The 144179-nt window shown below is 42.0% G+C and overlaps 2 long non-coding RNA genes across 4 annotated transcripts in view; both read left to right on the top strand.

Moving 5' to 3' along the window:
• The window catches only part of LOC309349143, a 57770-nt gene extending 3178 nt beyond the window's left edge, over positions 1 to 54592 (top strand). The window contains exons 3-4 of one of the 2 annotated variants that reach the window (XR_014159759.1): positions 1312 to 1355; positions 54339 to 54592. This is a non-coding gene — a long non-coding RNA (uncharacterized lncRNA). Of the gene's footprint in view, positions 1 to 1311; positions 1356 to 45213; positions 45530 to 54338 lie in introns of those variants that run through there. The other variant, XR_014159760.1, reaches the window with a different exon arrangement.
• A 17200-nt stretch (positions 54593 to 71792) lies between these two features.
• Positions 71793 to 142702, top strand: LOC309349146. Of its 2 annotated transcripts, XR_014159765.1 has the most exons (4): positions 71793 to 71916; positions 137631 to 137784; positions 140183 to 140256; positions 142555 to 142702. It is a non-coding gene; the product is annotated as an uncharacterized lncRNA (long non-coding RNA). The 2 variants fall into 2 exon arrangements; XR_014159764.1 differs by lacking the exon at positions 140183 to 140256.
• Positions 142703 to 144179: the final 1477 nt, after the last annotated feature.

Genomic DNA, 144179 nt, shown 5'->3' with positions numbered 1-144179 from the left:
CCAAACACCTTTTTGTGTGTTGAGTGTGTGTGTGCACGCCCACTGGATTTAAACTACCCCAAATGGGATTGGCTCTGTCAAAGCAGATGTGATAGGAATTTTATGGTCTTAGATATATGGCAACGTTCATTACCACACGTACATAGATCAGCACAGGAAAGCCAACCTGGAACCATTTTGATTCCTAAACTGAGCAAATGTTTCTCTGCATGGTCAAAATGGAAAAGCCTCCCCATTGTCTCTTCCTTCAGAAATCCTGTCTTAATCTGTGTTTGAATAAGGGTGTGAGCCTTATCATTACAAAAGACTGCCCAGGCTCCCCAAGAAATCCAATCAAGTAACCTGCCAGACAGGAAATAAACAAAGTGACAGGAGAAAACAACATGCAAATGTTCTGTTTTAGACCGCCTTATCTGAGGGGTGGTCTTAGGTTACACCCTTTCTGTAATGAATGCATAATGTTTCTGGGGGTGGTCTTGATCTAGAGGATGGGAATTTCAAAGTCTTTATAAGCCCTTGCACAGCATTTTTGGGGGTCCTCTTCCTCTCCTGCATGAGGGGAGTACCCTGTTGCAACAGATCAATAAAGATCAAGCTTACTAGCTGCTTTGCTTCTCAATATTCTCTGGTTGGCCTCTGTTATTTTCTCCTACCAATAGGGAACCTATGTAAGGACTCTATATGGGCTCTTGGATACCCCATAAGGGAAAAGGGCATATTTTTATTTACAATACAGACAATGCCATAAAAGTAAAAGAATGCTTCGGTAAAATATTCACCCCTGCCAGATATCTACCTTCTACTGCATACAGAGCCAAAAAGAAAGAAGAAAAGCTGAGCAGCAAGAAGATGAATGAGAAAAATGCTACAGATAAAAGCACAGATAATTAGGAAATATGTTGGATTTCCTGTTAGAGTCTGTAAAATTATTTAGAGCTAATCTGTGTATGTACCATTCAAACCGGCTGTTCATATGACAAGATGCTTTGAATGGATCATAGGATGAGATAATTACCTTAAAGGGCAAAAGTGATATACTATATTTGCTTTAAAAACGGATTAGATAAGCATCTAAGCCTAATGATTTATCAGAACACATTCCTCTCTGGGAGTATCTTTAAAATTGTCATCAGTACTTTCCAGCCAATATGCTTTTCTAAGCAGAATGGTACCTCTGAAGCAACAACAAAAAAAGTAATTATTTGACTCCTAATTTACATGTGGGATTACTTGAAGATTTACACAACTGAAACAACATAGTATGGATTGATTTACAGATGTAATTTTCCTTTCCTTTCTTTTTCTTGATAGGTTTTCTACTTTAGCCCACACAATCTTGGGGGTCTGAATATAGAGTAAGAATGCATTTTCCTCATAAATTGCAGACTATTTATTTCTGTGCAGTTAGATTAATAACATATATCCAAACTTAAACAGTAGGTTTATGCAAAACCACGCTTTAGCCACAAATTCTTGCCTTACCTGATTTCCCCCTCTCCAAATGGATTATACTTGCAGAAAATCTGGAAAAAAGCCATTTGCAGCCCCCTTTCCTTGAATAGGTATGCAACTCGAAATTGATATAATGCATGTAACATAAAATACCAAACAGGAAAAGGGTAAGACAAGAATAGTAGAGAGACAGGCAATAGTGATTATTCCATAAAGACTTATATTAATAGAAGAGCAGGACTTCTGAAAAGGTTGTGTCAGCCGTTCAAGAACAGATATATAATTCCTCTTCCAGACACATGATATGGAAGTACTATGACATCGCAGACACCATGGAGCCATTGATTTGGAAACATATGAAACTACTATCAGAATTTGGTTTAAGACCTCCAGTCAGTTAAATGTTTAAACATGGGTTTCAGAGTGTACAAAAACGGGAAGCATTTGCATAAATTTTGTGGCTTACAGCCATGCAAATTGACTTTGCTGAAGGTAAGTCTCCAGTCCTGAAATGAGCCAATTTATTTTGGATTGAAAAACCTTATTTAGTTGCATGGTACAGGTGTTTATAAACTTTATAAACATAGTTATTCTTTGGAAGAGATTCTGTACCATAAAGGTACACGTTCCTTTTTAACCAGGGCTTTGGTTGATTCGACTGATATCCTATGCCCTTTTAAAATGTGTTTTTTGCGGGAAGGGGGTGTCATTGGGTGTTGCTGTAATTTTGATTATGTATTTTGTGGTTTTACATTTTGATTTTATTCTGTGAACTGCCCTGAGTCCTGCAGGTATAGGGCGGTATATAAATTCAACCAACCAACCAACCAACCAACCAACCAACCAACCAATAAATAAATCACACCAGAATTGTGATGAAATGGTTGTGTGAAAGTGTGCAGATGTATTATAACTGCTCTGCATACAAATTCAGATTTTTGATGCAGCTATTAGGAATGGTGCTTACTTCTGAGTAGACATTCATAGGATTGAGCTGTAAGTCTCCATAACTTTCATTGTTGGTTTTTTTTTGTTTTTGTTTTTGCCTGTTTAGCAGCAGAGTAATTGAATTACAACTTGTCAACTGTAAACAGTATTTTGAAACAAAACAAAACAGACAGGATAATATTTCTCCAACCAAAATATGTACTTATTGCATAAATTTTCAGACTATAATTCCGTTCCAAATATAAATATCCTAAAATAAACCATGGTACATTTTAGAATAAGCACGAACTAAAACAAAGAAATTGAGAGAACCACTAGAAGAACAAAAACATAGGGAAAGGAAACCACAAAAATGGGGGGGGGGGAGAATTGGAATTGCAGGCATTAAGTAATATGCTGAGTAAGCAAAGAATGCTGTAAAGTACAACTAGGTGAGGAGAACGGAAGAAAAATACCACAAGTTTACTGTCGAATCAGAAAGTAATAAATCCCTTTAGCTGAGGCAGATTCTGTTTCCTTATTCCAGTGGATTCAGATGTGGAATTGTAAAGTGTGGTGTTATGATGCAACAGGAGTTTGATTTCTGGAAATACTGTAACTAGAGGTGGTGAGGTTGGAACTCTTATCGCTATATAAGGAAAGATCATCTGGATGAAAACCTCAGACACATTTGACCAGCGGCTGAAATGTGGACATTTTCTATGTTGTTGCGGTCAAAACCCATACATTTCAAATCCTCAGCTTAATATGGCTCTCTTTTTTTACCATTTAGAGTTAAGATATCAGCCTCTTGCTACCACATTACTACAAAGAAAACGTAGCAGTGGCTTCTACTGAACTCTATAAATATCTCCCCATTGATCTTGCTTGCAGAAATAGCTTTAATGGAAGAAATGGAACTCTATTAATACAGAGACTGATTTTAAATGAGAGTTTCTTTGATTTCAAGATGCCTCAGCTTCTGCAGGTCTGCACCAAGACACCTATCAACACAAGCTCTGCTATTCTGAGGAACACATATTGTAGAGGGATATGAATAATAGGTTAAACACGCCACAACTTTATTGAGGGAACATGAAAGGCATGTATCAGTTAAGATAAGGAGATGGTTCTCGCCCCTTCGGAAGAGTTGCCTAGGAGGACTAGCATGGATGGATAGCCAACTCACTGTCTCCCTTGCTCACTGAGCAGAACTCTGAGCTTCACTGATGAGCTGTAACCAGAGGCATAGCATGGGGGGCTTTCTATATTGTTGAGACTATATTGCGTGGGACCCCCTACCGAAGATGCATACAAGGGGGCATGAAGATTGTCGCTCATAATAGCTTATTTGCACCTGGAAAACTCGAGTCCCTGATATGGCACATTTGCTTATTGTGGCCTTGCACAGAAGCAAGTGAAGCCAGAAAGAATCAGGCAGGATACTAACAAATAGACCCCCCCAAGGGAATTGAAAAGGTCTAGACTTCAGTTTGCAGTGAAGCTCCTTGTCCCATGCATATATGGCTGATTTCTTCATTTACTAGGTATCCCTTTGCTACTTTTTAAAAGTAAAGTTTGGATTTCAGCAGAAACAATGCTGTACTCTTATCATTTTGTGAATGTTGAAATACCATAACTGTGGGAAATCAATTCAAGAATGCACAACACAACCAAATGCAAATAATTACAAAGAAGCCTGTTTCTCTTTTTTGAGTGAAAGACTTTGCAGTACAGAACGTTGACATAGAACGAGTTTTGCTTTCTAGTCGGTATTTAGAAACCATGATAACAGTGAGAACCAAGAAACATGTAGCTCCAATCTGGTAGTCTGTGGTTGGAAAAAAAAATCACAGGTTATTGCACTGCATGATGTCTGTGGAACACAGAGAGTAATAATAATAGAATAAGAGAATTAGTGAATTGGAAGGGAACAAAAATGTCATCTAATTCAGCCCCCTGCAATGCAGGAATCATGTATAGTAACATTTTAAAAATGGCATTAAGAAATAAAAGTTATCAAATGACAATAATTTGGCGAAATTGAGAAATTCCTAGGTAGTATAATAAACCCTAGTGTTCTTACCACAGGGATGTGTAGCCTTTGCTATATCCTAGGAACAAAGCCTCAACCAATCCAATTGTGAAGTTAAGGTTTATATTTGCAAGAATATTTGCAGTATCTATGCTTCAACTTCTTTATCATCAACTTTGTATAGCAATGGTTTTGAATGAGTGTAATAAATAATGTACTGTCATTGACTTTGGGTTGTTACCACAGACAGTTTACTTGGCTTTTTCAGCATTTGGAAATGGTATTTCTCACCTCCTCCACACAAGTCTTTTCACCCTCCTGCCAAGATTTTGAAAGGGAAAAATAACTTCATTTTGGTTTGAGGTGTTTCAGAAGTTATTTGAGGAGAAGCATAGCTGGCTACTTGCAGGAACATTAGAAGTCAGCTATGTAGTTCATTTCTAAACACATTTTGGGATGAATTTGTACAAACCCTGGGAAAGGGATGCTATCAAAAATGGACACATTTTGAACTGCCCCCCCCGAATTTAACAATAACAGCAGCATTCCCAGGTGTCTATGCAGCATATTAAATAAATATTTAGCGGAAGGAAAAGAAACAAACATGTCAAGCAGACAGATGGATTACGAATCTATATGTTTAATGGTTTGGTTTCTTTTAACATTTAGTTTAGAAATCAAGTTGCCATTCATGTACTTCTAACATAGATACAGAATTACAGTGAATAGTCGATGTGCTTCATTGTTACTAGGGTGAAATTTAGCAATTCTCCATTAGCTTTTATATGATAGCTTGACAGGCAAAGACTTGATGCTTTCGTATTATAGCTCTTTAGTCTGGAATTGTCATCTATTATTCACTCTTTTTAAATGAAGAATCCAGATGACACTATTCTAGTGTTTTTTTGAATATTTTTTTCAGGCTAGTTTTTTAAAATAATTGTTCACTTGCAATGTAATTGCAACGCCAGACTGCCCAGTGAGGATTGTAAAAGTACTATTTAAAGTTTTCAGGGCTACTGTACCATTAATTAGTAGCTTCCTCCTTGTGGCATATGTTTCAAACTGCTCCTGTTCAGCAAGAGAAAATAAGTGAAATGCTCCCAGTTTGAGTAAAGCAGTACAGAGGCAGTGTTTCTCCAGTTTAGTAAAGTGATTGCAGTGCACCACTGGTACACACAGGACTATAGGAAATGTCTACAATTAGAAATTAGGAAATGGACGTAACATTCTCTCCCTGTCTGAACTTCTTTAAAGCTAGAAATGCTGGATTAGGATTTTTGCCACGGTAGCAGTGAAGGAGGAAGTTGCTTCAGTTACTTGAAGAGATTTATTTTTCTGTTTGTGTGGGACACCATCCCATTATGTTTTATGGTCTGAAAGTGGCACCATTTGTTGGGCTGCAATATGGTGCACAAAAAAACACATCTTTATGTGCCTACACAGTCTGAAACAATAATGGGGTACAGAAAACATTTTAAAAATATATATTGCTTTAAAATCCATCTTATCTAACAACAGCTGGGAAACTAAAGAGTGGACTGTGGGGTCCTTGGTGGACAGAAAAAGAACTCATGCACCTGAGGTATGCAGTAAAAATAATGATATATATATATACTTGTATGCCAGTTCTCATTTACTTTACCTTTAAGAGCCACCCCACCACCACTTTTGCAAAGCTGAGCAGGCAACTCTAATGAACAGCAGCAATAAGTAGCCTGTGGCAGTAAAATAAGGCAGACTTCACCCCATGCCCTTCTCTTTTCTCGAGATGAGGAAGTCACTTGTTTGCCTCTGGTGCGTTCCATCCCTTCCCTGGGCTGAAATATATTTGGGTCTGCTGGTGAGCCTGGTAATAACTGTGGTGGCTGCTGAATGGGGTGGGGTGGGGGGAGCAGGGAAGCAAAGGGAGTAAAATAAGTGTCAAGGAATTCATTGTCTGTCCTCCACCTGTTGTTATTCTGGTCCCAATCAACCTGCTAGCCAGGCTGGAGCCAGTGGCCATCTGGAAACACTGCTCTGTTTATAAACTTGGCATGAAGCAGCACTCCCGGGCCCTGACCTCCCACACAAATCTGGAAACAATTAGAGCAAGATGATAGGCAGGCAAGGAGAGCGAGAGCAAGAGCGAGAGCAGGACGGAGAGGAGACTGCAGGGGAGAGAAGAACAGAGAGTTCCTTTGCTCTTCGACTAAGAGGGGATTGTGGATGTTTCTGATCGAAAAATATATTCCTATCGTTCCTGCCCAAAGGTTACCCCATGATTTAAGGATAATGATGGCTCTTCTGCTGCTTTAATCTGGCTTTTCCAAATTGCCTCTTCTATTTATTAAGTTTCAAAATTTTCACCCGTACAACGAAGGAACAGAGAGAAGTTCAAACCGCAACCGCAACTCAAGGCAATCTTTCTGAAAACCAGATCATATGATACGGTTCCTACTCATTTTTACCAGCAGTAAAATCTGCCACCCAGAGAGCTCATATTTGTGCGCTTTCCATGGGGGGGGGGGGATGGCTTCCTCATCCTCCCTTCTAATAAAATATGGGGCACTTTGGGGGGTTCTCTTCATCACCAAGCCCTCCTGGCAGTGATTCCCTTGAAAACGTTTGTTGTGTTTGCTCCAATAAAGCCGGGCCTTCATGCATGCACCCAGTTCAGGTTCTGCCTAATGAAGAATTAGCCAGGCAGGTAGCTTGCCAAACATGAATCTGATTAAGTGGAGACTCAGAGAGAAGGAAGCTTTAAAAAGAACAAATCAGGCACTTCCCTTTCTAGAATAAATTGTACAAGCAACTTTGTTCTTCCTAAGTCTGAGTAATTTTACCATTGCAAGTACAGATGCCAGCATGTTGCTTCATTTCTCACAGTTTGTCCATTTAGTGGAAAAAAAGGCTGCCAGATGAGACGATCTTACAGTAACTCCTGTATGAGTAAAGGGAAGTTAAGCAGAGCTCTTGCTTCTCTATCAGAACTTAAGGCAGTCTTTCTCAACTTAGGGTGTCCAGATGGGGTAGGGCTACAACTCCCACCATCCTTAGCTAGAAGGACCAGTTGTTTGGGATGATGGGAGTTGTAGTCCAACAACATTTGAAGACCCAAGGTTGAGAAAGGCTGACTTAAGAGTTCTTTTTCTGCTGTAGTCTCTGGGGGGCTAGACCACTTGCTTTTGCTGAATTTGAAGTTTTGCCCTCAGTTGCAAACAAGTAGTTTGTAGAAACTGTTGCTTGGATTCACACTGATATGAAATGTAGTAAACAGGTTGTTGTTACATGTAGTTTTGTTTTAATGTGGGGTTAACCGTTAAATCAGTTTTGCTACTGGTAGTTGACATGGAAATAATGATAATATGCACAGTATCACATTGCTTACATAAAACTTGTTATTTATAAAGTATGAGTACGAAATAGGGTGGACTCCCAAAAGCATTTTGCTATGCATCGAAATGCATTTTGCTGTTTAGAAAATATGCTACGGTAGGTTGCAACTCCTCTGTTTCTGTCACATCGTACAGGTATTTTTCTTATGGAATTCCTATCTGATATTTGAAATGGTGTTGCTGTGTTGGTCCAAGAGAACACAACAGGCAAACTAAGTGAGGCTTGTCTTACTGACTGAACCCTTTGGGAGAGAAAGTGTGGATTTCAAAAACATGTGCTCCCTGCCCCCTTCAATACAAAGGGGCTTGAAAGGAGTGCAAATGGGAGAAGAGTTTAATTTGGCCTTCTTTGAAGTAGCTTTATGACTAAACGTTTCTGTGGGAATGCAAGTTACACAGAGCCTTGGCACTGGGGTGGATTTTGCCCATAAGAAAGAGGATATGAGGGAGCTTGATAACTGAGAACTGGATCCTGTGAAGTGCTGAGCACAATATTTCAATCGTGAAAGCCCATAATTTTAAGGAATGTGTGTAGTGCTCAGTGGGACAATTTCCAAGGTGCCAGTTAATCATGTGCTCTGTTGGCGCAGATTCCTTTACAGAATAAAGTTTCAACTGCAGGGACCTATGTTTGTGGGCAAATAATAAAAAAATAGAAGGCTCCATTGCGGTTAATCTGCTATCTCTACCATTAGTTTGATATCTATAGAGTCACCCTCCATTAGTAGAAATATGTTTTGTCAGTTACTCACTGGTTTTCGTTTAGTTTTTTGCCTGAAAAAGTATCATGTCAGGGTTGTTTGCTGGTGCTATTTGAAAATCTCACCATGGCAGCCAACTCGGGGCTGCCTGCATTCCCTCCTTCTTCCTCCTCCTCCTTCTCCTCCTCCTCCTCCCTTCTCATATAGAGCATCTGCAATCTAAAAGAACATAGAACGGAGTGTAGTGCAAAAACAGAGAGGGCTTCTTTAATGCATGAAATGGCAAAGAGGCAAAAAGTAGTTCATCCACAAGGCTAAAGCAAACATCTTCTTCATGAAGCTCTGGTTGTTTGGTAGCTGCAATTTTGAAATGATGTGAGTAGTAACATTTGTTAAAAAATGTTCAGTCTGGAAAATTAGTTCTGAAACTCTTACGCAGCATTGTTGAAATTGGATCAAATTGAACTGTAATATATAAAATATTGTGCTTACTTAACCCCTGTAAACTGATTTCATTTGTCTTTGTGAACTTGCTGGGCTATTAAGAACACACATTCCTTCCACAGTTAATAACATTTAATATTTTTCTCTGAATTCATAAATTTAATTAGACTTGGTTAATCAATCTCATATTTTTTAAAAAGTTGAAAGACTTTTGAGAAACCTTTTGATTTAAGAACAAGCAAGTATCAAGTTCATGCATTTCAACTGGTTAATAGCGTGCTTACATTATCTTCTAATGCATAATATAGGCCTGAACTGACTGGCTTCTGATTATACTGCAAAGAGTTTCCAAAGCAAGCCATTTTCATGACTGATAATAAGACAACCCAAACCACTCCCTTGGTAATCTCTCACAGTGTCACGGCTGTAAACTATATGGGGACAAGGAATCCCGTTCTCTCCTACCTACCAAGCAAAAGACATGCCACTTTGTGGTAAAAGTAAACAAGAAGAAACTACTTTTAGCTGTAAAATATGTTGGGAGGAATGTCCAAGCCTTTGACCTTCTAGCTCTAAGGGTTAGGGAAGCATTTCCAGCCTGAGGGATACATTTCCTCATGGACAACCTTCCAGAGGCCAGTGGTGGGTGGGGACAGAAGCAAAAAGTGGGTGGGACAACAATTGTACCTTTGTACACTGAGCTGCATTCCAGCCACACAGAAGTCAGAGGTTTCCAACCCACCTCCTCCCGATGCTTCATCTAGGCAAGCAAGAGGCATTACCATAGTTAGGGACACATTTCAGCCTGGCAAAAACATTCAAGGAGGGCATTCAAGAAGAATTGGACCCATTCCTTCCTGGCCACTGTCACATTTCTCTCCCCCCCCCCATATTAATCTCTTACTCTTTGGGATCCTGGAAGGAATTATCTGTCAATTTCAGTTTTCTCAGTTAATTTTTCCAATCTTAAACCCAAGTTTCCACATTTCTGTAGCAATTTTGTGTGATTTTTTTTTTTAATCTTCATGAAATTTTTTCGGTGTTTTAAATTGAATTTCTGAATTTTTGTGTGCAGTTTTGACTAAGGTACACATTTTTGCAAATCATTTCTCACAATATAGTGGATTTTTATATGTTATTTTCAAAAATACCTTCATTTTTATGCATATGTTCCCCTAATATATGCATTTTTCTAAACACTGTTTGCTTGGAGAACTGCATTACAAAATTTGGTACTCTGACGGGGGGGGGGGGCAGAAAAGGGGTAATGTCAGTTGCAGCCTTTCAGTTTATTGTGGAGGCACAGTAAGAAATTATTGTGATTCTATATTGTGAGTTACCATTACCCCTAGATAACAGGATTTCCTGTTTACAGAATGTGACACTGGTTGAAGATTCAGAAACTACCCATCTACAGGCGCAGAGCATAGGGCCTACAGGGGACCACTGAGCCTAGTGCTTGCCAATCAGAAGGTCGGCAGTTTGAATCCCTGTGACGGGGTGAGCTCTCATTGCTTAGTGCCTGCTCCTGCCAACCTAGCAGTTCAAAAGCACATCAAGTGCAAGTAGATAAATAGGTACCGCTCCGGTGGGAAGGTAAACAGCATTTCTGTGCACTGTTCTGGTTCGCCAGAAGCGGCTTAGTCATGCTGGCCACATGACTCGGGAGCTGTCTGCGGACAAATGCTGGCTCCCTAAGCCAGTAAAATGAGATGAGCGCCACAACCCCAGAGTCGTCCATGACTGGACCTAATGGACAGGGGTCCCTTTATCTTTACCTTTACCCATCTACAATAAACTAAAATAAGTTTTCAAAAGAGAAAAGCAGCACAATATGAAGATAAAATGCCATGCTTTGGTTTTTTAAAAATTCCCTAACAATGCTCTTGTTGATAAAAGGCTTAATATGTACAGATTAGGGCTGGATCAAGACACTTCAAAGAAGCGTTTCAGTTGAAAGCGTTGTAAATTTAAACAGGGAAAACAGGTAGAGAAAAACGGGACTCCACGTTGCCATTTGGTGGCACAATGTTATATCGCACATGCAACGCATATAAATCGCTGTTTCTTTACCAGTCTAGCTGAGTCCTAGTTTGCAATAATTATTCTTAGCAGTTCTTTCCTTCCATTTTTCAGCAATGTACTATGAGGCCAAGAGTTTATGTCAGGATCTGTCCAAAGCACTCCTTGAACAGGCCTATTAGTTGATATTTTTGAAGTGGCAGAAAGGAAGCACCAGGGCAGTGTCCTTCCTGGCTCTGCAGGGCTTCCTGTACGCTTCCCTGATGGAATGTTAGTCAGAAGCCTTGTTACAATTCAGACTCAATCTCTCATGCCATCACCCGCCTCCTGGCTTTGATTTTCTGAGCCTGTGTTCTCCGCCGGCACACTGTCTCTACCCTCTGACTAACACATGACTGTACAGGTGGCAGAGGAAAGGGTGAACAGTGATGGAAATTACCAGTGATTCAGATTTGGAGAATGACATGGTTATTTCCAGCTGGAAATACACCTGCTTAATAATTCTGCAGCAGACATAGTTGTGTAACATGGCCAGATTACAGTCTGCAAGGTTTCTTCGATATATACCCGCCGTGGTTAAAAATCCAGAGGCAACTGCCTTTGCTGGCTTGTTGCCAGAAACATGTATCATATCCTTCATGAAGTTTTCCCAAACTTTGAAATTCCCGTTCCCTTTTGGCAAGGCTTGCCTGTTGTTGGTGTTCCTTTAATCACTGTTTTGTGGAAGGAATAAAGCTGAACCAATTGGGTTTCCCTGTGTGTGCATTTCTATAATATTCACCAATGAATGGGGATGTTTTTTACCCAGATAATTCCCAATATATGGCAAGGAGGGTTGCTAGGCAAAGAAGCCTACAGCATACGCAGGGGAGGGGGGATTCAAAATCTGAGGGAGAGAAAATTGAATGAAGGTAACAATAGGCATGTATAAAATCAGAACGTTATTAAGGCTGCAGTGTATACAGCCTTACTTGGGAGTAAGACTAATTGGACTTGGTGAAATTTGCTTCTGAGTAAACATGTATAGGATTCCAAAATCCACAGCTGGGCAACACCTTGACTGAAACGAACAAAAATGTCACAGTTTAGGACTGTGCTGTTAGCACATAAAATTTCTACATTTTTAATATTAGATATTTTTGTGTATGTAGACTGATAATTCAGTCCAGTTAGGGCATTGATAAGTCTCCTGTGTTGAAAGAACTATCTTAATTAAGTTGGATTCTTAATCCTTGTACATCAGCACCCAACAGCATGGAGGCCTCTTTCTACGCTTCAAAAGGGCAAGAGGGGGAGATCATATGAATCCTGCTTCTGTGCTATTGGGTTCTTATTCAGAGGGTGCAGTTTGCACGAGAGATCACCTGGACAGTGGAATGGAGAGGATTAGGCCAGTCCTTCATCACACTGATGCAGACCAACTATATGAAGTGTGGGTCATACGAATCTCTTAACTATTGGGGGGGGATTTGTATAACAGAGAATTATATTGGAGCTAGAATGCAGTCAGAATAACTATGACGATGATGACAACAACAATAACAGGTGATAAACTGGCAAGGCTGAGTTAACTGATATCTGCAGGCGAAAAGGAAGCCATTGTCTTTATACAGGTCCAAATGGATACATTTGAACTTCCAGATGAAGTTCCATTTTTCAGCTTCATGCTCACCTTCAGATCTTTGGCAGAGTGTCCCAGAAGATGGGAAATTATCTTACTAGTTTATGAATATTGCCCTTTCTGATGTCAGATTTGTGTCCATCATTTCTTTTGTATAGAGACCGGGTGTTGCTGGCATATTGTTTGGTATTTATATTGTACATTTTCAAAGTGGTCATACCCACTTTGTACACGTTTATCTCAGTTCTGCAAGGTCACCCAGTATTATCCTCATGTCATAGATGGGAGGCTAAGAAAAAGTGGCATGCTTCAGGTCATGGGTAAATTCCTAGCGGAGGCAAGATTTCAAGTGAGGATTTCCTGGCTTAAAGCCTATTCCCTTATCTACCATGCCAGACTAGCTCTCTTTTCTTTACTAGAGTTGCATTAAGTAATACAGATTTTACAATCGGGTTCCAAACTTTTTATTCCCAAACTGATACCTATGGAATGAGTCAGGGTTGCAGACTCTGTTAGGCCAGGAGTTGAAGATAACAGAAGGAAAATTCTTTCATCTTTGGTGGACGTGCCCAAGGATTAAGGCCTTCTGGGAGATGATCTATAATGAACTGAAAAAGGTACTTAAGTACACTTTCCCTAAGAAACCAGAGGCCTTTCTCCTGGGCATAGTCGGCCAATTGGTGTTAAAGAAGGATAGAACATTTTTTATGTATGCTACAACAGCAGCAAGAATACTCATCGCGAAGTACTGGAAGACACAAGATTTACCCACCGTGGAAGAATGGCAGATGAAGGTGATGGACTATATGGGTTTGGCAGAGATGACGAGCAGAATCCGAGACCAGGGAAGAGAAACGGCGGAAGAGGACTGGAAAAAATTTAAAGACTATCTAAAGAAATATTCAAAAATTAGTGAATGTTAGATTGATGCTGGATGAGAAAATTAGGGGTTAATAGCGGTAACGGTTAAGGTAAAAGAAAATGAGTGTTACTAAAATTAAATTGAGAGTAAGGGAAGGATTTGTTGACCAATTAATTAGACATGAGAATACAGAAAGGGGAGGTATGAGGATGTCAGGAAAGTAAGTTATATGAAATTAAGAGTTGAAATTATATGTGTTGTATGTTTTTATTGTTATGTTTTATGTTTTGTTTATTTGTTGTGATAAAAATTTGTGGAAACTTCAATAAAAATTTATATATATAAAAAAAAGGAGTTGAAGATAACAGCAAATATTTTCTGCTAAACTCCTGGAGATTATGCTGGCTGGCATAGTGGGCTGAGATTTGGTCCTAACAAGGAAGTACACTAGGAACAATCCCATAGCTGCCACCGCTATGTTTGGCTGACAACACCTCTTGTCCTTCACTTCATGGGCTACCAGAAGTTAGCATTTGTAGAAAATAGGTTGAAGCTGGCTAAAAAAAACCCTCTGCAAATGATGGCAGTTACAGCCTTTCCTTCCTGCAGAACAGAAGTTTGGACCTAGTATATTTCTAATATATTATATACCCTGAGAGACAGCAACAAATTGGCATTTCTCAAAGCAGGGCTACCCTGGCTTCTATTAATAGTTTATGTTCCATTTTATTCAGCACAGACACAACTTCTATGATAGTCAATGTTTTAAAAAGCTTATTCAGTTTCATTGCTGAAGTGTGTTTCTATAATCAAGTCACGTGTACCCTAGCATTACAGGGACAACTTCTGCCTGCCATATCCAGTTTTGTGTTCTTGGAATTTCTTTCAGGAATGGCTCTGTGCAATTGTTTCAGCTTTCATTACACCAATAAAGCATTTTCATGACTTTTGAATATCCACCAAAATTGGTTGGGGTTTAAAAAAAAGTAGAGTCTTGACTCTGAAAAGTATTTGGAAGGAGAGAAGTGGAATGTGTATAGAGTTTGCTCCATTGCCCTTTCAAATTCCAATTGCTCACGAAGCACTTGTTCAGTGTCTGGTTAACAACCACCAGAATAATAGAATCATTTTTTGGGTTGCTGGCATCCATCTGTCTCGAGAGACAATGGAGTGCTCTTCCAGGGGCAAAGTCAAACCACTGGAGAATCACAGCACCTACTTAGAAAATTTCAGCTGCAATTAACACATATGAGGTTAGCAACTGTGGTAGAATTTGATTTTTTATTTATTTTAAAGAATCATTTCTCAGTTTTTGTTGTCCTTCCATATTACTTCTCTAAATGTTGGTGCCTGCCTGTGCCCCCTTGTAGTAGCTCAGCCTCAGAGTAGAATATATTTCCCAAAGTTAATGTTCTATCACACATGCCTTAAGAGTCTCCTGTGTATTACCAGCCCCTGTGCTAATATATTACTGATTGTCTGCTTGGGAAAAAAAATAAAAGCACAAATGTCAGGCTGGCATATGAGAAAAATAAATCATGAAGAATTTCTGGTGGGCTTTTCTTTTTTCTTTTTTGCATGAATGTTGCATTCCTGGTTCAGGAGACAGAGCATGTTTCCTGACCACTAAAGCACCTTTTCCGCTTCATGTAAGTCAACACTTCAGCTGTGTGTGCAATGCCAAAAAGACAGAAATCAGCCCCTCAGGAAAGAAAAAAAATCAGTTTTAGTACTTCACAGGGACTCTGGAGTATAGATAACCTATGCATCATCAAGTTACATAGGATTTTGTTTTCAGTGCTACCCAACTTACTGCCTTGGGCACTTAATATATTTTTTTATTATTTCCCATGGCAGCCCCTGCATTGGCATTCCATGTTATAGAGCAGATGTGGGGAGTCTGTTGCCCTTTGGGTGTCTTTGGACACTCCCATCAGCCCCAGACAGCATGCCTAGTGGTCAGGGATGGTGGGAATTGATGATCTGGAGGGCTGCAGGTTCCCTGTTCCTTTTTGGAAAACACCCCACAAGTTAAAATTGTGTCCCAAGAGAAGGACTAGAAGGGATGAAATTCAAATTTATGAAGCCACAAGTTACCTATATTCTGGTTATAAACATGGAATATATTAGTGTCTGAAGAAGAACTTGCTCTTTCATAACCCAACTTCTCCTTGGCTTGAACTTATATTGAAGTCATGTAGTATTTATGACACAGAAGATGTTTCCAGAAAAAAAAAAAAATGTTATCACAAATCCACTGGGGTCAGGGGAAAGTACTTTAACTAAAATAGAAACCACAGTGAACTTCTGCCTAAATAGTAAGCTCTTTTGAAAGCAAATGTGCCATCTTAAATTCAATATACATATACCTCCTTTCTCGTGATGGTGGTCTTCTTTAACTATCCTGTCCAAAATCCCCCCCCCCCCAGTCACTTGTTTTGCTTCCAAAACAATTCAGTTTCTAAGATTGAAACCTTTAGGCATTAAGAGATGCCTTAGACAAGAGAAGGTCTGAAAGCAGTTTGAGTAGTTTGATATTAATGACAAATAATGCAAATAATTAACAACGCTAATGAAACTGAAATCAGGGACACACTGGGGAGTTTAAGGGTGGTGACTTCTCTGAGAATGGAAGTTTCTCTGTGAGCTTTGCGCACACCCTACAGTGTAGCCGTGTGGGAAAGGTTACACTGAACTTGCCCTTTCATAAGAATCACTTTAGAGCAAATAGCAGTTCCAACATGAGAAACAATTCTGTGGCACAAGAAGCTGAAGTCTGATTCAAGGGCTCATTAAATCTGTTCTTTGCATTTCTTTCTCCATATATTATGGCTTTGATAATATTTATGGTTTTAAAAACTTTATTGGCTGTGGTGTTCACTTTAATCAAACTATCACACGCATCATGAAGCAATGGCTCTGCTTTGTATCCTACACCAAGGCTTTTGTAGCACAATCTACCCTGGTCCTCAGAAATTGCACTTGCTCTTTAATCACCCTTTTGCCTTCCCCTGGTATTAATTGCAGGCCAAATGTGAAGAAGCAGATCTGTTCCCTATTTTAAAAAAATTCTGTGCATCATTACATCAATCTCTTGTCTGAAAATGCTGTGACCTGAAAATGTGGACAGGCTAATCAGTGCTTCAGAATGGTTGGCACTTATTGATAAAGAACCAGGTTGTGCCCTTAAATGTTTTTCGCCTTTCTTAGGGGGACACTGAATGCATCTTATGAATGCATTTGTGCTTTCCCGTGTACCACAACATCAGGGCAAAGCACCTTGCCTGCTTCCATTGAAGAGAAGGGTGGCAGCCATGGCTTTGCCTATTCATGTGTCAGAGTCTGATCAGTGATCTCTTCCATAGCCTATTCAAGGATAGGTTGGCTGAGTTTGTCCAGGCTGTGTGATGAGACTGTTTTGAAAGACTACGTTATTCAAGACTGATGCTCTGCTTCTCCACTGCTGTAGGAACTTAGCATGACATCCCAATAGCCAGTGTGAGACTAGTTGAGTGCCAGTTCTGGGGTCAAGCAGGGATCATTTTTCCCCTTGATCAATATTAAATGGAAGATAAGAGTCTTCTGCCTACTGCCTCTGCAGCTTCTACAGGTTCTAGAACCAGATGGTTGACTGGACTTAGGTAGAGGTAAGGCTTTGGGATATTTGGCAGAGTTGCAAATATAAATAGTTGCCAATACAGGTTTGGGTTAGGGCACAGTTTAAAAGGCTACAAGGACGAGCAGCTCAAGACATTGTGCTGGTGAGGGAACTTTCTCATCACCTCCAAAGAGCTTGTGGGAAGATGGGCTGGTAATTCCTCATGAGGTTACTGTCACAGCGGCTCACAGCATTCCAGTTTATGGATAGTGATATTTGCTGGTCTCCTTCAGAATACCTTCTATGTATGTAAACTGGGAATAGTGGAGATATCAAGTCTGGATGAGGGTCACCGAGAGAGGTTATTGGAAAAGGCCAACACATACTTTCCTCCTTGAATTAAGAAGGTATAGCTGCTAATCCTGAAAGGCTGAAGGTTGCAGGCAAATACATAGGAACTGTTAGGCATGTTGCATATCCTTTGTATGCAATAAAGTTTACTTTATTCCACCCACTCTTCATATAGGGACAGTGGTTGGAATTCCTTTTGACCAAAATGAGCACTGGATGCTATAACGAGGTGGGTGATTTGCCCACAAGCTCCTCTTTCACTATGGTAGACCAAGCAGCTATGCCAAGAATCTGACTCATACTTTCCAAAACTGATGAAAAGGAAAGATAACATATATGTAACTGAGGCAATATTGACACCACTATTTCTTTAGTAAATACCTTACGAAAGATTAAAAAAGGAGAAACATCCTTTGAGCTTTATGAATGAAATGTGGTCATGGGATCCCACTAAGCAGGAAACTGTGGCACGATTTCTTTATTTTTTAAAAAAAATACTGCCATTTTGGAAATTTTCTTTATAAGTTTCAATTACTTACATATTGTTTGAATGGAGATCAATAGTATTTCCTCATCTCCCTGAAGCCTACTGTCATTCATTTTCTTTTTAGAGTACAGACGGCGACGAGTTTAGGTGTGTCCAATTGGTGTATGACCACTGACATGTGAGTCCTTTTGAACCTGGAAGAGGGAAGAGTGGGGTGGGATGGGGTGTAACGGGGCAGGGCAAGCTTATGCCTGCTCTGCCAACACATGCTTTGACCCAGAACGCAACCCCCATGGAAACAGGGAGTTGCCTGTACTGCACATGACCCTGGTCAGTGGTTCTTATTCTTTGATTCTATCTTGATGATCAGACTTTTCATGCTGTGCACAGGTGCTCAACATTTATAGGTGGCCAAGCTGTTCTGCTATTCCTGGTAATTTTTTATGATGAGTGCTGGCTCAGAGTATTTACCGAGACTTCATGTGCTAGTCCGGAGACTGCTAGCCATATTCATGTGAGCTATTTCATAGAATCATAGAATCATAGAATCATAGAGTTGGAAGAGACCACAAGGGCCATCGAGTCCAACTCCCTGCCAAGCAGGAAACATCATCAGAGCACTCCTGACATATGGTTGTCAAGCCTCTGCTTAAAGACCTCCAAAGAAGGAGACTCCACCACACTCCTTGGCAGCAAATTCCACTGTCGAACAGCTCTTACTGTCAGGAAGTTCTTCCTAATGTTTAGGTGGAATCTTCTTTCTTGTAGTTTGGAACCATTGCTCCGTGTCCGCTTCTCTGGAGCAGCAGAAAACAACCTTTCTCCCTCCTCTATGTGACATCCTTTTATATATTTGAACATGGCTATCATATCACCCCTTAACCTCCTCTTCTCCAGGCTAAACATGCCCAGCTCCCTTAGCCGTTCCTCATAAGGCATCGTTTCCAGGCCTTTGACCATTTTGGTTGCCCTCCTCTGGACACGTTCCAGTTTGTCAGTGTCCTTCTTGAACTGTGGTGCCTAGAACTGGACACAGTACTCCAGGTGAGGTCTGACCAGAGCAGAATACAGTGGCACTATTACTTCCCTTGATCTAGATGCTATACTCCTATTGATGCAGCCCAAAATTGCATTGGCTTTTTTAGCTGCCGCGTCACACTGTTGGCTCATGTCAAGTTTGTGGTCAACCAAGACTTATGTCTCCTAGAATAAATTGACCTGAACTGTTTTGTAGAGTTAGTTGAATAGCAATTACTATGGGTGACTTTATATGTCTAGCCTCCTATGGCTACAGTTCAAAGGCACTTACCTGGGAGTAGTTCCCACTGAGCACAATGGGATTTAGTTCTAAGTAGACATGTATTGGATTGTACTGTTAAAGGCTCATAAGACCTTTCCTTATTTGTCTTCCCAATATTTTTTGATTAATTTGCTTTCAAAACTTTCTGTTCTCTTATCTCTTCTGAAGTTAGCATGCCCCCAGAGGGTCTGCTTTTGGGTTTGAATTGAGGAGACCAGATTGGAAATGTCAGTTGACTTTTGAATTAAATGAACGATCACAGGCAAATCACACCCCATCCCAACTGTGGAACATGATTCCTCTGATCTTTCTTAGTGATGCTACATATATTGTCACAGTGGGAATAGAAATAATATCTTTCCTAACAAGAGTGTTCTGAGATAAAAGTTGCAAAGAACATTGTCTGCTAAAATGACTATATGGAAAATAATTAATAACATTCTTGTGGATTGCTTTGAGGCTGATATTGTGCCTTAGGTTCTTTTTCTAGGGATTTCAATTCCCTATTAATTATTTTTCTTTGTCACTTTGATTTTCTGACCCCATTGCACTTTAGCATTGTAAATTTTATCTCTGTTTCTTAAGCTACAGTGTTCTTTTTTCACTTCACATATAACACCCCTACCTCTCATTACAGAAACTGTATACTGGGATGGGGAACCTGTGGCCCTTCAGATGTTTGAGTCCCATCATTTCCATTGGTCTAAACACAACTAGAGAGCCACATGTTACTCACCCCAGCTCTTTATGTTAGTCGTAAAGAAGATCTTGGCCAGTTAATGGCTGGCTATTTGGTTCTGAGAAATGTACCATTTTTAAAAAATAAAATCTCATCCCTTACCCCAAATGCTTGAAGTTGTGAAAAAAAAGAGAAGGATGTTGGTTTAGGTTTAAATTAAACCAGGTTCAATTATGCCTGTTGAAAAGTAGTGGGATGGTTTTAATTCTACCTAAAAAGAAGTATGGTAAAGTCCCACTCAACTATTAGCACAGGTGTAGTAAAACAAGGTGGAAGTATTGATGGTAGGAGGGAGGGTTCAACTGGGAAGAAGTATTCAATATGTTCTGTGGGCAGGGGTAGACTTTGGTCTTTCAAATTTCAGCAGCGCCTTGTAGAAAGCCCAAATTAAGTGCCCCTTGCCTCTTTTCCTCTGTTGTACTCAATTCACTATGTCATAGTTGCAACACACCCTAGACTTGGCACCCAGTGTGACGGAACCACTTGTGCTGCCCCAAATCCACATCTGTTGTGGGCACAGGTTTAGTTTGGGGTGGTCCTGAACCCCATCCAGTGTTGTCTTTGACATATTGGAGAAGGTTATAACCAGAAGTGCTTTTGCCCAGCTTTACCTGGTGCACTAGCTATGGCCTTTCTTGAGGAAGGCTGATTTTGTGATAGTTACACGTGCCCTGGTCACAGATGGACTACTGTAATGTGCTTTACATGAGGCTGCCCTTGAAATGTTCAGTTGGTGCAAAACACAGCATCAAGGTTTGCTGACCTGAGCTTGTTTCTTTGACCATATTTTATCATTACGATAGCGGTTGGAACAGTTCCTAGGCTGTGTCTAATTGAAGGTGCTGGTTCTTTGTTTTAAAGTCCCCAACCAGTTGGGGCCCTCACCTTCCACATGACCTGCATGCATAACTGTGGACATCAGGAGTTATATGCTCCTCTAACTTGTGAGGCACAGAGACCATGAACATGAGCTTGAGTCTTCTTGTCTGTGGAAGCCAGGTTATGGAATGCACCCTCCCAGCAGATCTGGATCTTTTGTTTATTAAACAAGTTGTAGGAAATCACAGTTTTGAATATGTTAAAACTGTCCTGCAAGTCAAAAAGCAGCACAGGAGGCAAAGGATTGGGTTACCACAAATTCCCCTGATACGCTAGTTAGCTATTTACAGCTAGCCATTTTCTTTTTGAATGGGGAGCTATACAAAAGTGATACACCTGCAGTCTGGAATGGCACAGTTCATTCAATTAACTCATTTCCTTCTTAGTTTGCCGCATGTGTAGATCAAGCTTCAGTTAAGAGTGACAAACATCTTGTGTTCCATAGTGAACCTGATGGCAGGTCTGAAGACTTTTCTGGTTAGGAATGTTGTCCGACTCTACTGTTTTCCTATACTTGAACCAATGGTATATAATTCTAGTCTCACTGATCACCGGGGTAAACAAAAGCTAACAGAATAAATACCCTGCTAGTGCCACAGGCATGGATATGGACTATTGTAAAAAGATAGCCTTTGCAATCTGTACTGACAAGTGACAATGCACATGTAGATCAAATGGATAAGGAACACACAATTCTTGTTTTCTGGCAGTATGGAACTAAGACAGCCCTCCTGGCTGGCTTGTCAAGAGTTACGGCATTCCACACACTGGTTGACTAATCGTTGTCAGGTTTTCAAATCAGTGTCAGGATTTGATGCTAAAAGGGAAAAAAGCATCTCATTTCAAGAAACTGTCATTGTGTTTCATGGGATTCAGACTCAGAGACATTTTATTTCTTATGCTTACTTGATTACCACCAATTTGCTGAGGTTTTCTCAGCATGTCTTTGAAACCACTTAAGTATTTATGTGTCAAGAAGGATGATAAATGATCTAGGTTATAGAGTACTGGTGTTCTGGATCCCATCCTTCCTTCAGCTGAACCTGATGCTTGGGGAAAAACATGGCATAGTAATAATATATAGAAGTACAAGTTCCACAGTTGCTGGTGATAATGGAAAAAGCTTTAGCCATGTGTTGGGTTTCCATAGCTGGAAAAAGAAACACTGTTAGAATTCACAAGATGAATCACAAGAATGGCTTAGCAACATCCGGAAGAAAAGATATTCTTTATTTGGATTTATTGAATATGTAAAAATTGATTCCAGAGACGATAAAATACAAGTCTGAGTAGATCTAAGATGGAAGTAGATCTAAGATGTAAAAGTATGACACACATCATTTTTACATGACATGGAACTGATGTTCTAAATCTTGTAACCCTACTTCTGTTAGTCTACAATAATGCTTGCAAGATGGCTTTTCATAGTGAGAACATTATAGAGTTTTGCAGCACCTTGAAGACCAAAATATCTATTATGACATAAGCTACTTCATCCACTGCAGCATTCTGACTAGGGAGGTTCAAATTCAAATGGAATTTGGTAGGTCAATAAAGAGGCATTTTTAAAAATAACACTCTTTGAATAATTGTAAAGAATCAAGTGGTAAAGAGGCATGTTTTGCTGATCTCTGAAGACACTGTTGAAGTTAATTTTGAGATTAGATATCAGTAATGGTGCTTGAAACATAATCCTATATTTTAATTCCCCCCTCCAAAAAAAAAAAAAAAAAAAAAAAAGGCAAACGTGACTAATTGGGAAATAATACATTTCTCAGAGCTCCCTGTGCATGCTGCTGTAACAACACATTTCAGGGAAAATGAGAGAGTGGGAGATGGAGGGAAGATGAGAAACCTTCCTTCCAGCCATCCTCACTACTGCTTGTTTGTATCCAAAGTTGAAATTTATGAGTGTCAGCATCATCTTTAAATATTTAATAAGCCCCTAAGAACTTCAGAAGTTCAGCTAGCATAAGCTGATGGATTTGAATTATTTTTGCTGAGCAATATTCAGAAATAAACAGACACTAATAGGCATTTTATGTTATTCACTGAATGACGTAAATAACTTCACTGAGTTGAAGTTGCTTTCAGTTACCTCTTCTCTCTTCCCAATTTTCTTCTGTAAGCTGTTCCATAAGTTCTGAGGATCAGTCCTAAGAGCAGGCCAGAACAGCACTTTGTCTGCAGTTCAGCCAATTCCTGAAGTTCCTATATAGGGGAGATTTCATCCACCAGTGATTCCCTACTCATCCATATGGTTGATAGAAATGACTGCAGCCACATCATGTTTTCAGCTGTGAGGGCCAAACTACACATTACACATAAACATGTATACAGTGGTACCTCGGGTTACATACGCTTCAGGTTACATACGCTTCAGGTTACAGACTCCACTAACCCAGAAATATTACCTCGGGTTAAGAACTTTGCTTCAGGATGAGAACAGAAATCGTGCTCTGGCGGCACGGCGGCAGCAGGAGGCCCCATTAGCTAAAGTGGTGCTTCAGGTTAAGAACAGCTTCAGGTTAAGAACCGACCTCCGGAATGAATAAAGTACTTTCCCGAGGTACCACTGTGATTGTAACGGGAAAACCCACTTCAGGATGGAGCAATGCTGTGTACATGCTATGAAGCACATTTGAAATGCATTTTTCACCTCAAAGAATTCTGGGTGCTATAGTTTGTTAAGGGTTGCTGAGAATTGTAACACTGTGAGGGGAAAACCACAATCCCCAGAATTCTTTGAGGAAAATAATGTGCTTTGAATGTGCTTTAAAGGTATACTGTGTATGCTTCCTCAGCAGAAGGAACAATGAGGTGTCTTACCTGTTCTTCACCTTCTACTTCCCTAGTTCAAATGGTCTCCTCAAATGGCATTTCCTCTGTGGTGTTCCAAACATGGGCTTGTCTAAAAGAACAAAGGAAAACACACTTTCTGGGGAAACAGAGGCTGGGAAAAAGAATTTCCCTTCTCCCAGCTGCTTCTCCAATCCCAATTACACCCCCCCCCCCAGTGTTGTGTTTATTTAAAGTATAAAAATACAGCAAAGGACTTAGGTTGCTGTATATAGCATTACAGGCAGAACAAAGTTGAAGAGGGAGTCGCATTGTGTGTCCACTAATTCAGTTTGGTTGCTGGTGGCATCTTGCCAGCTATGTCCTGCCACCACATCTTCTCCTCCACAGACAGAAGAACAGATGAGACGTGTTCTGCATGAAGCAACACAATAAACCTGCCAATTTGGCATGGCGCTTCTTACGTTATTATATTTGACTTGCGGTTGGGAATGGAAGAAACTAAACTCCTGTAATTTAAACCTGAGTAGGACATTGTGCGCTCTTTCAAATGTTGCATAGCTCTTAGAAGATTTCAGCGGCTGCACACCATTATGGAAAGCGATGTAAGGCAAAAAGAGAAGAATGCTTTGAGTACTGCCTTTAAGTCACAATCAGAATCCTTGGGAGCATCTCTGAAATGTCACCACCAGCAGAATACTGAGACCTATAGTTTCATACAGATAAGAAAGGGAACAGGGGTAGCAGCAAACGGCTTAAACAGAACAGACGGAGGTAAAACTGTAACAAAAATGTTTTTGCACTGTTGTAATGATAAAGCCATCTTGATTTAGGAAAAAAATGTAAAAGAGGTCCTCAGAGTGATTTGAATCCTGCACTCCTGACCTAGGACGCCAAGACGGAAAGACACTCTTTACCCATTTCCCATTTGCCAATACAGCGCCTGTAAAACATCAGGCAGGGACTGAGCTGAGACTGGCTAAGGGCAGTGGGCTGAATCTGACCAAGTGTTGTAACAAAAGCAAATTTTTCCTCTAACTGTGAGGTCAGATTTTAGCACAATTGCAGTGATTAAGTGATACTTTGGGGGTAGTTAAGGTTGATAAAAAAGAAAGGGAAAAAAGATAAACCATGCCCCAAAAGCTAATAAAAAGAACAGAATTCTGAAGGAACTCAACCTGGGGAATCATAATTACTTGACATTTTCACTGAAAACCAAGCAGTATATTAACAACTGGGAGCATGTTTACTGAGAAGCAAATGCATTGTTAAATATTCTCTTTTTTTAAAAAATAATTTTTATTGATTTTCATAAAACAAAAAGCACAAAAACAAACAAACAAACAAACAAACAATACATTACTTCCCCATGCCTCCCCTTCACTGCACCCCTGTATCCAAAATTTTTAGCAATCCTTCATTCCTTTTCAAGATTTGATTTCCTTCATAATTTTCTTAACTTAAATATTTACAACTATAATTCTCTATTTCTTAACCCTTGACATTTTGTCAGTCCAAAATTTTGCAACAGTTCTTAAGATATAATTTAAATTTTTTCCAGTCCTCTTCCACTGTCTCCTTCCTCTGATCACGGATTCTGCCAGTCATCTCTGCCAGTCCCATAAATTCAGTCACCTTCGTCTGCCATTCTTCCAGAGTAGGTAATTCTTGCATCTTCCAATACTTTGCTAGAAGTATTCTTGCTGCTGTAGTTGCATACATAAAAAAGATCTTATCTTTCTTTGGTACCAATTGGCCGACCATGCCCAAGAGAAAGGCCTCCGGTTTCTTTACAAATGTCCACTTAAGGACTTTCTTAATTTCATTATAGATCATTTCCCAGTAGGCTTTAACCCTTGGGCAGGTCCACCAAAGATGATAGAAAGTTCCTTCGCATTCGTTACATTTCCAGCATTTGTTACTGGGCAAATGATATATCTTTGCAAGCTTGACTGGAGTCATGTACCATCTATAGATCATTTTCATTATGTTTTCTTTCAAGGCACTACATGCCGTAAATTTAAGGCCTGTGGTCCATAACTGTTCCCAGTCAGCAAACATAATATCATGACCTAAGTCTTGTGCCCATTTAATCATAGCTGATTTAACTGTTTCATCCTGTGTATTCCATTTCAGCAACAAGTTATACATTTTAGACAAATTCTTAGTATTGGTCTCTAGCAATTCTGTTTCCAATTTTGACCTCTCTTTCTGAAATCCTAGTTTCTTGTCCTGTTTGAAAGTCTCATTTATCTGATAGTAATGTAACCAGTCTCGAACTTTGGATTTTAATTTCTCAAAGCTCTGTAATTTAACTTTTTCACCATCATATTCTATAATTTCACTATATTTTGGCCAATTAGAATCCATATTAAGTTTTTTTACCGCTCTAGCTTCCATTGGTGACAACCATCTGGGTGTTTTGTTTTCCAACAAATCCTTATATCGGTTCCAAACATTGTATAAAGCTTTCCTGACAATATGATTTTTAAAGCCTTTATAGATCTTTACCTTGTCATACCATAAATATGCATGCCAGCCAAAATTGTTATCATACCCTTCCAAGTCTAGAATATCTGTGTCTTCAAGAAGTAGCCATTGCTTCAGCCAGCAAAATGCTGCTGCTTCATAATAGAGTCTTAAGTCCGGCAGCGCAAAACCCCCCCTATCTTTTGCATCAGTTAAAATCTTAAATTTTATTCTGGGTTTTTTGCCCTGCCAGACAAATTTAGATATATCTTTCTGCCACTTCTTGAAACAATCCATCTTGTCTATAATTTGCAATGTCTGAAACAGAAACAACAATCTCGGCAATACATTCATCTTAATAACAGCAATTCGGCCTAACAAGGATAATCTCAATCTAGACCATGTGTCAAGATCTTTCTTCACTTCTAACCAGCATTTCTCATAATTGTCTTTAAACAGATTCATATTCTTGGATGTTAGATTCACCCCCAGATATTTCACCTTTTTTGTTATCTCCAAACCAGTTTCCCTTTGAAAACTATCTTTTTCCCCCATCGTTAGATTTTTTTCCAGTACCTTTGTCTTTTGTTTATTTAGTTTAAAGCCAGCCACTTGACCAAATATTTCAATTAATTCTAAAACTCTTTTTGTACTGACTTCTGGCTGTTGTAATGTCAAAACTAGGTCATCTGCAAATGCTCTTAACTTATATTGTTTAGCTCCGAGGTGTATTCCTTCAACCAGCTGATCCCTTCTAATCATATTCAACAACACCTCCAGGACCGATATAAATAATAGAGGGGATATTGGGCAACCCTGTCGTGTCCCTTTTTCTATTGGGATTTCATCCATAACTACACCATTCACAATTAATTTAGCTTTTTGCTCTGAATATATTGCACCTATACCGTTTTCAAAGTTTTGGCCTACCCCCATCCCATGGAGGTTCCTCTTCATAAAACTCCAAGAAATATTGTCAAAGGCTTTCTCCGCGTCCACAAAAATCAGTACTGCTTTTCTATTTATATCAGTCTCCAATAGTTCCAAAATGTCTATGATATTCCTTACATTATCTGACATATGTCTCCCTGGGAGAAAGCCTGTTTGATCTTTCTGAATCTCCTCTACCAACACTTTTTAAAATCTTTTTGCTAAAATGTCTGCAAAAATTTTATAATCCACATTTAAGAGTGATATAGGGCGGTAGTTCTTAACTTGATGTTTCTCAGTTTCTGTCTTCGGTATAAGTGAGATGAATGCTTCTTTCCACGATTCGGGAGCCTTTTTCCCTTCCAAAATTTGGTTACACACTTCTTTCAATGGTTGTATTAACCATTCCTTCATTGCTTTGTAATATCTCGCCGTCAGTCCATCTGGCCCTGGTGATTTTCCCAATTGCATATTCTGGATGGCACCCTCAATTTCCTGGTTCGTAATTTTTTCATTTAAAGTCCTTTTATTTTTTTCCGAGATCTTTGATAGTCCATATTTTTTAATAAATTCTTCTATCTCTTGTTCATCTTTCGGCCCTTGTGCGTATAATTTCTTAAAGAAACTTTGGAAGCAATTACTGATTTCATTTGGTTTATTTATAAATTTTCCCTCTACTTCAAGGGACGTCACAGTATTCAACTTTTGCCTCTTTTTCAATTGCCATGACAGCAATTTCCCACATTTGTCTGCTGATTCAAAAGTTTTTTGCCTCATTTGTTTTATTTTCCATTCTATTTCTTGGTTCATCAATTCCATGTATTGGGTCTGGTAGTATTTTATTTCTCTTAAAATCTCCTGGGATTTTGGTTTTGACCTCAGTTTCTTCTCTCCTTCTTTCATCTGATTCCAGATTTTTTCTTTCTTCTCATTTTGTTGTTTCCTTTTTATCGAATTTTGTTGAATTAGAAAACCACGCATGACAGCCTTACTTGCGTCCCATATTATTCTTCTTTCCATTCTTTCTATTCTCAACTAGCAATCTATCCCAGGTATTTTTGCTGGATGAAACCATTGGATTTGTGTGCCATTTTTAGAGGTCTCCAATGCACCAATGTTAATAGAGTTTTGTTATACTTCTGGTTTAATTTGTTCTGGACTTTATTGTTGTTGTTGTTTAGTCATTTAGTCGTGTCCGACTCTTCTTGACCCCATGGACCAGAGAACGCCAGGCACTTCTGTCTTCCACTGCCTCCCGCAGTTTGGTCAAACTCATGCTGGTAGCTTCGAGAACACCATCCAACCATCTTGTCCTCTGTCATCCCCTTCTCCTTGTGCCCTCCATCTTTCCATCTCCTTGTGCCCTCCATCTTTCCCAACATCAGGGCCTTTTCCAGGGAGTCTTCTCTTCTCATCAGGTGACCAAAGTATTGGAGCCTCAGCTTCACGATCTGTCCTTCCAGTGAGCACTCAGGGCTGATTTCCTTAAGAATGGATAGGTTTGATCTTCTTGCAGTCCATGGGACTCTCAAGAGTCTCCTCCAGCACCATAATTCAAATAGCTTCCCCTTAACACATATGCTGTATTAATCTCTACTTATAAATGACACTCAGGGCATTTATAGTGGACATTCTAGATATACTGGGAAAAGGCACAGGGAGCAGGATAAATAACATATAAAACAAATTCCAAAAGCTTGTCTTCTTTCAAGCTATAATTCCATAAAAACAAACTTTGTCAAAGAAAGTACAAGTATCTCACATGTGGTTATGGCTTGGGGATGCTGCTATGTAACAATATATCAGGATGTTATTAAATATGCCTGTCTAGAAGATCTGGAACCCTCTCTATCACTCAGACCTCCCAAATTGTACTGAAAACCCAGAAATAATGCAAAGCAAAAACTACAAATCTTTTGGCTTTAAAATTGCACTAGTCTCTTAATAGGTAAAATATTTTCTGCACATCTTCCTTGGCCTTGATACTCTGTCCCTGGGAGATAGATGTCAGCTTTACTGATAGCAGATATATTTTCTTATTTTGCTCATTAATTACCTTTTTTGCTGTGTACCAAGGTTACAGAATGATGTAGTGCAGAGATTCGCTACTGCTATCAGCTTCTGGAAAATAGGGTTACCTGTACCCAGGTGTACCTATTGTTGACAGTGTTGCACCATCTGTGATTTTTTTTAAGCCTATGTCACAGAGACGATCTGACATATGTCTCTTATTTAGATAAGAGATATATAATCCATGTGGCTCATTGATCCAACAGGAGTATGAATCCCCAGGGCTCCTCCTTTGTGCAATTGCACAGTAGTGGAAAACAGCAGCTCTTTCATGACCAATGACGGACCCCTATAGCACCATGGTATGGCAGTAGTCTGTTCCTCCCCAACTAGCCCACAGCTGCATAAAGTTCTTTTAGTGTCAACAAACAGCCTCATTGTGTTCCTTTTCTTTTCCTATCCTCTCTCATACAAAACCACAAGATGGTTTAGAGCATTCAACTAAAGGACCCCCCTTAAAAAAAAAAAACCTGGGAGGATACTAACAAGATTACTGTCCAGCTTTAAACACACTCAGTACCAGCTTATCATCAATCATTAAAATATTTGCCAAGTTGGATAAGAAGCTCTTGCTTTTTGGAAAATGTTTGGCCATGGCAGAAGTCCAAGGGCGAAAAGTTCCACTGTTAGTTGCCGTCTTGTGCAGATAAGATAGTCAAGCTGTCTTGGTTCATTGTAATGATCCCTATCTAACATAGTCATAGAAGCAGTCTCATTGACAAGTAGGTTATGATATATGCCTGCTTATTTACACTACGTGTAATTTAGATCCCACTGAAATCAGTTGGGCAAGTTAGTCATTCTTTAACTTAATTTCTACAAAGTTCTACTAACTTAGTCTGGACCTAACCCTCTGTTCTGAAATTCTTTTTGATGTAAGCCACCGTATCTCATGTAGGCGATTCTGCCTGCCTCTCCTCAAGGAGATCTAAGGTACCTTGCACAATTATATGCCCAAGGAATAAATAATCTGTTTTATGCTATGAAATCACTTCCCACTGCACATGTTTGACTTGTGAGATTGATTTTCCTCATTTTAAATTTTCTTCACCTCCACACTTTGGAACCTTTGGTTCCAGACCATTAAATAAAAAGTTCATGCTTTGTAGAAATCCAAAAGAAAGAAAATGGCTGGGGAGGCAATTTCCGCTATCCTTTGTTATCCGTCAAGAAAAAGAAAAAAGAAAGAAAGGCCTCACACAGGGAAACATTCTGCCTTATACCCCAGTGTATTTTGTAACCACTTCTACAGAGAACACAGTTTTTAAACAAAAGAAAGTGCAAAGCAAATGCTTATTAGGCTGGTGTGGTTGTGCAGTTTATTAAAGGCTAAACCAAAAATAACATTGAGCCACCTCACAGAAAGGTAATGAGATCCAATTGAAACTGTTACTTTTGGCATTTCATTTAATCACTTATGCATAAGTCTGATGTCAATGTTTCTGGCATATTTTATTTTCTTTATTTTTGGAGTCTTAAAAAAAGAAGAAAAGAGCATGAATTATCTACTGGAACTCAAGCTAGTAGTTTGCCCCAGAGTGAGGGACTGCAGGAACATTGGCCAGATATGGCACATGGGGCTTCCCTAACCAGCACACAACCTCCTCATCTTCCTTATATGTGTTATTTAGGTTTAGAAACAGCATTCAGTTAACACCAATAGACAACTACAGTGGTGCCCCGCAAGACGAATGCCTTGCAAGACGGAAAACTCGCTAGACGAAAGAGTTTTCCGTTTTGGAGGTGCTTCGCAAAACGAATTTCCTATGGGCTTGCTTCGCAAGACGAAAATGTCTTGTGAGTTCCTGCGGGTTTTTCCCCTCCCCCCCTTTTCTAAGCCACTAAGCCGCTTAACCGCTAAAAGCCGCTAAACCGCTAATAGCGCTAATCCGCTAAGCCGTCAATGGGGTTGCTTCGCAAGATGAAAAAACCGCTAGACGAAGAGACTCGCGGAACGGATTCTTTTCGTCTTGCGAGGCACCACTGTATTTGCCTAATTCCAGTGTGGAGGGGGTAGTGCAGCTGAAAAGGGTAGGGGGTACTCCTTCCCTCACTGCCCCCCCAACTCATTCTGCCCTTGCCCCAAGACTCTCCACCTGTGCTGGAATGGGGCTTAAAATTATGCCGGAGTTAGGGCTACTGGTGTCAATAGAAGGCTGTTTTCAATGGGGAGAGGGTACAGTCTTCATGTACATGGCAGCTGGGGAGAGAAAGGTCAGTTTGGCTCATCCCATTTCACTGCCGAAGTGGGGGGTTGTGCAGCTACAGTGCTGGCTTCTACATTCTGGCAATGGCAGCGCCCTCTACCTCATGGGAGAAGCAGTAGTGGCCTCTGGTTTCCAGCAACATCTCACCAAAACCCGGAAGCCGCTGCCAATTCTCCTTGCATCTTCAGAGATGCAGGGGGGGGGGAGGTGCCCACAGTGGTGCTAGGGAACTTATCCAGTGGCACCCCAAGTGTCCCCCGCTGCAGGAGAAGTGAGGGGAAGCACCATCACCACTTCTTGTTTTTCTGGTGGTGGCAGCAGCAGGTGGGTCACACATGGGGTTCCACTGCCTGAGGCAGCTGCCTCCGTTTGCCTTAGGGGTAGACGGGCCCTGAGTTTAGGGTCTAACATCTTTTAATTTTCCTCTGAACTTACTGTTCAGAAACACCCCAGCATCCAATAACACATCTGATGAAGTGCACTACAGTCCCCAAAAGGTGATGCCATAATGAATGCGTATGATTTTGAAGTTTCACAATGCTCTTTTTAAATTTTTGCTGCACAGCTACCTGTTTCAGAAGTATTCTGGTTACTTTTGTTTTTTTGTTTTTAAATGAGAAAAGCCAGACACAGTTCTCACTTGCACCTGTCCACTCCCAAGGCAAGGATTCATATTTTACTGGGTACATTAATGTGTGCTGACACTTTGCATCAACCATCGTTTCCCAAACTGATGCACTCCCTGCAATGGATGAGGGGATTAGGTAATGGCCAGCCATAAATACCTGGGCACCTGGTTTTGGATCTGGATATGATGTGTCGGCCTATAGATAGTGTTGGGTTCCTTTTATTTGAGGGCAGTACATGTGTCCATTATCCTATATTTCGTTTATAACAACCCAGTGTGTTATTAGGCTGAGAAGTGGAACCTGACTCAGGATCACCACAGTCACCTAAGCGGGGATGTGAAGCCAGCTTTCTGCAGTCTAAGGTCATCACTATGCTCACTGCACCTCACTGGATGGAGCTCTGTCTCTTTTTCTTTGTCTGTCTCCCTCCTACATTCTAGCTAGTCCACCTTTTATCTACATCCTTTTATCTACATCCTACATTCTAGCTAGTCCACCTTTTATCTACAACTGTCTGCTTACTTGGCATACCTAAAGGGCCATCAGAAGTGTATCTTTCACTTCAGTGGGCTGACCCTAGACAAGTAAGCCTTGTGGTGATGGCCTGGGCAGAACTGCAACTTTCTTGGCCCTTTTGCAGCTTTGCAATTGGTGCAAGTTCATATAAATGCCCCTGCCCCTTGAAATAAAATTGATATACATCTATAGGAAATGCAATGGAAATATTTAGTGGTTGTATTTTAAGGCACCACCATAAAGCCAATAGGAAACTAATTATACAGTATATCTCTGTCTTGGTGGTTGCTACATATGCTAACTGATTTTTATTTATTATTTTTATTTATTAATTTTGCTAGGACTCTCCTGTGTGAGTGTCTGAGGGCCCTGATCTTGCTGCTTAACACCTACCTGGCCCAGGGCGGGGCCTGAAGCCTCACAAGGACTGCTGTGCTCCGCTGCCCAGGAGGACTCTCCTGTGTGAGTGTCTGAGGGCCCTGCTCCTTCCTGCCACTTACCATCTGGCCCAGGGCGGGGCCTGAAGCCTCACAAGGACTGCTGTACTCTGCTGCCCAGGAGGACTCTCCTGTGTGAGTGCCTGAGGGCCCTGCTCCTGGCACTCACCACCTGGCCCAGGGCGGGGCCTGACAGGCCTCACAGGGACCGTTGCTGTCACTGCTGCTGCGGCCCAGGGGGATCCGGAGGGGTGCAGAGTTCTTTTTAAAATGTTTGAAGCGCCCTCTCTGATTGAATGGGGCCCAGACAGCCCCGTGGTTTTCCACGGATCTGAGGGCAATGAAACAATCGTTGAGACGGCTAGAGCGCCGGTGGCGGATGACCCATTCTGAAGTTGACTGGACACAGGTTAGAGCTCAATGTCGAGCCTACCAAGTGGCGGTAGCAATGGCGAAGAAGACTTTCTTCACCGCCTCTATTGCATCTGCAGAAAACAGCAGCAGGAGACTTTTTTAGGTGGTCCGCAATTTAGCGGAACCACCTGATACATCGGGGCCCAGTACGGGCCACATGATCTCCTGCAATGATTTTGCAAAGTTTTTTTGCAGATAAAGTCACTCAGATTCGGGAAAAGGTAGACGCCACCATGGGAGCAGGGCTGGGGCGGGAGAGTGCTAGAGTCCTGTCTAGTCAAATTGTGTGGGATCAATTCCAATCTGTTACCTCCGAGGATGTGGACAGGCTGCTTGTACGAGTGAAACCAACCACCTGTCTCCTGGATCCTTGCCCATCCTGGCTTATAAAAGCTAGCCGGGAAGGGCTGGGCGATGGGCTTCGTGGGGTGGTGAATGCTTCCCTCCGTGAGGGAGCCTTCCCAGACCCGCTGAAAGAGGCGGTTATTAAACCGCTTCTTAAAAAACCATCTTTAGATGCGGCCACGATGGCCAACTATCACCCAGTCTCAAATCTTCCATTCTTGGGCAAGGTGATTGAGTGAGTGGTTGCTGAACAACTCCAGGCACGCCTGGAAGAAGCGGACCATTTGGATCCCTTCCAGTCGGGATTCAGGCCTCATCACGGGACTGAAACTGCCTTGGTCGCACTGGTTGATGATCTCCGGCGGGCTAGGGACAAAGGTGAGAGCTGTTTCCTAGTTCTGCTGGATCTCTCAGCGGCGTTTGATACCATCGACCATAACATCCTTCTGGACCGTCTTGAGTGGCTGGGAGCTGGGGGCAATGTCATACAGTGGTTCCGCTCTTTCCTCCTGGGCCGTGTTCCGAAAGTGGTGGTGGGGGATGAGTGTTCAGACCCCTGGGCTCTCACTTGTGGGGTGCCTCAGGGTTCTGTCCTCTCCCCCATGCTTTTCAACATCTACATGCAGCCGCTGGGAGAGATCATCAGGGGGTTTGGGCTGGGTGTTCATCAGTATGCGGATGATACCCAGCTCTACCTCTCTTTCAAATCAGAACCAGTGAAGGTGGTGACGGTCCTGTGTGAGTGTCTGGAGGCAGTTGGAGGATGGATGGTGGCTAACAGATTGAGATTGAATCCTGACAAGACAGAAGTACTGTTTCTGGGGGACAGGAGGCGGGCAGGTGTGGAGGATTCCCTGGTCCTGAATGGGGTAACTGTGCCCCTGAAGGACCAAGTGCGCAGCCTGGGAGTCATTTTGGACTCACAGCTGTCCATGGAGGCACAGGTTAAATCCGTGTCCAGGGCAGCTGTGTACCAGCTCCATCTGGTACGCAGGCTGAGACCCTATCTGCCTGCGGACTGCCTCGCCAGAGTGGTGCATGCTCTGGTTATCTCCCGCTTGGACTACTGCAATGCGCTCTATGTGGGGCTACCTTTGAAGGTGACCCGGAAACTACAACTAATCCAGAATGCAGCAGCCAGACTGGTGACTGGGAGCGGCCACCGAGACCATATAACACCGGTCTTGAAAAACCTACATTGGCTCCCAGTACGTTTCTGAGCACAATTGCATTTTATCTAATCTGAATATACTGTGCAATAGATTCAGGTGTTGGTGCTGACCTTTAAAGCCCTAAACGGCCTCGGTCCAGTATACCTGAAGGAGCGTCTCCACCCCCATCGTTCTACCCCGACACTGAGGTCCAGCACCGAGGGCCTTCTGGCGGTTCCCTCACTGCGAGAAGCCAAGTTACAGGGAACCAGGCAGAGGGCCTTCTCGGTAGTGGTGCCCTCCCTGTGGAACGCCCTCCCACCAGATGTCAAAGAGAACAACAACTACCAAACTTTTAGACGACATCTGAAGGCAGCCCTGTTTAGGGAAGCTTTTAATGTTTAATGTATCACAGTATTTTAATATTCTTTTGGAAGCCACCCAGAGTGGCTGGGGAAACCCAGCCAGATGGGCGGGGTATAAATAATAAATTATTGTTGTTGTTGTTGTTGTTGTTGTTGTTGTTGTTGTTGTTGTTGTTGTTGTTGTTGTCAGCTACAGGGAGGTTTTCCTTAGTATCTACAAGGAACGGAACATGCTAACAGGAACAGCTGCTTAATCTGGAAGTATCATCCAGCATTTCTCCCCAGATTGTTCGGCTCTTCCTTGCTATGCATGGACTAACTGTGATTGTGAGTGTGCAAGGCTGGGAGGTCTGCAGAAAGGACGGGTGATTTCCTGGTATGACATACCTGATATGTATAGACTCTGGGTATGTGAAGATCTTGCAAGTGGACAAAAGTTAAAACTAGCTCCCCCGCACTCTGCACTTTATTAGGAGATGGTATGAATAGCGTCTGCTGCTGAAGGGGAAAATTTGTATGGAGAGATGGCAGGAAGCTGTTCTGGTTTTTGATTAGTTTGTATCTCTTGCTGTATGCTGTGACCTCCCTGTTTGATATCTGTATTGATTGCTGATAGGTTGCACTGAGCTATGTTATGAGTGGATTGTGTTTTAAGTGAGAAAGGTTCTGAGGTTTTGTTGATATTTCTGTGTTGCTTTTATGCTGTAAACTGCTCTGAACTGTCTCTTTGGAGGAAGGGCAAGGTTTAAATTTGACAAATAGAACAATAATAAAAAAATTAAAGAAAGCAGCCTGGGCCACCCCTCTCTCTGATTTGTAGGGAAGATTCAGGCTCTGTGCTGGAGTGCATTCCGCCAGCTGCAGACCAAATTCCCCAAGGGAGCCCAAGCAGGTGGTTTGAATTCCACTGACAGGTGTTGCTAGTTCCTGTGTTAAGGATAGCTGGCTTTCTACCTCTTGCTCAAATTCTGGAAGGAACATTTCAAAGCTAAGCAAATTTGTGTCTGTCACTGTCAACATTCTTATTCCCACCGGGGTGCTCATAATGGTTGTAATGACACTGTGGTGTTTTTGGTTTCTTTCTTTTTTTTAAATGCTAGTTCAGCAGCTCACATTGTACTTGTGGGATAATTAGATTTGTTTTGGCTTCCTTGCACTCGCTTGCTCAATAGTTCAAAAGTTGGCACTGAAAAGTGAGTTTGAGTTCAAACACATATCAGTTGGAGTTCACTATTCAAGCACATATGGAAGGCTTGCATCTGTGCGATATTTTTGAGGTTGCTATTAAAGAATGTTGTTAAAATAGCCCTGGCTAGAAATAGCTTTGCCTTTAATTTTAACTTCATTAAAATGGGATTGAAGAAAGAGGGGCAATAAATTATAAAGCTGTACAATGCTTTCTGGGAAGATGTACAGAATGCAGCTCATTTTTTGTTTTCCATTTATATAATAAGGACATTTTCACGCCCTTGGCAGCAGCAACTAAATGCACCGCTGTAGCCCAAACTACATTTTATGGGATTATGTGTGGGAGCTGCTGGCTCACATCTCCTTGGTAATGTTGAATTGAAAAAAATGCACAACGTGATGTCATTGCGTTAGTTTTCACCCGCCCATTCCCCTGCTCTGGTTCATTGGCTGTCACACTTCTTTTATTCTACAAGTTACCAGGGAGATATGGCAGTTGTTTTGGCTGAAGTAAGTGTGGTCACGTAGAATTAGGGCAGAACTACGTTTTATGAGCAATGCCGGGATGCTGATGAAATGGCATCTCTGTTTTGAGCTGCCTTCTTTCCCATGTAATGTTTGGAAATGCCAACCTATGTTGTGGCACTGCCACACTGTGCCTTTTGCTATCCCTGCTCAGTATCATCCCCCCTCTCCCCCCTTTTAGGGAAGACAGACTAAAGGATTCTGCCCAAGGCCTAAAACCGCCAAAGCTGCGACAATTGCTACGGGGAAGGCAAAACCTGTGTGGCAGGGAAAATTCTTTCCCGGTTCTTTAACAGCAACCATCATAAGACTGTAGCAATGCCCTCTGACACGGAAGGAAAAAAGGTTAACCTGTAATCAAAGCATTAAACAGAGAGAGGGTTGGGTGGCTCTGAAGCCAACTGCACGCTCCCGGGTTGACTCCACCCTTCTCTTTATACCACTAAAGTGGACTGGCGTGAAGCCTGCTCACTTTCGGTCCACTTGGTTGGCCCCGCCTCCACCATCACCATGGGTTGGCTCATTTGAACTGGGGTTTAGCTGAAGCCCCAACGGTTGTGATGTGGGAAGGTGGGCCAGTGTGACCATCCAGTGAGTCTCCAGCGGATTGGTGGTGTTGCGCGCGGCCCCGCAAAGGGCGCCCACTGACAGATAGGTGAGCGATCATTATTGGTGAGGTGAAAGGTTCAGGATGATGATGTCACAAGTTGGGTAAGTGTATACCTTTTAAGTGTCCCGATTTACCCAGGACATCCCTGGAATTACAGAAGTCATCTCAGCTTCTTATTTGACCCTGGAATGTCCCATTTCCCCTCTCTACCACCACCGCCACTGAACTCAGAGAGGAGGATGAGCCAGAGAGGAGGATGAGGTTTGCGCTTGCAGTGGAACCATCATGAAGTGGAACCCTTGTGTGTGGGGGAGGCAGTTCCTCACTGAAGCAGAGGTGGAGGATGGGTGCAGCGCTCTTGCCAGTCCCTCTCTGCCACTGCCAAAGCTGCTACTGCTGTCAGGTGGCATGAGGTGCAGTGTGGGCGAAGGAAGCAAGGGAGGAGGGAAGGGAGTGGGCAGCTGCCAGGCAGAGACTGTGGCAGAAGAGGCAGCCAGCTGATTTGCACAGCACCAAAAGACCCTCATCCTGATTTTCAGCTGAAGAATGTTGGAGGGTATGTAAGTGTTATTTCACATTATACAGAGGAGAGAGAGAGCTCAGCCCAGCATCCCTATGACAATACATTATCAAAATTTTCTGGATTTTGTTTACCAAACAGAGCACTCAGTACCACTGCTTTGAATTACACTTCCCCTAAAAACTAGACCTGAAAGAAGTGGGATAGCACTATCATACATAGACTGAGCATTATATCATGCGTATGATATCATACATATATTGAACAGCTGAGCAGTCTTAATAAATGCCGCTTTTATTAATATTGCTTGTGTAATATATTTCTGATCCAGTTTACTATTGAGTGTTGCAGCTTCACAGCCAAGTTGAAAATGTGTGGTAATATATGGTATTCTTACTCTTTAAAAATGTGAAAAGGATTTGTCACACTTTCCATCTCAAATAGGATTATATGAATTAAACCCTGTCCAGCATTTCCTCTTCCATACTATATGCATTGCGTAAGTAATTCAGAATTGCCTTTATCTCATATTTTGTTTGTAAAAGTCTGAAAGAAATAAAGATATTATCTTAAACCTTCCCCTGATGGACTATTTTCCAGTGTAAAGTTCTTTAGAGCTGCTGGAAATGTAAAATGAAAATGATGAGAAATTGTAATAAATCTCAGAAATACAATATCTCCATGGGAATAATAAAAAAAGCAGAGACATGATTACACCAAATATCAGTCAATGAGAGTTCAAGTAAATCTCATATATGTTTGCCATAATGTTCCTTTCTTTTCATGTGGTAGTTAGTATGGCTGAATGTGTGGTGGCATCTATGAATATCTGTGAGTCTGATGAAGCCCAGTGAATATCCTTGGGTCAATCATTATCTCTCAGCCCATGATACATCACAGGGTTGTTGTGAGGAAAAAATAGAGAAGGGGAGAAGCATGTTCAGGAAATGTGATGATCATTATTTTTGTTCTCTTCTGAGTATCATGTAAAGTCTCATATTGTGGATAATGCACCCCATGAATTGAACTTCAGGGAAGAAATGAAATTCTCCCTTTCATACAAGACTTAGAAGCATGGGAGGAAAATGATTGACTCCCTTTAGAAAAGACGACAACGCTATCTTGATGAAAACCACCAAGCTGCTGTAAAAGATTTTAATAATGATTTTAAAGCAGTACATACACTTACACATTCAGAGGTCACCTTTGCTTGTTTAAACATGCCTTTTTGCTATCATTAGCATAATATACATTAACAAAACCTGAGAAACCACTGCGAAAATCATTCAAATTACTGCCAACTTTCCTTTTGCCAGAGAAAGTGATCTTGGAGAAAGGTGACTTTGAGAAGTGAACTGGGGGGTACAGGGCAGTGAGGTAAAGTTTCACCCCATTACTCCTGAAGGAGGGATGAGAACCTTCAGATGATGGACATCCATCATGCCTGACCACTGACTGGGGCTGATGGGAGTTGTAGTTTAACAACAACTGAAGGGCCACTGGTTCCCCATCCCTGAACTAAAGGGTCTGTTGACAAGTTGTGTCACCATGGGTACATGGGACCAGATATCCCTTCTGCTTCTTAGTAAATATGAAGAGCCAAACCTAATAATAATAATAATAATAATAATAATAATAATACCCCGCTTTTCCCACTGACGGGACTCAAGGTAACTTACAGATAAAAACAACAAATGCTGAAAACATAGAGCAATAATTCAAATGCAATTAACCATTGATAAAATAAGAACTGTATACATATATAAAAAACATTTAAAATGTACTGATAATGAGAATAGAATAGAAACAGCACGGCAAGACACTTTTCTGCTTTTAAAATGCGGAAGACAGCAGCATGTACCAGCCCTACTTGGTCCTTTTTAGGAGTGCATGAATATATTCTTATAAATATATAAATTCACTGGATTCCTGAAGAGTTTTTCCTAAACATTTCCAATGAGGCAATGAATAGCCGTGTGAAGTTGAGTAGACTGCAAGTTTGCAGATCTAGACCTGGGGTTCCATTTGGTCACCAGAAGGTTATCCCATAGACCTCACCAAGATTATCACATTAAACAGATGCGTACTTAATATATGCTGAAACACAGTTTACCAGGTAACTAGATGTCTTTTAATTCTTTGTAATGTGCATATATTGATCCAAGAGGAAACATGGATTTATTTTTTTAAAATACTGTTATATGGTTTCCCATTCTACAGTGGTACCTCGGGTTAAGTACTTAATTCGTTCCGGAGGTCCGTTCTTAGCCTGAAACTGTTCTTAACCTGAAGCACCACTTTAGCTAATGGGGCCTCCTGCTGCCGCTGCGCCACTGCACAATTTCTGTTCTCATCCTGAAGCAAAGTTCTTAACCCGAGGTAGACTTCCGGGTTAGCGCCATCGCCGAATGGCGGATTCCCTCCGAGCTCCGGAGGGAATCGGCTCAGCAGGGGTCGGGTCCTGCCGCGGCGGTGACGCGGGGACCCTAAAAAACCACAGGCGCGGAAGCCTGTGGACCTGGTGACTCGGCGGGCGAAGGAGCCTTTTTAAAGGCTGCAGAACGGGGGACGGGGAGCGGCGTGGTGCTGAGAGTCCTCTGCTTCCCCTGCTGTGTGAAGCCGCATGCCATGGACGGAGAGCGCTGACTTTTTCCTGTGAACATTCGGATTAAAAGCAACAACCCATGAGTAATACGGAAATTGGACTTATAAAAGAAAGAATTTTTTTGAATTTGGCACGATCGGGGAAGACGCAAAGAGGAAGTCCCTCTCCCCTGCCTTGTAAACAACCTGAAGCAAGGACTAAATAATTAAGGTCGAGAGAATATCTCCTTTTTATTGGATAAAACTATTAATTACACGGATTGACAGTATAAGTAATTATGCTGGAGGATAAGAGCTAACTTTGAGAGCCAAAGTGCCCCCCCCCGAGACCCGGGAGCGATCCGCGAGAGGAGCCTGCTGAGGAGACATAGAAGACTTTGACAGCTGTCAAATTAGCTGTCAAAGTGGGGAAAAATAGAGAACTTTGTTTCTGATGTTTTTGCTGGTTACATTAGCTACAATATAGTGATAAATTGTTGAAAATAAAGAAGAATTGAAACAAGTTAACTGGACTTTTGGGCTGGAAGTGTAAGGAATACTCAATAACCAGAATCCCTCTAGAGGGGGTTCAGGGACACTACAAGAATGGAAATAGGTCGAAAAATACTAGCTGATCTGGACGAGGCTGCTTTTCTCGTGAGAAAACTGGTAGAGCAGAGTCATGTTTTGTCTACAGTCCAGGCAGCTGAACAAGAAAAGAAACTTGAGAAACTTGAGGAAGTGGAGAAAGAGATATTTGTTGAACAGGAGCACCAGGAAGGAGGGGCTGAAATGTTGCAGAAGGCAAAAGAGAGCCGGAGGCCTGTCAAGATGGATATAAAAGAAAAAAAGGACTGGATGATGAAAATTTGGTTTGAACTGAAGAAGGAGGAATGGAAAGATCTCCCTTTGTGGAGATCTGAAGATTTTGGGACATTTGGACCTAAAAGGATTAAGAAACAAGTTTTGAGCTCCACCTTTAAATTTGGAAGCCCGGCCGGATGGAACATGGACAATTTTGGGACAGAGCCCTTCTGAGATTTGGTGGTTAATACAAAGGACTATCAAAAAAACCGGCAGAAAGGAACTGAGAGAGAATTAAGAGCCTCTGACGTGAGGAATCCAGGCTGATAGTAGATGGACTAATGGACAATGGTTTGGGGATTGAAACCGGGAAAGGGAGGGTGGGGTTTGGGAATCCGAAGGGTGTACAAATATATTCTGATCCTTTCTATTGTTTCTTTTTTTTTGTATTGCTATTAGTACAAAAATGGGGAATTCGTGTAAGGGAAACTGGGTCGACCTTAGAAAAAGTCTTTAGGTATAATGATCAATGCATATAAGTTAAAATTTGATACATAAATTGAATTAAGTATAATAACAAACTAGAGTTAAAAACTAAGGATAAGAACTTGTTGAACAAATATTTGGACACGGAATACAAGAAGGGGAGGTGAGGGGAAGTCGTAGAAAAAAGTTATCGAAAATAAGGATTGTAAATGTTGAATGCTTTTTTTCCTCTTTTTAAACTCTGTTTTTTCTCTTTTGTTTCTTGTTTTTCTTTTTTGTATTATTTGAAACTCCAATAAATATCATTAAAAAAAAAAAAAAAGTTCTTAACCCGAGGTAATATTTCTGGGTTAGCGGAGTCTGTAACCTGAAGCGTCTGTAACCTGAAGTGTATGTAACCCGAGGTACCACTGTATTATTTCAGGTCTACATAAACACATTTTTATAAATAAATAACCTTCCTGAAATCATTTTTTACTTGTTACTGTTTCTCTTAAAATAGCCCTACTATTCAAGCATCCTGAAATCACAGACATAAAACTCCATTGAATTAATGTAACACTGACAGAACCTGACACACAGCCTGGAAATTCAGAGCTGTGGTTGGCATCCCCTTCTGAACTCAAGCCTTTTATTTTCCACAGGAGCATTATTGCAGCTTTAAGTGTGGATTTCCTGGTTATTATTATTTTTATTTTCATCTGCATGTGTTTTCTGCCTTTATATTATTTAAAACTGGGCTTCTGTTCTGCACATCTACCACAAAAGCGAATGCATCGAAGTCTGACTCAGTGTTTGTATTGATAAAGCCGGTGTATAGATCAAGAAGCAAGACTAATATTGATCCAAACTAGGCCAAAGCTTTCTAGATGGAAGGAAATCAAGGTAATTTGTTGTGCCGACATATAACACCAGTCAAAACCTTGAACACTATGTTCTGAGAAGCACAAGAAAGACATTTCCCACATCATTATTTAGTATCGACTTCTACAAATGCAGACAATTTGGAAAGTTCACTTAGGCATACCTTGGGTTCCATTCCAATATGCCCAGGTTATTGTTGTTGTTTTTTAGCTCTGAATTCTACATTGAATCTACCACCGAATCTCAGTAAACACAAGGCAAAATTAAGACCATCGTTCCCAATATGAATGCCGTTAGCTTTCATCTCCGCTATACAAAACTACCATGCTTCTTAGCAGCTAACAGATCAAGTACCAATATGATTCTTGTATTGAGCAGGTTCACATAGATTATTTTCAAGGCCTCTTCCAGCTCAGAAAATCTGACTGTTCTGAAGTCTGATAGCCACAATTATTCCATAGTTATTCTTTTGAATACGCCTTACTGTCTCAAATTGAGACTTTTCTAATGATTAACCGGGTCCTCCCTTAAAGAGGGCACATATTGCGGTGAGACCTGGACAACCGACACCCTGTGTTGTGGGTGGGTTCAATTGGTTAGCCACAACACCCGATTGGTAGGTCCCTCAAAGCTGGGTACAATCTGGCCAATGGGATGCAGTCTAAACGGTTCGAGGGACCTATTTATGCCCATGCACGTGACCCAGAGCTTCCTCTTTCGGTGCGTGCATTCGGAACACCCACCCACCTCTCCCTACTTTTAGGGCTTGTTGCGCTTGACCTTGCTATGCCGTCGTGTGTCATCTGTCGTTGGGACAGGGGCACAGCAGGAATTTTCCCCACTTGGCTGATAGGCTGTTGCCATTTGGGTTTCGCCTGCCGCGTAGCAAATTGTCACAACTTGTAAGGCTGCAGATTCAGGTGATAGGGATGGGAGAATGCTTTTACCATCCCTATGTGAAGGGTATTCTGTTAAAGAATCCAGGGACTCGATGGTTTGGTCAATCCCTGAGAGGGGGTTGTGCCCGTGCCTGAGTCCAGAGGGACATTTGGGTGGCAGAGTTAGCCTGTGCCCGGCTTTCTGCTTATCCAGGTGTTCACCCTTGGCTGACCTATGCTGGTGCCCTGGGTCAGCGCTATCTGCATGCCAGGGAGCTAGTCAAACCAGAACCTATGCAACCAGTCACTTTCTGTAATCAATAAAGTTGTGGCCTAAATTCTGCCAAAAACCAAACCAAAATTTTGAGTCAAGTGTGAATTTATTTAGGGGGGAGGTTTCTGGGTCTGAACATGCAATAATGGAAATACCTGAGTGCACAAGTGAGTATTTTACAACAGCTCTGTGTAATCATGGAAATCTGGCTACCATGAATTCCAGAATTAGTGAATGAGATGAATACATTTGCTGGGAGGCAACTCACCCTCATATCACACAATCATGCCCATATCATACTTCAGAATTGTTTGAATATTTATAAATCAATATTTATAATTAGTTACCCAATGCTTAACAAACTTCCTGACCCTCATAAATATACATTTCAGCTTTCCTTTAACTTACCCTTCCATTTTGAGTGAATTTTCTCCTTTTGAGATTAAATATGTTTATGTTGAGTTTAATTGAGCAATTCCCTACTCAAAGATATTGAATTTCGTAAGGCTGAGGCCACAAACAAGATCCTGGACACTATTTAAAACCAAGATCCTTCTATTTGTTTATATGGTTACTCAGGGCATATTATTTACACCACCTTGGTGGAGATGATAAAATCAGTGATACTTCCACTTCGAGAGGAACAGAGGAACTGAATGAACTGGTGAAGGCTGTTGGAACACGTTGTGTCTCTGAAGGCTATTTGCATCTTGAATTTTATATTTGTGCAAGTGTCTTTATATGTGACCTGTGTCTTTTACGTGATGACTTCCCATTTCCCACCCTTACCGTATCGGGTTGTATCTCACTGCTCAGCGGGAATTGTGTCAAGCTCAGAAATGCCTTAGGTTACGGGTTCTCTAGTCTCACTGATGACAATAAAATAAACTGTTGAGTTCGGAGCGCTGTGCATCCTGTCTGCTGAAGCCTTCTTCCTGTCTGTAGGAAGGCATTGTCTGTCCCATGGGGAAAGTGTTTCTTGCCAGACAATGCAAAGCAGCTTCTCACCTTCCCCTTAGAACGAAGGAAAGGAAACCAGAGTGCTGCCAGCCAGAGATGAAGAGGAAAAACATGCCACATCATTTAGTGCTAATAATGACCAGAAATTCTTGATAGCTGCAAGGTATTCAGGGTATTCTCAGTTTTAAAAGAAGGCGGCGAATACTATGGTCAGATGGCTGCAAGTTTTAACACCCCTTTCCACTAGTGCTAATGTGGGACTTTTGATAGAAATTAGAATTCATAATAAATGCTTTGGGGATGTAGAACACTTCCTGAGCAAAGAAATGAAGCTAGGGAGATGTAAAAAGAATAGGATTGCTTTAAGAAAACGTTTTGTTTTGTATTTCTGTAGGATACAAAAAATGTCTCCGCTGCATCATACTAGCTTATTAGTTGTCTGCCATTGGATCCATTTCCTATGTCTTAGAGAAGAAAACAAGGAAAAGAGCAGATAATATTAAGATTTCAGATAGTATGCTGCTAATGTGAACATATCCTAAGACCATTCATCATTATACTCCACCATTCAGTGGAAATGGGATAGAAACAATATTGAATGGGCTGATACCCAGGAAGACCATTTGTGATTTTATAATGGTGGATGATATTGGTTGCAAAGGCCAAATGGATCACAAGACCATCAGTCTAAATAAATGTATTTTCTTCTTTGTCTTTCCTCTGGCTAATAACTCTACAGAATTGGGATATGGTTAGAAAGACTAAACTCTGCTAAGTGTTCTGATTGGTTATTCTTAGTGTCATACGGATGCCAATGAAGTCCGGTAAATCCACGGGCCTGTTTTCATTATTATGTAGAAATTCCATTTCATGACAGAAATAATATATTCCAGACAGAGAATTTCAGGGTGATAATTATACTTCTTGGGTGGTTAAAGTAACTCCACCTTAGTTGAGTGAGTAGATTTGCCTGCTGGCAAAAATGGCAAACCTTTTTTTGGTTTCAGCTGATTTTTTCTTTTAAGAAGAAAGGGAGGGAGTTTTGGTAATATATTTCAACATTATTGGCCAGATAAGAATAAAGTGATATTAGACCCTAGTATAAAAACTACATTTTTACTGACAATGTCAGCCTGCCCTTTACTTATAGAAATATCAGTCTTCCCTTTACGTAAAGGAGTTATACCTCCATAATGTCTGAACAATGGCTTGTGATGTAATCCAAAGTGGAAGACAGCACTTTGGATGCAAAGTAAGCACTATAAATTATTGAGCTGCCATAAAAAGAAAAACCAAAACAGTTGGAGAAAATTTCCAAATCTCGTTAATTTCCTATGCAATAAGAGGCATCATTCTGTATTTGTATTTAGAAGAAACAGGGGAAAGTGTGACAAATATATGAATTTAGTTTTACAACGGCATTTCTGATAAACTTTCTTAAGAATGCAAGAAGACCCAGCTGGATGAGGCCATCTGGTCCTGCATCCTGTTCTCACAGTGGCCAATCAGAAGCCTGCAGGAAACCCACAAGCAGGACCCAAGCACAAGAGCACTCGGCCCTCCTGCAGTTTCCAGCAACTTGTATTCAGAAGCATTATTACATCTGAGCAGGCAGGCAGAGCATAGCCATCATGGCTAGTACCTGTTGATGGCCTCCTCTTCCATGAGTTTCTCTAATTCTCTTTTAAAGTCATCTAACTTTTGCATTTAATGTTGCACAATATGCTGCCTTAACATGGACTCCACACAGCTGTGCACATGCATGTAATTAGGATATAGATAATCTCTGTCATGCAAAATGGTACAGTGGTGCCTCACAAGACGAAATTAATCCGTTCCGTGAGGCTCTTCGTATAGCGGTTTTTCGTCTTGCGAAGCAAGCCCATTGACAGCTTAGCGGATTAGCGCTATTAGCGGTTTAGCGGCTTTTAGCGGATCAGCTGATAAGCGGCTTATCAGCGGATCAGCTGATAAGCGGCTTAGGGCTTAGGAAAAGGGGGGGGGGGAGGGAAAAAACCCCGCAGGAACTCGCAAGACATTTTCATCTTGTGAAGCAAGCCCATAGGAAAATTCGTTTTGCGAAGCGCCTCCAAAACGGAAAACCCTTTCGTCTAGCGGGTTTTCCGTCTTGCGAGGCGTTCGTCTTGCGGGGCACCACTGTATACATTCCTCACCCCTTTTAAGTTAATAGGGGAACTCACATGGATTTAAATGAAGGAATCAAGATTGCATCCAAGGCCTTACATATCCTGGGCTGGCTTGGGGGCATATAAATTGCCCCTTCAGCTGAGTTCTCTTCACGTGGTCCCAATCCTGATGTAGCACAACTTCCCACCCCATCCAGTGCATGGATGTGCACTGGTCAATGATGTCTCTATACATGAGCAGGCTTTCATGTGTTCTGGAACCCCAGTTGTGCAGGTTCCCACCAGAAAGGCTCTATGCCTAAGCTTTAGGTATGCAGGTTTCCCTTATGCAGAGGAAAATAGAACAGTGGTTTGCATACAATGGTTGATCTAACTTTTGCCAACCCTCTGCACCCTCAAACTGATTGCAGCCCTCTATATCATATCCTATATTATTTCAGAGGGTCCCTCCGTGTCACAGAGGGGCCAGGAAACTGCACAACACCTGGAGTGGGGTCAACAGCACAAGCCTACTGATGCTTATCTACACATGAATAAAATGTGAAAGGACTTCGGGCTGGATGGAAAAGTGGATTTCAGCACTTCAGAATTCTTCTAATCAAGAGTTAATTTCCCTACCTTGTCCTCAAACACTCTGTGTTTCTCCTTTTTAGAGTTTCCTTCTTCAAGCTTTTAAGTCCAATGTTGAGAGTGATTAATGAGGGCAAAGATTACAATGAATGTAAAGTTCAAGAGTAAGGATGCTTATTTCTTTAAGATGGTTGTTTTTGAAGTGTTTTTCTCTATATTCAGCCCCATGGTTGGGCTGGAATACTACAGTACAGTCACTGGCCTATATGAATATTGTTTTGACAGGAAAGAATGCTTACAAACTGCAGAGCCAACTAATCAAAAGGTTCATGTTCTCAAAAGTAATTCCACATTTAGATAAACCATGCTCATAGTCCTGACTGTGGGGAGGGTGGTGGGGTGTGTACAGTTTTGTAGCCAGATTTAGATAGCAATGGGTGAGAAGCCCCAGAGGAATTTGCTTTGATTGCTGCTTTTAAATGTTTAGCAAAGTGACCAAGATGCTCTTCGTGTTCTGCATATTTTCCATCCTTTTTGTGATACGTATTTCCTTCAAAAGTCACACTCTTTGCAATGTGCTAATTAGATTCACCTTTAAATGTGAACTGAAACAAATTTCTTCCCCATCCCTAACAACAGAACACAAGTTCTAAGAATAATGTAATATAGCATACACTGAGCAAATATATTTGGGAACCTTAGATCCGGTAAATAAAATCCCCTTAAAGTAGTGATGAGTGGGACCGGCAACAAAATGTTGCAGTGTGAAGTGCTCCTTGTTAGTGTTTCAGTCATCCAGTTATACCCTCTGCCATGATGTGTTAATCCGTTCCCCTTTCCACTCAGTTTTGCTTTCTTTGTTCCTAATGGTCAATTAGTGTTTCATGGCCACTGTATGTGGACAGTCCTCATTGTGCTATTTTGGGGGTTTCCACCCATTAGGCTTCTTTTCCTAAAGATCTTATCTACTTTTGCAAACCTTGAGCTTCCCTGCCCCAAGACCACTGAAACCTCCTTCTTGGAAACAGATACTGTCATTTTGGCTACATAGTACTCACCTCTGAAAATTGGAAATAGAGGGAATGATATGATATGTGGTCCACCTCTGGCTCACATCACCCTGCTCCTATCAAGCTCAAAGGTGTGTTTTTTAAAGCATTCTTGTTGGTTGAGGCTTAATTGGTTGAAACATGCTCCCACTTTCTGCCCCACCCCCTTTGCCTTCCTTGAGCAAAACTGGCCTTACCTTGAGGAAGGGGTAGTAAATGGTGGTGGTGGGGGGAGCAGAGATAGGATGGTGATAGAAGGTAGGGTATGAGTACCATTTTGAGTTGAGCCTAGCTCAAAGTGGACTGAGACCAAGTCAGAATGAGGCTGGCTTATTTTGTGCCATGAGGAGATCGGTTTCCAAGCTTCTACTAACCAAGGGCTCACACCATCACTGTGATTAGTAACAGAGTCTTAAGCTACATTGCGTTGCGTTAAGCTGCCCCTGCCCAAATAGTCGCCTTTAAATTCTGCAGCAATCCTTCTAGAAAGGAATATAAAGTGATTCTTCACTTTCTTTTCTAGCAACTCAGTTCTCCACAGCGAATACATTTACTTTGTGAAAATAATTGTTTAGACATAATGGTGTTGTTCTGTTTTCTTTCACTGGAAAACAGTTGTAATTGAAAATAAATTGTTATTCATCATTTCTGTATCCCCTCACATAATATATTGTTTCCTCTATTCTTTTCCAAACAGGCTAATTTAAATCAGGTTCCCTTCCCCATTTCAGTGCTTATTCAAATCACTGTCAGTGATTAGCTAAGGAAATATTGTTTGGATGCTTCCAAATATAACTCTTTCTTCTTCTTTTTTTAAAAAGTTAGAATTCTTGTTCTTTTAATGGGTTGATTGCCAGATTTCTTCAAAATTATTGCAGTTGCTTCCTGTTTTCAAAGGCTATCCCAAACCAGACGTGGAGACAGGCTAGCAAAACAAGATGCCTATATTAGGCTAAGCAATAATAGTTTTGTCCGACTGCAGGTGTCACAATGATTAGACACCCACCCACAGACAGCAAAGCAGGAGGCAGTTTCATTCAACCCTAAAGGGAGCTTATTGACCAAAGTTCATGCATCTGAGCTCATAAGGTCAGATTATACAAAAGAAGGCAAAGCTGCACTATTGAAGGCTGATAAACACCTTCCTTGCTTGATATTGTTCACTGTAACCATAAGAAAAGCAAAATACAAGTTTTTTTGTTTTTTGTTTTAATGAGAGCTTTAATTTAAAAGTGATGGGGTTGTACTAGGTCAGTGCACATGTGCTTTTACAAAATAGGCACCCAATTTTTGCTCCCCTCCCTTGCAAGCTGCCCATAAGAGCCGAGGGACCCTCTGAAATAATATAGAATATGATATAGAGGGCTTCAATGGGTTTGAGGGTGCAGAGGGTTGGCAAAAGTTAGATCAACCATTGTATGCAGGCCACTGTTCTATTTTCCTCAACGTGCACATGCACGCGCACACACACAACTTGGATAATATGATTGGATAGCCAATGTAGTGCTTTCGTGATTTCATTGGACTAAATGCCCATCAGCCCTGGTCAACATGGCCAACACTCAGTGCTGATAGGAGTTGTAGTCCAATAACATGGACTTTTGTACTTTCTAAATGTTCTGATTCAGTTCTCAGCTCAATGTATACACAAATACACAGTGAAGTGCATTTAAAAGTGAGTAATATTTTGAGAAGAAAATATATATAGACATGCCCATTTAAATATATATAGACATACACATTTAAATGTGAATTTTCATATTTCTTTTTAAAAGTAGGTCAAAGTAGAAATGAGACAGAATGTCATTTTGTGTGCACACATGCCAAAATAACCTGTATGGGAACAGACTGATAGGCCTATCCCTAGATCCAGACTGATATAGTCAGTCATATAGTCATATAGTCAATACTGAAATAATTGTACAGAAATCATAAACAATGGTTTTAGCAAATGCAGCTTGGGGAGGGGGCTAGATGTTTACACTTCTCAAAGGACCAACTGCTGTTTGCCAAGGTGCACTGTGGAGATGGTGTGTGGCTTTGAGGGAATCAGTGTTCAGATGCCAAGCTTCAGCAATGCTTTTTTTTTTTTAAACAATCAACTCCTAAATATAAAGGTTGATAATGAAGTTTTCACAGGATTCTCAACTCCAATGATGTCTTGATAATATTTATACTTATACTGTGATCTTTCTAAGTGTATATGAATATTTCTTACTTTTCTTTTTCTGTTTCTGTTCTAATGGGGCCCTTGATATTTGCAAAAAGATGGGTTTTCTTCTGGCTACCAAATCTGATCAGTCTGTTACTGTTCTGTTAAAACGGCTCTTGACCCTTCTCTCCCCCTCACTGCATTTGATGCAGTACAAGTTCTTTACAATGCAAAAAACCGTTCTTTTCTTCATTTTCTTGAAATTAGCAACATTGTGAACCTACTGTTTTTAGGGGGGAAACCCTTTAAAAAGCCAATTTAAGCCTTAAAGGCAGCTTGTGGCAGCTGCCCTTACAGGTTTTGACAATTTAGTCCACTCCAAATAAACAGAGGAAAAGAAGAAACGTGTTTATTTAAGAACACTTGCTACACCAACAGCTTGTGTCAACCTGCTGATGAAAGTTCCCAAGGAAAGTGATTGCATAATTGTGATGGGGGTTGACAGGGACTTCCTAGCCTTCCATTAAAGTCTCAAAGCATGGTGGCTCTATTAGCAGAACATGCTTACACTCATGCAAGATGGTCTCAAACATGCCTGGGACCATTTATCATTTTGACAGATATTGTCAATAGCCTGTGCAGGCCACTTGAAGGCATATGGAGTGAAACTTGGGTTTTTTATGTGATATGATGGATTGGGCACATAACGTCCTCATTGTCTGAAATATTTACCATGAAGGATTTTTTTTCTTTTTCTTTGCAGTGAAGCTTCAAAGTTCAAGGCAGGTTGGCGCTGTGAACTTACTTATACATATAGGCAGTGGCCATTTTTGGAGCGTCTGATATGTGCATGACCACACGTTTGCAGGGTTTTTCAATGGGTGTTTCTAGGGCACTGTCGAGATGGTTGGACAGTGTTCTCAAAGCTACAAAAATGAGTCTGACCAAACTGCAGGAGGCAGTGGAAGACAGGAGTGCCTGGCGTGCTCTGGTCCATGGGGTCACGAAGAGTCGGACACGACTAAATGACTAAACAACAGGGCACTGTGTTTATTGGCTTTACTGTGATTCGGTAATGGTTGCTGTTTTCGGAGTCGGGAAGGAATTTGCCTGAAAACAGATTGGCCCTGTTTTCAGGTTTTGCTTTCCCCATAGCAATAGTCACAACTCTGGCGAATTGGGTGGAATACTTCTACTTTAACATCAGGCAGGGTGGGTGAAGTGGTTCATCCCCCCACCTCTGAACAGTGTGCTAACAGGGAATTCTTTGCCCCAAAGCCAAGGTGTATGGCAGATGGGCCATAGAGCTTCCTTCAGAGGCTTGGATGGGTCATCTGTGTAGACCTGTGTCTTGCAGAGGAGCCATTAATCATGGGGTTAACCCTGTCATGTGACAGTGCTCCACCAGCAGGGCTGTGAGAGATATATACCCAATGCCTAAGCCAAGTCCAACCAACATTTGGAATCAGTAAAGTTGTGGCCAATTTTAATCCCAGAACATTGTTCTGTCCAGTTTGTTCTCCTTCACAGGCTGGGCCTTGCTTCTGAGGGAGGGGACACCGAGAGTGGGTCTGCAATGGGCCCAAGTCCCTCATCCACCATCAAATACTACCCCCTCCACCTCTCAACCCTGGAAGGCTCCAGTTACTGAAGGTACTGTATGCTTTCACTGGGTGGGGTGGAGTTATAAAACTATTTCAGTAACTCCCATCCACAGATTCTTATCATAAACAGTATTGAACAACCCTGACAAATAACCAATGTCAATATTAGTAGTAACTAGAAATAGGCACAGACAGATATGATAGCAGATGCAAAACAAAAACCAACCTCGCTCTAGTGGTGTCCCCAAAGATATTTCATTATTCATGCACTTAAAAATTTTCTGTTTCCACTAAACTGAAATCTCATTTATTTAGTAAAGATGATGCATGTTGAGCTACCTGTTTTGTTATAAATGACAATCTCTCAGTCATCAGTTGTATCATGATATAGAATGGTTTTTCAGAAAATGTTGGCACACAGAATGCTCTGACATATGGCCATTACTTTCTGACACGCCATTATGGGTTATTCTATAAATTGGTTATAGTTTCTCTCAGTCGTTCTTTCTTTTGTACATTTGTATTATCTCTGGATTGTTATTGTATGTTTTCCCATTAAAGCCAAATACAGTATGTGGGAGTGAAGGATTTGGCAGCGAGTGGTCCAGTCCTATATGGTGCCCTGCTCACCTGAAGGCACTTGAGATGTTAGCTTTCTCCTCTAGAGACACACTAGAACTTGATTTCTTGGCTTGCTTTTGTGTTTTTGTGCGCACACGAAGTGTGTGTGCATGTGTGCACCTTAGCATGTTTAGGACACAAAAGCATTTCCAGATGAATGGATAATGTCCAAATGTTTGCTTTTTGACAGTTAACATTGAAAACAAGGAGGGGTTTTTTTTTTTTTTGTCACGGTCAGTCTCCTTTAATTATTTGCACCAAAAAGCTACAACAGTATTTGCTTTCCAACAAATCACAACCTTGTGATAACCAGTGGACCAGTGGAGCCTGAGGATACCAAGGTTCATCATTCTAGCACCTCTGTGAAATGTATAGGGTGAATCTTTGGATATTTCCCACCCCTTCAGGATTGCTGTACAGCTGTTTTTTATCATATGTCTACCATGCTATTTTGTTGTTGTTAAGAAAGAGAAAATCCAAATGGCTCACAAATTAAAAGAAAACATTAAAAACAATAACATGCAATAAAACAATATTAAAATATACAAGCTAAACAGCATGGAGACTACAAAATGGAAGAACCCAATAGGGGGATGCGAAGCACCAACCCTCTCTCTGCAAAGCCTTTTCAAGCAAAAGTGTCTTAATATACGGTAATGACATAAAGGCAGGTGTGAAGGGGCCACATAGACATCCCAGGGGAGGCACAGGTGAGATAACAATTGCAATGCATTCTCTGCTCAGAAAAAAATTCAATAGAAAGGAATAAAAATGTTAATAAGACCAAGTGTTTTAATACAGTACCTTTACTAATAGTTTCAAAATTCCAGATGGCCATTATAGCCAATTACCTGTTGATAGGCTAAGGAAGCAAATCTCATCATGAGCTCACTTCCTTCCATGGGCATTGTTTCGTACAAAAATAAATCTACATGTGCCCATACAAATGTTCTTGCAAAGTCTGGCAAGTAAGTGTTAACAGGATAACTTTTGGAATGTCGCCTAACTTTAAAAAACAAAGTGCAATAATTTGTGAGTAGTGGCCAACAGAACAACCAGTTCTTACTGCACAAAGGCAAAGTATTGGAACCAGCATGGGCTCTGGAATCTGAATGGCTATATATCTGGTGTTGGTGGGAAGAAAAGAGAGTGCTTACTTTATGGTCACCAGTGGCAGGCTGCTGAAAGTGACCCATGCTTGGCTCATAATCTTTGGGAGTACTCGTGTGATCCTCCCCATGATATTTTGAGTCTGTAGGGACTCCCCCAGATGATCTGATTATGGGGCATTCATCTTCATTTTGCTTGCAAAAAACTTATGTGGCTATTATACAATATTGTCTCGTTACTGAGAATTCGTTTGGGTTTGTTCACAGGGAAGTTAGAGAACAATGACCATCCATCTTGATGTGCATAGGAGGAGATTGTCAAAGAGGAGGAATTTGTGGTGAGTCTGACCAAGGGATCCAGGGCCTTCAGGGGAAATGGCAATCTAGCCTTCCCTGGACAACACAGGCAGTTGCTTCTTAGACCATGAGGCAGATGCTACCAAGGCTGAAATGTTCCATATTGGTTGGGATGAACTCAGACTCGCCTTCGAATGTGGAGCGCTCATAAAAATATGAAACTCAGCAATAATTCCCCCAAAGAGAATTGGTTTGTTGACATTTTCTAATGTTTTCAATGAACTTCTTTCTGTAGCATCTTATGCTGTTTTAATAGAGCTAATATAAAAAGAGGGGGGTGCACTACATTTCATATGTAATGCACACATACTGAAGAAATAGAAGCAGATGGCCAACAATTGCAATCAAAAAGAAATTAAGATGGTTGTCAAAACATTGTGCAAATGAGTGATCTTTTCTGGGCAAGCATACAAGAGGAAAATCTATTTAGACAGGCAATGCTTCTTAAAAATGGCTATAACATGAGGCCCTAAAAGCCAACCACTTTATAGTGTTCTTCTAATTTTGCACCTTTTTTCTGTCCTTTTTTCTTCTTACACTTGGCATAATCTGCACCATACACCACATGATTTTTCTCACCCCATTTAAATCTCAGTTTAACACAAATAGCACCAAAATGAAGCCACTCCCTACAACCATAGCACATGCATGCCAAGGCCTACCTATTTTCATGTGGATAAACAGGATTCAGTACAGAGTTTTGTTTTAAATCAACACCTTCAGACATGGTATAATGTAAGAATCAGCAACCATAGAGCATCATGTCCCATAAATGCCTTATTTATTGTGCAGGGATTTCTTGCAGATTTACAGGAGGTCACCTTTTTTCTGATGGGAGCTGCATTTCCTCAGGGACATTCTGTTGGGGACTGCATATTGGAAGTGAGCAGAACAGGAGCCCCAAGTGGGTGGGACCCGGACCAAATATGGGTGGTGCCATTCCCTTTTATTTATTTCTGCCACTCCTTTGTTTTCCACTCTTTCTCTTTCTGCTAGCTACTTTCCCCTTCCTCCTCCTCCTTGCCAGACCTATGGCTCACTAAAACTGTGATAAGGGTTATGTGTTGTCCACCTGTCACCTACAGCATCAATCAAAGCGCCCTCTAAGTTCAGTGGATCTTATTCCACTCCTAAGCAAGTTTCCACAGGATTTCATGAACATAGGAAGTAGCCTTGTACTAAGTCAGACCATTGGCACATCTCACTTAGTACTGTCTACACTGACTGGTAGTGGCTTTCCAGGTTTAAGACAAGAGCCTACTGGGAGAGGCTGTATAATTGATAGACGAGAAATGCTTGAGAGGAGCACAGTTGCTCTTGGAAACCTAGCTCCAGGTTCTCAAAAGGTCCATTACCAAACTGGATATGGAACATAAACCAGTTTCCATAGTAGTAGTTAGCAATGTTTCAGCCAACAAGTCAAGGAGAGAAGAGATCAAATAAGCACCACATCTAGCATAAGGCTTATGTACTGGTCCTAGGAACCAGGCAAACAAAATCAAGGGGCATTTGTTCTTCAAAAACACAAAATGCCAACAGACAAAAGCAACCCTACAAGTCTAGGAATTAAGGAACAGCTTGTCCTCTATGCAACGCCTGTATTTTGCTTCCAGACATTTGTGAACATCTTTGAGGAAGTGCCAAATATTCCGGAAGTGGAGGAGTTATAGTCATCTCTGAAATATTGTGGGGAAAATAGGGGGGGAGGGGAGGAGACTCTGGCTCAGATGAACAGGGAAAAACAGTTTTGTGGCAGGTCACTCTGGCTCTCGTTGACCTTGGCCCAGTTGCAAGAGTCATATTTCAGATACATTAGCTGCCCTTGAACAATTTGTCTAGTGTCTTATAGCTACAAACATCTTTTCTTCTGCATGAAATGTGCTGGTCTGTTTCTTCTTTCCTTCTCTACCTCTCCATCCTCTGCCAAGATAATCCAGAGAATAATTCATGCTCCACTCACTGGATTTTCATTTCTGAGGATTCAGGAGACTTTAGAAAGGATTTTACTCTCCCCTGTAGGAAAGTAAATGAAACATAAGACAATGGGTTGATGTTTATACCTTCTATCTGAGTTCCTGAAGAAGATGGCTGTCATTAACACACAATAATAGCTCAGTGGTCAAACATCTGCTTTGCATGTGGAAGGTCCCTGGTCCACTACCATGTTCAGGTAGGCCTGGGAATATTCCCTGGCTGAAACCCTGTAGACAATATTGAGATAGATGGACCAATGGTCTGTCTCACTATAAGGCAGTATCAGATGTTCCTATGTTACTACGACATCACAATATGTGTTGGAAATTCCCATATGTGCACAATACTTCAGGGAGAAGAGAGAATTAATGTAATTTTACCCCCCTTCTCTGACAGGAGTGTTCTGTGAATAGAATTCCACTTACAAGAAATCTGGATTCAACACAAACACACAAATAAACTTTGAAAATTTATGTCCCACAAAAGGTTCTGTGCCTCCCTTACCAGGCTTTGAGATGGTGCTCCTTCAGCTCAGCACCCAGGGTGTGACTTTTGAGCCAAAGAGTGGTATATACATAAATAAAAGCAATAACAGCAACATCAATGTAATGAACAAATTTCAAGAAAAATATAGTTAGTGATGGAAAAAAGAAAAGGCACATGAAATCTGCATGGCCAAGTCAATTTTATTTGCAGAATTCTAATTTGGGTCCAGTAGGTAGCTAATTTTAACCTGCTGGAGGTTAGTTATTTTGATTTCTCCCCCCCCCCTTCCTAAAATACCAAAAAGGATTAAGCTGTAACATGGATTAAGCACTTGTCAAGAATAATTTTGTTAAGTGAAACAGTATGTATGAGGACTAGATGGCTCAGTGCTCTGGTGATGGGATAGCTTTCTAGGTCAGCGGTTCACAAATGTCCTAGTTCAGCTGCAAATCAAGTTAATCAGTACATTTTAAAAAGTCCCCTGCCCAGTGGTGTAAGTTGAATGAATTAGTGACCACAGTAATGTTGCTAGCAGAATCCCCACATAAATGTATATCTGCCAAATGACCAGTTTCTTTTTTCTAGATAGATAGTAGAGATCAGACAGAACTTTTTTGCTTTTTAATAAGTCTTTATGTGCCTCTATCTGGCATTCATTAAAAGTGCATTATGGGAAAATCTCCTCCGCTGGTTCATATGCCATGTGGTTCTGTGGCTGGGATCCTAAGAACTGTGCATGTACACTGCTATAAGTTTGCCTCCTCATTTTCCTGCAGCTGCTTCCACTGCAGAAGAGGCAAGGGGTTTTTCAAATGGAAAAGTGGCTTGTCGCTTTGGCAATGATAACTGCTGCAGAAAAACCAGAAAGCAGATTTTTAGTTGTGCCTGTGGTTCTCTTCCAGGCACACCCCCCCTTCCAATGGATAATGTACATTTGGTATTGATATCATTCTAATTCTGAGATGAGAAATCTTTCTCAATGCAATTTAACATCAAGAGAAAAAGTGAAGCTGGATTTAAGGAAGCAAATTCAGATTCAAAGAAAAGCTGAACCTCTAGCTTTAACAAAAGCCTGCTGGGCAGTATCATGTTTCCTATGCTGAATCTCAACCAAAGATTATACACTGTTGGATAAAATGTGAGTTTTGTTTTGCTGTTGCTGATTTTTTTTAATTTTAAAAAAAAACAACATTTGCGCTATTCTGGGTACATGGAAATCCTCTGGCCAAAACAGCTTTCCACCAATATCAGTGGAGGTAGCCAATATATATGTGCATTCTTCTGTGAAGGCAGATGGACTTCTTCTGTTGACATGAACCAGGTTTTCTTCACACATAATATTAGTGCACTATGTGCATTTAAGTTATAAGTTTATATGTATATGCCATATTGACCCAAATATAAACCGCACCTTTAAAATTGGAGGGGGGGGGAAGGAAAAAACCTGAAAATAAGCCACTCCATTCCTCGCTGCTCCTGGCTGCATACTGGCGGCGGGGGGAGGGAGCAGTGCTGCGTTGCCAGCGGCCTTTCCTGTTCCTTGCTCTCTCCCTTCCTGGCCTTGGGGGAGAGGATGGGGGACTATGTGTGGGGCAGGCACCGCTTTGCTGCGCTTCTGGCGCCAGCCGTAAGGTCACAAATATAAGTTGCACTTTAACTTTTCACAGTCAGAATTTGGGGGAAAAGTAAGGCTTCTATTCAGACCAACACGGTAAGTGCGTATAAGTTTACGTGGCTTTTGGGATTGGGAACTCTGATTCCTACATCCAAAAAGAAAGGATGGGGGGGGGGAGAGAGAAACCACATCAGTTTCCTGCAACTGAGAAAAAGAAACAGAAATACAATTTAGCCGTTTGGCTGTACAAATCTAACTAGTTGGAAATTGCAAGGCTTAGCACAGCTTCTCCTTTAGAGCCATCTTCTGCTAGTAAAGCATGGGCATTAGAAGTCAGGGTCTGTTTTCTTGAAGAATTATTCATATCTCATTACATTTAATAGACAACATGCTTGCAAAATCCTAGCCTTACTAAAAAAGGTGTACATCAGATGTTCCTTCTCCATTCACATCGCTGCTGCATTACAGTGAGGCATAAAAAGGCAGACACTGTTTCAATATCAGGAATTGGGAAAGTGGTCCATGGATTTTAAGGAACAGGGCTACACACACACAAAGAGAGAGAGTCCTTGGATCTGGCTGAACTTCTCCTGGCACTGCAATTATTTAAAACAGGCAGTTGCTCTCAAAGGCCAGGTGTTGGCAACTCTATACAGGCAGGAATATTGTACTGGAATCAATGCATTCCTTGAAAGTGGAACTAGCGATGAGATGCAACCTCAGCTGAACTTGAACTAAGCAGGGAGAAGCCAGATTAATTCGGGTATTGTCATTTTATATACGAAGCTCACACACCTCAAAGACGTCGCGAGACAATACTAACAGTAAACAAACCATAATGAATTCATTGCCGAGTGTCTAAACCCGGCTTTTAACAGCATTGTTAAAGCTCCAGTCTCAGACACTGTGAAGAGCTTTGTTGCTTCGTTCCCATGTTTCTAGGGGGATTTCCAGCTTTACTTTACCAAGAGTGATCCTGACAGCTTACTGTAATTGCTTTGCCAGTATGGCACAGTGAAGCTACTTGCTACAAAACCTGGTGCTTCTTGCAGAAACAGGTTATTTGTGTGAGTGCCACAGGGGGGCACTCTTATGAACAGATGTAGGTCATCTTTCAGGTGTGCTCCTTACCTGCGAACCAATCACATAGCACTTCAATGCATTTAGGTAGCAAAAGGGATGTAGTCTGTACTATATGCCTTAATTCGGTGATTGGATTTCGGATAGGCTTTTTTTTTTTTTTAAGGAAAATTAAAAAGATTAGGGTTTGACTCTCTGGTAGAGCTGCAGAAAATGTGTCATTGGAAAGGCAAAGCTCTTTCGGCTGTTCATCCCAAAGGGCAATGTCTGAGCTGTCCCCTGAGTCTGAGGCTGCCCCAGAGGTTTGATAGAACTCATCAAGGCTGAACAGTCAGTGCTTTGCAAAAGTTTATCTGTCATGTGATTCCAAATAATCCTTGAGTCTTGAGGGCTAATTGCAGGAAATGGTTTTTTGGCAGAGTTTTGGAATTCTTCCCTCACCCCCCAAACTACTAATCTAAGCTTTAGCTGGAAGTTTTTCCTTCCACCCCCTTAACAAACTTTGCATTATTAAATGTGGTAGGTAATATATCAAGGAGGAAAGAAATAGAGTAGGAACCAGGATCTGCAGCCAGGTTCTAATTAGATGGATTTTATGTGTTTGCATTGTGCAGATTTGAAAAGAGCATTTGTCTAACAGGAACTTATGGACCTACTTAAACTGCAATGGTGAAAAATAGAGGTGTGCGCCAATGCTGTTGAAATGTAGTTCTGTTTCTGAAAAGTGGGCAGAGCTAGGTTGGTTGACTTGCTTGAGCCACTCTGATAAAAAGTTTAATCCCTTCCCTTATGCTTAGGAATGATCATGTTCATAGTCCACTGACTGCCCTGCCCTGATGTCACAGTGGGGCTAGGCAGGGAGAAATCATTGGCTCATCAGCTCTGATCTCACAGCAGGGCTAGGCAGCTAAGTGCTGAGGCATCATTTCATTGCTCAATCACATGAACTACTTAAAAACAACAACAGTTATGTATTTGGGGAGGGGACATAGCCTAGTGACATGCTTTGTATGTAGAGGGACCCAGGTTCAATCCTTGACGTCTTCACATAAAAAGGTTAGCAGGTACTCTGTGAGTCAGAGTAGACAACACTGGGCTAAATGGACAAGTAGTCTGCCATGGCTCAAAGCAGTTTCCTATGTATTGTCCTCAGGCTGTGGGCTTCTTGAACTATTGGTTCAAATTGTTCAAGCAGGTCTGGCACTATATAATGAACAGCTATTGGCCATATATACAAGCAGCAAATGATGTCTGTCTGTGGTTGCCAGTGCAGATTTCTCAGGGATCCATCTTGTATGATCCACACACAAAATCACAGTTGCAAAGATGAGTATCATTTGAAAATAACCAATCCTTTATTCAACACCACGTTATAATGCGATTGCAGATATTTGGTGCTGAAATTAAAATAGTAGTGACCAGCTAAGTTCCCACTATTTCTTTAATGTAATACATTTATATACCTGTTTTCTATTTTCAGAGCACTCTGATTGGCTTGTGTTAGTAAAAATGGCAATGCAACAATGGTCACCGTAAATGTATTTATATACCATATTTTGTACAAATATATCTGTGTTCAAAGTGGTTCACAAAAAAATTAAAACTGTCTAAATACAGTACTGCAGCAACAATATGTAATAGGAAATATAATATCATTGCTATTAACCCTGCAACAATTAACAATTAATGTCATTAGTATCTAGCACACATACAGACACCTTCATCATTTATCTTCAACCCCAAAGGCAAGAATGCTCCTTCAGAGCTTGTCTGGAACTAGCCCCCTTACAAAGGCTTCAGAGTGGAGCAAGGCAGGTGGAAACAGGTGGACTCAGAAATGTTGTAACTTCAGTTTAAAAGAGAGCATTGATGGAGTCAACTAGATTTAATTCAGGAGGCTGCTCCAGAGTGGTAGAACCACCACTGAGGAGTCCCTGTTGTTCACGTAAAATGAGCACTGTCTCCAAGTAGAATAATAGTATTTTAGCGTTGGAAGGAATGCTGAGGGTCATTTTGTCCAATACTCTGCAATGCATGACAGGAGACCATCTAACCTCTGGTTCAAAGCCTTCCTGATGTTTAGTTGGCATCTCCTTTCTTGTTACTTGAATTCATTGGTTCAGGCCCTACATTCTGGAGCAGGAGAAAACAAGCTTGCTCCATCTTCCACGTGACAGCCCTTTAGATATTTGAATGTATTTTAATATTCTGTTGGAAGCTGCCCAGAGTGGCTGGGGAAACCCTATCAGATGGGTGGGGTATAAATATGATGATGATAATGATGATGATGGCTATCATATCTCCTAGTAAGAGCCTAAAGTCCAGGCAGATCCTTCTCTTACATTGCATTTCAGATTACCCTTGAGATCCCTTCCAGCTCTATGGCTGCTAAAGTCTGGTTGTTGGGTGTTTGGAAAGTGCTGCACAAGGGACTCTGACAGGTGTCAATCACATGTTGTCATCAGAAGATTGGCAGATATGTTATGTCTCAACTACCTGTCAAAATTGGCCCATTGGGGTGGAAGATCTCCACTCTTGCACTACAAAGATGTTATGATCAAGTTAAAACTCATTGCTGATTTTAGGAGATAAAAGTTACAATGGATCCCCCCTCCCCCGCAATATTACACAGAGCTTTGATACAAGGGATATCTCTGCCTGGTTCATCTAGGGAGGTATGAAGATCCTATGGGTGTGTTTGAGAAATGGAATAGATTGGGATAATGCAGTTGCTTTCAGATCCTTGGTCAGTACAAACCTTGCTGAAAGTATACAGTGGCCGCTCTTGCTTAAGATAGGTAGAGTTCATTGCTTGGTATCAGAAACTGGGCTTCCTGTCCATACATTTGTAAGAAATTAGGAATTGCACAGGATTTCTGAAGTGGGGAATATGAAAAAATGAAAAGTGTAGAACGCTCTACTATAAAGAGCTTGGGATCACATCTTTAGCTGACATATATGAAGACAGAGCTTTGCAGCACATTACTTGCACTTGCAGAAAAGAGTGATCTCAGAGTATGCCACTGTGCCATCAAGACTTCAAATGAGCAGGCAACATCATGTGATCTTTGCATGGTTTTGAAAAACATGGTTTACTTTACTGTGGTGGGTAAGGGCTGCAGCTCAGGGGCAGAGTATTCGCTTTCTATGCAGAAGCTCCTAGCTTCAATCCCTGGCATCTCCTTAGAGAGTAGCTGCCAGTCAGTGAATGCAATACTGAACTGGATGGACATATCAGGTAGTTTTCCCTTGTTCCTATTAGCTCTGAATCATGGTGCATCTGAAGACAAGACGTTTTCAAAAAAACGTCAGTAGAGTCCTAATGTGGTTTCCTATTTTGTCTACTTTTCCTTTAAGTCATCTTGTTTGCTTAGTCATTTCACTTGTCTATGTGTGTGAGCACAAGTACTTCTTCTTGACTCGCTTTGTCTGTCTCCCTGATTCCTGGAGTCAGCCAGCAACATGACAGGACTTGCTTGTTTACATAGCTCGGAGGGCTATGACAACATATCAGAATGTACAGGTGCCATGCAGTGATGCAGGATCCAATTATGATCAGCCAAACAGACAGTTTAATAGGGAATTTCTTAGCATTCAAACTCTTGCATCTCTCATTATGCTCAATGTAATAACCTGCTTACTTTGTGCCTTTTGTCTATTCCAAATGAATACTTTTTGTTGAAAAAAGCAAATGCGAAACAGTTGTGTTAATTGAGGAGAGAGAGAGAAAAAAATAAAATTCATAAAACATGTGGTTAAGTGCAATTTCCTCATAATTGCAGCAAATGTGCTGCCAAGGCAATTGCAAAACACGTTTGTTTTGGTTTGGCCCATTCAGGGGCATTTCAGCCCAGCCTTGTTAACATCAGAAGTGGCCCTGGAAGGTATTGTTCAAATTCAGACGTGATTGAAGAATCCAGTAACACTTGTGACATAGACCCATTGTGAAAATTGCAGTATGTGCAGCTTCTAAGTAAGAATCAAAACAATTTTCAGCTGGCAGCTTTATATGAAACAGGTGCAAGCAGATGGGATGGAGGAGGTGAACTGGTTATATAATAAGGAGATTAGAATAAGAGTACAAGTGTTTTGATTTGATAGGGAACAAAATGTGCTTTTTATTGGTATAACTATAGCATGTTTAAGTATCAAATAGCATTTTATTCTTATAGCAATTGATTCTCACAAAAGATAGGTTCAGCTGAGCTATAGAAAGCAGTCTGAATTGCTATCAGCCTGAACTGGCAAGTGGGGTGTGTGTGTGTAGGGTGCCAGGGCTATGTCTGCTGACACCACCCCCTCCAAAACCTATTATGTTTCGCACAAATATCTGAAACAGGCTTCTAAACACATTGGGCTGAAGCCTTCAAGCAGTAGGGAACCCTGTGCTATTACAACATTAGAAGTGGTATGTGTGCCCCCAGCCCCCTTCCCACTCTTTGCCCTGGTGAACTCAGGGTTCACCTGTGAGCTTCAGTAACAAAGAGGGTTTTGAAGGTGGGAATGGCATCTAAGGGCGTCTCTAGACTGGCGGATTTCTGTGAGTGTATTCTGCAACACGTTATTGATGCTATGGTTGCTATATGTCTGGTAATTCCTGGACATTTCCTCTTTTGGGGGTCCTACATACCCATCCAGGGGGAATTTTAAAGCAAATGTCCTGGATTTTGGTTTTATTTTTATTTTTGTGTGTTTGTTCGTGGACGGTTCTGGTTCAGGCTCTGGGTCTGGCACAGGTGACCTGGCTCTGACATGGGTGGCTCAGGTTTGGTGGCGGCGGTGGAGGGGCTATCGGGTGATTGATGCAATAATTGTGTGTTAGTAGCGGCTTTGTACTGCACCGTCCACACATCATTCCACTTCATTAGTTCTGCAAAGCTTTACCAACGTTACCCCATCACTGCCATCTGGAGGGACACTTTTGTGCAATAGCGCAACAAAAGCGTGGCAAAACAACAAGACTCAGGACATTGGTGGGATAAAAAGCTGCAGGATTTCAGCAGGAAGCTACAGGACACACACCAACTGGAAACAAAGCAGCCTCAAAACTTTTGCAGGAGTAAACAGTATTAAAAACACAACAGTGTCTAACTGCCCCAATACCATCATGGACACAAATGATCATGAATGCACAATACAACGGATGTCTAGGGGCAGGGGTGAAGGAAGACTAACTGTCCCCTGGTGTGGGGTGTCTGGGGCAGGTCAAACCGTTTGGCGCCGCATACGTGTGCGCCGCATGTACAGCGCATGCTCACGCGCCGTATGTAGCGGTGGCGTACATGTGCCGCTGGGTGGTTTGCTGATGGCACTGGGATCTTCTGCTCACGGCTGCAGCGGTGGTGGAGGGATCCTTTGCATAGCTGTCAACGTTTTCCCTTTTTAAAGGTAAATTCACTTATTACAAATAGGATTCCTCACAGGAAAAGGGAAAAGTTGACAGCTATGATCCTCTGCACGCAGCTGCGGTGGCGCGATGGTGGCGGCTCGTGCCACCGTGCCTGGGGTCGGCAGAGCAAGCCCCCCGCAGGATGCCTACTTGTCACCCTCCTCAGAGATGGTACCCAGGGCGAACCGCCCCCTTCCTCCACCACTGTTTAGGGGGTCCCTTAGTGCAGTATCCTAACTACTTTGCTACTGAGAGGCTGTCTTGTGGCCAAGGAGAGGAAAAGTAAATATGGCTTAAAATGTGTAAGTGTCTTACTCCACATAGCTTCAGTGACAGAACGGTCTCTCTCTCTCTCTCTCTCTCTCTCTCTCTCTCTCTCTCTCTCTCTCACACACACACACACACACACACACACACTTGGAACCTGCTGCTGCAAATACTGGTGTGTTTGTGTGTGTGAGAGAGAAAAACAAGTGTCTTCATAGAAAGTGCAAAAAGAAGGGATGGGAGAAGAGGCTGAACAAACTGTAACATCACGAGGGGATTTTTACTCCAGGAAAGCACATGAAGAAGTTGCGTTGGGTGACATGCATGACCTCAATCTCCTCCCAGCTTGCTAAGACGTTTTATCAGGACATAGCATTCTAAACATTCAGCAGCTTTCAGATAGTAACGACTCAGCTGCATTTCAAATCATCTGACCCTTTTATTGAAATAAAATATAAAATAAAAAGCCTGACTGTTACTCATACCAGCAAGGGCAGGTACTGAAAAAATGTGTGCAGGTCAGTGCCTGTCTCAAGGTGCTGCTGAGCTTGAGCAATAATATGCAAGACGAATTTGGCTACTTCTGTCTTTTTTTCAGGTAGGTGGTGGCAAACTTCTTCCTGGGTACACTCAGTGCTGAGCAAAAAAATAAAGAAAGAAACTAACGTGCCTCTTGCAAGCTGGATTTCTCCTCCTGATCCACTCTGTCTTCTACGTTTGTGTACAGTGGTACCTCGGGTTACATATGCTTCAGGTTACATATGCTTCAGGTTACAGACTCCGCTAACCCAGAAATAGTGCTTCAGGTTAAGAACTTTGCTTCAGGATGAGGACAGAAATCGTGCTCTGACGGCGCGGTGGCAGCAGGAGGCCCCATTAGCTAAAGTGGTGCTTCAGGTTAAGAACAGTTTCAGGTTAAGAACGGACCTCTGGAATGAATTAAGTACCGTATTTTTCGCTCTATAACACGCACCCGACCATAACACGCACATCGTTTTTAGAGGAGGAAAATCCGTAGGCATGCCACCCGTAGGCATTTCCTCCATAACACGCACAGACATTTCCCCTTACTTTCTAGGAGGAAAAAAGTGAGTGTTATGGTGCAAAAAATACGGTACTTAACCTGAGGTACCACTGTATGTTTATTTGCGTGCATATGTGTGTGTCTGCTACAGTAATTTATATAGCTGCCGCTTTTGAACCCCACTGGACAACGTTGCAAGATCTGTCACCACTCTGAATCAGGTAGCTAACAGGGAACAGTTTATTACTTTGCTGATAGGTGTCATTAATAAAACTGCACTTGTTTGTCTCTGCAGGCCAAAACTGGATATGACTTCCCCACCCCTGCCCCATTTAACCACGCAGTTTTTAAAACACAAAAAAACACCAACTGAGAGAACTGATAAATGATCAGGGTTCCACAAAGTTTGGAGGCAAGGGGAGGGATTTGTTTAACCCCTTTCCTCCCCTGCTGCATTTGAGGAAAATCCCTGCCCTGAAGCCACTCTTTGTTCTGTGGGGTGGAAAATCTCCTCTTGTAGGTAATATGGAATTTGCTCTCAAATGTATGCTGCATCTTCCAAGGAGGAATTTTCCTAAGGACTGTAGTGGGGGAGGAAAGGGCAAGATAAATCTCACGTTCATGCCTGCTGCAAACCTGATAATCAGCCACTCCCAGCTGATGCTGCTTGTATTTATTTTTTTAAAATACATTTTCAGTGAGTGAAAAGCCTCTAGTTGTCCATAGCTCTGACACAGCAATGCACTCTGCATATTTTTATGCCCTTTGGCAGTTTTCTGTCATTTATAAAATTTCAGCAGAACTTCCTTCGTGCTAAAGCTGGGGTGGGGTGGGGATAACTAAGCTTCTAACATGCTCTGAGGCACCAATATGGGGTGTACAGCAGGTGCATTTTTTAACTGTCTGATTCCCCTTTCTTCCTCCACCTGTTGTGGGGCAAACCTACTGGTCACATCTTATTTTCATACCAAATCTGTAATGTCAGTTCAGCTATGGATGGATGGATCAGTCCTGGTCTGGTCTGTGACAATTTCACATGTGCACATTCATAAATCAGTTCTACACTGACTACACTCAAACCCTCCAAGTGTCCCTATTTTCCAGGGACAGTCCTGGATTTACAGAAGCTGTCCCAGTTTCTGATTTGATTCCGGAATGTCCCGCTTTTCCTTAGGACGTCCCTATTTTCATTAGTGAAATGTTGGAGGGTATGGAATAGGACCTCCAGAGCACACTTGGGTGGTACATAGTGTCAGGGAACTGCCATCGGAAAGGCAGGTGGTGGAGGGGCTCTCGGAAGCTAGGAGAGACTCAGCAGCGGAGGAAGGTACCAGCAGGGGGAGAGAGGGAGATCAGAGAGAAAGTGAGTCGAAGGGATGGCTCAGGGAGTCTTCCAGCGAAAACAGTGGAGAAGTCTCAGGACCTCCTATAGGTACACCCACTCCTCGCCGGAAACTGTCGCGCCGAGAATCCCGAAGACGCATTTCCGTTAAGGAGCTTTTATGCTGGAGTAGATTCCGTAAACACCCACTGTCGGATTCTGCCAGCGATTAAGGGAGTCATGTTTAAGGGGCTCCGCTAAAGACAGAGTTTGAGAACCATGCCCAAGCTCTGAGGGACTAAGCTTTTACGCACAAGCAGCTCATCATCCCATCACACATAGTCAGAAGAGAGGAAAGGGAAATCCCATTGGCTGAGTGGGTCTCTATGCACACAGCATTGGAAGCAGCCCATTGTGTGGGATTATCTGTGTGGTAAAGGTAAAGGTAAAGAAAGGTAAAGGGACCCCTGTCCATTAGGTCCAGTCGTGGGCGACTCTGGGGTTGCGGCGCTCATCTCGCTTTATTGGCCAAGGGAGCCGGCGTACAGCTTCCGGGTCATGTGGCCAGCATGACTAAGCCGCTTCTGGAGAACCAGAGCAGCGCACGGAAACACTGTTTACCTTCCCGCCGGAGCGGTACCTATTTATCTACTTGCACTTTGGCGTGCTTTTGAACTGCTAGGTTGGCAGTAAAAGGGACCGAGCAACGGGAGCTCATCCCGTTGCAGGGATTCGAACTGCCGACCTTCTGATCAGCAAGCCCTAGGCTCTGTGGTTTAACCCACAGTGCCACCTGCGTCCCCTTTCATCTGTGTGATAGTTACATGTTAAGAAAAGCAGTAACATTTGTGTAAAATAAATAAATAAGTAAATAACACTTGGAGCTTGCATCTGTGTGAAGATCAAGCAGAATCTTTTCTTCTTCCTGCCTTTAAGTTATGCTGTGATGATACGAGACCACCCTTTAGAGGGGAATACAGATGCTTCTTAAAACTGTGCAGGCAACCTATTTAAAATTCAAAGTTGTGGCCAACTGTCTTCCCTTGTTAACTCAGTGTGCCAAGTTAGGTAGATGAATACATTTCCCAGACGGTTTTTTTTTAAAGCTCCTTTGCCATAATATCACTGATTTTGGAGCTTTTATAAAGCTTCTAGTTTTATACGGTCTCTTTGTTCTTTATCACCGCCACTCAAATCCTTGCAAACCACAGCCTTGCTTACAGGCAAAGAAAAGGCGGAACCTTAAGCATTTGGGTGGAAGGGAGTGAGCAGGCAAGATGGTGGCGCTGGTGCTGGTGCTGGGGAGGGAAGGCAATGAATAATTGTTGAGAAGATTTAGAACGTGTCCCAACAGTTTCTGCAGATCCCCCCCCCCTTTCTTGAGGCAATCAGAGCACTGCCTGAATTTTGCACCTGCCATAGGCAAGTGTCTGTGTCTTTCAGTGAAATAACTGGGTGAATGCATTTCAGTGCAGGCCCTGGCCTGCTCCGTATCCTGCTTTACGCAAATGATTATATCTTCTTTACTTCTCAATAGCCTTTGAAAAGAAAAGCTGTCACTCGGATATCTGCCATTCGATATCTGGCAATCCTATTAGGACAAACAGAAAAGAAAGCACTCAGCCCCCCATTCCTGAATGCCAGTTGGCATGATTCCACTTGTTTCTCTCCAGGACATGATATTCAAAATCCTTTCCTTATTTACGGTTATTTGAATCACAGCCTAACTAACCTGACCCAGATGACGGCACTGTCCATGTTGTTTATCGGGCATGGAGGAAGCGGTTTAATGAATACAGCCACAAGATTAAGACTTTTATACATGTGCTTTGAAGCCAACCGCCATGCAGAGAGCTATCAATACGTTTGGAATTGGGTTATGGAGAACAAAATCATTGCAATTTCAGGGTTGGAAGATATAGTTGGATAAGAAGGGTTCTGTCACCAAAGAGAAGCTTGTGCTATACTGTGAAAAGAACCTACTCACATCAAATTTTCCCAAGATCAGAAGTCAGGGCTGGTGGTGCAAATGATCTAAACTCCAGTTCATTGGATAAATCTCAATGCATTAATTTGGGCTTACTATTAAGTAAAGGTTTATAGGATTACACCCTTGCAGTGCAGTCTTATGGATATCTACCCTCACATTAGACCTCTGTGTTCCGTGGAACTCATTCCCAGGAAAGCGTGCATATGATTGCAGCTTTAAGTCGCTGCCTTTAGGCTTCCCTTTTAAAAACTTGGCCCAAGGCTTTCAAGGGCATGGAGTAATTCTTTTTCACAGTTCACTGTCAGAACCTGTTTTAAGTGGTAAAAGTTTTCATTTGGCCTCCCAAAGAGTGGCCCTACCAACAGTATAAAACACTCCCAGTTCTATAATCTTGGCATTAATTATCCTAATCTTTTCCTTCTCCTTCTTCTAATGTTCAAGCTGTTAATTTAATGATGTTGTCTAAACTTGTATTGGAAATGGGGCTGGATTTGTTTCTTTTGCAAGAGCAGGCAAAAAAAGAGCTGAAGGTTACCTATCAAAGGGAGTTCAAGATAACAGAAGCATGCCTGTGTAAAATTAGCAGATATTTACGATCTACTTTCCCAGATTGGCAAAGATCTACCTTAAAGGCAGGTGTAACTGTTGCTCTGTTACGAAGATCTTCAAAACCAATACAAGATGAAGTATTCTGACATATGTCTCTCAGCCTGTGCTTAAACCTACCTGACATTTAAAAAGCATGCTGTAGACTGCATGTAGCTCTGTACAGAGGTTGTACTTCTATAAGCCCCAGCCAGCATGCTCAATGGTCAGGGATGATGGAGCTGCAGTCCCAGGTATCTGGAGGGCATCACATGGGTTACTGTAGTATTTTTAAAGAGCATACTAATCTGCTGAATTCTGTTTTTATTGATTCTTCCAAAAGACCCAGCTATAATTATGGGAAAGCTCAGCTTGATTTGAGCATGGCTCAGTGTTCAAACTTCAGAGTCAGAGAAGAAAATATCTAAAAAATGATCCCTGGATTTGTAATACAGCCAGACCTTGTGAGCTTGGCAGCTTCAACCATCAAATCAAGTAGTTATGAATTTCAACACCAGTCAGAACCCTCTTGGGCCCAGAAATTGGGTGTCTGTGAGGAACCATTCATACTCAACTGAAGTATGTGACCCTGAAGAAGGTACTGTGGCTTCTCCATGACAAGTTACTTGGATGCATTGCTGCCTACCTCCTGCTCCTTGTCTTGTCTTACCGGACTCTCCATTGCTATGCTGTATCCTCCAACACATTGGTTGCTACCTCCACCTGTAGATGGTGGCTAAGGAGGTGCCCAGCCTTGGGAAGGAGGCACAAGGGCTCTAGGACCCTGACAGAGCGTCATGCCTCCTTCCCAAAGCCCAGTGTTTTGCTTACTATGCTTTGAGATGGCACCCCCTTGGCTCAGCACCCCATGCGTGTGCACCACTCACATCCACTTAATCCCACCTCTGCTACCTTCTTACCTACAGCCAGTCATTGGCTCTGGATCCACGTTCTGTTGCTATCCCTGCCTTCTGCCCTACCAGTCCCAGTGGGCCCAACCAGTCCCCACTGTCTATCCTACATATTTTGCAGCAGCCTGTATCTTCTGTCCCAGAAGCTCTCCACCATCTCTGAAGCCTGATTCTGCAAAAGCTTAGGCATCAAGCACCAGACAAAAACATGAGTGGATTTATTATAATTTTTTACTTTAGCCCATGGAATAAGATACAGATGGTTGCTACTGCCTATTTCTGTAGTGCTTTGGTGACCTTAAGTTCCCCCAAAAATTGCTGGATGAAGGAATTCATAGACCAACAGTGTGCACATGAGGGGATATACACCACGGCACCCTCCTTTAGTAAGAAGATCCATGTTGCTGATTTCAGTTAATGTTTAAGGTATTCTAGCTAGACTTCCTGATGCCAGGAAGATGTCAGGTGGGGGGGGGGGTAACAGATGAACAACAAAATAAAATGGGATTGGCGGGGGGGGGGGGAGGCAGTGATTTTATGCCACTGTCTCCTTTCATACATAAAGTCTGTGTTTCTGCTCTAAGTGTTGCTGTTGGCGGCTGTTCCAGTACAAATGAAAGAAAGAATGTGGCTCCCAACGCCTACACCCAGGAGCTTTCAAAACAGGAGGCTGCTACACCTGTGGGGATAGAACAAGTGTATCAGTGTCCCGGGCTCTGCCTCAGCTCGTCCGCCTTTGTTAGCTGGAATGTGCCGATGAGACAATCAGGTGCAGCAGGCGCGTGGCAGCCTGCTCCAAGGCTGCGTCTCTGGAGACAGGGAGGGGCCTGTGACTCATGGAGCCAGGTAAGCTCATGATAACCATTTCCAACTGCTGCAGTGATTTAGGGCAGAAGGGAACGTTTTGTGGCATTAGATGGGATTGGTCTGCTGCTGCACTGCTCTCTTGTACAAAAACACAGAGGAAGGGAAGAGGTGCATGCAGGATAAAAGCAGGAGAAGACTTGGGGTGGGGGAAAAAGAATTTGGGGTGTGTCAGAGATTTCGTGGCTGCCAAAAGATAATGCACTGGAAAATTACTTGGGCTACCTTTATTATTTATTTCATTATGACATTTATACCCTGCCCTCTCCTCTGAGGGAGGCATACATAATTCTCTCCCTCCCCATTTTATCCTCCCAACTACCCTGTGTGGTTCTGTAGGTCAGGCTAAGAGATGGTGGCTGACACAAGGTCACCCAGTTAGCTTCATGGCTTAGTGGGGATTCGAACCCTTATTTCCCATGTCCTAGTTCAACACTCTAACCACTACACCATACCCTTGTGAACTTGTGACTGGGCTTTTTGAAATGGTTGCATAGTTCCCATTCATTTTGATGCAGCTTGCTTGGGAGAACGTCCCATATTATTGTGCTCCATCTGTGTCTGGTACAATTTGGCTCCAGGTGATTCTGTTTTAAGGTTGATCGTATCTCCTTGTCTAGACATCCTCCTTGTGAATCCTTCATTGTATCGTCCTTCACAACTGTTGACAAACTTTAGGTTCTATAAAATAAGAAACTGTACAACATTCATATCCCTACATTCTCAATATCTTCATGAGCACATGCACACACACACACACACAATTTGTACAAAGGAAGTATATCTTAATGGTACCCAACTACCTAGCATTAAAATTTAGCAGAGCATGCTCTTTCTGTCTCCTGATAATGTAGATGCAGCTAATTCAGAAGTAAAATGTAAATAAATTTAAATATATAAGAACGGAAGAAGGAAAAAAGGTAGACAGAAAGATTCAAATGGTTGTCAGAGCACAGAGAAGCAGTAATTTTACCCCCAAAAGAAAGGGGACCCTGATTAAAAAATTGAGGCATGATTATAGAAGGAGAGAAACAGCAGCAGAAATGGGCAATTTAGCAGAGCAATTTGATATGTCATAATCAGGGCAACAATCTGCTTTTATGAAGGCAGGGCAGATTCCCAATAATTCCTGGATTTAGTAAATGTTAAAATTAACCAAGGTTTGATTAAACCCCCTGGATTTAGTTATACTAAAAGCAGCTCAGCAGAGCTAGCTGGATGGGCCATTAGCACGGGACAAAGGCCAGTGATGGACCATCAACGAAACCATCAGAGGGCAAAACTGCTAGGCAAGGGGGAGCAGGGCCCCTTCTTTGCTGAGTACTAGCAGGCAGAGCCAAAGGCCAGGTTTAGGCATAGGCTAGGGGAAGGTCCTTGGAGTCAGCAGCGAGATTGAGAAAGAGGGGCAGAACTCCATGTGAGCTGAGTGTGGCAGGCTGGAACTGAGAGACACAGAGGAAGGCTTTTTGCTGTCCTCTGAATCCAATGCTGCTCTTAAGAGCGAAGCCAGACCCTTGTAGGATGTGAATGCTCTGCAATCCCTCCATCTAGGTGCAGGCTGTATATATGTGTAAATAAAACCATATTTCATTAAGACACCACAGTCTCCTCTGTGCCACATTGTCCCCAAAGGGAAAACAGACCCTAGTAAGCACGCCTGCAAACCTTGGAATCTTGCACTGCTCATGGAGATTGAGGTGTCGTGCATCACTACTTTTACACAATTTATGGTCCTGTCCTGTTGGCTTTCTGAAGTTTTTCTTTTTTAAACAAACAAACAAACAAACAAACAAACAAACAAACAAACATTGCTCTCTGAGTACAGTGTGAGCGCTTTCCTTTAATGTGCAAACAGGATCAGCAGACGGGTTATTAGATCACTTAAATTGTTTTCCTTGCAAGAAAAGTGCCCCAAAGCAGTAGTATTCTTTCGGTATCAGAAGCCATGCTTGCGGTGGCCAAATTATATGTTAGCTACAAAAATATATATCCTCAAAGCGTGGGTAGAAAAGTGCTCCCGATTAACATGAAAAGGATGAATGGGACTGATTTCTGTTAATGTGTAGCAGAGACTTCACAGTTCAGTGGCTCCATGGTTCCATTGGTCTGATTCAGTTATAAGGCAGTTGAATAAGTAAACTCGGCACCAGCGCCAAAAATACAGCCCCAGTGCCAGAATCATCCTTGACATAAACCAGGCTCCTCTGTGCATCAAGTACCCCTTGGAAAGCCACTGTCACTGTATCAGGCTGTAATAGAGGAGGGGAGAGAAGTGATGCAGGGCCACTTTCCTCTCCACTAAGAAGCCAGGATCCGCCTCCAAGTGTCACTTGGAAGCTGCAGCACAGGAAAAGGGAAAAGGGATGCAGGACTACTCTGCTGATGCAGCCAACAGACCAGAAATTTTTGGTGCCTCCTCTCCTTGAACTTTTCCATCTCAGCTGGTCAAGAAAACAACTTGTAACTCAGAATTTAAACCTAAGTTTGCTTATTTCCTCCTCCTTCCCTTTTTAGATTATATGTCTCTGGGTAGGAACTACTTTTTTTTAATGGATATGTAACCTTACAAGCTTCTTTGGGAGTCTTTTTTGGCTGAAAGGAAGGAGAACAAATAAAAATAATAGATAAATAATCTACTCCTGTGCTAGTTCTGTTGAAATGAACAAACAAGTCACAGAAGTTACTAGGTGTGATGTCCCATATTCTGGCAGAGAATGTCATAAATAAACCTGGAGTGTTAGTTTTTCACACTAACACTCCAATTCAAATTGATAGTTTATTTTGGATGAATGGGGCATTTGAATATGCATACAACAATAGAAATAGATTAGCCTCTGAACTGCAAATGACCAGTTCTTTTTTTAAAGGAGGCGGCGAATGGGATGAGAACAAAAACACAAACTCACTGGAATCTTGAATGCAACTTAAATCATTTCACTAGGGTGGGGAGTGGGAAATCTTGTAACGACTGTATGTAAAAATATGGGCAGCTGTTGGTGCAGATGGAAACCCCTTCCAGGCTTTACATGCTTTGCTTGTGCCAATTTATTTAAGTACCACCTTTTCCAGCATGCTGAGTATATATTACTGTCAAGCCCTAGTATTAGGAGAAGGAGCACGCAAGCCTGCACTAGCAGTTAGCAGCAAGTTTATAAGAAGAGTCAACAGCTCTGAGCAAGGATGGTCCATAGGCATCTTTCTGTAAGTTTGCTTAGGCACATACGCATCATATGATGTAATGTGTTCTCATTTTACAAGCTGAAAATGGAGGGCCAATCAGATGCACCTCCAAGAAATAGAAACTATGATACAGAAAGGATATACTAGACAGCTACACACAGATCTGGATAAATTCACTCATCTGAGATAACAGAGGTAGAGCAAGCTCAGAATAATATTTCTTCAGAAATGAATGTGGGAGGGAATAATGTTCTTCACTACCTTTTGCTGCAGTTATAGAGCAAAAATAGCATTTTACAACCATTTACTTTCCTTCATTATAGCAGTGTTCATGGCTATATTATCCTACCAGTGAACTCATAGCTTTGTTTTCCTTTTTCCAAATTAATGTTTATTACTCTTACTTGAAAAAAGAGGGATTGTGCTGTAGTTGTTAGAGTGTTGGACCTGGGAGACCAGAGTTTGAATCCTGACTCAGTCATGAAACTCACTGGGTGACCTTGGGCCAGTCATTGCTTCTCAGTCTAACCTACCTCGCAGGATTGTTGTTGGGATTAATTGAGAGGGGAAGATGCAGGGATGCTACCTTGAGCCACTTGGAGAAAAAGGTGGGATTATAAATGCAATAAATAATAAAAAAGGGTTTTAATCAAGTTATTGGAATTCTGGATAAGCTTTGCTAATTAACACCCCAATATTCTATTACATGAAAACACACATTTTAACTCTTTCAATTTTCTACCTCCTGTTATTTTTGTTAAAATTAATGTATCTATGTATAGCATTTTCTCCAAGCCTCAATGCACAATTGTGCATCCTCTCAACATCATCAACCTCCAGCTATTCCCAAGTAAATGAATGGAAAAGTTGTGCAGACTCTGAGCATTTATATGCCAGATTGGGGCATATAAGTCTATTCATGCATTAACCCATATATTTCATTATTTTCAATTAGTACAGCTGCACCGGGTGCGCCTACAAAAATGGCCCACTTATTCATGTTACTTAATTAACATAATAGGAAACCCAGGCTGGTCCATTGTTCCCTGGTGAAAGACGCCATAGTTCAGGGTGTGATGTAGAAACGAAGCTGCATCTTTCTGCCACAGCTCAGTGGTAAACCATCTACTTTGAATTCAGAAGGTCTGAGGTTCAAGGTCTCCAGATAGAGTAGAGCTGCTACTAGTCAGTGCAGACCAGAGGTAGCCAACTCAGTGCCCTCTAGATGTTGTGAACTACAATTCCCATCAGCTCCAGCCAGCATGGCCAATGATCAGGGATAATGGGAGTTGGAGTTCAAAACATCTGGAGAGCACCACATTGGCTAACTCTGGTGTAGACACTACTGAACTAAAGGGACCAATGGCCTGACTCAGTATAAGCTAGTTCTTATTAAGGTGCCCCCAAAAAGAAAAAGAAGAATCAAAATGTTTTCATCAAGTAACAGCAGCTAAATAGCAAGAGAAATCAAGCTGCTATTTTTTTTTCCATATGAAGAGAATTAATTTTGTTTAGAAATCCAGAGTTCCCCTTTCTCTTTATTCTGTGTATCTATGAGCGTGACATTGGATTAATTTTACTCTCTTGATATGGAATTGTTTGGGATGAATCTACAGAAAGGCAATTAGCAGCCTAAGTGAGCACACTATTTAAATATTTTAAAACATTGCTCTACAGGGCAAAGGAAAGTTTGGCTTTGGTGTAGAATTACATGGCAGTAATGACAGAGGTTTTCTGTTGAGTCACCCTTGATTCAGGTACTAAACCCCCTCAATTAAGAGACAGTGTAATTATTCCTGAATCACGTTAGCAGGTGGGTCCAATTAGTTCAGCAAAATAAAATGGAAAAGGAGGAAAGTTGAGATGGACTTTAGCTTTGTACAAGAGGCGTCTTGGACCATGGACATTCATGTATCAACCTCTACAACGCTCATGCAAGAACAGAAGCAAGCACAGTAGATATTTATTCTGTTGCGGACCAACTTGCAATGACCCCCACAAAGGCCTAGACAATGATAGGGTAACAAACTGCACAATACAACATTCTGGGATTTAAAATTGGACACAAGTTTTATTGATTACAGTTGTAGGTAAGCTTTGGCTCAGGCATTGGGTATATATCCATTGTCAGCCTCTAGTTGAATGGCTGATGCATGAGCCAGGTTGTGCTTGTGATTAGGGGACCTCCTCAAAATGTGGGTCTACCTAGTTGGCCCCCTGAGGCCACTGCCAGAAGCTCTATGGCCTGTCTGCCCCCATGCTTGGCTTCTGGACAGAGTCTTCCCACTAGACCCATTTAATGGGGTACTGTGTCATCGCAGCTGGTTGCATAGGGGTGATGCACCACTTCACCCCAACCCGATATTAGACTAAGGATTGCACCCAATGCCTTATCCACCAAAAGTTGTGAATATTTGCTATGAGGAAGGCAAAACATCCAAATGGGGCCAATCTGTTTGCAGGAAAATTCCTTTCCGGCTCTGAATACGGCAAACATTAATGAATCACAGCAAGGTCAATTAGTGGTGCAAGGAAGAAAAAAGGTCAGCATACAAATAACCACAGCATAGAAGGTGGATAGGCGAGTTTTACCTGTAGATATATTGTGTGCTTCAAGATTGTCACTATTTTTGGGTAGGATCCAATCACATATCAGCAAATTCAGCTTGCACAATTAAAGAGCTCTTGTGCATCAAGCTCACTTCTTCCACCCCCGCCCTCCATTCAAAATGGACTCTTTGCGATATGGAAAGCAATGGGGCAATAATATACTGCAAAGTGTTAAATAGCGCTTGGTGCCACTTCCTATAACTGCCCCATAAATCAGAATGAAGGCTCAATAAATAACTGGTGTTGTCTAATCTACCCATAACCGCTATGCAAGCCAATCAGGATCAGTGCTCAATGAACAGGTTGTCTAGAAGTGGACATGGTCTTTTTTCCTTGTTTCCCTTGTTCTGCTTTGCTACGTTTCAAAACCAAGGCATCTACTGCAACTCTGCCAGGCTATGCCATTTCCTAACGTAGTTTCCTGAGGAAATATTTTGCATAGCCATTAAAGCATCAGCCATAAAATACTGCAGATGTATAACCTAGTCTTTCATTAAAATGAATAATTCTCAGCTGCTGAAAGTACACACTGTCCTCGCACCATCAATGTGTTATCTGAGGCTCCTCGAGAGATGTCTGTAAATAGTAATGCCTAATATTTGTTGTTAAGAGACAGGCAGCGAGGGCTCAATGGAGCTTAAATGGCAGTAGAAATCAGATACATTCTTGTTCAGAGCTACGTATCGAACCTCCATCAGACACACTCAACATTTTACTGTTTCCTCTCTCGCCCCTTCTTAAATTTCATCACCTCGAGTGCTGTTCTTAGATACCATGCCTTACACAAAAGAACTGTCATAAGATGAATCTATGAAATTTTGTCAGCCTTTGTCATCGGACAAGTCTGACATTTGTCTGTGGACAATTTTCTTTTACACATTTCATAACTCTTTGTCATTGTTCTTGTTAAAGGATTCTGTGATTCAACTGCGATTCAGGTATGACCATTCATAAAAATGCACAGCTTTTCCAGATGAAAAGCAGGGTGTAAATGCCATAAATAAGTAAATGAATGCATGCATCAAACATGCTGGATTGCCTACACTTCTGTGTTGGAAAAAGCTTACAGGCATACAGAAGACAGTTACATTCCACAACATCAGAAGGGTCAATTTTGCTATGTAATTAGTTGTAAATGTGGTAGCCACCTCCAATAGCCACCTCCAGTAGCAGTTTCCAGCCCAGGTTTTCAGTGAAATAGGACTATGTGTGATCATCACATGATAATCTACACATGACACGCTTGCTATGTCTTGTGCATGTAGGAAGTGGATCATGTCTGAAGTATCCCTAAAAGCCAGTACAGTTGACATTTACTCTTATTGGTCAGAGGGGGAGCTTTCTGTGGAACTCCAGAATTATGACATCAGTATTACATAAAAGCTTACACTGGTTAGTTATTGGGCAATCAGTTATATGTGAGTTACACAAAATCTATGATAATTGTCATAGAGCCTGTCATGGTTAGTTTGCCCTGAAGAATACTTGAGGGCACATTTGGTTGCTGAAAAAACCATAGCTGTCCTTTGGACAAGGCAAATGCAGAGTGAGATGAAGAATGTCTTATCTGTAGAACAGTATTTCTTCACTGCCTCTATTGCATCTGCAGAAAACAGCAGCAGGAGACTTTTTCAGGTGGTTCACAATTTAGCGGAACCACCTGCTACATCGGGGCCCAGCACGGGCCACATGATCTCCTGCAATGATTTTGCAAAGTTTTTTGCAGATAAAATCGCTCAGATTCGGGAAGAAGTAGACTCCACCGTGGGAGCAGGGCCGGGGTGGGAGAGTGCTAGAGTTTTGTCTAGTCAAGTTGCGTGGAATCAATTCCAATCTGTTACCTCTGAGGATGTGGACAGGCTGCTTGGATGAGTGAAACCAACCACCTGTCTCCTGGATCCTTGCCCATCCTGGCTTATAAAAGCTAGCCGGGAAGGACTGGGCGATGGGCTTTGTGGGGTGGTGAATGCTTCCCTCCATGAGGGAGCCTTCCCAGACCCGCTGAAAGAGGCGGTTATTAAACCGCTTCTTAAAAAACCATCTTTAGAAGCGGCCCTGATGGCCAATTATCGCCCAGTCTGAAATCTTCCATTCTTGGGCAAGGTGATTGAGCGAGTGGTTGCTGAACAACTCCAGGCACGCCTGGAAGAAGCGAACCATTTGGATCCCTTCCAGTCGGGATTCAGGCCTCATCATGGGACTGAAACTGCCTTGGTCACACTGGTTGATGATCTCCGGCGGGCTAGGGACAAAGGTGAGAGCTGTTTCCTAGTTCTGCTGGATCTCTCAGCGGCGTTTGATACCATCGACCATAACATCCTTCTGGACCGTCTTGAGGGGCTGGGAGCTGGGGGCACTGTCATACAGTGGTTCCGCTCCTTCCTCCTGGGCCGTATTCAGAAAGTGGTGGTGGGGGGTGAATGTTCAGACCCCTGGGCTCTCACTTGTGGGGTGCCTCAGGGTTCTGTCCTCTCCCCCATGCTTTTCAACATTTACATGCAGCCGCTGGGAGAGATCATCAGGAGGTTTAGGCTGGGTGTTCATCAGTATGCGGATGATACCCAGCTCTACCTCTCTTTTAAATCAGAACCAGTGAAGGCGGTGAAGTTCCTGTGTGAGTGTCTGGAGGCGGTTGGAGGATGGATGGCGGCCAACAGATTGAGGTTGAATCCTGACAAGACAGAAGTACTGTTTTTGGGGGACAGGAGGTGGGCAGGTGTCAAGGATTCCCTGGTCCTGAATGGGATAACTGTGCCCCTGAAGGACCAGGTGCGCAGCCTGGGAGTCATTTTGGACTCACAGCTGTCCATGGAGGCACAGGTCAAATCTGTGTCCAGGGCAGCTGTTTACCAGCTCCATCTGGTACGTAGGCTTAGACCCTATCTGCCTGCGGACTGTCTTGCCAGAGTGGTGCATGCTCTGTTATCTCCTGCTTGGACTACTGCAATGCGCTCTACGTGGGGCTACCTTTGAAGGTGACTCGGAAACTACAACTAATCCAGAATGCGGCAGCTAGACTGGTGACTGGGAGCAGCTGCCGAGACCATATAACACCGGTCTTGAAAGACCTACATTGGCTCCTAGTACATTTCCGAGCACAATTCAAAGTGTTGGTGCTGACCTTTAAAGCCCTAAACGGCCTCGGTCCAGTATACCCGAAGGAGCGTATCCACCCCCATCGTACTGCCCGGACGCTGAGGTCCAGCGCTGAGGGCCTTCTGGCGGTTCCCACATTGAGAGAAGCAAAGCTACAGGGAACCAGGCAGAGGGCCTTCTCGGTAGTGGCGCCCGCCCTGTGGAACGCCCTTCCAGCAGATGTCAAAGCAATAAACAACTACCTGACATTCAGAAGACATCTTAACGCAGCCCTGTTCAGGGAAGTTTTAAATGTGTGATATTTTAGTGTATTTTTGGTTTCTATGGAAGCCGCCCAGAGTGGCTGGGGAGGCCCAGGCAGATGGGCGGGGTATAAATAATAAATTATTATTATTATTATTATTATTAGTAGTAGTAGTAGTAGTAGTAGTAGTATGTTTCTTAGCTTTATGCGACAATGGATTCCTGGGTCTATATTTTCATGTGATGATAGGCAACCCAAAATAATTTGCTTGGGTGATGTTCCATGCAGCCAGGGCACAGTCCCATAGCAAAGTTATGCTCAGAAATGAGTCTCACTGAGATCAATGGGGCTTACTTCTAGATAGGTGTGTATGGGATTACTGCCTAAGGCAGCCTTTTCTACATCATTGTTATGAATAGTTTAGGAACATAGGACACAAGTCAGATCAAACTTTACATTGATTTTTATGGCACTGGATCGCCGTCTTAGATTTATAACCTTCCTTATATATGTATAATTGTAACCAGATAAAGATTCACTTGTTTGAATCAAAACTACTCTTCATGCAATGGAAGTAGTTCATGTGTTTTGCTTTTGGAGGAGGTGGAATAATACACTTCACAGCATTGCTCTGGAGAACTGACAAGCTCAGCATGGAAGGGAAGCAAGTTTTATTTTCTTTTTTTAAGGCTTAGAGCTGCCTAAAAAAAAAAAAAAAAATCAACTCCCAGCCATTATAACAGCACCAATTCTTTCAGGGGTTACCATAGGCACTAGATCAAAAAAAGACGTCTGCTCTGGTGATCCTGAATAGGAACACACTTCACGCTAAATGGAAATACATAGTAAAGGATTTGTCACTTGACCATACTCTCTTAACATCTCTTGAAAATTGTTATTTAATAAGGAAAGTCTCCAAAAGGAAATATAAGCAACAGTTTTTTCCATAAAGGATATATCTGTTCCAGGCCAGTTGGATTTTCTGTGGGTACTGCCATTACAAAAAGGCTGCAAATATCATTACAGTGTTTGCATGTCAGAAAGTCAGCAATTGTCAGTCCTAGTTGCTGCTTCCATTTCTTTTTTTGCAGAAGAATTGTTTTATTTTGGTATGAGCACAATCTTATTATCGTACAGACTATGCTCTGCCTGATTCTTCCAATAAATTTTCCTGTGCATGAAAAACTCACTGTTGCTGCTGTTCTAACCTCACTCAAGTGTAAGCCCCCTTGAGAGAATTCATGGGGTTGTATCCTTGTGCCTGATTAAGTGGGATTTACTTTAAGTAAATATTCATAGGATCAGGCTGTAAATAACATGTAACCTAAACCCCATTGGTTTCAATGGGACTTGCAACCAATTAGTATTTCCTAGGTTGTGCTTTCTGTGCCTTAAGAAATGCTGAATAACTGAGATCTGTCATTTGCGGTTTCACTCAATTTCTCATTTCCCCAATCTTAAAAACAAGTTGTGCACATTTCCACATCAGCTTGTGATTTATTCTTTTTTTTCAGTTCTCATGAAAATTCACCAGCAGATTTTCCTTAATATATACATTATTGCAAGCACTTTTCACTAAAACAATGCATTTTTATGCTATTTTTGTAAACATAAATGCATTTTATGCACACTTTACCCCCAATGTGTGCATTTTTGTACACATTACTTGGCTGTGGAACTGCATTGCAAAATTTTGAAGATTGGCTGCATTTTTGTTTGTTTTAGGAAATGCAAATTCCATAGGTTCTCCTTTAAATAAGAACTGAAATAAATTTATCCCCATCCTTAATACTCAATGAGAGATGCTGTAGTTTTGAAAATTAACTTGCTAACAGTAATTCTTTGCTTTTATAATCTTCTGTGACAAGACTAGTTCATGGATATACAGTCGTGGGGCACACGACTTTGAATTCTGTAGTTATACATTTGAGCACATAATAACAATCATCTGTTCCTTAGCAGGTCTTAAAACTAGGTAAATACAACCTCAGATCAGATGAACATTCTTTTTCAACTAACTTTATGCTCTGCATAGCTGTGAGATAGCAGCTACCTTTCTTGATGAGATGAAAGAAAAATCCAAATTCCCATTCCCAGATGTGATGGCTAATACATGTTCTGATTTTTTTTTTTAAGGGTTCATTATACATTGTCAATCCACTCTGATCTTGTTTCAGTGACCTGGCTATGGATATCAAGCTTGTAGAGATTAATATCCGATCTGGCTCTCAGATACATTTTGTTTCACAAAATACCCTTAGTCTCAGCTAATTTGTATTGCACACACATCCGCTTCTCCCTTTTAAGGAAATAAAGTCCTTATGTTTTATGCCAGGGGAGGGTACTTTAGAAAATTTTCATTTCTCCATGGTGTGTGTGTGTGTGTGTGTCTGTTGTGTACATTTTCCTTGGTGGCAATGAACAAAGTCCTCTTCTGTGGCGGCTCCTCTCCTGTCTCCTTCAGCAGACTCAGTGTCTGTACAGGGAATTCCTGTTCCTCGACCAAACCCACAGGCCCTCGGCACTGAAGAACGAGGTCAGGCATCTCACACATACACTCTTCTCCTGCTGCTGATAGCCGATCTATGCTCCTGAGACATATGTAATGAAACATACACATAACAAGTGTGTACATGCACGTGCAAAAATGCACACACATACAAACAGAGCCATTGCCTCCTTGAATGGAAGGTGGAGTTGCTTTTTAAAGCAAACTCTCTTTATTCAATAAAAATGCATGCCAAATTGTGATAGCTACATTTCTATTGAGCCAAATCATGTGTCGAAACCTTGCATCATTTTATTGCTTCTGATAGAAGCAGTTGGATTCCAAAACTGATTTCAGACCTTTCTCTGTACTTTGTTTTATAATTCCTTACTGAAAGAAGACGATGCTGGCAGAGAGCGTGGCTTATGTATACTTCAGTCAAAACACTCAAGCACTGTATTTTAGAGTTACAGTATTTGTTTTATGTTGTCAGAGGAATGCAGGTGCTTTCATAAAAATCAATTGTATCCTTAAATGCACCCCAGTTAGTCAGTAGTTCAGGAAATATCCGCAGGTCTTTAGAGTTTTGGCGTAGCTTTAGGGATAGCCACAATCACATTTTTCTTGCATTGGATGCCCAAATCTAAAGCCAGTGATTTATGTTCACAATTAATGGAATAGTATCAAAGAATCCAGTACATGAAGCATGATAGGATATAATGTCAAAACCATTTCTTTTGAGTTTCTCTTCAGCTCATTGTTACTATTCACAAGTGCTGAAAAATAATTAAAAATCATGGTTAGTTTTCAGCTAAATAACTGCACTAATATGACTTTCATTTGCATAACAGGACGCCATAATCTCCCCTCTCTATCATGATTATATTGAAATATATATTTACAAACATACTTAGGTATGCATTTTATCACAAAATAAGTATTTAAATAAGTACCTTATCTCAATGTGCTTTGTGTTTTTATGTTGTATTTTTATATTGTGAACCGCCCTGGGATCTATGGATGAAGGGTATACAAATTTAATCAATCAATCAATAATAATTCTACATACATTTGATCCCAAAATCCACATTTTAAAATCCACTTTGGTACATTTTTTGAACCAAGAAGTGTTTCACAAAATTTGGAAATGTGCAAAATCTGAAGGATAATTATGTTCCGATTCATATATTACTGCAGAAGGTTTGAATTAGATCACATCACTTAAAAATACAGACCAAATAAAATTTTCTTCCATTCCTGCTGAGCAAATGTGTGCTCCCAACCCACAATTAATACCATTGCAATCAGAAAGAAGTGAAGAGCTGGTGGTCAGGGTTGCTTCATTCATTCCATGCCCATCAATTCTTCCCAGAAATGACTCCTATGACCATTTTCTCTCTTGCCAGTCATACTTCTGGTTTCAGAGATTGGAAAGGATTTTAAAATGGGGGCATTTCCCCTGGGGAGAATCAGTGGGTAAGGCAGAAATAAGTTTGCCTTCCCAACTGCTGTTTCTCTTCTCTGTCCACATTTGCCTTGTGTAATGTGCAGTTCTCCTTTGAGGGATTTTAACTTGTCCAAGGCCACCCAGTGAGCAGCATGGCTGACCAAGGACATGAACCTCGGTCTCACATGTCCCCATCTAAACCTTTCTGCCTGACCATAAGGCTGTAAATAATTTGAGAGCTGTGTACAGTTGTTGTTAGTCCCTGCATCTCAATGACACACTATGTTCAAGCTTGGCTGGTAGAAAGTCAAATAAGCCTTCAACATTTTTTGAACCTTTAGCTTTATAAAGAATGCCGAAAGACACACACAAAGTGTGAAATTGGCTTATTGTATTTAATCTCACTGGTGGTGACTTACTTTACATGTAAAGTAAGATAATGGCACACGTATCTTTCCACCAGAGCAGAATGACCAAAGGCTGCTGCTTTTGCCCCTGCATCCCAGTATCTGCCGCCTGAGGCAGTCTCTTCACTTTGTCTAATTGTAGGGCCAGGTCCTACTGCTCTTGAAGATTTGATGTGAACCTCTGCCCTATTCCACTGCAGCAGGTTGAAAGTGTTTTTACTTTTCTCCCATAACGTTCTTGTTCTGAGCAATCTCCTTTGTTTCTGAGCTGGAACATCCAAACAGCAGACAGGTCCAGTACTGCAACTGTGCTTCCAAGATTTGCTAACCTGGACGATTAGTGGCGGAACTGGAATTATTTCATATTTGATTCTCACTCCTCATCATCAGCTTAAGGTGCCAGAAACATTCTAGCCCTTTTGCAGCAGGAGGAGTTGCTCTGTCCTTTTGTGTTTGTTTTGCTAATGTTGCTAGTTAGGAATATCTTCTGCTATAACAGAACATGAAGCCGGCTGTCTGATGAGCTATCACTCCACAAAATGCTGATTGTAATCAGATGGCTTGCCGAAGGCCTTGGCTCTGCATGTTTGTGTGTGTGCACACATGCGTCATTCTGTGTGAATGCATATTCAGGGTGGTGATTTCCTGTACTTGGCTCTTTAGCACTCTGCACGTAGTAATGTATCTGTGTGCACCCAAGCACTTATGCTATATGCTTCTTCCTGATAACACAATCTGCAAAGGCTGCAAGTAGGAGTAGTGAGTGACGAATTAGAGTGAATAAATTGGGGGGGGGGTGTTTTGGTGGGGAAGGGGTTGTGGATTGCAATCTGCCCCTGTTAAAATCAAAGGGGGCTTTGCTACTGATCTCACTGGAAGAAGAGCTGCATATTTGGTGCAATATGAGCAACCAGAGAAGGATTTAGTTTGATTGGTCTGTTGCAGAAGCTCAGAAAGCTGTTTGGCCCACTCAGAACAACACTGCAAAGACCCAGACCTAAAGCATTAATGACTGGCTGTATGTCCAACTGAAGGCAGAGAACTCTTAATTGGCAAGGCATGTGCTAAACAGGAGCATGCTGCTGACAACGCCAATGTTGCAGGTTCAATTCCCTTAAAGGACAGCTGCATATTCCTGCACTACAGGAGGTTGGACTAGATGATCCTCAGGGTCCCTTCCAACTCTATGATTCTATGAGATAGCCCCTCTACTTCTATGAGTGATATCAGATGATGAACATACAGTATGAAGCTGCCTTCCACTGAGTTGGACCATTGATCAATCTACTCTGCCTTATTGTAGCTCCTGGGAGGAGTCTTAGATTCTTCCAAAATCATCTCCCTAAAATCCTTTTAACTTGTTATATGACAGGTAACTTCTGCTGGGGTCCATGCTTCCATGCATGGATCAGCAGGGCTGTCCCAATATAACTTGCTGTCAGAAGTGAAGGACAAGATGGCACCTCTTACCATTCCATATATACAGTGGTACCTCGGGTTAAGAACTTTGCTTCAGGATGAGAACAGAAATCGTGTGGCGGCAGAGGCAGCGGGAGGTCCCATTAGCTAAAGTGGTACCTCAGGTTAAGAAGTTTCAGGTTCAGAACAGACCTCCAGAACGAATTAAGTTCTTAACCCGAGGTACCACTGTAGAAGCCAACTGGACTGGCAGTTCAATTTGATGGGCAAGAGGATAGTGTCCTCCAATGCTTGTTTGGGGTGCCAGAGTATGTGGCATACACAAATCTGTCCTTCACTATAAGGGAATAGCTGGAGGTTTGGGAGAAACGGCCAGGGAGCTGTCTTACCTACCCCTAGCGTTTGCTCCCTGAGGCAATCATCTTGCTCTGGCCTAATGGTAGGGCTGGCCCTGCCTGCAGGGCTAAACCAGAACTATGCTAGCGAAGCTGCCAGACATTCTCTTCATCTCTTTCCCACTCTTTAGCATAGTAAAGTGCCATATTGTATTAGACAGTTTTAATCATTGCTCCTTCTAATTGTAATTATGGTGGTTCCTCAGTCTCTCTAACATCTAATAAAAATATTTCTTCATGAAAATTCAGAATATTGTGTTTGGGATTGCTAGTGTAGACACTGCAATAAATTGCATCTATAAAGCTTCTGCTACAATCTGGAACTGCATCTAAGTCCTCACATCCTGTTACTATTCTCTGTGCTATGTCTAAGCTGCTTGCTGGTCCCATTTGCATTCTTGACTCATCCATCTCCTTAGAAGAAGTTGGATCTTAACCAGTTTCCTAGATTATGTGCATTGCCTTCTGCAAGCATTGAGTCTTCTGAATGCTCCAGAATATTTTGGAGGAGTTGACCCCTGCATCACCTGACCTTGAGGTCAAGACAACCTCTAATGCCTGTTGCTTTGTCAGTATTTCATTTTGCCAAGACTTCTCTGTTTGGCCTTGATCCTCAAAAAGTAGCTTATATCCTAAGCTTAGTCATCCTATTGATGTTGATAACCATTCCACGAAGTGCACCAGACACATTGCCCAGAACAGGTATTCTGCTTCACCAAGCTTTTTTCTTTTCTTTAGAAACTATCATTGTTGAACCTAAACATAGGGACTTAAGATCTGAAATGTGGTTTCAAGGGATCAGTGATGCTCAGTGATGTCTACAAATGAATGCAGCCCACTAGTATGAGTTGAGTCAGGAGTCACTGTGAGTCAGAGGCACACCTCTAGAGAGTCACATTTCCTCACCTATCTTTTCATTGTTCCAGAAAGGGTTGTAATTTTATAATAGGAAATTACCATGCCTCTCCCTTCTTCACACAGCATTATCTACCGAGTGCAGGAATGAATAAGGCAGGGCACAGTAACCATCCAGCCTTAATCTGGAGGGGTTGTCTTAACCACAGAGCCTGTCTCTGTGGAAAAGGTGCCAACTGTGAGGTGGTTCACATGACCTTCAGTTACATGTTCAAAGGGGTGTGTGTTGAATTCTTTCCAGGATTCACTCACATAGTAATAATAATAATAATAATAATAATAATAATAATAATAATAATTTATTATTTATACCCCGCCCATCTGGCTGAGTTTCCCCAGCCACTCTGGGCGGCTCCCAATCAGTATTAAAAACAATACAGCATTACATATTAAAAACATCCCTGAACAGGGCTGCCTTAAGATGTCTTCTGAACGTCAGGTAATTCTTTATCTCTTTGACATCTGATGGGAGGGCGTTCCACAGGGCGGGCGCCACTACCGAGAAGGCCCTCTGTCTGGTTCCCTGTAGCCTCACTTCTCGCAATGAGGGAACCGCCAGAAGGCCCTCGGCGCTGGATCTCAGTGTCCGGGCTGAACGATGGGGGTGGAGACGCTTCTTCAGGTATACAGGACCGAGGCCGTTTAGGGCTTTAAAGGTCAGCACCAACACTTTGAATCGTGCTCGTACTGGGAGCCAATGCAGATCTCCCAGAACCGGTGTTATGTGGTCCCGGCGGCCACTCCCAGTCACCAGTCTAGCTGCCGCATTCTGGATTAATTGCAGTTTTCGGGTCACCTTCAAAGGTAGCCCCACGTAGAGCGCATTGCAGTAGTCCAAGCGTGAGATAACTAGAGCATGCACCACTCTGGCGAGACAGTCCGCGGGGAGGTAGGGTCTTAGCCTGCGTACCAGGTGGAGCTGGTAGACAGCTGCCCTGGACACAGAGTTAATCTGCGCCTCCATGGACAGCTGTGAGTCCAAAATGACTCCCAGGCTGCGCACCTGGTCCTTCAGGGGTACAGTTACCCCATTCAGGACCAGGGAATCCTCCACACCTGCCCGCCTCCTGTCCCCCCAAAACAGTACTTCTGTCTTGTCAGGATTCAACCTCAATCTGTTAGCCGCCATCCAACCTCCAACCGCCCTAGGTGTCTATATTGGTCCCCTTCATACATAAGACCTCTTCACATGGTGGTGGTAACAATGGTGATTTTGCATAAGTCAGAACCTTATTGTTGTGTTTGTGATTCACCAGCTTTCCTTGTTGTAGTCAAGAGTAAGGATACAAATGAACCCTCAGGGTCCATTCCAATTCTACAGTTCTATGATTCTAATGTATAACTTGCCACTGCAGCAAGTTGGAGGCATTATCAGCTGATTGCATGCATATTTGGTGGCATACTTGTAGAGGAAGAAGATTCTGGAACTTTGTGCATCTTTAAGACCACAATCCCCATGATGCAGTGCATTCTTGAATGAAATCGCTGTGTGAGAATCAGCTACAGTTTGGTTTTGACACTGTGGGAATCTGTTGCCTGGGGCTTGGAAAACCGAATAAGGAACATCTTTATGTTTAATATTTGTTAGGTTTTATTAAGTTTATTTTGAATTCCTTTTGCATATTGTTTTAAAATATTTTGTTACTTTGGTGCCTACTTTCAATTGTGGGATTGGGTATGCTACAAATCTAAATGCATATTCAGCACCTAAGGGTCCACACCTGAGACCTTCCGCATGCAAAGCAGATACTCTGTCACTGAGCTATGGCCCTTTTATGTACACATTTATAATAATTTTATATTACAACTGTGTTGTATGTGAGCATTTTCCAGTTAACAACAAAGTTAAGCCTTCCTCAGAAGCTGCCTACCACATGTTGGCTAATCGTGTGGAAGGAAGCTGTGCCTCCTTAAAAGGTAAAGGGACCCCTGACCATTAGGTCCAGTTGTGGCCGACTCTGGGGTTGCGGCGCTCATCTCGCTTTATTGGCCGAGGGAGCCAGCTATGCCCAATGCTGAAAATCCCCTTGGCTGCACTCCTTAGAACATGACACATTGAGCATGATGTCTGCAGAGGGAAAGCTTAAGCATGTGCATGCCTATAACCTTTCAGGCATCCAGTTGTGTGGAAGTCTATGCATATGTAGGCTTCTCCAAGTATACACTTCAATGCACCAATGCCCACATGGTGGGGGTGGATGTTGTGTGTGATGTTAAGGGACAGGTCAATAAGCACCAACCTGCTCCATATGGTTAGCCCTATGTGGGGAACAGTGAGTGCTCACTGGAAGGACAGATTGTGAAGCTGAGGCTCCAATACTTTGGCCACCTCATGAGAAGAGAAGACTCCCTGGAAAAGATCCTGATGTTGGGAAAGATGGAGGGCACAAGGAGAAGGGGACGACAGAGGACAAGATGGTTGGATAGTGTTCTCGAAGCTACCAGCATGAGTTTGACCAAACTGTGGGAGGCAGTGGAAGACAGGAGTGCCTGGCGTGCTCTGGTCCATGGGGTCACGAAGAGTCGGACATGATTAAACGACTAAACAACAACAAATGTGGGGAACACAAGGTCAAAAGAGAGATTTAGACGTTAAGCATATGCGGAATGGTTCTGGGAGTGGTTGACGTTAACCTATGAAAAGGAATCAGCAGTGTCATGATTCTGTAAGCTCCCAAAGATCAGATGCTGGCAACTTTATATATGTAAATTATTTCTCAAAGGATTGTAATGAAATAACACTACCCATAAGCTGAGGACTCACACTAGCTCCACAGTAGCCTCTTTCTGAAAAGCCTTTATATAAGGAGATGTTGTTTGAGTTGAAGTCATGTTGCTCAGCAACTGATGTGTTTAACTTTTTTTTATATAACATTTCATAGCTCATGGGATTTTCAGCATTAGAGCTAATTTATAAGAAGGCTCCAGTGTAGTTTTCTGAAGTTTACTTTACCATAAGAAAACATTTTCAAATAAATGGTGTAATCTCCATGATATGTATATTATTTGTAGGCTCCTTGACTAGCATTATTATTGAAGCTTTGATGGATGGGGTAGGCTCTCACTGAAAGACCTAAGGTGACAGGTTAGAGTTTTTGTGTCCCCACCCCCACCCCACTTCCAGTTCAGCTCACTCTTCTCTTCCCCCTCCATCCCAAACTGAGAGATATGCACAGGCCTTTTACTATTTTGGTTAATTAATTATCTTTATACATTTTGTACAGAATAACTAATATCCTGGCTGGAAGGTACATAGCTAAATGAACTCTTTGTGGGTTGACTAGAAAACTGTAGACACAAATATTCAACACAAGTATTCAGACAGAATACTCCCCCTTCCAGTTAAATAAAAATAATCCCTTCTGTATTTTCAATGTCTTTCCCCCAGGCTTAACAGAATTCAAGATTAGTCTGTGTTGCTCACAATATGGATATCTGGATTTCTTTTTGCATGTGTGTGTGTGTGTGTGCGCGCGCACGCGCAGACTGGCAATGTACTCTCAATGGGCCTCGTCACCCTAGCCCTGAAAATTCAGTACAATGTGGACACTGTGATGAAGTCGGGGCAGTGGGCCTTTTGCTGTTTGAGGTACTCAGCACCTGCCCAAATTTACCATCTTCCAAAGCTGCTTTCTCCTATAACTACAGTTATAGACTCTTGAGAGTCCCATGGACTGCAAGAAGATCAAACCTATCCAAACCTGAGTGCTCACTGGAAGGACAGATCCTGAAGCTGAGGCGCCAATACTTTGGCCACCTCATGGGAAGACTCCCTAGAAAAGACCCTGATGTTGGGAAAGATGGAGGGTGCAAGGAGAAGGGGATGACAGAGGATGAGATGGTTGGGCAGTGTTCTTGAACCTTCCAACATGAGTTTGACCAAACTGCGGGAGGCAGTGGAAGACAGAAGTGCCTGGCGTGCTCTAGTCCATGGGGTCAAGAAGAGTCAGACACAACTAAATGACTAAACAACAACAACAACAACAACTACAGTTAATAATAATAATAATAATAATAATAATAATAATAATAATAATAATATATTAATACCCCACCCATCTGGCTGGGTTTTCCTATTAACATGCATATAATAATGAGAGGCTGACTATCTTGGGGTACAACTGAGAGTATTGGGTGATGTTTTGGCTAGGGTGATTAGAGTTGGCTGTACCCACCTTTTCTATCGCTCGTCTGCCTTCTGGAAGTCATCCTAAATTCTCTGGCCAAATGTCTTATATGACCCACTATCTCCACTGCTCGTTTTCATCTAGAGCTGAGCAAACACAGGGAGAAAAATATGTTCATAAACATTTGCTCAAATAAACACCACAATTTGCTTACCTGGTACCCACAGACCCTTTTATTCCCTTTTGCCAAATACTGGGACGAGAAAATGTTTGTTTCACAAACATACTTGCCTTAATGGAAAGTGTCTTGAATTCTTGATGATACTTATGGCTGTGAGAGGGAGTTTGTGTGGCTATCTTGAAAACACTTTTGGAGTTTCATAGTTATCTCCTCAGGGATCAGTGTGGTACTCAGAGACATTGCTATAGTGTCAAAAATTAGATTCTGACTACAAATTTTAAATAGGACATAGTGAACTAGTTCTGCAATGTATAGTTGAATAAACTAGCTGCCATATAATTAATTTTTCCGTGACAAATTCATTGGATGCAAATGTGAAAATATGTGGGGGGAAATGATAGCTAAATTAATTGAAAACATCCCTGCAAATATTTGAACAGTTAGAATCAGTTGACAATCAGTAGATAAAAGTCTGTGGGCCAGAAGTGGTGGTCACTTCCTTCTGGATGGAAATAAACATGATGGCCTTTTTTAAAAAATAAAGCCTTTGAGCCTGGTAAAATTATCAGCCATTTTTGTCATCGGCAATGAGTAGTTTTCACCTGCACAGCAACACTTTCATGATGTAAAAAATAAAATAAAATAGTCATGAATACATAGGGTAGTGTTCAACTAAGCTTTACTCAAGGTAGACCTACTGAAATTCATGCTCCTCCATTTCATTGGCTCTACTCTGACTACACTTTAGCTGAGTAACAGCCAATATATCCCATTTTTGACAGGAACAGAGTATCCTGGGAGAGAGCATGGTGGACTAGCTAGAACTTCAGAGTACTCACATTGTAAAAAAATAAATACAAATTCCAGGTCCTATTTGGTGGTTTTATTTGCTAACTCTTAATTTCCTTTTGGAAGAAAGGCAGGACATACATTTTAAAAAGTAAGCTAAACAGCAGTTGTCATCATAAAAAATTGGCCGCTATAAATGTATCTTTATCAGAGTGGGACTTGGTGGGTCTGACATAATCTCATTATGGAATTATGTTGACAGCTAGCAATCACTCTGCTTTCTTCTAAAAGCTTGAAATTTACTTATCTTGCTTTAGTATATTTCCATGTTCGTAAGTCAAACTAATGAGTCTATATTAGGTATTTTCCACTTGCCTGGGCCCACACAGGTTTCCCACTATTTCTCTGATATGCTAACAGGTGGCCTAGCTAACTCCTTCAGGATCCTTTGGTAATGACATCAGGTTCAAGTGATTTTTATTCCTTCAGACTAAGCAAGTATTATTGGATACTTACATTATCAAGGGTAATAACAAATGCAGCACACAGCTGCTCTACGGTTAGGCAGGGAATTCATTTTTTTATTTCTGTCTGATGTGAATTTCTGTTGGAACTTCTAGGTTTATCTTTTAGCAGGTTTTATATTCTGTCCAGAAGGATTTCTCTTCACTTTGTGAATATACAATATACCCCCTGTCTCAAGTCTGTGAACCATACCACTTTTAATGGCTATTTTAGGAAACCACCAAACTTTTTGTTAAGCAAGCTAAGTCGATCATAGAAGCGATGGGGAGGTGGAAGATAAAGTGCATTACTTTGTGCATTGTCCCTTGTACAGAGATTTCAGAGCTTGTGTTTTGAGAGACCTTCTGACAGCAAGAGGTGGCCGGACCAGGCCTGATATTGCCTGTGATATGTTTGCAAAGGGACAAAGCAAAAAGTAATGCACTGTTATATTTCACCTCGGCAGTACCACAAACACATGTTTGCTGGGCACAGGGAATCCCTTTATGCTTTCCTCCAAATAGTCTGAAGGCATTCTTTGGGAACAAAGTGCAGCCAAAGCTTTTATGAGGATGACAGAAGTTAGATCTTGAAAGTATTCTTGAAAATATTGGTCAACAAATTAAACCAATGGGAAATGGGTCACTGCCCACCCACCCCAGTCTTAATTCCTCCAAGCTCACCTGCCTTTTTCCTTAGGACCAGTCCAGGGGGTGGCAGTACCTCTCTGCTTCGTTTTAGCATTGCCCTTGTAGGAGCCAACTCCTGGGGGCTGTGGGGGCTTCAGCCCCACAATAAAATATTTGTTGGCATTCCCGTTCAAATGGTATGTGTGTGTGCACTATGTCATGTGGGGCAGAGCTTATCTGGGCACCCACAATATTTTATTCAAGTTGGCACCCCTGCTCAGCAGAGAGGAGGATGGGGACAAACAAGAATTAGTTGGCTCTTCCTGTCATTGGCTGTGGCTATTCTTGTCACTGGCTCTGGCATTGCCTACTGATGACCTCCTTGTTTTCTGTCCTACGAGCCCTAATTGGCAACAGCCACTGCTGAGGCCCAAAAATACTGGGAAAGATTTCTGGAAGTAATTAAAGAAATGACAAATGAACACTTACATTGTGATAGGCTGGTGTATCTTTTAAATTCCCCATCCTCTAAAAAAGGAAACCTGGATCACCAAGCCATGAGCTTTGGCTGGTATTAAATCTATTAATAGTGGCTAGAATAACATATGCCAGATACTAGAAAGATCAAACAGAATCCGAAAGAACTGTTAAAAGTAAGGGAAACAACTGAACTGATAAAATGAGCAGCTTACAGGAAGCTATATGTTAAAAGTAGGTGGAATATCAAGAATGGTTGTGAGCTGGGTACTTGACTGAAGACAGGAACAAGTGCTGGAACAAAATACTATAATATATCTTCTGTGATATTATGCAATTAGTTAGTACAAGAGCTCAATCCTACACTCTTTTTACATTTACTGGAAAGTCTTAGCATCCCAAGAAAGCGATGCTGAAATTACACCAGTGTATGTTGCTTGCCAGTGAAGTGGGACTATTGGATTGCTCTACTTAATATTTTAGTTTCCTGTTGTTTATGAGTGTGGGTGTGCAGATTTTATTATGAATGCAGTTTTGTGCCTGTTTTATCATCATTTGTCCAGAGATGCCAAATTAATTGTTTGTTGATATAAAATCTCTCTCTCTCTCTCTCTCTCTCTCTCTCTCTCTCTCTCCCTCCCTCCCTCTCCCTCTCCCCCTCTCTCTCTCACACACAGAGTGTAAACCCATATGAAGGTTGCAAAGTGAACATTTAAGCTTAAAATCCTAAGGACAATTATTTGGAAAATTATTTGGAAATTAGTTCCAATGAAAGCATTGAAATCCCCCCCCCCTATGCTTAAGATTAGGATGGAGGAGTATAAATCAAGCATACACAAGAAGATGTTTTGCTTAAAGGACTCTGTATTCAACATGTGACACATTAACAGACAAAGAAACCTTGTTCCTCCATAATGTAATCAGCATATCCTATGGTCTCCTCAGGCTTTTCAGCATTCACTTTCTCATTTCCTTAAACAAGGCTACAAGACTGTTTCACTCAGTCCTAGGAAACCCTGAGGTTAAACCAAGAACTCCTTTCTAGAACGCATTATGCTGTGTTAAGTACATTTCTTCCTTGCTATTAATTTACTGTGGCATGGCATGAAGTAGATTGCATCACAATTACAGTGTACAGTTTCAGGAATATTTTGTCTGCATGTTGGTATGGAATAACACTTGGCTTAGAATTTGGTCTGATCTCCAACCAATCCTTGCTTCATATTTTGTATGATTACAGCCATATATCCAAAACAGGTGAGTGCATAATATCCTCACTTTGGAGGTGTGTGTAGCCTGGTGGGGGGTGGGATGGACAAAGGGCAGTTGTTTTTGCTTAGCCCTTGGATATGTATGCAGAAAACAATGTATCCACAAAACATTTCTTGTCCTGGGATTTTGCTTGAGAGCCAGAGAAAATCTGCTTAGGAAGCAAAAGGCCCCCTTCCAGGTTTGTGTTACTTCGGAGGGGGGAAAATATTCAGAATCTCAAAGATTTATTATTAAGGCACTGTTCTTGATTTGCCCAAAACACAGGCCAACACATAAAACTGCAGCCTGGACCTGGCTGACATTTTCATGGTTAAGCAGCAATGAGTCACCAGCAAAAGAAATGGCCAAAATTAAGCCTTATCTAAAACAGGGCTGCTTTCATATATCTTCTAAAAGTCAGGTAATTGTTTATTTCCTTGTTTATTTCCTGATGGTAGGGCATTCCACAGGGAGGGTGCCACTACTGAGAAGGCCCTCTGCCTGGTTTCCTCACTTCTCACAGGGAGGGAACTGCCAGAAGGCTCTTGGTGCTGGAACTCAGTGTCTGGGCTGAACAATGGAGGTGGAGATGCTCCTTCAGGTATACTGGGCCGAGGCCATTTAGGGCTTTAAAGGTCAGCACCAACACTTTGAATTGTGCTCAGAAATGTACTGGGAGCCAATGTAGATCTTTCAAGACCAGTGTTATATGGTCTCAGTGGCCACTCCCAGCCACCACATTCTGCCACATTCTGGCTGTCACATTCTGGATTAGTTGTAGTTTCCGGGTCACCTTCAAAGGTAGCCCCACGTAGAGCTCATTGCAATAATCCAAGCGGGAGATAACTAGAGCATGCACCACTCTGACGAGACAGTCTGTGGGCACGTAGGGTCTCAGCCTGCGTACCAGAAGGAGCTGGTAGACAGCTGCCCTGGACACAGAATTGACCTGCACCTCCATGGACAGCTGTGAGTCCAAAATGACTCCCGGGCTGCACACCTGGACTTTCAGGGGCACAGTTACCCCATTCAAGACCAGGGAGTTCCACCCACCTGTTCGCCCCCGTCCCCCAGAAACAGTACTTCTGTCTTGTCAGGATTCAGCGTCAATCTGTTAGCCACCATCTATCCTTCAACCACTTTCAGGCACCCACACAGTACCTTCACTGCTTTCACTGGTGCTGATTTGAAACAGAGATAGAGCTGGGTGTCCGCATACTGATGAACACCCAGCCCAAATCCCCTGATGATCTCTCCCAGCAGCTTCATATAGATGTTAAAAAGCATGGGGGAAGAGGATGGAACTCTGCAGCACCCCACAATTGAGAGCCCAGGGGTTTGTTTCGCTTTTACTTAGTGTCAGATCACCCACATCCATAGAGGTAAACACCAGGTCTAAGGCATGTCCACGACTGAGTTGGACCAAACTTATTCAGGGACAGCCCCATGAGGGCCATGCTTTCCACGAAGTCCTGAGCGCCTCCTTGTAAGGTTGTGTCAGCATGGATGTTCATATCCCCTAGGACAACCAAACTAGGTGTCTCCAGGAGCACATCCGCCAAGACCTGAAACAGCTCAGCCAGGAAATCCTTGGTGCAGCAGGGAGATCGGTACACCAAAAGGAATCCTGTACTGCCCTATTGCCCAACTTCCAGAACATGCATTCAGAGAACTGGGTCTTCCCAATAGTACGCCTGGTGTAAACTAATGACTTCCTAAAAATCACTGCAAGCCCCCCTCCCCACCCATATGACCTGGGTTGCTGTGTGTAAGAGAAACCTGGTGGACAAGCAGCAGCAAGAACAGGCCCATCTGCTTCATCCAACCAAGTCTCTGTCACACATGCCAGGTTGAGTCCTCCATCTATGATCAAGCAGTGGTCTTATTAATCATTGACCTGGCATTGCACAGCAGCACCTTAAGGTCCTATGGGTCTCCCTTGCTGATTCTGGTATCCCTCCGGTCAAGACCAGACCTGGAGGCAGAGATGGTCTTCAAACAATGACTAAACCTGCCTCCTCAGTAATGACATGGTCTGACCTTAGCCTAACTCCTCCTCCTACCCGTGATCACTGAGATCGGGCATCTCAGTGCACCCCGCCCCCCGTGGAACCTGCCCCAGCCATTCTGTTCTTGCGGCCCACTCCCAGGCAGCCCTGACCCTCTCCCCTTAAGAACAAAATATAAATTATGTGCTACACCAATAAAACAGTAGAAACTAAACAAATAACCAAAAAACCCTAAAATGAGATTAATTTCTAGCCCCAACTAAACATTTAGCCCACCCTCAACATAGCAAAAAACAAAAGCAAACCAAACAAAAAACAACAACAAAAAACAACAATTAACATTTAAGACTATGTTAAAACATTTTAAAACATTTTTGATTGATGCTGCCTCTCAGGGGCTGGGCCTTGGTGCAGGGAGCAGTCCTCCCTCCACACCCACAGCAGCAGCAGCAGTGTCCCAATGGCCTCCTGGAGCCTTTTGGCTGTTTAGGAACGTGTGGACCCTGCTTCCTAGGTCAGATGGAGAAAGGCCTTGCAGCAGGGCATAGTCTTTCCTCCACACTCACAGCAGCAGCAGATGATCAGCAGCTACGTTACAGTCTTGCCACATGGCATCTGTAACTGCAGGGGGAGGTTATTATCCGAGGCCCCTAGATTGTAACTATGTGAAACAAACTTCTACTAACTAACTTTTGTTTGGGATACATTGTACCATAACCATTTCGCTATGCTTAACTCCATGAGAATTCACCTGCATGTTAGATTCTCCTAGTAAGTGCATTTTGCACTTTTCATATGCATCATATTAATACACAGATTTTTGCAAAGCGATTTCCCATAACATAACACATTTCTGTATGTAATTTTTGTGTTTTTCATGCTCAATAGTATATGCCCTATTGTACACATCACTGGTTGGAGAACGGCATTGTAAGAGTTGGAGAAGTGCAAATTTCACAGAATAACGGTGATTCAGTTTGCATATTGTTTCAGAAAGTGTGAATTAGATAGGTTTGCCTTTAAAAGCAAATAAATTTCCTCCCTCATCCTTAGTAACCACACAGCAACTGGTAATCTGATTTTACCCCCCAAGAGGTTGTGTTCATGGATTTGAGGCTGCACTATGGGAATATGCGTGCATAATGAAGTCCTGCCATAACTGCATTCTAGGATTAATATAGTTGGTTAACTTCATGATGATGATGAATGTATTCCCTAAGGTCCCAGAGTAATATAACAGTATAAGTGATATTTGATTGTGCCCGTTGACTTGCTGGCAGACACAGCACACTCATAAACCCAAAGAGAGCTGATGGGATCATCTGAGAATTACCAGATGTAAAGGTGTTTGTTTACATTTAGCAAAAACTGGACCATTAATAGAACTAATGGATGGTGCCCATTTGGTTGTGTATGGCAGAAGGGGAAATCCAGCATCATTGAAATGAAACAGGAATTAATAAAGGCCATGAGAAGAAGTCCAATAGAATTATATCAAAGTTATGAGAGAGGGAAAGAGAGGGAGAGTAGAATGATGTGCAGAATTTTAGTACTTTGCATTATGACTTTTGTTACTGGTTCCTTTAAAGCCCCAAGGAACACTTTATAACGTCAAATAAAATCTCATCTGGTCCTCTTGTCGTATTTTCACCATTTGAGAACTGAAATCCCATGAGGAGGCCAAATGTCACGTTACATCAGCCCTTTAAATGTTGGAATGCAGCAAACACTGTGTAAAGAACTCCAAATCATGGGATTGGCAAGATTTTCATGCTCATGATGATCATCTCTTCCGTTGACAAGGCATATTTCTTCAAAGATTTTGTAAATGTCTCGTAAGGCATGCATAGCATCACACGGGCCCTTGGAGTGGCAGACTCTCTCTAGGCAAGAAATGTGTTAGCAACGGGACACATTTCTGGTTTCTGTTGGTTTCTGATGCTTTCTTTTGAGTGGACTGCCAGTTTTTAAACAGTTTGTTCCAGTTCTAACTGGGACTACATGTCCAAAAATGTAACAAAGCACCACCTCTATATCAAACATCATGAAGACATTTTCCTGTTTTCAGCATTTAAATCTGGATCCTGTGCCCAGACACTTGTTAGAAACTCCCACAGAGCTCAGTGAAACTTCCACAGCACAAATCAATGTATGTTTACTCAAAAGCACTACTAAATTCAAATTGGGCATGCAGCCCTAGTATGCTGAAGACTGCATCCTTCACTAAACTATTGTCACTTAGAGCTTGATGTTACCCCATTGCTGTGGACTGAGCTTAGCATCTAGTGCTTACCGTAAGGTCCCTGCCCGCTGTTGGGGGCCAGTTGGATCGACTTCCACCTCTGTTTTCCCACCGTCTTTTCTTCTGAAATGATACTATGCTGAGATGTTGTCTCACTCCATGCCAACCATGGTGTGTGTGTGTGTGTGGTGGTTTACGAGTCACCAATAGCAGCTCCATCACTGTTTGTGGTAGTGGGCAAGCTTTGATTCCCCCCCATAAAAGAATAAGAAATACAAGTTGCAGCCCCACTTGTTTGGCTCAGGTGGCGGTTAGGCACTGGAGTAATCAGTTGGAGGGGAGGGGAGGTGGCAGCCAGACCCACCCCTCCTATTTCAAGAGTATTCTGTTAAAGGAATCGGGGGGGGGCGTGTCCTCTGTCCAAAGCCCAGACGGGGGCCAGGGCCATAGCACTACCCCTATCGGTGACCCTGGGGGAATTCCTAGTTGATGTGCATCAACAGGGCTCCCCCTATCGGTGGTTAACCCTTATTAGACTCCCAGCAGGCTGGCAGGAATCAGATATAGTCATTGGTTCTAATGTCTAAGCCAATACAGTGGTACCTCGGGTTAAGTACTTAATTCATTCCAGAGGTCCGTTCTTAACCTGAAACTGTTCTTAACTTGAAGCACCACTTTAGCTAATGGGGCCTCCTGCTGCCGCTGCGCCGCCGGAGCACGATTTCTGTTCTCATCCTGAAGCAAAGTTCTAAACCTGAAGCACTATTTCTGGGTTAGCAGAGTCTGTAACCTGAAGGGTATGTAACCCGAGGTACCACTGTACCACTCACATTCTGTAATCAATAAAGTTGTGGCCTTTTTTCAGCCCATTAACCTTAATTCTGGTGTCAGGTATCATTATTCTACAATGGAGGAGGGTTCAGGACCTTGCCATGCAAGTCAACTTTTCAGCATTAGCTACATCAAATGAACAAGCTGGTTATTGAAGCAAATGGGCATTAAAGTTATGTTAAAGATCTTTAAACACACATGTTCTAGAGCTTCCCCAAATATTCTACCATTTTGATTTGGGGGCAGGGTAGAAATGTGGCATTTGAGGATGATAGAAATCCCCCATCAAAAAACACATAGATTGTACAACTATTGGCTTTCCTCAGTCCTGTTTGCAATAGCAGGCAGTGGGGAGGCACTTAGCTGACCTCCTATCAGTTGTTGCTCCTGCTTAACAGGAAGGAGAGGTGGAGGGGTGAAGTGGCAGGAGATGTCACAGTGCAAACACACCTGCAAGAGCACTGGATTGGCTCTGCTGGTACATTTGCACTATGCAGGCCTCACCCCCTCATCTCCCCTCCTGGTAAGCAGCAGGGACTTACTTACAGGTCAGGTAAACACCTCTTCCCCACCACACCATCCACTATTGCCTGTTTGGCAATGAGACATTCCTTAGTTGTTGCTGTTTTGGCACCATTATCCCCCTCCCCCATATTGCCTTTTCTTTTCCCAAATAGTCATATACCCGATTCCTCCGAATCAAGGAGTGAATGGGATGATGCCACAGTGCTACACAGCCAATCAGATTCCGACACTTGTGACATCACTGATGCAATTGCTGGTAAAGTAGTATGGAGGCAATGTAGATGAAGAAGTAGATAGTCCATCCCCCCATGATTGCCAAAACTTGTTGAAAAGTGAAGGAGGTTTTTTTAGCACCACTGCTGTTGGTGTAAAAGGTTTAAGTAGTTTTAGTGAAGCTCGTTTATTCCACAAAGTCTCAGTGATGCTATTAGCAGAATCCCCATGAGAGGATATTGAGGCAGAGAACTAAGGAAACTGGCACAAGGACACACAGGAAGGAAGCGGCACATCTGGAATGAGAATCAGGGTTGCATGAATTCCTACAGGCCCACTCCTTTTCCTGATTGAGGTTAGAGTTACAACAGGTCTGGGTGCCCCAATAGGCACATCCTTCTGTCAAAGAAAGCAAACTTCATTTGTAGTAGATGACTCATGAATGCGTAAAGGAATAAATATCTGGAAAAGAGATCCATCATTCCAGGCAATTGTTTTTTTTCCTGTCTTCATATTTTTTTCTCCTGCAGAATTCTTCTCAATCAATTTATTTCAAGTATCTTGGCATAGTTGGCACCACACTTCTAGTTTGGGAGCTGTCAGCAGTGAAAGGCAGAGCAAAAGAACAAACAGTGCTAAGTCCCTTTGTAGTGGTTTATAGCTGAAGTGTGCCTGGCATGTTTACTTGTCTAATTTCCAAGAAAAGGCAGAGTATGGTATGACAAGCAGACATGGTCACAACAGGTACTACTAAACAATGTCATCAGAAATCAGGCAATTTCCTCCTTGATTCATTTCTCCAACTAGGTGACTCACAACATCCTGTTTCAGAGCTTTAATCCTTTTGCTACATAGGTATTGAATAATTAAAGTTAGAAGACGAGAAAAGGTAAGGAAGATATCCTACTTGGCTCCACCCTGTGTATGTTTACATGGAAGTAGGTCCTACTGAGTTCAATGCATCTTCCTTCCTAGGAACTGTGCACAGGATTGCAGGCTTAATGGGCCAACAATAGTTGCTGAAAATAGGCTGCAACTTATGTGGGGATTATGTTCCAGAGATTGTGCCTAAAGCCAACATTGTGTATAGTCAAAATACACAGGGTTCAATGGCAGGTGGGATTGAAAAAGTGTTTTTCCCCAGATGCCCGGCCCCTTCCCACCCCTTTAAAAAAACAAATTAAACAATTTTGTCAAGTGTGTAAAGCTGAACGCGCAGAAGTTAAATGTGCATAGGTTGTGGGCTTACTGTATTCTAATGAAGTGATATTTTAAAAAAACATATCCTGTGCTTCTGTTTAAGTTGAACCAGCACAGCAACTTGCCATCTGTAAAAAAGGGACATGAAAAATGATGGCACGTTTTGAAGAATTACAATAATGCTGAGACCTATTGCTATCAGGTAGAACAATGGTAGCCAATGGGATGCCCTCCAGATGTTCCATCATTCCTCATCATTGACCTTGCTGGGTGGGTCTGACAGAAGTTGGAGTTCAACAACCTCTGGAGGGCACTTTGGCTACTCCTGAGCTAGAACCTAGAGATCTTTATAGCAAAAGTGTGAAGTGTGCAATACGTTGGTTCCAATGTAATGTCAATGCTAGCTGCTATATGAATAATTTGGGGGGTTACCTTGTCCACAGACCAAGATTGCAACCCAGTGTTGAAGTAGGTTGTGATCCAGATTTGTGGTCAAACTGGGTTGTTACTAAAGTGGAAGGAAGAGGAGGATTCCAACTGTATGTGTAGGTTGTGGGAGAGGTATTATGTAGGCACACAGCTCATTATGGAGCTGAGTTACTCCTTAAGTGACTTGGTGTTTAATATGTAAGGAAATTTAGAACAACAGAATACAAATCCTTTTTGGCAAACTTTCTCTGTGTAAGGAATGTGAATGCTCAACTCAGAAGATGCTTCTGGAAGGTGGAGGGTTCTTGTATCATCTGTACCTCTTTCTCATGCAGCTGTAATGTATGGAAGCACATTAAAATGTTAGCGTGGTGGTGGTAATTCTATTTTTCCTTAGAGCAAAGGCTAGATTACTTCACTGCATTATATTCAGAACTTCAGCTGGTTCAGAACGTGGTGGCCAAATTATTAACAGGGGTTGAACAAAGAGCACATCACACCAGTACTCAAGGAGCTACACTGACTAACTAGTGTGCTGTTTTTGTAATCTCTTTAAAGCTCTAAATAGTGCTGGACTCGATAGCTAAAGAACTGCCTTAGTTCACTGGCCAATGTCTCCTTCAGCTATCTTCTAAATAGAAGTACATAGGTTTACATATGAGAAATAGAGATATATTAATTGTTTAGAATTAACTATCATTTTTCTCTGACCTTGCTCCTGTGTTTTTAACAATAGCAATGCACCGACATTTTGCAGAAGAGGTTTTTCCCAGCAGGGAAATAAAGTGAGGAAAGCTTCATTTCTGCATTTCATGCTGCTGTTACAGGCACAGAAGCAAGGCCTAAAAAAGTAGACAGGCCTAGCTTAACGACTTGGCATCCTACATCAGGGATGGGGAATCTGTGCAGCCCTCCAGATGTTGTTGGACTTCAGCTCCCATCACCCCTGACCATCTGGGTGTGCTGGCTGGTGCTAATGGGGGTTCTGCTCTTCTGCCCTATAGAAAAAGGAAGTGTAGACTGAATACATTGGACGGGAGGCAGGGATACAACATTTGTCAGAAACAGTGTTTCCTCAAATACGATGTTTTTAAATGTGTCAAACTCTCAGGTAGGTGGAAGATCTTTAGTAGGTATTTTGGAGATGCAAGGTCAATGATAGTCAAGAGAGGAATGAATGGACAATGAAGCTTTCGCAGTCAATTCGGCAGAGCATTACTTCATCTTGTTATTATGCTCTTTGGACTCAGTCCTATGTGTGATTCTCTAACGCATCCCCAGTCCTATTGAAATCACCATATTGGATATTTGCCCTTACTGCTGGGCCAGGCCTAATGTGTCTCCAGGTTATAGATGTGTTTTTATATGCTATCGAGCATTTGACTGATGAGGAAACTGGCCACCTTGCAGGGATTGCTGAAACGTTGCAGAGCTGAATTCTCTGTGGAAAAATAAGTTCACATAATTGCAAAAAGGTGCATCCAAAAGTCTAGGAGTAAATTGCACCCCCTACAACATGTACTTTTGGCTTTAAAGCTATTGCAATTCCTCTTTGCGGTTATCTTTTCCACCAAGCAACAATATTGCAATGAGCAAAAAACTTGGCTCTCCCAGGCACAGACCAACCACTTTCCACTTCTCCTTTTTGCACCTTATTCAAGCAATTTCTTCTTGCCTCTAATTGCTACCAACCTGAACATGTCAAGTATACCCTCCCAGAAACAGGCTAATATATAAACAGAGCCCAGCCGAACTTCAAAGCCTTAAACAAACTGATAAGTCTCCCTTGATTTATTTTTAAGGCTGAGAGAGAGAGGTGTGTGTTTGGACTGGGAGATGCAAATGTGGAGCAGAAGAGCACCTGCTGGCTTGTGATCTGACCAGGCCATTTGGCTTGAAAGGCTCAAAGAGAAGAGAGAGAGAGAGAATATGTCTGTATGAATGAGAGAGAGAGAGACTCAGAGAAAAGGGGGAATCCATTTGGAATTTGAAAACCAGCAGGGGAGATGCAGAAGAACAAAAGGTCTCTGCAGGCATAATGTGTGCTGCTTTTCGTCAGCTCAGTATCACATTCCCTGCCACAGCATGGCAGACAAATATGAGGCCAGATGATGTGATGGAGATCAGTCCTTTTCTGAGGGGGTCTGTGCCTGTATCGTATGATAGCAGCAGATGCTGATTCAGTGTGGATATAGATGCAGGATGCCTTTTAGGAAAAGCAGTGCTCTGTCTGCCTAAGTGCCTGTGGAAGGTGTCGCAACCCTGCTGTCTGAATCTGATGGGCAGTGGCAAAACTGTCGTTGATTATTCTTGGATGGGACTGATTGAAAGAACTATGCGGGTAGCACTCTGCACCCATGGAGCCCTTTGAGGTTATTTTTTCTTGAATGCTTGCCTCCCCCCACCCCCACATACCAAATGTCCAAAGCCCTTGGGTGCCCCTGAGCATCTTAGATTGAAGCCTTAATATGGATCTTGTGGACTTTTTTATTTTATTTTTTCATTTATCCCAGCCTCCCTCTAAGGTGCTCAGGAGGATTCTCCCTCGACCCACAACATTATCTTTGCAAAGAGATGGAGGAAGGCGGGGGGGGGAGGAGGTAATGATTGGCCCATGGTCATCCAAGTCTTGTTTTCAGCTTCTCTCCATGTACACTTGGGAAGTGGGACCACATCCCCAGACCTGGACCTCAACGGTTGCAGAGGAAGATGCAAAAGGGGCTCTGTGCATTAAATGTATGTTATGTACATAGGCCTGGTGCACACAACCAGGGACCCCAAATGGGATGGTGGGAAAGAGCTTACATGCATAACATTGTATGTGAATGGAGCCCCTTTTGCACCTTTAACTGCCAAGGTGGGGTGAGCCTTGTAGCTGATTGGAAATTTTAAGCCAGGAATTCTGCCCTAAATCCATTACTCTAGCCACTGCACCAGGGGTCACCAACCTTTTTAAGCTTGTGGGCACCACACATACATGCCTACACAATGACATTTCTCAATTATTGTAGAGCTAGACTGAAAAATCCACAGAACTCAGATTCATTGTAATTTGGCTTGTTCAGTGGCCCAGTTCAGATGTCTTTTGCTGTGAGAACTGCATAGGTTCACACAGGCATTTCTCAGACAAAAGGACTGAACCCATCACAGCAAGGTCTCAGATGATCAGGTCCCATGATGTCATGTCACAGCTTGCCAGGAAAAGCATCAAGAGAAGTGACACAAGAAAATAAAGGTCAGAGTCCTGGGAAAGTTCTCAGAAGCTTTCTATAAATCTATCTATCTATATATTTTTAAAAAGGTGTCACAGCCACACATTATCATTAAATCACAGAAAAAACTCTTATTTATTTCAAATTCTTCTGGTTTTAGTGCTCTTGAAACATTATACATTGTGAACTGCAGTCCATTCTTATCTAGAGAGGATTGCAGGCTTTTAAATCTTGAATTTCACAAAATCTTCCAATGCTCACATGGAAGGTGTTAATGCAAACCCATTACATCTCTAGGTTAAATCCCAGATAGACGGACAGATCTTAGCAATTGCAGCATTTTAGCTTTGTTACTTTAGTTTGACTTTTGATCCTCCCCCACCCTCAGTGAGAGCATCTTGACATTTTTAAATTGCTTTCTTTAAGGTATCACAGTTTTAACCTAGCCATAATGATGCTTTAGGGTCCACTGGTATTAGATGATCATTGGGCATGTTCTTCTACCCACTGTTTTTAAAAAGTGACAATACCTAAGGCTGCAATCCTAAACTCATTTGCCTGGGAATGGATCATAGTAGGGCTTAACTCTGAGTTAAGATGCATACAGCTGTGCTGTATGGCTGCAGTCTTAGAATAGCTCAGTCAGTAGAGCATGCAGCTCTGCATGTCAGGGCCATGGGTTCAAGCCCCATGTTGCAAAAAATATCCCTGTATTGTAGGGGGTAGAACTTGATGACCCCTGGGGTCCCTTCCAACTCTACAATTCCATGCACATTTTCTTTGGAGAAACTTGATCAGAGTAAATTTGCTAAGGTTTGACCTCTTAACATTTTTTTTTTTTTATGTATACTAGGCACAAACGCACCAAGCAGTCTTTGTGTTTTGCCTACACTTATTAAAATGGGGTTCTCTATGGAAAGGAATAGATTTCTGCAGGAGACCTGATTGTGTTGATTGCACAGCCAGTTCGTTTTAATGAAAAAATCATTAATGTGCAGAAAATTTGATTCTAGCACATCCTTGACCAGCTGGGATCATAGTTTTATAGTGATAGACTCATCAGATGAAAAATGTGCTTCCTATTAAGACATACTATATTTGCGTGAAAGGAAACGGTAACTGTTCCACACAACCAAATTCGCTCGTAACAGTTACATTTAACCAAGTGATCCAAACCTGAAGCCAGGGGGTTTCAATAACTTATGGCAATGCTGAGGTCACTTGGTTGAGTAGCTCTGCTTGTTGGAATTATCCTTCTCATGGAAAGTGATAACTAAGGAATAAATCCTTCACATTGTTTTTCCTTTTCCAGCAGAAGACAGAGTATAGGAATGCTAGCATATTTTGTTAATTGTCAAAATGGAGGGTTGTCTTTTGCTCTTTCCAGTGCCAGGAACTACAGACTTTCTTGGATACTGTGGCTATAAATCTGTTTTAATTGGACTTCCGGTTTGGATCGCCAACAGTATGGGAGCGCGGTGAAGTTGCAGCGCAGCTTCGCTGAACTGCACAGGGGTTTTTTGGGGGCAACGCATAGGCACTGCGCCCCCCCCGAACCTCAAGGGGGGCCCCCTTGAGGGAGTGCAACCGGCAGCGTCGGAGTGGTCCCGAAGTTCTTTTGGGTTTTTCCTGCGTTTTGGAGAAGACCCGGAGCGATGGGATCGAGAGACGCATCTTCGGTAAGCCCTGCGGGCCCTGTGCAGCGGTGTCTCTAGCCCCCACTGGGAGTGGCGACAAACCTCCATAACTTTAAGAATAGTCGCCCTTGGATAAAAAGGGATCGATGTTGGACTTATTTTGGAAAATTGAGCCCAAGGAGTGACAGATGTTAACGGATTAAGTTAAGGAGCCCGACCTGTATTTCGGACTTAAGATGGCGCTGGGACTAACATCGGGAGAGTGAAACAAAGAAACTTCCACTTACCCGCTGTAGAAACGTGGAGAAGAAAGCCCCCGTCGGAAGCTCCGCGGGGCAAAAGTAACTAAACAGAAAACTAACTAACCTAAAGAAGACCTAAGAGACTTTGTATCGCTGGGACAGGAAAACTTGAGGGGGCTCAACGGGAAACGGAGAAGAACGAACGGAGGTAACAACTAGAAGTGGAAATACAGAGGGTGGAAAGGAGGGGGAGAGGAGAAAACAGCTAGAAAACAGCCAGAAAGATCGAAGGTGCAGACCTCCCCCCCCACTGTTGTTCCTCCATTAACTTGTTAAGAGTGTGAAGCAGATGCGACTTTCTTTTTTCACCACCTTTCATCTGCACCCCCCCCTCTCCTGTAGGAACTCTCGATTCTTTGCCTTCCCCTACAGCTCCTTAACGGCAAGTGGGGAGCCAGTGTATTAACGATATTTTAGCGACCCTGTCAGGCAACTGAGTCGGACTTCGGGTGTCCTCGCAAGATTTAAAAGGTCCCAGTCTTATATTTGGATTTGGTTTGCGTTAGTGAACCTTCGTTAGTTTTTGGACTTGAGCTACGTGCGGAACGTGCGGAACGTCCCCCTCTGAAGAGCAGAAGCTCCACCCCCTCTTTATATTCATTGGAAAGTCGATACTCAACGCAACCCAGATCCTCTCCCTCTGACGACGGATTGACTTACTCTGAGAGACTGGACTTGTTCCCCTCCCGGCCGCCCCCCCTCCCCCCCTTGATGTATTCCCTGTACCTTACCTCTTTCTCATTCTTATTTTATCTTTGCTCCCCCCCTTTTTTTTTTGTATGTACAGCCCTCTCTGCACGTATCTTATTTCTCTTAACCCTCCTTAACCAGATACTGTTAACGGACTGAGGGACTAGAGCCATGACAGCATTTTCTCCGGAATTGGAATCCAGGCACCGTTCAAACGGACTAAGCAAACCAACTGGCTGAAAATTGAAGGGCAAAATAGAAGGATCCCCAACTCATTCCTACCTATATCCTCCTCACCATACCCTTCCTTCTCTGATCCCTCCTCCTTTCCCCCTTCCCCAACGCTTCCCCCTTTCTTTTTTCCACAGCCCCATCTCCCCCCCCCCTTTTTTTTTATAACGTGGGCACCGATTTGGAGAAAGTATCTTGGGGGGGGGGCTATGGGGATTTGACAGTAGGAAGCGGTTACAAAGTGTTGATCCACCCTAAAGGTGGGCCAGTGCTCTGTTTGTTTGTGATAATCAAACCCCCCCAGATTGTGCGCCCCCCAGGGGAGAGCCATAGAAACTTCCAATTCTGCCTACATTTGTAAATAGGGAGGGAGGGAGGAAGCAGATCATACAAATGGCGGGAAAGGAGGGGAAGAAGCCAGTAGGAACACCAATAGAGAGGAAATCCTCAAAGCAAGAGGAAATTAGAGACCTAGATGCCTTATGGCTAAAAATAAAAGAGGAATTCAAACAGAACGGAAACTATATGGATAGAAAGTTAGGAGAGATGCAAGAATCTTTCGATAAGAAAATAGAGGAGGTGGTAGGGGAAATATCAAATAAGATAAAGGACCTTACGGTGCGAACAAAGTCCTTAGAAGAAGCAAACAAAAAAACCCAAAGAGAGATGAAAGAACTGAGAAGAGACGTTGAGAAAACAAAGGAGAACTTTGGAGAGATAAGTAAGAGTCAAGACCAAGTATTGGATAACCTAGCCATGATGGAAATGAAACAAAAACAGCTAAATTTAAAATTTAGAGGAGTAGGAGAAGAGATGGAGGAGAACATTAAAAAGAAAATGACTAAAGAACTGGCGAGGTGGTTAGCACTAAAAGAGGAGGAAGTCGCACAAACGATAGAAAATGCCTTTAGGATAAAAATAAGACCGAAGCATAACAGACTTAAAAAAGTTCCAGGAGATTGTTTAGTGATTTTCAAATCGATAGAGATGAGAAACATAATCCTGAGGGAAAGCTATCGGAAGAAACTGGTAATTGATGGAAGACCAATCATTATTTTCAAAGAAATACCAATCAGACTCCTCCGCAAGAGAGAGGGTTACAAACAGATAGCCAGTATCTTAAAAAAGAACGGTATACAACACAGGTGGGAATTCCCCGAGGGGATTTCCTTTTTCTACAAAGGGAAAAGATTCAAGATAACAGACATTCAAGAAGTCAGTAAATTCTTACGAAGATATGACAAGGAGCTTGGAGGAATGGACGAAAGGTTCGGAGGAAGGAGTGAGGAGAGGGTAGAGAAGGCTGGTGCAGGAGTGGGGGGGAGGGGGGAGGGGGGAAGTGGGATGGAGGAGGGGGAGATGGGGAGAGAGGGGGAGGAGTCAGAGGACGAGGGAAAGGGAGAGGAGGAAGAGGAAGTAGAGGGCAAAACTACCCGAATTTAGTAAGGTTAGAATCCAAACAAGTAATTCACTGACTTATTGTTAGGTAAAAATGTCTTCGAACCTTAAAATTTTAACATGGAATGTAAATGGTCTAAATGAAAAAACTAAGAGGAATAAAATTTCAAACGTGTTGAAAAAGAAAAAACTGGACGTAATTTGCTTACAGGAGTCCCACGTAGCCAAAAGGCATAAGCATGTATTAGTGAACAAGAATTTGGGAATAGAATTTGTAAATTCCACGGCAGAGAAAAAGAAAGGAGTAGTGACATATATCAATGAAAAATGGGAACCTAGATTGATTTACAAGGACGAAGAGGGAAGGATGTTGGGGGTCCAAATCAACTTTCAGGGGGAGAAGATTAATGTAATAAACATATATGCCCCAAATTCCAACAGACAAGAGTTTTTCAAGAAACTGGAACAAGCGCTAATAGATTTAGGAAACGAAAAGATGATATTATTGGGAGATTTTAACGCAGTACCGTCACCGGAAATCGACAGACAAACAGAAAGGGGAAAGAGAAATCAAGGAAAGTTACCCAAAACATTCCAAGATCTGGAAGAAAATATGGACCTAATAGATGTATGGAGGCACAAGCACCCATTAGAAAAGCAGTTCACCTTCTTTTCAGAGGTCCATAAAAGTTGGGGCAGAATAGACCAAATTTGGGCTTCGAGGGAACTTACCTTAAGAATTGTAAAATCCGAAATCCAGCCGAGAACCCTCTCGGACCACAACTCAATAACAATGGAATTAAAAGGCGTTATGCAGGGGGGTTTCAGATGGAGGCTGAATGAATACCTATTGGATAGTGATGAGATTATCGATAAAGCTAAAGCCACTCTAAAAGAATACTTCGATCTTAACCTCAACACAGAAACAGACTTGGGAATGATATGGGATGCTAGTAAAGCGGTCTTAAGAGGCTTCTTCATCCAGCAAAATAACTATAAGAAGAAAGCAAGAAATCAAAAGAAGGAAGAAATTCTTAAACAGCTAAGGGAATGCGAGAGAAAATTGATAGACGACCCGAGACATGAACAAAGCCTACAAACAACAAAAATATTGCAAACACAATATTCGATGTTAGTGAATCAAGAAGTCGAATGGAAAATCAAGTTAACGAGACAAAGATATTTTGAATCGGCCAACAAAACGGGAAAATTTCTAGCCTGGCAATTGAGAAAAAGACAAAAGCAAAATGTGATAAATAAAATTTTGGTTGAAGGTGAATCGGTAACAGACCCCAAAAGAATACAAAATAACTTCCTTAAATTCTATGAGGAGCTATATAAGAAAGGAGAAGAGGACCCAAGCTACGTGGAAAGATATTTGGAGAAATGTAAAGGGAAAACCGTCACAGAGGAAGAGAGACTTCAATTAAATCGCTCTATAACTACAGAAGAGATACAGATGGCGATAAAAAAAATGAAATTGGGTAAAGCACCTGGCCCGGACGGTCTCTCGGCAAAATATTATAAAGTCCTGGAAACCCAACTGACACCTACGCTCTGCGACACCATGAATAATATTTTGAGAGGAGGGAAAATACCCGAGTCTTGGAGGGAAGCCTTTATAACATTAATTCATAAAGCTGACACAGATAAGCTGAATATGAAGAACTATAGACCAATATCCTTGCTCAACAATGACTATAAAATCTTTGCGGATATTCTGGCAAATAGATTGAAAAAGTGTTTAACAAACCTTATCCATAAAGACCAGGCGGGCTTCCTTCCAGATAGGCTTTTGAAAGATAACGTGAGACATGTTATCAATATAATTGAATATCTGGAGATTAACAATGACATCCCTGCGGCGCTAATCTTTATAGACGCAGAAAAAGCGTTTGATAATGTTTCTTGGCTGTTTTTGTTAAAATCTATGGAAAAGGCGGGAATAGAGGGAGAATTTATGAATGGAATCCAGGCGATATACTCAACTCAATCTGCCAAATTAGTAATAAATAATAACCTTACAAATAAATTTAACATTGAGAAAGGAACAAGGCAGGGTTGCCCTCTATCCCCGCTTTTATTTATTACAGTTTTAGAAGTCCTAGCGAATAAACTAAGAACAACGCCAGAGATACAAGGGATAAAAATTGGATCAAAGGAGTTTAAACTAAAAGCCTATGCAGACGATCTTATGTTATCCCTGAAAGACCCACATGAGTGCATGGGCAGAGCGTTGGAGGTCATAGAGGAATATAGCAGATTTGCTGGCTTTAAATTGAACAAACTGAAAACAAAAATGCTGACAAAGAATCTGGGTAACGACATAAAAGGGAATTTAGAGAGACAATATGGAATTAAAGCGGCCAAAAAAGTAAAATATCTAGGAATATGGCTCTCACCGAAAAATATAAATCTAATTGGAGATAACTATTCGGCAACCTGGAACCAAATCAAAAAAGATTTGGATGTTTGGAATAGGGTCAACCTTTCGTGGCTGGGCAGGATGGAGGCTATAAAAATGAATATACTTCCCAAGATGCTGTTCTTGTTTCAAAATATTCCTGTGATCAGAGGTCCCAAAATTTTTAAAGACTGGCAGAAAACTCTGTCAAAGTTTATATGGCAGGGAAGAAGACCAAGGATCAGGTTTAAATTACTTACGGACCGGAAGGAGAGAGGAGGGCTTGCAGTCCCCAACCTAAAATTGTACTACGAAGCTGCTTGTCTTTGTTGGGTGAAAGAGTGGATCACTTTGGAGAACACGGATTTGCTAGACCTCGAAGGGGCAGACAATAGGTTTGGCTGGCACGCCTACCTTTGGGCTAACAAAGCGAAGGTCCATAAAGGATTTTCGAATCATATTATTAGGGGCCCATTGTATGAGGTCTGGGAAAGAAATAGGAAATTGCTAGAAGAGAAAACACCTTGGTGGGTATCCCCAACAAATATCTTAACCATCAAAAAAGTAAATCAAGAAGACCAAAGAGTGACATATGAAGATCTATTAGTAAGAGCCCAAGACAGTTGGAAATTGAGACCATATGAGGAACTAAAAGGGAAGCTGACCGGCTGGATCCAATATCACCAGGTTAATGCAATATGGACGGAGGACAAAAAAATAGGAATGAACGAAAAGAAATCCAAATTCCAGATTGAAATAATCGAAAGCAAATCCAAATTGTTATCTAAAATGTACAATATATTATTGGAATGGGACACAAAAGATGAGGAAATTAAAGAAGTGATGGTTAAATGGGCGATAGATCTGGGGCATAATATAGAATTGGAAAAATGGTCAAAATTGTGGAATGAGGGCCTAAAATTTACTGCAAGCGCTGCAATAAGAGAAAACTTAGAAAAGATGATATACCGATGGTACCTAACACCAGAAAAATTAAACAGGATGTATAAGAGCGGTGATAAGGCCTGCTGGAGATGTAAAACAAATGTAGGTAATTTTATACACATGTGGTGGGCATGTGAGGAAATAAAAAAATTCTGGAACCAAATTTATGATGAACTAAAAAAGATACTCAGATACACATTCCCAAAAAAACCGGAGGCCTTTTTATTAGGGATCGTCGGAGACGAGATTAAGAAAGCAGATAAAACTTTATTTCAGTATTCAACAGCAGCGGCTAGAATGCTAATCGCCCAAAATTGGAAAAATACAAACATACCATCGGTGAAGGATTGGCAAACGAAATTATATGACTTTCTGGAATTGGCAAAAATGACGCAAAGAATCAGGTACCAAAAAAATACAAAGCTAAATGAGGATTGGATTAAATTTATGAACTATATTGAAGGTAATTTCAAAAACCTACCAACTATAGCAGGTTGGCTTTAAAACTTCCGATGTATAAATACAAATCTAGACTAACACCAGCTGTTAAAGGGAAATTGTTAAATTGGAATCCGAAATCAGCAGGGAAGGAGGTCAGGTGACATGTTCTAACTGTAACATGCACCATATTTTTTGTTCGTCTTTTTTTTTCTTTTTTCCTTTGATGTATTTTCTCGGCTTTTCTTTTTCTCTTCAGTGCCTTTTTTTCTTTTCTTTTCTTAACTCGCTCGCTATCGGTTGAAGTGAGTAGTTATATTTATTTTGTGATGTATTTTTAATCACTTTTTGGTGTTGTATTTTTTCCTTTTCTTTTTCATGCTTGTAATACACTGAAAGAAACTCAATTAAAAAAAAAAAAATCTGTTTTAATTGAAATCATTAGCAGCTTTGCAGCCCATTCCTAGCCATAATTGTCTAAATGTAAGCCCTAGTTAGCTCAGTCTTCATAGAATTCTGTTCACTTGCGTGTTATCAGTCCAGGTTGACATAGACATTCTTATTGGGTGTAGGGGTGGTCGATGTTTGCTTAACCTTGGTTTATTCATAGAACCCCCTCCGTTCCATTTCTGCATCATTCTGTGATTTAAAAAAGAAACATGAACATTCACAGTTCTGGTTAACATTTTCCTTTAAAATATGCAATTTTTGAACACTTTGTAACCTAAAATGCCTATTTTATATGCTTAGTTGAGAATTGTTTCTCTCAATTTAGAGAAGTACAAGAACCAAAGGATAAATGTATTCTGATCTGCATATTAGTTCAGGAAGTGCAGATCAGGACAATTCAAATGTGGACCAAACATGTTTTTTTTTTAGTATCCTTAAGTAAGACTTTTTTAAAAAAGGAAAAGCATTCTGATTTTGTACTCCCTAGGAAAGTCCACATCACTTACTAATCCCTAGGAGCCAGAATTTAATAGCAACGGGAGGAGGATACATCCTTGCTGTCTGCTAGCTCTGAAACTGGGATTTTGCCAGATTATGCTTCATCTTTAGCTAAGAGGACTCATCATGTTTCTGGAGCAAAACAAGAGTCATGGGACATGAAATTTATGTTTGCTCTGTTGCATCCAGAAATATAAAGAATAAGCTTTGGCTGCCAGACATTTGCTTTTTAGAATGCAGAGAGTATATGCTTGTGACTTTATTCAAGAAATGAAGTTGTATAATATATCAGATATAATTCAATGTTGGCATCTGAAGATATATGCAACTGTATCTCCATAATGTCCCTAGATAGGTATTTCTTGACAGTAAGACCATATTTATCAAAATGGATATCAATTCAGGTTTGTGCTTTTGGGGGAGATTGGGTGGACCATGTGGTATACGTGAAGTGACTAAAAGGGAAGAGACTAAAAAAGAGACAGAGGACAAGCTCTTATTTCATAAAGCAAGGAGGGCGGCTGTTGCCAAACTGGAAAGATCTGAGTTAGGGCTACTATTAAATGGAGACATGAATCTATGGGGTCAGTGTGCATCAACTGTGAAAAATGCAAAGTCTATGCTTGGGATCATTAGGAAATGGAACATAAAACTCCCAATATGATAATGCCATATATGGTGCAACCAGACTTGGAATGCTTCGTATAGCTCTGGTTACTCCACCTGAAACCTCTCTGTTCGACCTAACTACTAAGTGTTTGACAGCAGGGGGCTAAAGCTCCTTAGAGGTGGAATCAGGAGGGAATTCTTGAGACACTCTGGCCAGTAAGGTTTTACTCACTTCCCGAACAGTAAACACCACTGAGCTCAGTGAGTACTTGCTTAGACATGTATAGGATTGTGCTGAAAAGGTAAAAATCAGCACTTTGAATTGAACCCAGGAATGAATTGGCAGCCAGCACAGAGAATGGAATAATAATAATAATAATATAATAATAATAATAATAATAATAAAATAGTTTATTATTTATACCCTGCCCATCTGGCTGGGATTCCCCAACCACTCTGGGAGGCTCCTAGTAGAATATTAAAAACTCAATAAATACATCAAACATTAAAAACTTCCCTAAACAGGGCTGCCTTCAGATGTCAGAAGTCAGGTAATTGTTTATTTCCTTGACATCTGATGGGAGGGCATTCCACAGGGTGGTGCCACTACCAAGAAGGCCCGCTGCCTGGTTCCCTGTAATCTCACTTCTCGCAGAGAGGGAACCACCAGAAGGCCCTCGGTGCTGGATCTCAGTGTCCAGGCTGAATGATGGGGGTGGAGACGCTCCTTCAGGTATACTGGGCAAAGGCTGTTTAGAGCTTTAAAGGTCAGCACCAACACATTGAATTGTGCTCGGAAATGTACTGATGTGATATAATTTGCAAACTGCCGGTAAAATATTCGCAGCTGGCTTTTGAACCAACTGAAGCTTTCACAATATCTTCCAAGGCAACCACACACAGAGCAAATTTCTGTAATCTAATGTGGAACTGATGCAGACTGCAAACTCATACATCAGGAATGGGGAACCTGTGTACCCTCAGACATTATTGGACTCTAACCCCCAGCTAGCATGGATAATGGTGGAGGATGATGGGAGTTGTAGCCCAGTAACATCTGGAGGGCTTCAGTTCCATCACCCCAGGTATCTATATCTATATCTATATCTATATCTATATCTATATCTATATCTATATCTATATCTATATCTATATCTATATCTATATCTCTCTCTCTCTATCTATCTATCTATCTATCTATATGGCAGTAAGTTTCATTGAACTCAGTGGGGCTCTTTTCTGAGTAGACCTATATAGGATTGCAATGGAAGACATGTGTGACCGAGGCTTAGTCTGCCTCCCCAATGAGGTGCCCTCAGCCTGCCAGGTCAGTGGTCAGGGATGATAGACGTTGTAGTCCAAAACATCTGGGAGAACAACAGGCTAGGAAAAGCTAGGTTATACATATACCTTCATATAGTCATGAAGGTTTCACAGAATCATAGAACTGTAGAGTTGGAAGGGATCCCAAGGATCATCTAGTCCAGGGGTCTGCAACCTTTAAGACAAGAAGAGCCACTTGGACCCGTTTCCGAAGAAAAAAAAACTGGGAGCCGCAAAACTCGTCATTATAAAAATAACTTTTTTGTCACTTTTTTATTATTTCTTTGTTTGACCCCTCAGAATTACTCCTCCTCATAGAAATAAACTTTAAATTAACAAGTTACCTTTTTGTGTGTGTGTGTTCTTCACTCCCCTTCAAAACAGTGACCAGCGTACATGCCCCTTACAATGTAGCGGGCGGGCGGGCGGGAAGGTGACGTCGGGATGGTGACTAACGCACGCACCGCCCCCATGCGATGACGTCACAGCCAGTACAGCGCCCGCCACAGTGGGGAGTGTCGGGGCGCCTCCTCCCCTCGCTAGTATCTGCCCCAGAGCCACGGCAAAGGTGTAAAAGAGCCACATGTGGCTCCGGAGCCACAGGTTGCAGACCCCTGATCTAGTCCAACCCCCTGCAATGCAGAAATCTCAGTTAAAGCAACCATGACAGATGACCATCCAACCATCAGTATATTATTATATTCAAATTACATGCGCGCGCACGCGCGCGCGCACACACACACACACACACACACAGAGACTCCTATCTCTGCAGCTAGTTTATTTCCTCCCAAATTTTGCCCAACCATATTCTATTATTATATACATTATGATGTCAGCCTAGAAAGAAATATATTTTTATTTGTCCATCTGTGTGTCAAAAAGCCTTTATTCTTAAATTTGTTTTATTGCAGAGTGTTATTGCAAATGTGAAGGCAAAGCATTTTCCATGATATAATCTTAAAACAATAGAACAGATCATGAATCCACCCTTTAGGAAAATGTGAGTGTCTTAACCTGCCAGGTCGGATAGTCCTGAAGACATCAAGAGTCACTGGAAATCTTTTGATTCTCTTCTCTTCATGGGCTCCTATCCAGTAAAAAGTGAGTAGAGGGGGGGGGGAAGTCTTATGGAAATTATATGGCCACTTCTACGATTTTAATCAGTGGCTCTTACAGGCAGACCCATCAATCATATTTAGCCTGTGAAAGGTCACTGGTCGCTTCTTTCATGACAATAAAGGTCCTCTCATTGGCCATTTATTCCAGTACTGTGCCAAAATCTGTCCCCTAGTACAATGAGCATTTTCTTCTTCTGCAAAACAGGCTTCCATTTTTTCTCTCCCTCTTTTTCAGGGCCCTTGTGAATTTCTGGAGATCTTTGGTCTGTGTGAGGTCTCCGCATTCCTGTCCTCCCCCTCCATGTTTTCATTTCAGTGCATTGTTTGTTTGTTTTAGAATAAAATTTTCTTGAATTTTCAAAAGTTTTACATATATACTTCAACACATGATAAATTTGCCTTTTCCTGCCTTCCTGCCCCATTTTCCATGGTGTTTTAATTTCCTCCCTCCACAATAATTTCTATTTCTTATATCAACACATCAATACTGTATTACCTAATTCTTTTGTTGCTCATTTTTCATATTTCAAACATTTATGCTTCAGGTTCTGAACTTGTATGGTGAACCCAGACCCTGGTCTGACCTGTACTAAAATCTTAGGTGGCAAAGTTGGCCAATGGATTTGCTATATTTTATACCATAGTAATTGTTGCATGCATTGCAAACTGTGCTCAGACCCTACACAAGCCCATTTCTCCAAAGTGCTCTCTGTGCATGCCTGTGTAGTTCTTAGGCAGTGATCTGCTGCAATCCTTTGCTGTCCTCTGTTCAACTATCCATGATTCATCAAGCTTAACTGATTCTTGTTCTGAGTCTGCTGGAGTCTGACTACCTGCCTTTCTCTTCTTTGTGAAAGAATCTAGAGTAGCCATTATTTATAGGACTGAGGATTTGCAGAATAAGTCCTGTCTTTCTTGAATTAACAACAGCAGTTAAAGTTTGCTACTATTTATACTTAGTTTGTTTTTTCACTGATAAATCTGTTTGAGTCAGGCTGCCCTAGGGATTCTCATCTCATTCCTTTTCAAAAACTAGTTAATAACCATTCATAACTTTAGGCACTCCAAAAGCAAATTAGATTATGCTTTCCAAACTCATTTATTCACTCAATGGAGTTAGATTACCATTATTTTATTTTTCTTGTACACTAGTGCTACAGAAGGAAACCAAAATCCAAAATTCCAGCCCCTCTGGGCTGAATACTCTGTTTCTTCACCTGATGTGCCAAGATGTTGGGTTTCTGTTTTCTTTTGCAACCTGCAGGGAATATAGGGTAATGGAAATTTAAGAGAGTGAGGAGTATAGTATAGTATAGTATAGTATAGTATAGTATAGTATAGTATAGTATAGTATCCTAATGGCCAAAAAATTGTTGTGAGTCATGTCCTGAGATCTAAATGTTTATTTCCTCCATGTGGGTCTAGTTGATTCCTTATTGTTTCTTTTCCGGAGTGGTTCCATGCTGCTTTGTGGTATCACTGACTGGTTGTGTTTTTTTGGCTGCACAAGTCCTGGCATGGACTGCAGATCTCGGTATTTACAAATGGTTTCATTGACCTAGTTAAACAGACTAAGGGGTTGATTCTTCTCTTCCCCTTTACATTTTTAGAGCAGTGTATTTCCATTGCCTTAAGCAGAGGGTCCAGGCAATTTACATAGTAGTGCAAGGGAAATAAAATACTTGTGGAGGCTGGGGGTGAGGGACGGGGGGGGGGGGAAGAGATTGGAAAAATACTAGGACAATGAGCAGGGCCAGCCCAATACATTTTGACACCTGAGGCAAACCGCAAAATGGCAATCCCCCCACCCCCCCTGCCAGAGAAGAAGGGATGAGTGAATATCTACATCAGGGATATAGTGAAAAAGCTGGCAGGTCTAATTTATTTTTATTTCCTAAAAGTTTAATACCATTTGATTGTAGAAAACCTCAAAGATTGTAAATAGCAATGAACACCCAGTGTTTTCTCCATTGGCCCCAAGAATTGTTTTCTAATGGTTTTTAAAAGCTGCGCAAACTCTCATGTATAATTTTTAGTAGGCTTTATTCAAAAGCCTACTAAAGCTCCCATATTTTTTTCCTGATTCTGGTGATATTTAATGTCAAAGCTCCCCCATATATTCTGTCAGGCTGATCTATTTGGTTTCAAGATTCTATGTTTTAAAATTAGTTATCTGACTTTTTAGCATCTGTATTCATCTGCAATTCGTCAAGTGGCAGAAAGTCTCAATAATGTCTTGTCTCTCAAGCAATACTTTAATTGAAAGTAATGAAAAATTATGGAAGATTGCAAGTCAAATTAATATGCATTGCTGAAGAAAGCAAAAAAAGAGAAAAAAAGAGTTCAGGTTCTCTGTTTATATGTTTTATGGTGTGGTTGCAGCTGAAGTTTAGTTGCCTTTTTCATAATTTAATTTATCTTTTTACATTTTGTTTATGCCAGTGTGCCTAGGGTTTACCCCCAAAGTCCAGGGAATGTATCACTAAAACAAGACAGTATTTCACAGAAACCTTAAATTAGCACTTTGATCCAATGCAAATATAATATGAATCAGCACCTTGTATCTAAAACTCCAAGAGTGTATGCAGTACAGCTTGTGGACAAGTTTTGTGGGAAGTTAATGAGCATCTAAATACATAAGGTCTATGCATATATTTGCTTGTATTTTGGCACCGAGAGCGTCATAAAAAAGTTAGCATTGATATAGTCCATCTAAAAAGTGCTCAACACTTCTCACTATCTGGTTTATGTATCAAATGAATACCCTGCCATTCATCCAAGGTACACACAGTTTGCCCATTTTATCTTCACAACAACTCAATGAGGTTGGTCAAGCTGAGAAATTATGGCTTCTCTTGGATCACCCAATGAGCTTCAGTGATAAACAAGGGTTTGAAACCACTCTTCTGCATGTGGTCTATTTGGAACAACAGGGTAGAGTGGGGGGAGTTTGCCTTTGATAGCTGGGTGGAGGGCATGCCATGAACCACCTCCTATTGTCAACCAGCTTGGGGCTCTCAGGGCCTGGCATGTGCCACCTGCTGAATGCTGAGCAGTGAGAGACACCTGGGACCTGCCGGGCCACACACCTATGGCTTATCTTTAAGGGAATATTGTTTTTGCCTCCCTTCATGACAGCTGGGGTGAGGAAGTTGTTCTAGGGTGGTTTGGCCCTTAGTGGTAGGGTTGAAACTTTCTGCTAACACAGGCTATGCCTGCCCACATTTCTATTTGGTGTGGTTTGGTTTGGTGTAAGCATTTAATGACTATAACCTCTTACCATGATTCCTGTCTTGGGTCTTTATTCCAGATATAGAGCAGAAGTCTTATACACTATCCCACAGTGTCTCTCCAATATTATTTTAGCAATTCTTTCAACACCTGTACAACACAGACCAATATTATTGTGCCCATAAGAGTACAAATGGCTACTGACAATGATGCCTCAGGTGGGATGCCTCAGAATACCAAACACTGGAAAACCCAAGTTAGGAGGGTCCTGTTGCAATCATGTCTTGCTATATAGGCTTCCCATAGGCTTCTGGCTGGCCACTGTGACAACAGGATGCAGGACAAGGTGGGTCGTTGGCCTGATCCTGCAGGGCTCATCTAACATTCTTATGAGGTTGAATCATAGGGGCTTTCTAAAGCTACAAGTGAACTGAAGAAAGGGCGAGGTTTGAGCCCTAGATTTCCAGCTCATAGATTTAATCACAGCATTACAGCAGCTCAGACTAATAGGGAGACTAATTATAGCATTTCATAATCCAGAAGGCTGTAGATAATTACGCCTATATGTAGATGTGCATTCATATTGCCTGCAGCAGTAGTTTGCAACTGCGTTATCTCCAGCAATGAAGTACTATGCTTGTTGCACTGTACACAGGTCCACTATTTAACATGGAGTTGGACAGCAGAGCAACTCGGATGCAAAGGTGGCACAGATTTGCAGGGCAAGAGCAGCTTGTGAAAGAGACAAGGAAAGCTGCACCTGCTGCAATTCTTCCTTCTGCACAACAGTTATATGAGAGAGCAGGAACCTTTTCAGCTAATGTGACTGGATGCCACTTCATATTCTCTTGCATTTATACTAAGGCTGAATACACACCATACATTTGAAGCACAAGTAAAGCACATATCTTCCCCAAAGAATCAGGGGAACTATAGTTTACCCTGCTCAGAGGTGCAGTTCCCAGAAGCCTTAATGAACTACAGTTCCCAGGTTTATTTAGGGGATGCCTTGTGCTTTAAATGTGTGGTGTGTACATAGCCTAAGGGAGTATAGAAAGCAGAGGGGAAATTGCAGTTATCAGAACCAGTGTGCCTTCAGTGATTGACTGACGGGAGAAATCTGGCTTCAAATTTCAATGCAGCCATAAATCTCTCTCCCCCCACCTCCCGCCTAACCTACCTCACATGATTATTGTGAGGATAAAATAGGAGAAAGCAACTGCTTGATGTGTCAGGGGTCAGAAATGGGAAGAGGTATGTAGGATAGCAGTGGTGAGGCATCTAATCATAAGCCTGCATGTTTATCAAAGCTTCTATATATTTCAATCAAGGCTTGTATTTAAAAATGAGCTTAAAAAAAGGATTTTCAAATGTTTCATGCCAGGCAAAAGACCAGCTGCCTAAAAGAACCTTGGCAAGATGTTTTTCCTCCTAACACAAGAAGGGCCCCATTGATTTATAGTAGAAAAACAATTCTCAAAGTCATAAAAAGGGAGAATTACATATGCTGCCCCAAGGCTGAGAAAACACCATTAGGAATGGGGAAAGATAATACTAATGTGCCTCCCAGTAAAATGAGCCAGATCTTCTTTCTAAGGTTGAAAGGCCAGGAGCAAAAGGGAAAAACATTTAGCTGACAGAAAAAGAGAACATTTTTGAAGAGGCTTCTTTTAAAAGCTGTGTTTTATTGAGTTCCTTCCTTTTCACTTTGAGAAGCTTTATTCTTTTAAGAGGCTACCTATGATAAATGTATGAAATATATTAGCTTAAATATATTGGCTTAAATGTAATTATGCAAAGGATTTAAGGAATGCTAGATTCTTATTTCATATGGTTGTAAGAGTTGTATTTATCCTGAAATTAAGTCAGCCACCAGCCCCCCCCTTGCCAGACAGAAGACGCCATCCGGGCAGTCTTGATATATAGTTGTCAGGCATTTTGTTTAGAAACATTAAATGAAGGAAATCTTTCAATGTTTATGTGAAACTCAAGATCCTTGACATCTGTTGAACATAAAATGTAAGATTAAACCATTTGTTTTAGAAGGCAATAGGGCAAGAAGGGCAAGAGGTGAGCTGGTAATTAAGATTCCATGTAAGATATATTATTACTTATTTGTCATTTATATATAGCTCTTTGTCTCCCATATAAGGGCAAGGAAATGGGTGTATCTTTTGTGGGTGTATCTTTTGTGATTGGCTCTAGCAAACAGCCAATAGGAATTTCAACCAGGCTGATTGGACAGAGGCAGCCATAGGAGGAGCAAAGGGGCTGGATTAAGGGAATATAAGTGCTGGCCAGAATGGCAGGAGGGCAGGCCAGAGCTTGGTAACCACGTACCACTGAGCCTCTTATTTATTTGTCTGACAAATAAATTACTATTTTAATTTCTCTATTGCTGCGTTGAATATTTCATTCCAGCTAAGCGTTAACCACAAGCAGGGTGCTACATTTTATGGTGCCGTGACTCGGATAAGTGGTCTGCTGGAACGCAGCCCCTTCGCCCTACTGGGCAGGGTACAAGAGAGAGGACAACTGCTTACCCAAAGCGCGCACTGGTAATTTTTTCCAGGGGGAACGCAGAAGACTCGTCTGTCTGATACCCTGCTCACTGGCGGCGACGGACCGGGGGAAACAGGGAACCAACCAAGGGTAAGTGCACAAAGGGATTTTTGGCCCTCCAATTAATTAGGAGGAAGAGAAGTCTTGATCAAACTTCTGCGTCTCAGTAAGGGGAAACTGAGTACGCTAGGTGGTTGGGTACATCAGATGGTGATCTGGTGTAGGGAAAGGGAAAAATTGGGAGGTAGAGTGTGGTGAAGTATCCAGCGCATTGTATGTGTGAGAAAGTACAGAGCAATCTGTAGCTGACCCGAGTGTGGAGTGGGCAGTACTTCGATTCCTAGTGAGGCGACTCCATCTAGGCAAGGAAACCCACGAAGCGCGTCTGTGAGTGACTGAGTGGATACTTCACAGGGCCATACAATGGGAGTTGGGGGTTCAAAGGGGGAAAATACACCTCTTGAGTGTATGTTAAATAATTTTAAGAAAGCCTTCTCAGGGGCATATGGAGTCAAAATGACGCCAGAGCGCTTGAGAACGTTATGTGAACTAGAATGGCCAAAACAAATTACTGGATGGCCATCCCAGGGAACCTTTGATATAAATTTAGTAAGCAAACTTTGGACTGATATCGCCAAAGAAACTGGAGGGTGCCCAGAACAATTTCCATATATAGATTCCTGGCTGAGCACATTAAATAAAAATCCTCCATGGATAAGGGAATGCAAAGTCAAACGATGCAAATTATTGGCTGTAAAAGCCGAAGCTAGGAAAGGAATCTTGCCAAATAAACTCAAACCCATTTTTGAGGGGCCAGAGGAAGAGGTGCTTCCACCTCCACCCTATGCTCCACATCGAAGGGAGCTTAATCCAAACACTCCACCAGTTGTAACCCCAAGGCAAGAAACTGGAATGAATAATGGGAGTGGAGTCACAGAGCTTGATTCCTTGATAGATTATGATAAATATCTTCAGGAGGCATTGGAGTTCTATAATAAAGCCCAAGCAGAAGTGGTTATTCCACCTGTGACTCCTAATAGACCTCCATCTACAGTCTCCTTTAGTGGAACAACTGATTGCCCACCCCAAACCCCTGTACATCCAAGTCCCAGAGAAATGTTACAGAAGTTACAGGGAGACCTTGCTCGGTCAGCAAGCAATACAGCCAGGCGTATAAAGCTGCTAAAAGAACGCCTTGCGACAGATACCATCCCCTATGATTTGAGGCCCCTAGAGCAAAGTGAAGAGAAAGATCACGTAGTAGCCCCTCTTAGAAGAGTATTTGATGCACTTGAGGAGCCTGCACTGGTTAATGGGCAACCCGGACCACGGCCACCTCGAACTTCGACCCTGCAATATATTCCATTCACAACTACAGATCTGATGAATTGGAAAACACACACCCCATCTTTTGCAGAAAAAACCTCAGGCTATGATGGACTTGGTGACTTCAATAGTAAATACTCATAGTCCTACTTGGACAGATTGTCGCCAGCTCCTAAATACTCTGTTCACCACTGAGGAAAGGAGAGACATAATTGAAAAGGCACAGATATATTTGCGTGAGCAGGCCAGAGCGGGAAATATTTATAATATTGACCGTCATCTCCAAGATAACTTTCCCTTGGAAGATCCTAATTGGGATCCAAACAATGCAATTCACCTGGCCAGACTCACCACCTATCGCCAGACACTTGTGCAAGGTATCCGCAGGGCATGCCAGAAGCCCACTAATATGTCTAAAGTCTCAGAAGTAGAACAAAAACCAAATGAGAGTCCGGGAGACTTTTTAGAGAGGCTGCAAGAAGCCTATCGTATATGGACTCCTTTTGACCCTGAAGCCCCTGAAAACAGTAGAATGATTACTGCTACATTTGTGGCCCAGTGCGCTTCTGACATTCGTAAGAAAATTCAGAAATCAGAAGGATGGGAAGGGATGCTGATGAGCCAAATTATGGCCATTGCACGCCGAGTTTATCGGAATAGGGATGAGGCTGAGAAGCAAGAGAAGAAGAAGTGGCAGAAGGAAAAGATGGTAATGCTAGCCACAGCAGTGAAGCAAGACCACCGCCCCTTAAATGGAGGGCGAGGGCGAGGAAGGAATCCACCACTGGGAAGGAATCAATGTGCAAATTGCAAGAAGGAGGGTCATTGGAAGCGGGAGTGTCCTGAACCCCTGAGGTTGGAAGAAGTACGCCCAGGCCCAGGCCCAGGCTCCGGCTCCGGCCCAAGAAACCAGGGACGGGGACGGGGAATGATCCGAGATGGAAGATATCAGAGACCAGGACAGGGACGGAGTAGAGACAATTTCATTGGACTGGCAGAAGAGGATTTTACCCAAGACTAGGAACGACCGGACTCCATAAAGTTAGGCTTCCAGGAGCCCACGGTCACGATTCAATTAGGAAGCCATTTAATAGATTTTATGATTGATACTGGGGCTGAATACTCGGTACTCCCAGAACTATTGCAGAAAAAGGCATCCAAAAGTGTAATCATTAAAAGTGCCACTGGACAGTCAGCTAAGAGGTCTTTCCTCCAACCTTTGGAATGCCAGATTGGGGGACATCGTTTAACCCATCAGTTTTTGTATATACCTGAGTGTCCAATACCTCTCTTAGGCAGAGATATGCTGTCCAAATTGCAGGCCCAAATCACTTTCACTCCTCGAGGTCCAGAAATGAAACTGCCATCAAAAGCAGCAGGAATAATTACCCTCTCAGTACCTAAGGAACAATCATGGCGCCTAATGTCAGCCTTGCAAGTCCAACCCACATTGGATACAGAATTAAACAAGCTCCTCCGAACTCTACAGGTGCCACCAGGAGTATGGGCTGAAAATAGCCCACCAGGAATGGCTAAGAATATAGCTCCAATTGTAGTAACCCTAAAACCTATGGCTACCCCTGTATCTGTAAAGCAATATCCCTTACCCCGGCGAGCAGCGGAGGGCATCCAGAAACATTTGGACCGCCTATTAAAATATGGTCTGCTTAAGCCTTGCCAATCAGAATGGAACACACCCCTTTTGCCTGTTCGAAAACCTGGGACAGATGAATACAGGCCAGTGCAGGACTTGAGGCTCGTAAACCAGGCTATCGAGACCTTGCACCCAAATGTACCAAACCCATATACCTTGCTGAGTTTGATCCCACCAGAAGCAACATTTTTTACTGTATTGGACTTGAAAGATGCATTCTTCTGTTGCCGGCTGGCACCACAGAGCCAACCTATATTTGCCTTCCAGTGGGAAGACCCTTTGACAGGAACAAAAGGCCAGCTAACCTGGACAAGATTGCCCCAGGGATTCAAAAATTCCCCAACTTTATTTGGCACTGCCTTGGCGAGGGATCTAACAAGTTACCCCTCAATACCGGGAGAAAAGGTGGTTCTGCAATATGTGGATGATCTTATACTAGCTGCAAAGGATTTTGATACCTGTAAAGAAGGGACAGAGGAACTGCTCCACTTGCTCTGGGAAGCTGGCTACCGAGTTTCCCAGAAAAAGGCACAGTTATGTTTAGAAAAGGTCAAATATTTGGGCTTTGACATCTCACACCAACAACGAGCATTGAGACCAGAGAGGAAAGAAGCTATTTGCCTTATCAAGGAACCTACCACAAGAAAACAACTTAGGGGATTCCTGGGAACAGCAGGGTTTTGTAGACTATGGATACCTGATTTCAGCAGTCTGGCCAAGCCCTTACATGAAAGCACTCGAGGTGCAGAAAAGGACCCATTCGTATGGGGACCTGAGCAGAAACAAGCCTTTTTAGTTATCAAACAGCGACTTATGGAGGCACCAGCCCTTGGATTGCCTAATTCGGAAAAACCCTTTCAGCTGTATGTACATGAACAGAATGGGATTGCAGCGGCAGTCCTGACCCAGAGATTAGGAAGTTGGAACCGTCCAGTAGCTTATTTGTCTAAACAATTGGACTCAGTAGCAAAAGGATGGCCTCCATGCCTAAGGGCAGTAGCGGCCACTGCGAGCCTTGTCAAAGAAGCTGATAAATTTACCTTTGGCCAGACGATGTATGTGAATGTACCTCATGCTGTTCTGACGCTCATGGAATATAAGGGTAGTTATTGGCTAACGAACCCAAGGATGGCTAGATACCAAGGCCTATTGTGTGAAAATCCCAGGATTCATCTACGAGTAGTGAATATGCTCAATCCAGCGACTTTGCTGCCCCTACCAGAGGTAGATGATGAGGAATCACATGATTGTCTCCAAGTAATGGATGAAGTTTATTCCAGTAGACCTGATCTGAAAGATGAGCCATTAAAAAATCCAGATGTTGTATATTATACTGATGGTAGCAGTTACCTGCATGAAGGTGCCAGACGAGCAGGATATGCTGTGGTCACCAATGAGGAAGTTGTGGAAGCTGAAGCTTTGCCTGCTGGCACCTCAGCACAAAAGGCTGAACTTATAGGTTTAACTAGAGCTCTGCAATTGGCAGCCGGATGTAAGGCAAACATCTATACTGACTCAAAATATGCCTTCTTAACCCTGCATGCACATGGAGCTCTATGGAAAGAAAGAGGTCTAATCGGAGCCCACGGGAAGGCCTTGAAATATGGACCTGAAGTAGAAATCCTGTTAGAAGCAGTATGGGCTCCAGAACAGATTGCTGTAATGCACTGCAAAGGTCATGGACGAGGAAGGGATCCAATAACCAGAGGAAATCATGCTGCTGACAAAGCAGCCCGAGAGGCAGCCCAAAAGTCTGTGGGAGGATTTATAGCAGCCCTCATACCAGAGGTAGTTCCAGAAGAAGTTAAACCTCACTATACCCCAGAAGAGAGGAAGTGGGCTGAACAGGAAGGAGCGGTTGTGAGGGACGGTTGGATGATCCTGCCGGACAATAGGATTTATGTACCTCATCATCTAGCAGGCACAATTGTAAGAAATTATCATGAATCTACTCACCTTGGCGGTACTGCAACTAGAGAGAGTCTCAGTCGGAAGTTGTATATTATTAATCTATCACAATTAGCAACTTGCATTTCACAGAAATGTGTTCTTTGTGCTAAAAACAATCCCAGGCAGGGACCGGTACAACCTCCTGGAATTCAGCATGTGGGATACGTCCCCATGGAAAGCCTAATTGTGGACTTCACAGAGCTGGTCCCTTCTAAGGGATTCAAGTATCTCCTTGTGTTTGTAGATACTCTTACCGGATGGGTTGAAGCTTTTCCCACCCGAACTGAAAAGGCACGAGAGGTAACTAAAAGACTCCTCACTGAATTGATCCCAAGGTTTGGATTACCTAGATGCATTGGAAGTGATAATGGGCCAGCGTTCATTGATCAAGTAGTACAAGATGTATGTCGAGTCCTACAAGTAAAATGGAGACTGCATACAGCATATAGGCCTCAGAGTTCAGGGAAAACTGAAAGAATGAATCGGACTCTGAAAACCCAATTGGCAAAATTAACCCAGGAAACGGGATTGGGATGGGTAGATGTGTTACCCATAACACTGTTTCGTGTTCGGTGTGCACCCACAAAAAGACTTAAGTTGTCACCTTTTGAGCTCCTGTATGGGAGACCGCCCTCCTTTGTTCAGGATATTCCAGCTGACCTTAAACAAATAGGAGACCATGTGACACAGGAACAAGTGCAATCTCTCTCCCGTGTTTTTGTTTCTCTTAACAGGTGGGCCCTCGAACGCACGCCGTGCAGCATTGCCGAGCCGATTCATCAGTTCCAGGCTGGCGATAGCGTATGGGTGAAAGAGTGGAAACGTGATCCACTTGCACCTAAGTGGCGTGGACCTTACACCGTCTTGCTCTCTACTCCAACAGCGGTGAAGGTAGCTGAGGTGACCCCCTGGATTCATCACTCTCGTTTGAAGAAGTCTGAAGGCAGTTGGACGTGCAAAGGTGACCCCTCTAATCCTTTAAAACTAACTCTCTCCAAAAACCCCTGTATCTAGCCCTACCGGGAACGGGCTAGGTCACGGGCAACATTTGACGACCGGCCTGCTGCAGCCACAACCTGGAAGCTGGCTGACCTGCGCACGCCTGAAGCTTGAGGAGCGTCTGAACCAGCGACTGTGAACGGAAAGATTCTCTAATACAATTGATTGACTGCCCCCCCCTTGTGGAACAATTATCAGAGATATTACTCATTGGGGATCCTCGGGATATATGTTTTGGTCTTGGTGGTTCCCCATTTCTGTCACTGGGGGAATTATATTGGGGCTAATAATTATTTGCTATCACAATAAGGTAATCTTTTGTGGAAGGAATGCATATACTAGACATCAACATGATTTTATTAATCCTGATCCCTTGGGAAGGGGAAGGGTCCTTGAATCTGACCAAATTGGCTAAATATGGATTCAGCCATGACCACAATATGTGGGTAGGTTTAGCTGAAATGGTAGCTAATGTTGCAAATAGGACCAATTGCCTTGTTTGCTCTCTTGGGCCAGATGATTCAGAGGGAGGTATGCCCTTATTACCAATACCATTAGATGCCATTGGTATGGTAAGCGAAATGCCACACCAAACTGAAATACAGAATTTCCCCGGATGGAACTCAACTAAACCATTACGAGTTATACCTGTACAAGGGGAATTCTGTGTACATAAATCATCAGATGCAGCTGATTCTCCCATGATAGGCTCTTCTCATTGTCACTATACTTGGGATTATAAGAAGAATAGTCATACCTGGGCACACGGTACTACCTATCGAACTCGGAATGCCTTGCCCTGTGCACCTCCTTTTATTCATGCATGGAAAGTGGTGTGGAACATAACTGTGACAGAAGAAGGCAATCTAACATACTGCACTGTGAACTCTATACCCCTTTTGGTATTTCGCCTTCTGTACTCCCCGTACCAAAAACCTCAGACCCGATGGTTGTGGTGGATATGTGGAGAATGGGCATACAAGAAACTCCCTTCCAAATGGAGTGGGACTTGTTTCTTGGGTTGGATATTACCACCAATGTGGATTATGCCCACTAGTTCGGCCAGGCGAACACGAAGGAATGCTGATATTTCTCATATAGCAGGAGGAAGTACCCAAAGTTGGAGCGGTACTGATGATTGGCCGCCAGAGCGCATTATAGCCTATTATGATCCTGCCTCCTGGAATCCTGGTGAGCTCATACAAGGGGCACGGGATCCTATTTATAATCTAAACAGAATAATTCGATTGCAAGCAGTAGTGGAACTTGTAACCAATGCAACGGCCCAGAGTTTGAGACTTATTGCACAACAGTTGGATGAAAGTAGAGCCGCCATTTTGCAGCTGAAAATGGGAATGGATTATGTACTTGCCAGGCAGGGAGGCCTATGTGGAGTCTTGAACTTGACAGGGAATGCCTGTTGCTTTAACATTTCTGATAATGGTGAGGCAATCCGTGTGTTGGCCACAAAGATGGAGAATATAGCACATGTCCCAGTACAAACATGGGAAGGATGGGATATGGGATGGCTCACCAATTGGTTACCTAATGTCACAGGACTCAAAGGGATACTATTGTCTTGCTTGTTTTTCTTGACAGTAGTAGTATTGGTTTTATGTATGATGCCATGTATCATTTCATGTTTTAGAAGTACAATTAGCAAGATGGTTTCAAATGAAACTCTACCTCATATCATGGCCCTATACAGAGCTTTACCTCAGGAATATGATGAAGGTCAAGCTATCAAGGACACTTGGGATGAAGGTCCTTGAGCTTGAAAGGGGGGAATGAGGCATCTAATCATAAGCCTGCATGTTTATCAAAGCTTCTATATATTTCAATCAAGGCTTGTATTTAAAAATGAGCTTAAAAAAAGGATTTTCAAATGTTTCATGCCAGGCAAAAGACCAGCTGCCTAAAAGAACCTTGGCAAGATGTTTTTCCTCCTAACACAAGAAGGGCCCCATTGATTTATAGTAGAAAAACAATTCTCAAAGTCATAAAAAGGGAGAATTACATATGCTGCCCCAAGGCTGAGAAAACACCATTAGGAATGGGGAAAGATAATACTAATGTGCCTCCCAGTAAAATGAGCCAGATCTTCTTTCTAAGGTTGAAAGGCCAGGAGCAAAAGGGAAAAACATTTAGCTGACAGAAAAAGAGAACATTTTTGAAGAGGCTTCTTTTAAAAGCTGTGTTTTATTGAGTTCCTTCCTTTTCACTTTGAGAAGCTTTATTCTTTTAAGAGGCTACCTATGATAAATGTATGAAATATATTAGCTTAAATATATTGGCTTAAATGTAATTATGCAAAGGATTTAAGGAATGCTAGATTCTTATTTCATATGGTTGTAAGAGTTGTATTTATCCTGAAATTAAGTCAGCCACCAGCCCCCCCCTTGCCAGACAGAAGACGCCATCCGGGCAGTCTTGATATATAGTTGTCAGGCATTTTGTTTAGAAACATTAAATGAAGGAAATCTTTCAATGTTTATGTGAAACTCAAGATCCTTGACATCTGTTGAACATAAAATGTAAGATTAAACCATTTGTTTTAGAAGGCAATAGGGCAAGAAGGGCAAGAGGTGAGCTGGTAATTAAGATTCCATGTAAGATATATTATTACTTATTTGTCATTTATATATAGCTCTTTGTCTCCCATATAAGGGCAAGGAAATGGGTGTATCTTTTGTGGGTGTATCTTTTGTGATTGGCTCTAGCAAACAGCCAATAGGAATTTCAACCAGGCTGATTGGACAGAGGCAGCCATAGGAGGAGCAAAGGGGCTGGATTAAGGGAATATAAGTGCTGGCCAGAATGGCAGGAGGGCAGGCCAGAGCTTGGTAACCACGTACCACTGAGCCTCTTATTTATTTGTCTGACAAATAAATTACTATTTTAATTTCTCTATTGCTGCGTTGAATATTTCATTCCAGCTAAGCGTTAACCACAAGCAGGGTGCTACATTGGCACGCACAAAAGGAGCTAAGTATAGCTTCCCTTTTCTGCTGTCTGTTGCCATCTTGGGGAAGGGCCACGGCTTTGCTTGCAGAAGGTCCCAGGTTCAATTTCTGCCGTCTCCAGGTAGGGCTTGGGAAGTCCTGGAGAGCCACTGCCAGTAGTGCAGTGAACTACATGAACTAATGATCTGATTTGGTGTAAGGCCTATGCTCCCTTCCCCCCACTTCAGTGCTACATAATAGGCTTGAACCTCACAATATTCTTCAGGGGAGCCACACATGATTATTCCTCAAAATTATTCAACAAGTGTGCTAGAAACACTCTACTTATTTCAGTTATTTTCCCTTAACAATTTTTAGTTTAGTAAAATACAACAAATAACAGAACAAATAATAAACAAAAAGGAAGGACATCTGTGGTTACTTTTGCCAGAAAATATGTTACATTTTATATGAATAAAAATAGTTGGGGTGCTTCCAGATGGGGGCTTAATACCACAAACATGTCACTCAGCTATCACAAATGGGTCATTCGGAGCAGTTTTTTAATCAGATTTTCTATAGAACGGGTAAATCTGGATTAAATTAGTGGGGGGGGGGAGAGATGGGTTGGCATTTCTATTGTTCATGATGTTATGTGGCTGCTGTGAAAAGTGTGCATGAGTTGGAGCACCAATCCTACATCTGTCTTGACATGCCAACATTCAATATTTCCTGATGTTGTCCTTCATAAATTAGAGTTCTATTCCAATATGTCAAAAGAAGCTTCCAACTGCCCCATTAGTGTGGACCAATGCTCTTGAAGTGAGGAATTTTTTTATCATTACCAAAGTCTGTCAAGCATTTCAAAGCCTGTTTTTAGTAAATTCTGTTTCTTCCATCTTTATTTTATTTTATTTTATTTTTGCAATTATCCCTGCTGTACTAACCAAAGTTGGTATTCCGTTTTTAATAGGTTGTTCAAACAGTCCCAGCAACAAAGCTTCAGTTTTGAAATATATTGTTTCTTCTGGTATATCTTTGATAGCATTTACAATGTGTTTCCAGAAGGCCATTCTTTGTGATCATGACCACAAGATACTTTTCAAACCTGCGTTTTGTTACTTCTATCTTCAACAGCATGAAGTAGTTAAATCATTTTTTTAAAGAAATATTTCAGAAAGCCATGTCTAATTTTTAACACCTCTAAAAGCATGTGTATATATGAACCTTTCTCTCAGTTTCAAACCTGAAATTGGTCTCCTACACTTTATCTGGAAATGGTTGTAATGCAGAATCAACACACATTTCTGTTCTGGTACTTTGGCCTTGGTCAGCTCACATTCCCTGTGCTACAGAATTATGAATCACAATCACAGAAGTATTTTCACCAGATCCTATAAACTGTTTTGCCAGCTCAGCAGCTCATAGGCGACCTGGTCAGAAGAACAAAAAGACTGAAAAAATCCTGGGGAAAGCAGCTAGTATCTGAATAAATTTATAATGGCATTTCCCTCTCACTTCCTAAAATGTGTTAGTCCTTGAACCTGGCTCATTCTATGAATGTGGTTATACTTAGAGCCTTATAGTGCCTTTGATCCTACACTTTAATCATGGAAATTAGAGATGGAAAAGGCCTGTTCAGCCCTCTAGTCAGTTTCCTGCTGGTGCTCATATTTCTCACTGAGATCAAGAGCAGTTCTTCTTCCAGATCAAGGGCTGCACATGGATCATAACTTCTAAAATACTACGCTGCATTGTATTTTGAGAAGCAATGTACAATGAATGATTTAAAAACAGCAAAACAACCTAAGCCCATTCTTCTTGAACTGTCCTGTCCAAAGCAATGGGTAGAGGTTCTAGGTGTGATTGTGATGTGTTAAAGAGAGAGGTAAATTTGTTTTATATGTGCACATGGGTAGCACTGAAAACTTTTCTAGTGTTTATATAATGTGTCCTTTTGTAGTAGAAGAATCGGTTGGTCCCCAACCAGCAGTCTATTCCTGCTCCGGTTTCTGCTTAATAGTGTTGACTTTTGTTTAGTGGCTGTTGCCCCAATCCAGTGAAGCAGATTTGTGCCCAGAAGTCAACTCCTGTGCAAACAGGAGCTCATCCAGGCTGCAAAAAATGGACTGACTCAATATATCAGAAGCACTCTAGAAAAGAGATTTGAATTGAACATTAGGAAGAACTTTCTAAGGGGAAAGAGCCTTTTGACGGCAGAATGGATGATCTCAGAAGGTGGCAGACTCTCCTTTGTTGGAGAGGTTAGGTGGCCACCTGTCGGGGAGTCTTTAGCAATGGCTCCTGCACTAGATGACGCCTGGAGGTCCCTTCCAACTCTACAATTCTTTGATTCTATGATCTTTATGGATTTACACATTACACTAGCCATAGTGACTAGTGGTAAGCGACTAGTTACAGCTAGAGGTGAACTGTGGCTAATAATCCTGGGTACACCTTTAACAACCACACTGGAGATGCTGAACCACTTTGATTGACATAAGGTTCCCACACAATTATCAATGTCACCAAAGTTCATAGTTAGGAGTATGTATCCCATAATGCTCACCTTCGGTATGAAGGTGGCTATTACGATGAGCTAACTCAGGCAAGGATTCTTAACTCTCTTCTGCCCTGACTCACTCAGCCAGCCAGCCACTTTACTCCCACTTTCCATTTACCTGGCTGCTCCCTCCTTTGATGTGCACATTAGGCAGCTTGAGAAAGTTGAACATACCAGGGTTGCACATGGGTCACTCTATAACAATAGTCCATATCTGAGGGGATTGGGGAAAGAGATGGGTACTTGCAGGTAGATTGAAGGAGGAATGCATGTGTGTTTGAGCAAAGGATGCAGACCCTATTATATACTTGTTGGCATCATCACCGGACCACAGTGGAATCTAAACATGTTCATCATTAGTATCAGAAATAACTGAGCAAATTTCTAACATGAATTGAGCTCTCTCTCTCTCTCTCTCTCTCTCTCTCTCTCTCTGTGTGTGTGTGTGTGTAGGTGTAGGAATGTTGCTCATCTCTTCACACAATGTCAGTGATGGTCCTGCCATTTTTAAACCATGCACCCTGTGTCTTGCACTAAACAGAATTAGCTCCTGCAATGTGATTGGGGAAACACTATTTTAATGGTTGACTCTTGCACCGTCATTGAGAAGAATGTTCAGTGCCAGCAATTGCAGAGAAACAGTGCAGATTTCTCTTTCTTCTGTGAAGTGCCATTGGGGGAGGATGACTCTGAGGGCTGAAGTCCAAGACCCCACTCAACAGGATGAGCAGCAGGGCTCCCAAATGCAGCATGACTGGTTTGACAGATTTTGATGCACAATAATATGCATTATCGTCTGAAGAGCAGGCACTGGCATCTTGTCACTTGGTTGGTTCTGGTTGGTGGCTCATCATAGGTCAGGGCCACAATTCTTCCTCCGTGATCTATCATAAATTATTCAGGCCCTGTGCTGAATTCTGTACGGAGGTGAAATCACTGTGGATTTCATAAATCTTACAGATATGAAATGAAAGAGGAGGAAGAAGAAGCTATATGCAAATTCAACCTCTAGTTTGGGAGAGATAAATTACAGCAAGATTTTCTTTTTGTTGTTGCTACTTGAATGTGGAACAATCCTTGAGAGTTACTTCCACTCCTCAGTTCTCTCAATCTGTCAGATACATTGCAAAGCCAGTGAATATTCCTATGATCAAAATTATTTTTCTCTTTCTTTTTACTAGCCTACCTGGTACACTTCACGTGGCATTTTCTTTCATGTATGGAACTCTTCAGTGTAATTAAACTGTTAAGTCACAACACGAAAGAGCCTGAATTCAACTGCTAGGCATGTATTTTGTGGCAAGTTTTGCAGGAACATTTGTAATGATGATGCACTGCTGCCATGGGGTTTGCAGAGTGGAAGCCTTGCCAAACTGTTTTTTTAATATCCTCCGTAGTAGTTTTAATTCATATAATTTTCAACAGAAGGGCATGAATGAGTAAATTAGAAATGAATCAAAACGCCAAGGGAGATATAAAAATGCTCTGCTGAGTTGCAAAATCCAAACGGGAGTCTTAACCTGCTGCTAGCTCACCTTAGCTGGCATTTATTGGCCCATATGGAAAGGCTCTATCTCATCTACCTTTTGTTTTTATAACCCAGATAGAGGAAAAGCCACCTTAGAAGAGTAGGACCAACAGAGATGACTTCCTGGAATCAGCCTCTCCAAAGAGCCACCCATTTAGAAAGAAAATCTCCACTTAATTTGGGGGCTGCGTTGCACTGGCTTCTAATATGCATGTTGACTGGAGCTGGGGTAAGTGCATGGATTGCTCCTGCATGGGCAAAATCTAACACAATACATTCACATGTGTAAGAGTCTTTTTTAAGACATAATTTATGGATTTTCACAAGTTTTACTTATATTTCAATAAACGTTTTTCTTAAAAAATTGACTTCCCACCCTTACTTCCATGATCTTTATATTCCCACCTTATACCTCCGGCTTTATATGACATAATTTAATCTAATACACTTATATTCTGTTTCACTTATCATTGTTTTCATTCTGCTGCTCATAATTTGATCCCTGCTGCATTCTCATTTGACTATAACAGTTCTTCAAATAGTTCAAAAAAGGGTCTCCACTCTTCCATAAACAGTTTGTCTCTTTTTTTTGCTGTCAGTTTCACCATTTTCACATAGTCGATTAACTTTTGAAGCCATTTCTCCTTAGTTGGTCCTCACATGTGCAAGAGCCTTGATTTCAGTGGCCTTGGGAAGCTTACCTCTCTGTTGGATTGCGGCTCACATATTTTATACAATTGTGCCCCAAACTGGTACCCTCCACCTTTTTCAGACTCCACCCCACATCTTGAACATTCAGGCTTTCACTGCTGTTGGTAGAAGAGTTTGACAAGGCTCAAAATATTGCATTTATTTGCAAGAGTGGATGTACCACCTTATCTGCATAATTGATTGGCAGCCAAGGAGCAAGCTTCTGTAGAGGAGGAAGTCTTAATTAGCATAATGTATCACAAAACATTTGCTAGTGAAAGAAGAATTTAAATGTTTGACCCAGCCTGAAAAAGGCTGTTAAACTAGACAATCACTTTTCTTTAGATAGAAGAAAAAAAACTTCACTTATTATACTCAGCTGCTTCCTCCTATGATAGGAGGCTGTAATTAGTTTCCCATGCAAAACCTTGGCAGCTAAGTCAGTCACTGTAAGGAGGACCAGGCTCCACAGAGTATTGAGGAAGTTTCCTGCTCTCTTTAGAGTGTTGTGTTTTACAGATGGCTAAAAAGGTTTACTGAATGATCTTACACACTAGTTCTGTTTGGTGGGTGAGAGATAGACACGACACCAGTGAAACAGCCACCATCTTAATCCACTCCTCCAGAAGTATCTGGTTGTTTATCAGCTGAGCCCTCTGGTCTGGCAGTGCTAATGCCAGATTGGTCTGCAATAACACCATGCTAATCAACAACTGGGAAGTGGGTGGCGCTGTGGGTTAACCACAGAGCCTAGGATTTGCCAATCAGAAGGTCGGTGGTTTGAATCCCCGTGAATGGGTGAGCTCCCGTTGCTCAGTCCCTGCTCCTGCCAACCTAGCAGTTCGAAAGCATGTCAAAGTGCAAGTAGATAAATAGGTACTGCTCCAGCGGGAAGGTAAACGGTGTTTCCGTGCACTGCTCTGGTTCGCCAGAAGTGGCTTAGTCATGCTGGCCACATGACCTGGAAGCTGTACGCCGGCTCCCTCAGCCAGCAAAGCGAGATGAGCGCCGCAACTGGACCTAATGGTCCTAATGGACCTTTAATCAACAACTTGAACACTGATGTAGGGACAAGCCTGGCATGCGCTGCTGAGACCTGATCTAACTTAGGTACTTAGCCCACCCAGGTACTTGGTGAAACACCAGCCCACATCAGAAGGTCAGATGGAGTGTCACCATTGTCCATAGGAGTTGCATCTACTGGAAAACTTCTTGATCTTGAGACAGGCTTAGAGGATTTGTATCTGGTGTTGGGCCAGAATGGGGATGCTGCTGGTGCACTGACCACCCTGGTGCCCAGTGCCTTCCTGGGTGTTGGAACCCCAGAACAGTAGTCCTGTGTAGCTTTAATGTTCATGTGGTGGCTGCTATTGGGCCAACTTCATGGCTTCTATGAAAACCACGAGGCTGTCTCAAATGGTCATCACTTGAACATAGTCTTTGCCCCAAGTGTAAGGGACTGGCTGGATGACCAGGAGTGGTGGGAGGCACCAGCCAAGCAAACCCCAAAGGAGAAAGGCTCAAAGCCAGGAGATTGGTGGTGGGACAGTGAGGAGAGGTCAGAGGAAGAAGAGTAGGGGGAGTTGTTGGATGCTGAAGAGGCAACAGAATTTAGTGAGCAAGGAGAGCCTGTGAAATGGAGCAGTTTATACTCAGATACAGAAGAAGAGGAGGAAGGGGCAAGAGGCTGCAGAAGAATCTCAGGAGTTTGCTTCTCCTACTGCAACAAGCTTTCCTCCCCACTTGTCTCCAAGGACATGCAGGCTGATGTGTAGAACAGAACAGAGAGCACAGGTGCCCAGATGCAGTTTGAGGGTGCTTGGGAGACATCTACCATAGTGGAGGTAGAAGGAAGGGAGACTCAGTCCTGGCAACTGCTCTATAAAGGCAAGACCTGCCAGGAATTGTTGTTGAACTGTATGCTGTTTTCTTGACAGCACTGCACTGACTTTGCTTCTTGTGGGCTGACCTGCAACTGGACCCAGTGATGTTTATGCAATACCTTGCTAATGTGACTAGCCCTGGATGTCCCAAATGAGCACTACACCAACTACTCATAAACAGTTTCCTCATGGGAAGAGATGCACAAATGAAATTATTATATATTTACTACTATTATTTCCAGCACCACTATTACTGCTTGTGGGCAGAATCTAACAAAGTCACTCATTCTGTCAAGGCAAGAACTGCATTGTAAGTTGGGAGGCCACAATTATTGGTTAGTTTTAGTAGCAACTTCTGTAGTCTTGAATATACTTTCCCCAATCTCCAAGACCACAGAAAGTGCTGCCAGTCAATGACTGCCAGCACCCAAGTCACATGTTGCATTTACTTGTTCCAGTTTGCATTCTGAGACAGGCAGGTGATCTGTTAACCAGCTCACAGAAACAGAATGAAGATAAAGAAATCTAGATAATCTCTGGTATTTAGACAGAAGGCCATCATGTCATTGCTTTATGAGTTGCAATGACACTTTTCTATCAAAAAGGAAGCTTTTTGGACCAACTACTTTAATTAAACAATCTGACTCCGTGTAGGTTTGGCAGTTAGAAACCCTGCCCAAAATGGCTATTTATGAAAACCACGGGATGCAAAACTGAATAATAGAGGTTTGTTCTTAGCAAATGGTATTCAGGCTAGTAGATGACCGCACCCGGAAAGCATGATGCGCTTCATTACTGATGATGTTTCAACAAACAACTGATTATCTGATATTTGTTACTGAATCCTCCAGGCTAATTTTTGGCCTTCTATTGCATCAGAGCAACTTGTAGTGGGGCAGACTTGGTATAGCAATTTTAGGGGGAAGACATGGAAGAACTGCCCATTGGCTTTCCAAATGACGTTTCCCTCCCACTGCAAATAGCGTGTACTGATATGGATCAGAACTCTGTTGGGTGCAAATGGTTAAAATTCCTCCTCTCTGTACACCATGGTCCTGATTGAAGTTATGCCTCCCAACATTGGCTACTTAGTGAAAGTAAAATCAGCCATGCAAGGACTAAGGGCAGTGTTTTTTTCTGGGGGTACTCAGGGGTACGCATATCTCTAAACATTTTGTGAATCTTTGGATTTTTGTTCATTTACTGTATTTATTTTTCCTAATTTGAACTATAAAATTGTGATTTTCTTGAGTCAAAATGACAGCACCCCTAAACATTTTTTTAAAAGAAAAAAGCACCAAGGGCATGAGCAATGCCATGTCTATTTTTGCCCTAAGCCTTGGAAAGCTCTTCCTTCTCTTTTGCACTACATTCAACTGCAGAGAACAATGTTTGCTTCCGCTTATTAATAGTTGAAGAAGGAAAAGCAAGAATTACAGCAAAATTGCTTACAGGAATGTAAAATACACCAACTTTGATTCTTTATCACATATATAAAGGTAAAGGTAAAGGGGCCCCTGACCATTAGGTCCAGTCATGACCGACTCTGCGGTTGCGGCACTCATCTCGCTTTATTGGCCGAGGGAGCCGGCATATAGCTTCCAGGTCATGTGGCCAGCATGACTAAGCCGCTTCTGGCGAGCCAGAGCAGTGCATGGAAACGCCGTTTACCTTCCCACCAGAGCGGTACCTATTTATCTACTTGCACTTTGATGTGCTTTTGAACTGCTAGGTTGGCAGGAGCAGGGACCAAGCAACAGGAGCTCACCCCGTCTCGGGGATTCGAACCGCCGACCTTCTGATTGGCAAGTCCTAGGCTCTGTGGAGTGCCTCCCACATCCCTTCATCACATATATAGTGTTGTTTAATTTTGTTCATGCTGAAAAATTAAAGCCAATTTGCTTACTAGCCCAAAGGCTACACAAGGCACACGTGGAACTTTGGAATCCAGGTTTCCCAGATCCAGGTTTAATTTTCTACCCACTGAACCAAACTGGGGAGACGGTACAATGGCTGCCTTTGGCCATGCATATATGCTAATGTTAAACTACTCCAGAAGTTCCCCAAATGCTCTCTTCCAGCAATATGTTCACTTCCTTCTGCTGAAGTTATGCATTAACAACTCAGTTTGGGATCACAGCTTAATTCTTTGTATTCGCTTTGCACACTGATTAGTGAAATCACAGTTGTCCATGTGCAAAAAGAGTCATGTGAATTGACCCTTATTGTTCCTTTCATCACGGTTTTTTGATAGATAATTGTGTCTCCACTTTTAAAAACTGGCAACTAAAATCCATCACTGAAATGAGAGATTTGCCAAGGAAATAATGCATTTTGGGGGGGGGGGGGAATCTAGAAAATGTCCAGGCAAACCAATGAAATGGTGATGTTTGGAGCTTCTAAACTTCCATGCATTATTCTTTCAGAGCCCATTCTACATAAGAAGAAAACTGAAACTTCTGCGCATTAAAAATATTGGCCTGGATTTCAGAGATTCCAAAAGAATACTTGAAATTATGTAAGCGTGATATTTGTGATTTCCAACATGAAGGGACTCCCAGACAAATGTGTGGGTCAGAATTAAATTGTACACTGCATTTCACACTTCAGTAATGTTCTGGCACAGTTCTCGGCTCATAAAATATTTAAAAATGTGTATTTCAAGAGAAAATATGTTTAGGAATGTTTGTTTAAATGCAGAATTTTGTCTGGAAACAGATTCAACTATTCACCCATACCAGAAATGCAACATAAAACAAGAAATGCTGAAACAGATCAAGAAAATAACTGCTACAAAGCAATATACTTGCAAGGGATGTTTTGAAGTATTGGTGGTCTCTGATTGAGAAGGAATTTTTGATGCAATTGTGCAAAGATTCCGCCCCCCCCTATTGAGAATTAGAAGAAGTTCAATAGCACATATCTTCCTTCTGGCAAAATATTTAATAATAATAATAACAACAACAACAACAACAACAACAACAACAACAACAACAACAACAACAACAACAATTTATTATTTATACCCCGTCCATCTGGCTGGGTTTCCCCAGCCACTCTGGGCAGCTTCCAACAAATTTTTAAAAGACAATAATTAATCAAATATTAAAAGCTTCCCTAAACAGGGCTGCCTTCAGCTTTTTTGTTCCTTCTTCCCTGAGGATTATTCTCAGAGGAAGGTCATTTTTCCTGCAAAAAGGAACACCTGTGACAGCTTATTGTAACAAATGCATTTTTGTTTGTAATTATGCAATGCAATCCTACATTATATCACATTGTGCAATGTATCGGGTAACATGAGTGAATTGTCTAAGTTAGCAGAGAGTTCTTGGACATTCAAGCAGTTCTAGGCTCATTGTAGTAAACTGCTTGAATTTGTGGGAATCATATATTATTATCAAGGCAGAATGGAACCTGCCAGAAGAGATGAAACAAGGGAAGAGCTTTTGAATGCTGGGCAGGCAGCAACTAAGAAGGATAGCATTAGATAGCGAAATTTTTCCTATAAAGTGATTTGAAATTTTAAATCCTGAGATAATTCCCCCACCCACATGGATCTAACAAGCCTCTCTTGATTTCCTATACCAATAGTTAAAGAATTTTATAAAGTTATAAAGAACTTTATAACTAGGCCAAGTTGCCTGTGCAACGTTTTCAGAAGCACATGAATCTGACCTTTGGAGAGTTTGTAAGTAAATCATTTTTTAAAACATACCAAAGGTGTGTCCCTCCCCCCCCCCATGCTGGTGGAAGAGAGGAACTTTGGAAGGAACTTGAAAAAGCACAGATTAAATAAATAATAATAATTTATTTCCACACTTTGCTGCATATTTTGTGATTTTAAGTCTCTGCTGGAGTTCTCTCACCAAAGACTACTTGCCCCAAACTTGAATCTTGGCATTCAGAAATTCTCCTTTTTATACCTATTTTCCCCCGTGAACTAACAGCTTGGGTCATAACAATTGCTTTTCTAGAGACTCTTTCTGATGTTTAACATTAAGATGCCAAGCCACTTTACAGGAAAAGTGTCCCTTCCTCTGAGAATAATCCT

Source organism: Podarcis erhardii (genome assembly GCF_964252035.2).
Source record: "Podarcis erhardii genome assembly, chromosome: 8".
NCBI lineage: Eukaryota > Metazoa > Chordata > Lepidosauria > Squamata > Lacertidae > Podarcis > Podarcis erhardii.
The sequence above is the reverse complement of the archived record's forward strand: the minus strand, read 5'-3'. Positions and strand labels throughout refer to the sequence as shown.